Below are 143,831 nucleotides of genomic sequence, written 5' to 3' on the forward strand. Positions count from 1 at the left end.
AATGAAAGAGTTCAAGGAATGCCTCCACATGAATGAATTAGAGGACCTCAAGTTCACTGGTACTTACTTCACTTAGTCTAATGGCAGCTATGGATGTGCTAACATATCAAGGAAGCTTGATAGAGTTCTTGTTAATCATGCTTGGATGAATCAATTCTCTCAAAGTGAATGTTGTTTCTTACCTCATGACATCTCTGATCACTCACTAATGGTGGTTAGACTTGGTAGCATCTTCCCTAGGTAGAACATCTTATTTAGATTTTTCAATTTCTGGACTTTCAATGCCAAGTTTTTGGATATTGTGGCACAAGGATGGCAAATGGAAGTTACTGGCAGTAAGATGTATTGTGTTATTAAAAAACTGAGGGCATTTTGCAGCCACTAAAACAATTGAACAGGAATGATTTTGGTGCCATATCTACTAGGGTGGAGGCCTGTAGAGAGGAGCTTTACCACTGCCAAAAATGCCTTGACCTTAACCTCGTGGATGACCAATAAAGAATGAATGAAAAAGAGCTGGCAGCCAAATTCTTAGAGCTTTGTCTTGCAGAGGAGATGTTTTACAAACAAAAAGCACAAATTCATTGGCTCAAGGAAGGGGATCAGAATACAGCTTACTCTATGAAGTGTTTTTCTTTTAAGGCTAACATGAGGAAGGTATAGTCACTTAAGGATCCACTTGGGAATGTTTTACAAGGCAGGGAGCTTCAAAGTGCACTGATTAACTATTTTCAGACATTACTTGGCCAATGCAACTTGGAATATCCAGGTATGAGTTCCTTTTCTAACCTCATTTCCAAGATTGTGCCCACACATCTCTTAATTGCTCTGACTTCTATTCCCTTTGCCTTAGAAATCCAAAACTGTATTATATCATTTCACCCTTTCAAGAGTCCAGGGCTTGATGGGTTCAATATATGCTTCTTTAAGCATGCTTGGTCTATTATTGGACATGATATCACTGCTGCTGTCAAGGATTTTTTTTTTTGTAATTGGAAGGTTACTTATTGAAATCAGTTGTTCATATATAGCTCTTGTGCCCAAAAAGCCAAATCCTTCCACGGCAAATGATTTCAGGCCAATTTCATGCTGTAATATACTTTATAAATGTATCTCAAAGTTGCTAGCACACAAACTGAGCCAGGTGTTACCTTCACTCATTAGTCACTCTCAGAATGCCTTTGTTAAAGGGAGGAATATTTCAAATAATATCATATTGGCACATGAGTTATTGAATGGCTATCACAAAGCAAACCATATGTGATAATCCGAATTTTTAGGATTTTAATTTAAATTATTTCATGATTTTTAGTATTTAATTTTAATTGGAGACTTGTAGTTTATTTTATTTTATTATATATTTTTTTCTGTTACATATTATATATATATGTATTTGTTGCATGGTGGCAGAAAGGTACCGAAATGAAGAGAAAAATGGAAATGGATGTGATTTTTGGAGGGGACCACTAAAGATATATTTAATGGATTGAATTAATATTTTGTTACATATTATATATGTGTGCGTGTGTGTGTGTGTGTATGTGGGGAGGCTATGCATATGATGATGGTGGATGGATAAAATAAAGGAAGAAAAATTTGGTAGCTGATCCGTGGAAAGTGGTGGAGGTCATTCGTGTGTGTGTGTGTGTGTGTGTATATATATATATATTATGTGTGCTGTTGGGTAATTGGAAGATTGGGATAAGAAGGAAACAAAATGGGAGTGGGAAGAGAGAGAAATTGAGATTGTAATGGAGATGCAGTCGTGGGACCCATAAAGAGATTTTTTTCAACCTAAGAGTCTTTAGCTTTGAATTTTCTTCACGTGGGCTATTGTTTACTTGGGCTGAAATTGTGCACGTGGTGATGCTGAAGTGATGAGAAGATAAGGAAGAAAATAAAAAGAGTACAAAGGGATAAGGTAATAATGTGGTGGGACTATTAAGTGACATTTGGAGTGAGGTTTTTGGTTTTGTCTGATGGAGAGGTGATGGGTGAGCAGTGGTAAGTCGGTGGAGGCCATTATAAATTTAGTGTGTGTGTATGCGCATTGAGTGAGTTAACTAGAGAATATAGAAAAAGAGAAATAAAAATAGAGTGAGTCGAGAGAGAGAAATCAAAGAGAGTTTGCAGAGTGTGAACCGAGTTGGAGATACAGTGAGAGGCCGAGAGTTGCAGAGGAGGCCGGAGGTTTGAGGTTTTGACGATCCAGTGCAGAAATATATCTTTTACAGTGTAGGGTTCTCTATACCTTGAATGGCATGGGGTGGTTTTGATTAAATGTTTTTATTAAATATTTTGATTAAATGCATATTTATTTTGTTTATATACTCACATGAATATGTATGTTTTGTGAAGCTGTTTTGTTAAACCTACATGAAATTCTTGTTATGGTTTTTCCTACTAGGACTTTTGTCTCACCACCCTCCAGTTTCAGGTACCGAAGATGAACGGAGATTGCTAGAGATGAGCTTGGGATGAAGAGTTGGCGTTGCGAGTTTTATTTGTATTATTTGGAGAATTTTTTTTTTTTTATATTTGAGGAAATTGACTTTGTATAAAAGAGGGCATTTATTTGTGATCCTAGGTATATTTGATATATTTGGATTTGTATAAATCAAGGATTTAAGTTGAATTATCGGGTTGTGACAAAATGGTATCAGAGCTGTACCCAGCCGGAAATGTGAGTGTAATGATAATGTAGACGGGTATGAGTGAGCGAGTGTGTAGTACTGGTGAGTTACTACTCGTAGCCGAGTGTGTGTGGGTGGATGGCGTTCACTGGCAACCACTTATATGGTTGGTTAGTGTGGTTGGGCAGGTTGCCCAGATTTGTTATTGTTTGATTTTTTTTAGTGGACGGGTAACGCCATCGACTAGCTATCACAACGGTTACGGAATGTGTGGGCGGGTAACTAGCACTGCCAGCTATCACAACGTCCTATGTATCATGGCATCTCACATCGCTTGGGGTAAGGATTTGGATTTTGGTTTTATGGTGGTTGGTGTTTTCGGGGATACGAAGGCTGTTGGATCTGAATTTTGAGGACGAAATTCTTTTTAAGTGGTGGAGAATGTGATAACCCGGATTTTTAGGATTTTAATTTAAATTATTTCATGATTTTTAGTATTTAATTTTAATTGGAGACTTGTAGTTTATTTTATTTTATTATATATTTTTTTATGTTACATATTATATATATATATATATATATATATATATATATATATATATATGTATGTATGTATGTATTTGTTTCATAGTGGCAAAAAGGTGCCAAAATGAAGAGAAAAATGGAAATGGATGTGATTTTTAGAGGGGGCCACTAAAGAGATATTTAATGGATTGAATTAATATTTTGTTACATATTATATATGTGTGTGTGTGTGTGTGTGTGGTGATGATGGAGGCTATGCATATAATGATGGTGGATGGATAAAATAAAGGAAGAAAAATTGGGTAGCTGATCCGTGGAAAGTGGTGGAGGTCATTTGTGTGTGTGTGTGTGTGTGTGTGTGTATATATATTGTGTGTTGTAATACCCCTAGTTTCCAAAAGGATAGAATGAGAATTTAATTTTGATAATTTTGATTTTTATTGCATTTTAAATATGTGAGCTATATGTTTTGGTTTGTTTAATTGATTAAGTGTGTATTTATTTTTAAATTAATGGTTTACTTAAATTTGTTTTAATTAATTACTTGGATAATTTGATTGAGTTAATTGTTTTATTTAAATTATTTAGTTAATTTTTGTTATGTTTTTTTTTTTTGTTAATTGGTGTGTATTTGATTTAATTATTTACGTGTATTAGTTGACTGTTATTAATTACTGTAATTACGTAATTGTTTAATATAGTTAATTCACGGTTTATGGGAGTTGGTGTATCGTGACTTAGGGTCTTAGGTGTCAAGATGTAGCCGCCTTGTTAATTTGCCTATTAGGATGTTTTATTCTTGGAATACAACTAGAATTAGGGTTTAGGGTTTATAAGTTTATAAAGATACATATGTACATTCTACCTAGGGTTGCAAACAAATAAAATTCCCGGAGAAACAGAGGGAGGAGTTAGAGAGAAACGCAGAGTAACCTTGGTTGATTATTAAAGCAATTCAAAGAGGAAGGCACGGGGTGTTTCTGGGTTGAACCAAAGCACTGGAGGAGCAAACTTGCAGTTAGGACACAAACATATCTTACAGAAACTGTGGAATTAGAGTTTCAAATCTGAAACTCAAAGGCAAGTTTCTGATATTCTCTTTCCCAGGAATTTGTGTTCTGTGCATGCTTAGTTACACTCCAGGAATTAAAGTAAGACTTAATCACATCGTTTATACATGTTGAAACAGTTTCTAACATCTTTGAATTTAATCTGTTTAGCAGTAGTTTGCAAGTTTAGTTTGAAACTCTAATTGTCGTTGTTCTATAAACTGATGTTTATTTCCATTCTTGTTCATATAACTCTGTCTTGTGATTAATCTGGGATGAGGATAGGACTTTAAAATCTGTAATAAAACTATTTTTAAAGACTGAAACCGCCAGAGTCGAAGATGACAGATGCAGAACAAGCCATGGCTCTTAGGGGTGAGAGCAGGCTCCAAAAAAATAGAAGGAGCCTGCTCCCAAATCACTAGAGCCGGCTCTCTAGGGGTGAGAACCGGCTCCCACCCATCTAGAGCCGACTCCCAAAGAAGGGGAGCCGGCTCTCCTAGTTTGGAGAAGGCTCTATGAAACTTAGAGCCTTCTCTTTCTCTTAATACTGCGTAAAACTGAGTTTTAAGGATCTGTTTGGTTGAGGCTGGGGTTTTTAAAACTGTGTAAAAGCTTCTGGGGATTTAATACATTGTATAAGACTTATAAAATAATTGAGAAGTAAGCTTACATTCAAGAATAAAGGATAGAATTAACATAAGTTCAAACAAAGGTCGGTATATGGATGAGTGAGCAACTAACTTGTATTGCAGACTGATTTGTGATTTGATTTCTTTGCATGATCTTAAGTTTTGAATCATGTTCTGTAGTTAAATTATGAGCATTATGTTATCTAATTACATGTATGCTTGGTTGGAATTAACTGATAATTTAAATCTATTATGTATCTCATTTGTTACGTCACTGCTTGGAGGAGATTTGATGCTTTTGCATGTTCTTAGGTTTTGAAGCATGTTTGGTAGCTCTGTTATAAGCATGTTGTTATTCAATTATGTGTATGCATGTTTGGAATAGTCTGATGCTTAATTTAGTACATAAATGCACAATTATAGTACTGTTTGGAGAAGGAAGTTGCATAAACCTATTATATCAATTTAATGGATTGAAACTTGGGTTCTAAATCTTTCAGTGGAGGCATGACTTAGTTACACCCATGTTTAACTATACTTATATTGACCAAATTTATATACACCTTGCTACGGAACTGCATCGATTTATGGACAAGTTAAAGAATGTAAATGCTTAGATTATTTTGGCAGTTTACATTATTGGAATGTTATTGTTAGGCGTTATAATGAATGTCTAATATTGATATATGTGTATTAGATTATAATGATGCATATTTTGGAGAATGGTTGTTGAATACATAGCGTTATTTGTAAACTATGCTATTTAGAGGGTTGTATGCACCGGTATGGGACGGTGGCATACTAGGGACGGATTAGTTAAAATACTAACTCCTACCTAGTTTGGAATAAGTTGGATTAACTATAAAAGTTAAGTTCTACTTATATGGATGTATATGCACCGGTATGGGACGGTGGCATATTAGAGATGGCTTAGTTTAAAAACACTAAGACCTACCTATTCTGAAATAAGATGGATTAACTACAAAATTTAAGTCCTACTTATAACTTTGTGTCAGGTCAATAGACTTTTTGAATGACACACCTTGAATGGACTTTATATATTTATGTTATGGTGTCATGGTATGAGCTTGAGTCTCAAGATCATGGTTAGGGTGCGTATATCGCCTAGGATAGATAACTGGACAGTGGTTTTGTTCCCTGGTAGGTCTAGATACACATGACCACATTACGTGCGATTTGCATGGTATCTCTACTCAGGCTGAGATATACCTATTGGACTAGTGAGCGTCCTATAATGTGTAATACATACATATATGGACTACTCTACATATTGTTGAGCCTATCTAAGACGTATATGCATATCTGATTCCTGTTTGGATCGTTGTGATACCCCTCGGATCCGAGGCACGAGTTGATCAGGCCCAGGCCCAAACCCAAGGGAATATCTAACAATTAATATTTTATAATGAACACGGAATACAAAATGAATTAAGAAATGAAATTAAGCTGAAAGGAACTAAAAAATAGAATCCGCAAGATATTATAATTATTAAAATCCATCAAACCCAAACTCCAAAACTCCACCAGTTTACAACTCGGGAATCCATCTCTAGTGGACCCCTATTAATCATCCAAATGGAAAATAAAACAACTGTAATAAACATCCAGAAATAAAACTATGGAGAGAGCCCTACATCGTCGGAAGAGGGAATAGAGACCTCTGCTCAGCACAAACACGTCTAAGCCTGGAACTGTCGTGTACCTGAAAAATAGAAGTGGGTCAGGCCCACGCGCAAGTTCTATCCTACTACAATCCAAGCAGAGACTCGATGCGCATGTACATTCTAACCAACTCAACAATAGCTAATAGTCCGTATGTATATATATAATCACACTAAAGGACTCTCACTGGAATACAGGCCGGTCTCAACCTGAATAGAGGCAACATGCAAAACACACACAAAGTGAGCATGTGTACCTAAGCCTAACAGGGTACACCTCCAACCATCATAGCCAGCTATGCATCCCAATGCATATACGCTCCCTAACCAACGACTCTGAGACTCAGGCTCATATCGTGGCATCATAAAAATATACTTAAATTCCATTCCAAACCAAAGTGTCACTCAATTATTTATTGATCTGACACAGAAGACAGGTAGGACTTAACTTTTGTAGTTAATCCATCCCTTATTCCAGAGTAGGTAGGACTTAGCATTTTTAAGCTAATCCCCCTGGTATGTCACCGTCCCATACCGGTGCATACAAAAACATCCATCCAGAATTGATAATATATATATATGTAAGATATAACTATTCCAGAAAGTCCACAATTGATAATAATACATCAAGTATAAGCATCAATGATTCCATAATAAGCATGTTAAAATTCTATAGCTTAACAGGCTTATAACTACTACTTTCCAAGATCCAATAATTGATAATTTATCACATACATGCAAACATCAATTATCCCCACAAAACATGCTAGAGCAGAGTATATATATAGAAACATACTGATTTAAGTCTACTCTAACAACCTCTCATAATTGACAACACATCTAATGTATGCAACTGTCAATCTATCCACAGCAAGCAAAATTAAATATTTGTAACCTTGCATGCTTATATAGAATTCCTGAACCATAATATCTGTATTCAATTCTCAAGAATTGCCATATAAAGACTTAACAATTTAACATCATCCGAAAACTGTAATCTAGTTTAGTTAAACTTTACCCATTATTCAAGAATGAACCTCAACTTGTTTAATTTGTTTTAGTTTGTTCCCTGAAGTTTTTATAAGCTTTTAGAACATCACTAAACACTCCATTACAGCCTCCAACAGAATCTGAAATTACCAAAATCCAAGTCTCGTAGCCCAAAAATGGAAAAACTGGAAACCCACAAAGGAGCCGGCTCCACCCAAAGTGGAGCCGCCTCCACTACCAAGTAGAGCCGGCTCTACTACAAAGTAGAGCCTGCTCTACTTTTTAATTGAGCCTGCTCTACTTGAAATAGAGCAGGCTCCTTCCCCTGTGCGTCGTTTTTCCAATTCCGACGGTGTCCGGCTGTGTTGATCCTCCAACCCAAATTTCTGGCTGATTAAAATTAAGTCCTTGGGTGTTCAAAAGTTAATTAACTTCCTTGATTAATAATCACATTCAGTGGGAACAAGAATTAAACAAACTAGTTAAAAAACGATTAACCCGCACATAAAAGAAAACCTACTATTTTGCCTTCTTCTCCAACTCTGGCGGTTCTCCGATGGCCTGTCCTCCACTCCTAAGGTGTCTAGGTATTTAAACCAAGTTCCAGCATGTTCAAGAGGTAACCTAATTCGTTATACAACTACCCACATCAAACTAATCAAGTATTGTATACCAAGAACTGCAACCGATTACTTTAGCGTTCAAATTTACTTACTGCTTCAGACAATCCAAGCTTACAAACAAATTAATTTTAATGCTATTACAAGGTGTTTCAGATTAATCTAACCCCCTTATACATTGACATACAAGAACTACATCAAGACATGTGGAAGAAACAGTATACAACAAATAATTCAAAACATACAAACACGTTCAGTTTTTTTTTTTAAGCATCCAAACATATATTAAATTTTGATTTTAAACTTGATTAAATCCTGGAGTTGCATTAGGAATGTAAAGAACACAAGCCTAAGAGATAGAGATAGGATTAGAACTTGCCTTACACCGACGTCTTCTTAAAATCCTCCGGCGAACTCTCTGTTTGCTCTCACTTTGCCTCCACATAATAACTTACGTTTTGTTTTCTTTTGTTTTAAACCCTAACCCACCGTATTATGCATATTTATAGGCTTTGACATTAAACCCTAATCCATGCATAACTATAGGTCTAGCTACAATTATAGTCGGCCCAACCAATTAATTTAAGTAATTAAAATAACACAAATATACAATAAAATTAAAACTATTTAATTAACCCAATTATACTTAAACCATTAAGGCCAATTAAATAATTAAAACACTAACAAGTAATTCCATTTAAATAACTAAAAATAAATATCATTTAAATAAACTAAATCACCACAAAAGAAAACAATTAAGCACCTAATAAAAAATAATGACACATAATCAAATAAAATGCACTTAAATAATAAATTAAATACCAGGACAAATTAAAAAGTCAATTAAAACATAAATAAAACAATTAATGAATAGAAAACAATTAAACAAAATACCGAGACTATCCTTTTGAAAATTAGGGGTATTACAATCGTAGTAGATCAGGACTTGTATGTAGGCCTGACCCACTCTATTATTTTTCAGGTATTCGACAGTACCAGGCTTAGAGCTTGATCGTGTTGATGCAAATACAGACACTCACTCTTCCGGTTATATAGGATTTCCTTTTTACTTTAATTTTGGATTTTAATTCTGTAAATTTATTCAAGAATTTGGGATTAGGGGTCCACTAGGTGGATTCCCGAGTTGTACGGTTTTAAATTATATTAATTTATATTTTCAAGTTTGAGGATTCTTATTTTAGATTTCTTTCAGCGTATTATTAATTTATTCTTAATTTAGTTTTTATTTCTGCTTGTTTACATATTAATTGTTTGGTATCCCTCGGATCTGTGCTCGGACTTGATCACCCGTGACTCTAGAATCGAGGGGTATCACATATGTGCTGTTGGGTAATTGAAATATTGGGATAAGAAGGAAGCAAAATGGGAGTGGGAAGAGAGAGAAATTGAGATTGTAATGGAGATGCAGTCGTGGGACCCACAAAGAGATTTTTTTTAACCTAAGAGTTTTTAGCTTTGAATTTTCTTCACGTGGGCTATTGTTTACTTGGGCTGGAATTGTGCATGTGGTGATACTGAAGTGATGAGAAGATAAGGAAGAAAGTAAAAAGAGTGCAAATGGATAAGGTAATAATGTGGTGGGACTATTAAGTGACATTTGGAGTGAGGTTTTTGGTTTTGTCTGATAGAGAGGTGATGGGTGAGCAGTGGTAAGTCGGTGGAGGCCATTATCAATTTAGTGTGTGTGTATGTGCATTGAGTGAGTTAACTAGAGAATATAGAAAGAGAGAAATAAAAATAGAGTGAGTCGAGATAGACAAATCAGAGAGAGTTTGCAGAGTGTGAGCCGAAATGGAGATACAATGAGAGGCCGAGAGTTGCAAAGGAGGCCGGTGGTTTGAGGTTTTGACGATCCAGTGCGAAAATATATCTTTTACAGTGTAGGGTTCTCTATACCTTGAATGGCATGGGGTGGTTTTGATTAAATGTTTTCATTAAATGTTTTGATTAAATGCATATTTATTTTGTTTATATACTCATATGAATATGTATGTTTTGTGAAGCTGTTTTGTTAAACTTTCATGAAATTCTTGTTATGGTTTTTCCTATTGGGACTTTTGTCTCACCATCCTCCAGTTTTAGGTACCGAAGATGAACGGGGATTGCTAGAGACGGTCTTAAGATGAAGAGTTGGCGTTGTGAGTTTTATTTGTATTATTTGGAGATTTTTTTTTTTTTTTTTTTTTTTTTTTTTTTTTTGAGGAAATTGACTTTGTATAAAAGATGGCATTTATTTGTGATCCTGGGTGTATTTGGATTTGTATAAATCAACGATTTTAGTTGAATTATCGGGTCGTGACACCATACCCCTAATTGCACCATCAAAGTTGACCTCAAAAAGACTTTTGATTCTATTCACTGGCAGTTTATTCTTGATCTATTGGTGTTGTTTGGATTTTCAGATGTGTGATTCCCCTCGATTCTAGAGTCACGGGTGATCAAGTCCGAGCACAGATCCGAGGGATACCAAACAATTAAGTATATAAACAAGCATTTGAATACAAAAAGAATAATAAATAAATAATAAGCTGAAGGGAACTAAATAATAAATCCTTATTTTAAAATCCTCAAATAAATAATAATTAAAAATCCCATAATAGAATCCTTCAATCTTCTGATACCAGTAGTTAATTAAACTACAACTCGGGAATCCATATTGTGGACCCCTAATAATATCCTAACTGAAATAACTGAACTGAAATAAAACTAATAATTAAACCATGAAGAAGAGTCCTACGTAAAGTCGAAAGAGTGAATGACTGTCTCTGCTCGGCACGAACAATCTCTAAGACTGGAACTGACGAACACCTAAAAAATAATGGTGGGTCAGTCCCACATACAAGTTCTAATCTATTACATCCCAAACAGAGACCCGATACACGTACATATCCTAATTAATTCAACAATAACTAAATAGTCCATACATAGATATACACACACTAAAGGAACCTCACTAGACTATAGAGTTGTCTCAACCTGAATAGTAGGCAACATGCAAAATGCACATATAGTGGGTATGAGTACCTAGACCTACCAGGGTACACAACTACACTATATCTAACTACACATCCCTGGCAATATATGTACCTTAACCACTGATCCTGAGACTCAAGCTCATATCATGGCGTATAATTATATATGTAAAATCTGTTCTATCCAACCATCAAAATAAACTATCCAATTATTATTTTAATAATATGTCATCCAACTGTTCCATTGACCTGACACGAATAAGTAGGATTTAACACTATGGTTAATCCGTTCCCTTATTAACAATAAGTAGGATTTAACTCTTAAGTTAATCCGTCCTTAATATGCCCCCATCCCATAATAGTGCATTAATACATATCATAACCAAATAAAAGTTTCTAATCCAAGGATAATGTAAATAATATTTACATATAATAATGCAAATAAACATGATATAAATCATATACCCATCATTTGCATTTACTTAAGCAAAAATATCAATTTTAAGTAGCATGCATTTAATTTACATCACAAGAAATTAAAACGCATCTCAACTAAATTGTATATCTCCATGTTCTGATTAAATTAATTTAAACCTGAGCAATTGACTAAAATAATTTAATCCAACAATATCTAATTAATTTATCCTTTTAAAATTAATTAAATTCCATACTTAGCATGTAAACTTAAATCACACATACCAATTCTTAATGAATCTATTTAAATTAAATAAATATTTAATTCAAATCCATCAATCAAAACTAACAAATATTAATTTAATATTCTAACATTAAATAGATTAATATTAAAAAATATTTAATGCAAAAATCTTCTAATCAAAACAAAATAATAAAAAAAACACATGAAGAATAATTTTAAAAAATGCTTACTTAAATACTCCATTCAATCCAAATAAAAATAAAAATAAAAATAAAACATTTATTTTAGTTTTTTCTCTTTCCTCGTTCAGTGTGCCCCCACATATAATGGAACAAAACTCTAATTCCCTACATAGCACAAACTTATTCTAGGAACCTTTGTTTTATATATATATATATTCTATAAAGTAAACAATTGACCACCTCGTTCGGCATGCCAACTTAAAAAAAAAAAAATCCAAATCTCTAATTTTTTCTCACAGCACAAATTTGCTTTAGGAACTTTATATATATATATATATATATATATATATATATATATATATTCCGTAAAGTGAATCAATCACACATTCTGAATTCACAAATATACACAAAACAGTTTGTGCTATAAGTGGTGCACCTCGTTCGGCGCGCACACTTTTATGAACAAATTTTGATTTCATCTGCCTATGCACAAACTGATTCATACTAACATAATTCATGTAAAATAAAATAAAAATAATAAAAACTTAGGCAACCAACAATGCCTAGTTTGGCAGTAGAGAATACTAAAACCCATTATTAAAACATGAACTGAAAATTTCAAATTAAAGCATGTAATTTGATCCAATTTAATTTATTCAAAGAACCTATAATTAATTGAGCATGCATAGGGTATGAATCAAAGGAGAAAAGAAGAATTAAAACTTGCCTTTAGGGATTTGATATAAAATCCTAACCTCCTTCTTTCTTTTTCTCTTACTTCGTCTTCCTTCTTTCTCTCTCTAAAATATATTTTTGATTATTTTCTAACCCTTTTTTACTAACCTATAACTATATATTTATAAGTAAATAAAATAACTCTAATCCTTTTTCCAATCCAAATCAAACTAATAATAAAAATAAAATAAAATTTAAATACTAAAAAGGTAACTAAAATATATTTTACGTACAATCTATGTGTAATCCTTTTCATATATAACATATAAATATACATACCAGATTATTACTAAAGAACTTTCTTTATATATATATATATATATATATATATATATATATATATATATATATACATATATAATTATCCATGGGTAATTATCCGTACCCATTAAACCCCTTATTCAAGTAGTCTATGGAGCCCAATTGGTTGGTCCATTACTACTATCCATATCCAATTCCTTAAAAATATAAAAATAAAAATAAATAAAAATAAAACAATTAAATTCCTAAACAAATACACATCATCACACACAATTTAATTTAAACCAATAAATCTAAAACTTGTTTCAGCACACAATTTAATTTAAACAAATAATTCAATTAATACATAAATAATTAAATCAATTAAACAACTAAACAATTAGCCAATAAATCAAATAAATAATTAAAATGCAATTAAAATAATTTTTTTTAAAAAAAATCGAGACTATCCTTTTAAAATTAGGGGGGTATCACAAGATGTGTTTATTCAATGGATCTCATAATGTATAACAACTCCATCTTACTCAATTTCATTGAATGGTGAAATGTTTGGTTTTTTCAAAGGGAAAAGGGATCTTAGATAGGGTGATCCCTTATCACCACTGCTGTTTGTACTTGCTATGGATGCCCTTTCATTATCCATTAACAATGCCATTCAACAAAACCCCAGTTTTATCTACCATTGGAGATACAGCAAGCTGTCCCTTACTCATTTAATGTTTACAAATGATATCTTATTATTCTGTTATGAAGCAAGATTTAGGTTCAGTTCAGACCATTTTTACAGCCTTGGATACATTCTTCCTTCTCTCAGGATTGTCAATCAACTGCACTAAAAGCCAAATCTTCTTCACAGGGGTTAGCAACCAAGTAAAGGCCTCAATTCTTTCCTCACTGCAATGTGAAGCTGGCTCATTGCCAGTTACTTATCTTGGACTCCCTCTTTCTCTCTCATCTATTAATGCTAGAGATTGCCAGACACTAGTTCAAAGAATTACCGCAAGAATATCCATGTGGACATCTAGATTCCTATCCTATGCTGGAAGAGTTGTGCTTATAAAATCAGTGTTGAGCTCAATGCATTCTTTTTGGTCCCAAGCCTTTGTATTACCAAAAAGGGTTATTGAGTAGATCAGTCAAATTATCAATTCATTTTACTGGTTTAGTATTGAGTTAAAGAAAAGGGGTGCAAAAGTGGCTTGGAGTGTTGTTTACAGGTCAAGAAATCAAGGGGGTTTGGGATTTCCAGATATTGGGATGGTTAACTTAATTTCTAATCTCAAACACATTAGGAAATTATGCTCAGGAAAGGATTCTCTTTGGGTTGCCTGGACTAGGAGATATCTAATCAAGACCAAGTCAATTTGGAATGTTAAACCTACTGCTTTAAGTTCAGGGTTTTGGAAAAGATTACTGAAGCTGAGGGGGATGGCAAGGGGGCTCATTAAACACAGAATTGGGAATGGCACTGGCACTAGTTTTTGGTTGGATTACTGGCTTCCAAATGGTCCATTTTATGATCAGTTTTACCTAACTGATATGGAAATTTTTCAACTTAATTCAAGTATTAAAGTTGATAGCCTAATTTTCACTAATCAGTGGGTGGTTCCACTTGCTTTATAGTATCTACAATTCTTTCAATCCAATGAGTTCACCTTACTTTCTTCAGAGAATGATGAGATTGTTTGGTTACCATGTCCTACTAAGCAGTTTTCCCTCTCACATACAATCAAGTATCTATCTCCACCATCAATTTTATTCGATTGGCCACACTTGCTTTGGTATAAGATTAACATACCAAAGCATAGTTGTGTTACATGGCTTACATGTAGGGGCAGATTATTCACTATGGATACAAAGCCAATGAGGAAGAAGCACTACACCAATGCTTGTTATCTTTGCCTCTCTGATGCAGAGTCATTGGACCGTCTCTTCTTCAATTGCAGTTTCAGTGCTCATATTTGGAGGTTTATTCAGCATGTTGCAGGATTCTATGTGGAACCAAGAAGTTAAGGAGAATTAATTTCTAGGTGCTCTAGTGCATGGAGACCAAGACAGTTCAATATCCACAAGTTGTTTTTCAATGTGACAGTTTACTTCATTTGGCTTGAAAGAAATGCCAAGGCGTTTAGGAATAGATCTGCATCACCACAACATATCATTTGCATTATCAAGAGTTGTATCCGAGCAAAGCTTTCATCATTGAAGCTGAAACAAGGTGTTAAGCTCAGATTATTGGGTGAGCAAGAGGATTTGCTGCAGCTTTTCATGCAGGGATGTGTCTTTATAGGAAATCATACTTGGTGTGCAAACTCATTTGCTTAAGTACTGGAGTTAAAAGATAGGATTGAGGATACTTATTGTTTTGTGTTTATGGAGCTTGGCCTTGGCCTTGACTAAATTGTATGTTTGTTCTGCCTTGTGAGCTGCTTGTATGTTTGCTCCAAGTGCTCTTACTCGTAGATTCTATTTTTCTTCTTTATAAAGCTTACCTTTTACCCAAAAAAAAAAAATTATAAATGTTCAATGTGCAAAAAATAAAAAATAATAATAAAAAAAATAAAAAATGAAATCAATTTGTCAAAACACTATCAATTTTTTCTATTACTCCGCGATCCTATTGAACAATTAATTCATCAATTTTTGTTTGTTACACTGAAACAATTCATAAAAGGAAATGATTCTAGTAACGAATAGTTGTAGTAAATTGCTATGCATACTCTTTTAATTGACCAATTATGCAATAAATGAGGAAGTGGAGCCCTCCACCTAATTGTATTTGGTATAAATAGCTAATTAAAAGTTATTCGGTTAGACAATTCACTATAAATGTTCGGTGTGTACAATATTGAAAACCTAGCAATCCTACTCACCCTAATACGTGTCCATCTTCACATTGTTTATTTTCGGGCACGAGTTGACTTTCAATTTTGAAACACTTTCTCTACCTCATTGTCCATGATAGACATTATACAAAATTTAAGCAAATAGTTGAATCACACCGTCTCAATTTTAGTATGCTAATAACTTGAAGGGATATAGAAAAAAGAGGATTTATAAATTTTAAGAAAAAGAAAAAAACTCAGCAACCAACAATGAATTGAAATTGCTCAAATCAATGGCATAGCAGCAGTCAGTGAAAGTTTGAAAAGAACAACAGAAACACAGAGCAAAAGGAAATTAAAAATAAAAAATCAAAATTGAACATCATAGTTCAATCTTTAGACTTGGGCGTATTATTCGGAGGCACAAACAAATGGACTCAGAACCCACTCCCAGTATGACCGTCCAGCTGGCACAATCATCACCGTCTATTGTCCCACAAGAAATGATGCAACAACAGCAACTCCTATAGTCGCCACCAGTACTCCATGCATGGTGATAAGGCGAACTGTACCAGAGGCATTAACAGTGGAGCTTGGAGGACTTTTCGTGGCGGGTGTCTTCTTCTCCGCCGGCAGTGCCGGGGCCAGTGCCAGTGCCGGTGCTTTAGCTTTTGCCGGTGCCGGTGCCACTTTTGGTACCGGAGTACCAAAAATGCTCCAAGGAAGAAGCACACTATCCACCTGATACACAGCAAGACGGTTGGCCGTATAGATTGAGCCAGATATTGGAGTGTTCATAACGCCGGTGGACACTTTCACTATGTTACCGGAGCTCGTCACGTTAAGCGGGAACTCACCGGGATCGCTGCCTCCAGCTTGTGTCCGCAATGGGTTGGTGGCAGTTTGAAACTGTGCTGGGGTGATAAAGGTAGGCAATATATGAAACTGCAATAGCTGGATCTGCTGTTCATCAGTGAGAGAGTTGAGAGTGCCCTGTTTTAGGCTCGAAAACGCAGCATCGGTGGGTGCAAATACAGTTAGGCCATTGTTTGAGTCTTTGAGCTGGGCATTGATCTGGGAACCCACACTGGTACTTTTCAGAAGCCGGAGAAACAGCGTAAAGCGGCCATCCTTTTCGAGGATTTTCATGATGTTGGGGCGACCAGCAGGTACGGGGGGCCCTGGCGTGAGGGGAGCAGTACTCGGTACTGGGGTTGCTGCTACCACCGGGGATGCTGGAGGCGCTGCTACCACTGGGGACGCTGGAGGCGTTGCTACTACCGGGGACGCTGGAGTCGGCACTGGGAGCACTGTCGGGGATGCTGCAGGGGACTGAGCTAGGGTTGTGCTGAAATGGGAGTGGAATAGTAGTGTAAGTGAGAGAAAGAAGAGAATTGGGTTCATCATTTTCTTGGTTCTTGGTGTGGCCTAGCTGGAAGGGTTGCTTATAAGAAATCGATATATAGAGGTAGATTAAATAATATATTGAATGGAGGAGTGGGCTTGAATGGTGTATTGAGTTGGAGATGGAAAACAGAAGGAGAGATTAAGAGGCTTTAAAGAGAGATTGGAAGGATAATGTTAGGTGAAGTGCATCCATTTTAGCAGAAAACCAGTTTGCATCCAAATGCGGTACGGTGGATATCATACAAGGTTGCTTGGTTTTTTCATTTGATATATTAAAGTATCAGTGCTAACAACTTCTTATTTTTAGGATGAAATTTTTTGTGGCAATCAAAATTAATCTACCTATTCAAACAGTTTTTTAATTTGTATATGCCATTAATTTATTTATTTAGCAGCAATCACGAGTGGTGGCAACTGGCAAGATGACAATTAAAAAGGAAAAACGAAATTTTTGGTTATGATTAAATTTTATTTTTTTATTCTTTTGGTGGTGATATGCATCTTTATGATCTATCACAGGTTAAATGTGACGTTTGGATAGCTCAATGTGAACTCTGTTATATTGTGTCTCAAATTTTTATTGTAATAAGGCTTTTATTTTAAAGTTTTACTGTGTACCACTTCACGAGACTCCTTCGTTATTAGTGTTCACAAAACTGTATCACCCTCAAGCTAGGTATCTATTTATAGAACTCAAACACATCATCTAACAAGTAATTACCTAATATAATATAACTCTAAAATAGAAACTTAATTACAATAGAAATTTGAGACATATTCCTAACAATCTTCACCTTGTCTCAATTTCTATGAAGCCAATCCATCTTCACCTTGCCTCAAATTTTATGAAGCCAGCCATGGCTTTCCATGTCATTAATATGAAAAATTCTTTAATCCCTACTGCTTCAATCTTGTCAATCCTCCTACAAAACTCGGATTGTCCCCTGCTATGCGTTACTCGGTCATTTAAATCCTAAGACTTCACCTTGATTACTTGAACTCCATGGCATGTAACCCATCACAATTTTTTGACCATCATGATTAAACAAATTGATTGATTGACTCCACCTGCAACTGAAATTCTTTACGACCTCTTGAGACTTTTGTGTTTTCCAGATCTTCAAATAATTAAAGGCGAACTTCCCAATACTAATTTTGGCTCTAATACCACTAGTTGGAAAAATTGACACAACAAATAATACGCAACAATAACCTTGTATACAAGTTTTTTCTTTAGACACAACTAAAGGTTTACAATTATGAAGAATAAATTATCCTTGGATCACCACAATAATATACTCACCAAAGTAGATGGATTTCAATATTAATAAATTCAATAAGAAAGGTTTAAATCTTACCATGTGGGCAAAAGACAATTAAGAAAGTGGATAAACATAGAAGGCTAAATGAAATATATGAACCGGTAGGTGTACGTGTAGAGATCGTCCCCATGAATCACCATCTAAAATTTAAGCCAAATTGATACAAAAATCACCGTCCAATCTTCCGGTCCAAAACTCAACAATTAGTATCAAAGCTTCTGGCGCATCCAACAAAATTTATTTTAATGAATTTGATTTTAGATTTTGAATCAGAACTATAAAATAGGGATATATTCATTGAAAATTTTCACTATACGCGTCTAGATTAGACTATGAATGGGCATAAAATAGATCAGATTTAACTTTAAATCTTATCCAAATCAAACATATATATTAATTTTACTTTATTAAAATATTTGTGTTGCCTTGGTATATGACATGGATTCAAACCACATCAGGATAGAATCCTAGTTCTAAAATATGGAGTTGGAGTTGGCACTCAACCCCTTATGTGTTACACATATGTAAAATGTACGCGCGAAAAAAAAAAAAAAAAACCTGGGTCGATTACATGCAACAAGTTCTATTTTGTTATAACAACTCTTCTGATATTTTTTATATAGTCTCTTAATTTACTGATTATGGTTCGCAGTTACTGTATCGATTACGGTAACGATTGCGGTCACGGTTCAATGGATTCGGGCAAATATCGGTATAAACCGGCTGTGTTTAACATTAATTGTGATACCTCTCAATTCCAGAACACGGGTCAATCAAGTCCGCGCATGACACCGAGGGATACTAAAACAATTAGGTAATAAATGAACATGGAATACAAAAAATAAATAAGAATAAATAATAAACCTGAAAAGAAACTAAATAAATAATTCTTCATAAAATAATCTTCCAATAATAATCTAAATCCTCTGATACCAATAACCATCTAGATTATAACTCAGGAATCCATAACGTGGACCCCTAAAAATCCCAACTAGAAATTATAACTGAAATAAAATCAAATCTAAAGATAATCATATAAAGAAGAATCCTAAGTAGAATCGGAAGAGTGAAGTAGATTGTCTCTGCTCAGCATGAACAATTTTTAAGTCTGGAACTGACGAACACTTGAAAAATAATAGTGCGTCAGGCCAAGACCAAATTCTACTATACTATATCCCAAACAGAGACCCGATATACGTATACATCCTAGTCAACTCAACAATAACTACATAGTCGATATATATATATATATATATATATATATATATATATATATATATATATATATATACACACACACACACACACACACACACACACACTAAAGGACTCTCACAGGACTACAAGGCGGTCTCAACCTGAATAGTATGTAACATGCCGAACACGCATATAGTGGGTATGAGTACCATGATATACCAGGGCACACAACTATCCACTATATCCAGTTATGCGTCTCAGATAATATACGCTCCCTAACCACTGATCCTGATACTTAAACTCATATCATGGCACATTTCCATATATATATATAAATCCATCCTATCCAGAACATAAAAGTAAACTATCCGCCATAATCTTTCAATGGTATGTCATCCAACTGGTTCCGTAGCGTGACACGAATAGATGGAACTTAACTTAATAGTTAATCCATCCATTATATACCCCCACATCTTGACAATGGTGCATTTAATCCATAATCCAACAATTGATGCAACACATATATTTATACATCAAATAATCCAGAAATAGCATGGTATTAATCATATAGATATTTATTGCAAATATTTAAGCAATGATGATAATTTAAATAACATGCAGTTAACTTACACCACAAGTAATTAACCTATATCTCAATTAAATTATATAAATCCTCCTAGTCATGATTAAAATCATTTAAGCACTTATTTCAATTGTTAAAACAATTTAAGTACATCAAAACATCCATTAAACAACATACAAGTTATTTAAAATCTCATATTGTCCAATTCCTTAGCATATAAATGTATATTATGCATTCTGAGAATTTCCCAAGTCCAATTAACCCTTAAAATTTAAGTGAAATAGGTTAAAACACTTTCTAGGTAAATAAAACGTCGCACCTAGGTCGCAGCCCAACTTAGTCAGCTCCTTCACAGGAGTCGACTCGATTCCTAACTGAGTCAGCTCATTCTCAAAGGAATCGAATCGGTTCATAAATTCAGTCGACTCAGTACCAATTGAGTCGGCTCGATTAGCAACTAAGTCGGCTCAGTTGAAACTGAGTCTTCTTGTTCCTGTTACAAGTCGTCTTCTTCGTTTCTCCAACCTTTGCAACTCCTCAAAACACCATTGTTAATGGTCCTAAACTTTGGTCTAAGTCCTATACGTCCTTAATTATTTATTTTAGATGTTTAAACTTGTAAAGATCAAGTTTAAATACCATATCATGCATCAAATCACAAGAACATACAAATCAAGAACATAAACATATATTCACAAAAAGCCTCTATTCTAATCGGATTAAGCATGCATATACATTCAATTTTAATCTTTATTTATCCTGGAACTATCGTAGGCATGTAGAGAACAGGTAATCCAAGGAGAAGAGATAGAAGAAGAACTTGCCTTAAGGTTTTGGATTGAAAACCTTAACCTCCTTCTTTCTTGCTTTTTCGGTGACCTTGGTTGCCGTCAAGACTCTCTGCTTCTCCTGATCTAGTCTACGAGCAAGCCCCACTCTCATTCCTTGCTGCGGCCTCCTCCTTGGCCAACTCCCTTTCTTCTTCACTCTTACATTTTCGTTCTAAAACTCTTTATTTCTCACCTCCCCTCTTGTCTGCGTAATAGGTTTTGTAACCCTTATGCGGACTAATATACATATATGTATATACACTAAATCATAATCCCTTCCCAATTCTAAATGCCTTAAAGAATAAGAAAAGAATAAAAGAATAGAAAAAAAATAAAAAATAAATAAAAAAAACTTTATACATATATACAAATCTCTGCCTAACGCGATCGATATACATATATATATATATATATATATATATATATATATATATATATATATATATATATATAGTTAAATAATACATCTATCTATATATATACACATTGACTATCCAGTATTATTAATACTATTACTATTAATAATAATAATAATAATAATAATAATAAAACTATCCTTATATACATATATACATATATACCTATATATATATATATATATATATATATATATATATATATATATATATATATATACACACACACACACACACAGACACATACACAACTATTCATGGGTAATTATCCATACCAATTAAGCCTCCTATTCAAGTAGTCCATGTGACTCCAATGGTTGGTCTACTATTTACTACTATCCAAATCCAACTCCTTAAAACATAAAATAAATAAAATAATTAAATCATTTAATCATAACAATTAATTACAAATAAATACACATCATTTAAGCAAGCAATTAATCATACCAACAAATTAATTAAAACACACCATTTAAGCACACAATTAAATTAAATAATTAATTCAATTAAATAAATAAATAATTAGCCACATAATCAAATAATCAATTAAAAATGTAATAAAATAATTAAATAAATCACAAGACAATCATTTTAAAATTAGAGGTATTACAATATTGGTCCTTTGAAAAAGGGTTACAAACCGAGTGATATGTCGCGTATCGGGTGATACGGCGAACCATGCTACTGATATAAGTTATATAAGTGGACATATATATATATACACACACACGCATATATATATATACATATCATTGATGTATTATATCCATATGTTACATTCGATGCATGGAAATGGAATAGAATTGTCATTCTCGTTATACAGTTTGGTTGCAAATATAAAATGATATAAGATTGAATGACATACCATCCACATTCTAATATTTAGTTCGACCAAATTTAAAACCTACAATATAATGAATTTCAAATTGAATTCTTTAAAATATCCCTTTCGGTAACAAATAAATTAAACTAATAAAATAACATTCTTCGATAATATTTTAAAAATAAATGGTGGTGTTGGAAGGCGGCAGTTAGTGGTTGTGGCCGGTAGTGAAGGCATTGGTGGTAGTGGAAGGCAATAGTGGTGTAAGTACTGGTGTCAAAAGGCAGTGGTAGTGGAAGGCAATAGTGGTGTAAGTACTGGTGTCAAAAGGCAGTGGTGGTGGAAGGCGGCAATGGTATAGGTGGAAAACGACAACGGTGGCGATGGTGGCATACATGGTGACGGTGGTGGAAGACAGTGGAAGTGGCGGTAGCACTCACTACAAGGATGAAACATTTTTACAAGGCATCAAACACGTCATGAAAACTTATTCTTGCCGCATAATATGCCTTCATCCATAAGATCACATAAAAATTCTTCATTTTTTATGGGTAATAATAAAGCTCGAAAGATAATAAAATATTCTCTTGAAAAAATATTTTGTCTACGTAATAAATTGAGTTACAAATTGCATAGTCTTCGTTAATAATTCATTTGCATCAAACTTGACCCCTCATTAATATGCCTAAATATTCACAACACATCTTGGCAAGCTGTGAATCATTTAATATGTGCTTTTATTTATGGAGTTTATCGCCTCATAACCCCTAGGACTAGTTTGGTGTGGTTGAATGAAATAAAGTGGAATGGACTGAATTAGAGAATGGAATGACCATTCTCACCATTCCCATTCTCATGTTTGGTTGCAAGAAAAACTCTTTCTTGCCTTCTTTTTCTCTCCAAACATCATATTTTTGTAAAACCTATATATATATATGTGTATGTATGTATTTATATATATATATATATATATATATGTATGTATGTATGTATGTATGTGTAGCCGACGTTTATCAAATATTTTTTTATTCATTTATTTATTTATTTATTTTTTAAGTGGGAATGGAATGGTCATTCCTTTAGTTGAAAAGTGGAATGAATTAGTGGGAATCACCATTCTCGGAGAATGGAGAGAATTATCATTCCAACTTTAAAATTAATTACCAAACTAGAGAATAGAAACAAAATCATTCCATTCTCACTTCATTTGATTACATTCACTCGTACACCAAACATGGCATAAAGTAACATAGAATTTTTTTAAAAATAAAATAAAATCACCCTCAAATAATACTTAATTCTTTTTTTATGTATAAATAAGTTGATTTCAATTCAAACGATAAGCATCCAATACATCATGATAAATTAGGGCATACCCCAACTGGCACGATACATCAACAAACATTATTCAAAAAAAAAAAAAAAAATTATTGAAAAGTACCCTTACCTAATCAATGACCGGCATTGCCAACAATTGCAACTAAACATTTTAAGCAATTATTTACTTCCTCTTCGATTTCCCAAGATCATTATTTCTAGGACTTAATTCATCCGACTATTTTGGAAGATATGATTTCTCATTTGCTTAGGCAAGGTACTAAGGAGGAACTAAAACAAGCTCTCGATAACATAGGTCCTTTCAAGGCCCTAGGACCTGATGAGTTTACTTCTTTGTTTTTCTAATCTAACTTGACAGTTCTAAAGCATGATTTGGTCAGTGCTTTCAATCAGTTCCTTCAAAGTGGTAACATTTTAAAGAGCTGGAATCACACTACCATTTCTCTCATTCCCAAAATTAATCAACCATCACTGATTTCTCAATTTCAGCCAATTTCCCTCTGCAATGTGACATAATTTTTTTTTTTTTAAGGTCTTAGCAAACCGCTTAAAACCTTTCTTGAATTCGATTATAAGCCTTAACCAATTAAATTTTGTCCTGGGGCGCTCCATTCATGATAACATCTTTATAGCTCATGAGCTCCTTCACATGCTTAAATCAAAGAAGAAAAGCAATTCCAGATTTTTGGCCCTCAAAATTGACATGGCCAAGCCTATGATCGGGTTGCATTGGGAGATGATGATGTGAAAACTTGGTTTTTCACAGCAGTGGATTAATCTTATGATGTCCTATATTCGAACGGTTTCCTACTCGTTGAAAATTAATGGAGAATAGGGCGGATTGTTTTCTCCTTCTCGGGGGCTGCAACAAGGTGACCCTTTATCTCCTCTTTTTTTTCTCCTTTGTACTGAATGTTTATCCACTCTTCTTCAGAATGCCTCTCAGCAGTCCTCCATCTCTGGTCTGATGATTAATCGTGATTTGCCTCATATTACTCACCTATTATTTGTTGATGATGCAATCCTTTTCTACAAATCTGACTACTCCGAAGTGGCTAGTCACAAATTGATCGATATTGCAGGACTACAAAGTCCTCACAGAAAAAATGGTTAATTTTGCTAAATCTGGTGCTTTCTTTAGCCCTAATACACCTTCACTTGACAGGGACATCATACGCCAACGTCTGGGTATCAATGAAAATGGTTGGGGTAACAAGTACTTAGGTTTGCCAACCATATTGGGCCGATCTAAGATCAATGTTTTCAACTTTTTGGTAGAGAAAGTCAGTTCGAAAGTCAAACACATTAAAGGGGAAATGATATCAAAAGCCGGTAGCTAGGGAGGTTCTACTCAAATCCGTTTTTGCATCCATCCCCGCATATGTTATGGCCTGCTTTAAAGTTCCACTTACCCTTTGTGAAAAATTAAGGAAACAGTTTATGAAGTTTTGGTGGAGTGGAAAGGAGGAAAGTTCCAAAATTAAATGGATTACTCAGGATACTTTATGCGAACCAAAATGTAAAGGGGGTTTGAATTTCAAAAATTTGGAGTGGTTTAACTTGGCACTGCTTGCAAAGGTAGCTTGGAGATTGCATCAAGAAGACAGTTATCTTCTTTCCCTAGTTTTCAAAGCTTGCTATTTTCATTTATGTTCCTTTTTATCATCTCCGTGCAAACCTGCCTCCTCTTGGGCGTGGAAGGGTACGTATTTGCTCAGTTAAGGACATTATTGCTAATGGATGATGTTGGAGAGTGGTGGATGGTTCTAAAATCAATGTCTGGGGAGATCCGTGGTTGCTGACCCTTGAATCCCTTTATTACTTCTCAACGTCCTTCCTATTGTCATATTTGTAAAGTCTTTGATCTCCTCTACCCGGACACAAAGCAATGAATCGAATTGCTCGTTGATCAGGATTGTTTTCAATGATAGAGATGCCGATCTAATTGTTCAAATTTCTTTTTGCATCTATCCAGACGTCAGATTTCAAAGTTTAGAAAGGCTCAGCTAATGTATCTTTCAATGTGAAGAGTGCTTACAAGCTTATTACTCAAATGAACCAACCTAAGCTCCCTATTGTTGATAAGGTTGAGAGCAGTCATATTCATGAATTTAAACCATCCTGGAAAGATATTTGGTCAATTCACGCATGGTGAAAGATTAAGTTTTTTCTTTAGCAATATGCTCATGATAGACTTCCTACTATGTTGAACTTGAGAAAGAGAAGAGTTGTTGATTCTCCTATTTGGAGGTTGTGCGGTGAGGATGAAGAAACTGTTTTGCACCTTACCTCTCTTTGCCCATCTTCCCAACTTGTGTGGAAATTGAGTCATTTTCATTTGGTTTTTCCTTTATTGAGGAGTAAGTCTTGGAATCATTTATAGTCTCAGTTATCTCAAAATTAGAAATCCATTCCAAATACCAGGGATAATTTAAGTCTTGCGGCCTTCATCATTTGGGAAATTTGGAAGAACAAAAATACTTGGCATTTCTCCTCTTTCAAATGGGATCCCTACTACATTTTAGAGCGAGCTACACAAAATTTTATGGAATTCTCTTCATCTTTCAACCAGGATTTATTACTCCACCCGACAGCGTTTCCTCACTCCTAAACCTGAGCATTAGCATGCCCCTCATAGAGGGATGTTTATGTGAGATATATATATTTTGAGAAGATTGTAAAAATATATATGTTCTGTAATTGGCAACTTTCGATGTCAAAACAAGTTCTAGTCGAGTTGTAATTTCAAGTTACTATATCGGGATCAACAGCGATTGCAGATTTGGAAGATTGTTCAAAGATGTTATAATTGTGATCATCACAGAAAAAGAAGAACACTATGTTAGGAAGAAATCCAAAAAGGTTAGGACACATTCCATATTTGGTAATTTCAAGTATGGTAGATTTGAACCTATTTATGATTCTTGGAACAGGTTCAAGCCATTAGAATTTCGTCTAGAAATCATTCTGCCATTCTGGAACCTGTTCCCATTTCTTTGAATAGTTTCAAGTTTTCAACATTGGCCTCAAAATACATTCTGCCATTCTGGAACCTGTTCCCAATTCTTTGAACGGGTTCAAGAGTCCTGATAGCCTATGGAAAGTTTAGTTTCCTGTTTCAGATTTCTCTCCTAGTTGGTTTAGAATTGTACCAAATCCTATGCACGAATTTTATCTTATTTTCTGAGGGATTAGGACTTTCTAAACTCTATCTAACCTTGTCATATACATTGGTTTATTCAAGGCTTTAGGGAAAATCAATTCTATATTTTAAGAAAGCCTTTTTAGAGAGAGAAAATTCAGAAAATCAAATCTGATTATTCTGAATTTGTTTATGAGAGCATACACATATATTCATGAGTGATTTAGTGGTGTTGTTCTCTATCTCATCAGAATTGGAGCTATATTGAAGATTCAGATATTCCGAATGAAGATCAGGATTTAATTCTTCTACAATCGAATTCAGATCTTGAAGAAGAGAAGTAAACGCAATCACACTTTGAAAGGGTTAGAGCATTCATAGAGTGTTGTCTGATCTACCTGCTACTCTTCTACAAATATTAAGTGTAAGCCTGAGATCAAGTTGTTGTTGGACGGGGAGTCGCAAAGCTAGAGGATCGTCAGCAGTTGGTGTGGTGTAGAACGATAGGGTGTGAGCCAGAGTCAAAGTTTGGTATACTTTGTTTTTTAAGCATAGTGGATTGGTTTACTTTGGACTGCATAGTCCACGAGGTTTTTCCCATAACAGTTAATGTATTTTATCAACTGGGGTTTCCTCGCTAAAAATCCTGGTGCAATCTCTCTAACTCTAACTTACTTTATTTTTCATATATTTGTGATTGTGAATGTTTAAATTGGTCATATAATTTAATCAATCATAAATTGAGCAAGTTGACCTAATAATCAGATCTAGGTCATAAAGGAGTTAATCACAATTGAAATTAACTAACAGTTTCCGCACCCCGCGTAACTCTTGTTTTCACAATTTGGCATCAGAGCGGGTAACTTGATATACTGAGTTGATCATATTTGTTGATTAATTGTTGATTTTTGCATCATGTTGAAAATTCATCTGTTGTTGATGTGTTGCCTTTATCTCCTGTTTTTTATTCTGTCACAAGCATGCAAAGTGAATGGTCAAAATTTAAAAAGGATTTTGAAAATTTGTTAGAGAAATTGAATCTTGCTGAACTTGATAGAGATATTTATAAGTTAGAAGTTTCTGTCTCTAATAAGAATTTGGAAGAAATTGGTCTTAAGAATTTGAATCTTCTTCATAAGATTGATTTTCCAGAAAAGGAACTTAAGAAGGTAAATTTGTTTAATAAATCACTGGAACTTAAAATTGATAATTTGAGTAGTGAATTTGTTAAATCAAAACAGTCGTTTCAGAAAATTGATATTGACACTTGCAAAATAGATAAGTTGAAAGGTGTGGTTGAGAATATTAGTCATAACAAAGAATTTGCTTCAACTTCAAAGGATTTGTATTTTCAAAAATCGAAAGATGTTTTTGTGGAAGTTGAAACCAAACCTTGTGTTATTTCTAATTCTCCTAAACTTATTTTAACATGTCATTTTTGTGGTGAAAAAGGGCGTATCAAGTATAAGTGTCAGAAAAGAAAAATTGAACTAGGAAAGAAATTGAAAAATCTAGAGAGTTCAAATTTGAGGAAGAAGAGGATTAGGGCTATTGAGCCTTGTGATACTTTGCCTAGAACAATAGAAAAATCATTGCATAATGAATCTAAACATGTTTGGGTAAAAAACGAGAATTTTAAGTGTCTTGCCATGCACACTGCACTTAGAGCACTTGGTCCATGTGGTTGGTATTTTGATAGTGGTTGCTCTAGGCATATGACAGGGGATAGAACATTATTTACCACTTTTAAGGAATGTTCAGTGGGTGCTGTTACATTTGGTGATGGTAAAGCTTCTACTGTAAGTGGTAAAGGTAAGATCAAATTTTCAGGAATTGGGGAGTTAAAAAATGTTCTATATGTTAAAGATTTAGCTGCTAATCTGTTGAGTATTAGTCAAATCTATGATAAGGAGTTTCAAGTCAATTTTACTCAGCAAGGGTGTTTTGTAACTAATAAAAAAGGTGAATGCATCTTGAAAGGAACTAGAACGTCTGATAATTGCTATGTTGTGTTTTCAGATTCTTCACTTATGTGTTTTTCTGTAGTTACTGATGAGGCTGTTTTATGGCATAAAAGACTTGGGCATGTGAATTATAATGATTTAGTAAATTTGTCTAACAATAATCTTGTTCGAGGTTTGCCTAAATTGAAGATGCTTAAGAATGAAATATGTGGTCCATGTCAATTAGGAAAACAAACTAGAGTGTCACATAAGAAACTTATTCATAAAGTCACTACTCGACCTTTAGAGTTAATTCATATGGATTTGATGGGTCGCATAACACCTGATATCATTGGAGGAAAAAAAATATTTGCTTGTTATAGTTGATGATTTTTCTAGATTTACTTTTGTTGCATATTTAAAAGAAAAATCTGATACTTTTGTGAATTTCAAGTCTATTTGCCAACTTATCCAAAATGAGAAGGGATATCGAATTAATCGAATTAGGAGCGACAATGGAGGTGAATTCGAACCTAAGGAATTTATTGACTATTGTGATAAGAATGGCATTAAGCATGAATTTTCAGCACCTAAAACACCAAAGCAGAATGGTGTAGTGGAAAGGAAAAATAGGACAATCGCAGGAATGGCTCGTACTATGCTTCAGGAGAATAAGATTGTAAGTCACTTTTGGGCTAAATCAGTACGTACTGCTTGTCATATCCTAAATAGAGTTTATCTTAGGCCTGGAACTAACAAGACTTCATATGAATTGTGGTATAATAGAAAGCCCACTACTAAATACTTTAAAGTCTTTGGAAGTAAATGTTATATCCTTAGAGATAGGAAAAACTTAGGAAAATTTGATTCTAGAAGTGATGAAGGTGTGTTTTTGGGTTATTCACAAATCAGTCGGGCTTATAAGGTTTTTAATCTTAGAACCAAAGTGGTCATGGAGTCTATAAATGTGGTTTTTGATGATACAAAACCTAAGATAACCTCGTCTCAACTTGATGAAGAAGAAACTAATTTTGAAATTGCAGGAGAAAGGAAAGAACCTACAATTCATGAGGAAGAAAGAGTTGAGGATTTAGGTGGAGAAGGTGAAGAGGTTGAAGAAGATGAGGATGAGGAATTAGAGGTCACCACTGATGAACCTATAGAAATTCCTGCACCATCTTTAGATATTCCCACATTTAGCAGTTCTAGAGTTAGATTAAGTCATCCAATTGACAATGTGATAGGTCCATGGGATAAGCATGGTACTAGGAGTATAGTCCGTCATGATGTAGGACACTCATGCATTGTAGATGATATTATTCACTTATGTCACATGGCTCAATTTGAACCTAAGAATGTTGATGAAGCTCTTCACAGTTCTGATTGGCTTATGACTATGCAAGAAGAATTGCTTCAATTTGTGAAGAATGATGTTTGGGAACTAGTGCCTCGACCTAGTGATGTTAACATCATAAGGACCAAATGGATCTTTAAAAATAAACTTGATGAACATGGTCTTATGATGAGGAATAAAGCTAGGTTAGTTGCACAAGGATACACTCAAGTTGAAGGAATTAATTTTGATGAGACTTTTGCACTTGTTACTAGACTTGAGTCTATTCGACTTCTTTTTGCTTTTGCATGTCACTTTAAATTCAAATTGTTTCAAATGGATGTTAAAAGTGCTTTTTTAAATGGAATTTTGCAAGAAGAAGTTTATGTGGCATAACCAAAAGGTTTTATTGATCCACATAATCCTGATTTTGTTTTTCATCTTAAAAAGACTCTTTATGGTTTAAAGCAAGCACTTAGAGCATGGTATGAGAAGTTAACTTCTTATCTATTGCACAAGGGCTTCAGAAGAGGAGGAGCGGATAAAACATTGTTTATTTTAAGGAAAGGAAAAGATTTTCTTGTTGCTCAAATATATGTGGATGATATTGTTTTTGGTGCTAAATGTGATAACCTTGTTCATACTTTTTCTAAAGATATGAGTAAAACTTTTGAAATGAGCATGGTTGATGAACTAACTTTCTTTCTAGGTCTCCAAGTGAAACAACTTGATGATGGGATTTTCATATCTCAATCAAAATATGCAAAGGAGGTAGTTAAGAAGTTTGGTATGAAAGATTCAAAGCATATTCAAATTCCTATGAGTACTTCATCCAAATTGGATAGAGACTCTGACCCTAATAAGGTTGATCATTTCTTGTATAGGAGTATGATTGGTAGCTTGTTGTATTTGGCAGCAACTAGGCCAGATATTTCATTTAGTGTAAGTGTTTGTGTTAGGTATCAAGCTGATCCTAGGGAACAACACATTCTTGCAGTCAAGCGCATTATTCATTATGTCAATAGTACATTGAATTATGGATTGCATTATTTTTCTGAGTCTAACTCTGAGATTGCAGGCTATACTGATGTTGATTGGGCAGGAAACAAGGATGATAGAAAGAGTACATCAGGTGGTTGTTTCTATGTTGGTACTAATCTTATTTCATGGTACAGCAAGAAGCAAAATTGCATATCTTTATCATCTTGTAAAGCTGAATACATTGCTGCTGGAAATTGTTGCACACAATTGCTTTGGATGAAACAGATACTTCTGGATTATGGAGTTGATCAAAGTACTATTTCTATCTTTTGTGATAATACTAGTACAATTAATATTTCAAAGAATTCAGTTTTGCATTCTAGGACTAAACACATTGACATTCAACATCACTTTCTTAGGGAACTTGTTGAACAAAATGTCGTGTCTTTGGAAAAAGTGCATACTGATCAAAATTTGGCTGATATTCTTACTAAACCATTAGATGCGCCTAAGTTCTCTCATTTTTGGAAATCTATTGGTGTTTGTTGTCTTGATTAGATACATTGCAAAGACACAGTCTAGAAAGGACTTTCATGCATATCTTGAGTGTCTAGATTATGTTTTTGGGAAGATAAGCAAACCATATTGATTGAGTATGTTGAACACAAGGAGTTTAATGACACGTGGATTATCTGTGGAAAGCATACAATGGTTATGATTTAATGAAATTGGTTTTGCTTACTTATTTCATAAAGTAGATGAATCATTGATAGTACATTTACTTGAGATTTCATTGTTTTGGTCAAAGATAATGTTAATATGCTTGATCATTGTCTTAGGATTTAAACTTGATTTATGCGTTTTAGACCAAACGAGTGAAAAGAAAAAGAAAATTGAAAAACAGCTTGAAATGAAAAAGTTTTTAAAAAAGAAAGAAAAAAATTTGTTGTTTTGGAAAAAAATTGAGATGGAAAAAGCTACCTTTAGGAATTGTCCGAAAGCTACCTTGACTCGAAACAAATGGGAATAAGGGAAAGAGCTGGCTGCCCATAACGTGAAAGCCGCCAATGTGCAAAAAGAAAAATGGAGCACAAAGAGAGATAAGATAAAAAAAAAAAAAAAAAAAAAAAAAAAAAATTGTCTTTTGCACATGTTGATTGTTTGATTTCTGAGGATATGTGATATCATTGATTTATTATCTGAAATCTGAACAATTGACAGATCATATGTTTTTGGAACTTGGTGGTGATTTTACTGCACTTACCAAGTTTGTGGAACTTCATTGAATTGATCTTGGTTATTTCTGTTGATACATATAATCTTGTGGAGTCAATATTCTCATTGATTTTAATTTATAAGATTTATATAGTTGATTGCTTTCTTCTTCTAGGATAATTCTTCATTGACCCTTGTTAATTTGTGACAAAAAAGGGGAGAGAGTTTAGAGTCATATCATTCAGGGGGAGAGATACTTTTACATTAAGGGGGAGAACCATTGTTATCATTGCATGTGTTTACATATTGCGTTGATATTCAGGCATTAAAATTTGTTATTTTATGCTTGTGTTTATTTTCTTGATTAAGCTTCACGGGTAGTTGTGTTTGAGTTAATGTGCAGTTTACAGGTTGTTACATGTGTTGAAGTTTTATGAGGTTCAAGAAAATTTCCGCAGTTTATTTCCTTTAACAATCGTTGTAATTTACTTTCCTGCTTGGGTAGATTGCTGAATTGTTTTTAGGGTTTTGTTACGAAATTGCCAAAGGGGGAGATTGTGAGATATATATATTTTGAAAAGATTGTAAAAATATATATGTTCTGTAATTGGCCACTTTCGATGTCAAAACAAGTTCTAGTCGAGTTGTAATTTCAAGTTACTATATCGGGATCAACAGTGACTGCAGATTTTGAAGGTTGTTCAAAGATGCTATAATTGTGATCATCACAGAAAAGGAAGAACACCATGTTAAGAAGAAATCCAAAAAGGTTAGGACACATTCCATATTTGGTAATTTCAAGTCTAGTAGATTTGAACCTGTTCATGATTCTTGGAACAGGTTCAAACCATTAGAATTTCGTCTAGAAATCATTCTGCCATTCTGGAACCTGTTCCCATTTCTTTGAACAGGTTCAACTTTCAACATTGGCCTCGAAATACATTCTGCCATTCTGGAACCTGTTCCCAATTCTTTGAACAGGTTCAAGAGTCCTGATAGCCTATGGAAAGTTTAGTTTCCTGTTTCAGATTTCTCTCCTAGTTGGTCTAGAATTGTACCAAATCCTATGCACGAATTTTATCTTATTTTCTGAGGGATTAGGACTTTCTAAACTCTATATAAACCTTGTCATATACATTAGTTTATTCATGGCTTTAGGGAAAATCAATTCTATATTTTAAGAAAGCCTTTTTAGGGAGAGAAAATTCAGAAAATCAAATCTGATTATTCTGAATTTATTTATGAGAGCATACACATATATTCATGAGTGATTTAGTGGTATTGTTCTCTATTTCATCAGAATTGGAGCTATATTGAAGATTCAGATATTCCGAATGAAGAGCAGGATTTAATTCTTCTACAATCGAGTTCAGATCTTGAAGAAGATAAGTAAACGCAATCACACTTTGAAAGGGTTGGAGCATTCGTGGAGTGCTGTCTGATCTACCTATTACTCTTCTACAAATATCAAGTGTAAGCCTGAGATCAAGTTGCTGTTGGACGGGGATTCGCAAAGCTAAAGGATCGTCAGCGGTTGGTGTGGTGTAGAACGATAGGGTGTGAGCCAGAATCAAAGTTCGGTATACTTTGTTTCAAGCATAGTGGATTGGTTTACTTTGGACTGCATAGTCCACAAGGTTTTTCCCATAACAATTAATGTATTTTATCAACTGGGGTTTCCTCGCTAAAAATCCTGGTACAATCTCTCTAACTCTAACTTGCTTTATTTTTCACAATTGAAATCAACTAACAGTTTTCGCACCCCGCGTAACTCTTGTTTTCACAGTTTAAGCTCAACTTTGATGTTGCTTTGTGCAAAGGTTAATTTGCGGTTGGTAGGGAAATCATTGTTCGGGTTGATCGAGGCTTTCCTATCAAAGTTGCAACAGTTTATTTCACAGGAATTTCAAAGCCTGAAGTAGCTGAGACTTCGGTGCTCAAGGAGAGTATCATCTTTCTGTCTCGATGGGGATATTTTTCGACAGTGGTGGAGGGAGATTGCTTGAATGTCATCAACAATTCTCCTTCTTCCCCTATTTCTGCTATGGTGTTAAAGGAGATTAGTCTCCATTGCTCCTCTATCCCGGACCTTTCTCTTGCATGGACCCCTCGTTCTTGTAATGGGGTTGCTCATCTTCTGAGTAAATGGGCTTTGTCCCATAAATGTGGTGACCTTCACTAGTCTATTTGGCCTCATTGGCTTCATCAGGCCATTGAGGCTGATTTAACTTTTGTTTATCCGGGCTCTGCTTGCCCTGCTCTGTAGCTTTGTTCCTTTGTTTCTGAAAAAAAAAATTCTCACATTTTCATACATGTTCAATGTACCAATAACAAAAAGTATAAACTAAAATAAACCCCTGAAAATATCAAAAACTAAAGACATCTTCACAATTCATAAATGTTCAGTGTGCCCAAAAAAATCCATTTGTCAAAACACTATCAATTTTTCCTAGTACTCCTGTTGAACAACTCTATCATTCTCTTTTTTGGTTACACTGAAACATTTCATTACTATTCAATTTTGAAAACCTAGCATTCCTACTCACTCCAATTCGCGTCCATCTTCACATTGTTCATTTTTGGGCACAAGTTGACTTTCAATTTTTAAGTACTTTCTACCCCTCATTATTCATGATAAACATTAAACACTACAAAAACCCATTATTGTTCATGATAAACATTAAACACTACAAAATCCAAACAAATAGTTGCATCACAACGTACAGTCTCAATTTCAGTATGCTAATAACTGAAAGGGAAAGAAAAAGGAGGATTTATAAATCTTAAGTAAAAGAAAAACTCAGCAACCAACAATGAAGTTGCTCAAGTCAATGGCATAACAGCGGAGTCAGTGAGAGTTTGAAAGGAACAACAGAAGTACAGATCAAAAGGAAATTAAAAAAAAAAAAAAACCAAAATTGAACATCATCATAGTTCAATCTTTGGACTTGGGCGAATTATTCGGAGGCACAAACAAATGGACTCAGAACCCACTCCCAGTATGACTGTCCAGCTGGCACATTCATCGATCACCATCTATTGTTGTAAAAGAAATGATGCAACAATAGCAATCCCTACAGTCGCCACCATTCCATGCATGGTGAGACTAACTGTACCAGAGGTATTAACAGTGGAGCTTGGAGTGCTTTTCGCGGGGGGTGTCTTCTTCTCTGCAGGCATCAGTGGTGCCAGTGTCAGTGCTGGTGCTTTAGCTTTTGCTGGTGCCGGTGCCGCTTTTGGTACCGGAGTACCAAAAATGCTCCAAGGAAGAAGCACACTATCCACCTGATACACAGCAAGACGGTTGGCCGTATAGATTGAGCCAGATATTGGAGTGTTCATAACGCCGGTGGACACTTTCACTATGCTACCGGAGGTCGTCACGTTAAGCGGGAACTCACCGGGATCGCTGCCTCCAGCTTGTGTCCGCAATGGGTTGGTGGCAGTTTGAAACTGTGCTGGGGTGATAAAGGTAGGCAATATATGAAACTGCAATAGCTGGATCTGCTGTTCATCAGTGAGAGAGTTGAGAGTGCCCTGTTTTAGGCTCGAAAACGCAGCATCGGTGGGTGCAAATATAGTTAGGCCATTGTTTGAGTCTTTGAGCTGGGCATTGATCTGGGAACCCACACTGGTACTTTTCAGAAGCCGGAGAAACAGCGTAAAGCGGCCATCCTTTTCGAGGATTTTCATGATGTTGGGGCGGCCAGCAGGTACGGGGGGCCCTGGCGTGAGGGGAGCAATACTCGGTACTGGGGGTGCTGCCACCACCGGGGTCGCTGGAGGTGCTGCTACCACTGGGGACGCTAGAGGCGCTGCTACTACCGGGGACGCTGGAGTCGGCACTGGGAGCACTGTCGGGGATGCTGCAGGGGACTGAGCTAGGGTTGTGCTGAAATGGGTGTGGAATAGTAGTGTAAGTGAGAGAAAGAAGAGAATTGGGTTCATCATTTTCTTGGTTCTTGGTGTGGCCTAGCTTGAAGGGTTGCTTGTAAGAAATAGATATGTAGAGATTAACTAATTGAATGGGAGAGTAGGCTTGAATGGTGTATTGAGTTGGAGATGGAAAACAGAAGGAGAGATTAAGAGGCTTTAAAGAGACAATGGAAGGATAATGTTAGGTGAAGTGCATCCATTTTAGCAGAAAACCAGTTTGCATCCAAATGCGGTACGGTGGATATCATACAAGGTTGCTTGGTTTTTTCATTTGATTTATTAAAGTATCAGTGCTAACAACAACTTATTTTTAGGACCACTCGGGAAAAAAAAAAAAAAAAAAACAACTTATCTTTAGGATGAAACTTTTTGTGGCAATCGAAATCTACCCGTTTGCATCATAAAGTTTGATTACAAATATAAAAAGATATATAAATTAAATGATCATCATCACTATTCTGTGTTTGGTTAGACCAATTTAAAATCTAGTAATGAATTTCAAAAACACATTTATGACTTTAAAAGCTAAAAAAACACTAACTAATCTTCTTTTTTCCCCCAGTTTTAAAAACTATCAATTTAAAACCTAAAATTAAGAGAGGACATACCGCCAATGGGACTATATATCAATAAACATTATTGAAAAGGACCACTCCCAACATAGAATGAAGCAAATAAAGAATAAAATGAAGCCTAATACTAATTACGCGGATCATTAAAAGTAGCAATGGCACCCACATCCATGACCTCAAAAGCAATAATTCTAGCAACATCACAAATGCTACCTAATCATCAACACGTGACCTATATTGCCAACAATTACAACTAAACACCATACAATGCTAACAAATCTCACTTATAATGCCAATAACTAAAACAATAAATTGAAATGCACCATTGAAAATATCGACATGATAGCAATTCATCAATGTACGATGTGCCTAAAAAAAAAAAGAAAAAGGAAATCCATTTGAAAACACTGTCAATTTTTCCCAACACTCTTGATGAACAATTCATCAAGGTTCAATTCTCATTCACTACAAAAACCTAGCACTCCTACTCACTCCAATATGTCCATCATCACAATGTTCATGTCCCAGCACAAGTTGACTTTCAATTTTCCAAACATGTTCTCCGCTACATTGTCCATGGTAGCACATTAAGCACTACAAAATTCAAGCAAGTAGCTTCATCACACAAGTCAATTTCAGTACGCTAATAATGTTAAGAACTTGAAGGGGGAAAAAAGAAAGAAAAAGAGGATTTATAAATTTTAAGCAAAGAAAAAACTCGGCAATCAACAATGAAGTTGCTCAAGTCAATGGCATAACAGCACACAATCAGTGAACCACTCTAGAAACCTGCAATGACTTTAGACATCAAAGTAATGGTGTAATTCGATAATATGTCACGAATTCACCATATTATGTCTTACGTAAAGAACCAATATGCAGTAGCAGCAGTACACATATCTAATAACAAATTGCAACCAAAAACCTAAAATCTGACAATTAAAGGTTGTTAAGTTATATGATGCCATGACAATTTCTCCTTACATAAATAAACAGGCACGGACTTAAAAGAGGAGGGATGCCCCCTGAATATTTTTTTTAGCATTAAATACTAGTAATTTTATTATTTTTAATTTTATACCTGTGAAATTTTAACGCTATCCTCCTGAAATTATAAAAAAAATTCAATTTTGCACCCCCTTACACAATTTTCTGGGTCCGTCCCGGTAGATAAAGAACAAGGATTTATGGTGATCCAATATTTTGTCTGCGGGGCATTTCATCCTTTAATTGAACAGGGGAAGTTCTGAGAGTGTTCTCTTCTTGTGGGCTTCATGTAGTTGCAACAATTAGACACATCATACAAGTAGGGCAAAAGAACTAAAAACTATTGCTACACTAAAACTACACCAGACCAACAAAGGTACAGCAACCCAAAATCAGACAAGAACTCATACCTACTATAAATAAAAAAAAAAAAAAAAGGCAACTCATCTGAGTGTACTAGTGCATCAAACAGAGCGGATAGCCAATACTAGGTCAAACCAGCAAATGCAAAACAGGTTAGGCAGAAAGGATATGATGTTCTTGACCTTAAATATGGGGCGACAAAGATGTTCTTTACTTTAAATTTAAGAGATATCTAGCAGAGATTAGGGGGTTCTGCATACTAAAGTTATAGGTCTAAGCTTAGTAGATCAGTGCATTAGGATTCATTATAATTTTCCATCTTAAACATCAACTAATTTAAACAGAGTAGTCTCATACATTATTTATGAGAGGTAGAGAATCAAAGATCAATTTTGAATTGTCAGATGCATATATCCAACAAAAGCAAATCAGCACTCTCTCCCTAGCCATTACATGTACTCATTCTCAAACTGGGGTTGCCACTTATCAACAGAAGATCGGTTCTAGTGAAGCCTTTATACAAATATCATAAGCTGACTTCATCAAATATAATAAGCAATCTCTAAAATGAACAAATTAATTGAACACGCGATTGAACTGAATATATATATATATATATATATATATACATTTCCTGTGAATTTGAGAATTTGGTAAGAATTCCAATTATATTCTACAATGAGATCGGCAATGGTAACACCAGAAGGGCCGGTATGATTGAAACAGAGCCCAAAACAACACGTTGAACATTTTAAATGCTTCTCTACACCATTTTATTTAAATGCATCCATCCACAACAATAAATGAATACCACAATACTACAATAATCAAAGCAAAAGTTGTTTCAGCAAAATTGTACACCATTTATTTCCATCTTACTGTCAACAAAAGAAAGTATTAACAAGTTCATGTATATTCCACATGCAGTTAGTTAACGAATCAATGAACCTTGAAACCTGGATAAATCTAAAGACTAAATCAGCAATAAAATGCTTCAAAGACAAAGATTTGGCAGGGACATAGACAGGTTCTACTCATTAACCATAAAAAATTATAAGAAGAATGATTTAAAACTAATTCTTCAACAGAACAACTAAAGTTATACGCTAGAATCGGGTTAAAGTTAGAACCTCGTTGCATCCACTTACCCAAAGCGAGTTGGCTAGTTTGAGTTAAATTGTGCCACCTCTAAGGTTGACAAATATAACAATGTGCTCATCTTTGATCATAAAAATTTAGATGCCATCGTCGCACATATCACTTGGCAGCAGGTTACACTCTTGGGAAGAAAAATGATCAGAAAATTAACAACGAAATTCAAAGACAGAGTTCATGTTTGATCAAAAAAATTATATGCTATACAAAGTCAAATACCAAGTGTTCATCTTTGATCAAAGAATTTTATATGCTATCTTCGCACATATCATTTTATAGGTAGTTTTGGAAGATAGCATATATATAAGATATGGCCAAAACTGAGATTAATTTCTAATATAATATATCATAATTTTGGAAGATATAACAAATGGCCAAAAGTGAGAATAATTACTACTATAACATATCATGTTCAAGAAAGACTGAGTGCAAGAAATGCCTCATAACGGAAGGGCATTAGCAAGCAAGTTGGTAATTAATGAATTCTCTTACATTCCTAATGTACAACTTTAATTTGGATCATAGTTAGTATTTTCTTCATGCAATTTTCAGTGTTTGATCGATTTTCTGGTTGCAGAGTAGATAAGTGAAAATTATTGATTTTATTTTTCAGAAGCTATAGCCTGTGGTAGAAATTTAAGAGTTGGAATCTGTATGCCTAATAGCCACCATGACCATGGGTTACCATATACAAAACATGTACCATTTGTAATGCCGAGATCTAACATAGCAGAAATTAATCCATGTTCTTATTTTCATATCCAAAGGTTCAATAACACTATTACCTTCATGGGAAGGATTCAAAGTATCAAATATCAATGATGGAATTTATGGTTGCGGTCGTGTTAGCCTCTCGATAGTGATAAGGAAGGTGAAAGACAAAAACTTACATTAACACCACCAAGACCTCCAGCGGTAAGCATATATAAGTCCAAAGCTATCATAAATAAGGGTCTTACAGTTAATGAGATTGACTTTCCAGTTTTCCCATAAACAGACGTGGACAAAATTAATTTTGAAAAAGAAAAAAAAAAAAAAAATTATTGAAAAGTACCCCCTAGCAACATCACACATGCTACCTCTTAAGTTGCTGAACAAAAAGGAGTATGCTCTCTCAGAGAGGGTTACAGCTTGTAGGGATGAGCTCTTCCTTTGCCAGGGGAGGCTCAACTCCAACCAGCTGACGATTCACTTAGACTCAGTGAAAAAGAGCTATCACAGAAGTTTTTTGAGCTCCTTTTGGTAGAAGAAATGTTCTTTAAGCAGAAATCACAGGTTCATTGGTTCAGAGAGGGTGACCAAAACACCTCTTTCTTCATGAAGAACTTCAACTCAAAGGCTAACAAGAGGAAGGTTCAATCAATTACTGATCCAAATGGGAACCAGATACAAGGGCAAGACCTATAGAGAGAATTACTCAACCACTTCCATTCCATTCCATTCTTGGTCAATGCAGTAGCAACTACTCAAGTATGAATTCTTTCTCCTATGTTATTTCTGTTATGAAAAAAGAATCGAATAGGAGTTTTGATAACAAGAGAAAAATAATGACAAGAAAAAAAAAATAGGCACACACACAATCGAGATAAGGATTTATACGTGATTCAGCTATGCCTACATCCACGGGGAGAAGATAGAACAATATTTCACTATGGAAATAAAGAGATACAAGGTAAAGTGGCTCACACCCAAAACCCAATTACACCCAAACTCTCTCACCCACCCACTAACTGATCTTACAAACTCACTCAATTGATTTGGGATGCTTCAACACCACGGAGGGCAAGGCTATTTATAGCCAAAATGGGACACCAAAATGAGGCTACTTGGTGACCACTCAAAAGACTTGCTAGGCACATATTCTTCGAGGCCAAGAATAAAGCTTGATGAACACATATACTTGGAGGCCAAGAAGATGATGTCATGGGTGATGCAAGCCTCAAATTGAGCCACATGTTCAACAAATCTCCACCTTGACGAAAATTCAAATGAGCCACTATATCTCTGCAAAACAAATTGTCTTCTCCACAAAATAAATTAATTAAGAATTTTAGTTAAGTTTGAGTCATCCTCAAACTTAACCATCGGGCTCTCATTCTTTAACCCATGCATGTCTTGCGCAGCCACAAGCATACCTCTAGTATTTGTGTCAAACTCTAAATGCTTTCCAAAAGCAATCTCAGAAATTCCAAGTTTGACATCTCCTTCAGCAACCTTCTCCAACCGCCCACAAACCACCGGCTGGTAATGAAAAGTCATCTTCTCACCCTTGTGGAGAACAGGATGTCCTTGACTTTTCCTCGCATCTCTGTTGTGACCAACTACTTGCCTCCCACGCATCTTAATGGCACTCAAATGGACTATCTCATTGCCACCAAAATTATTGCAAGTCAATATCACACCTGTCCTCATGGGTCTGCCTCCCTGTAAGGACTGCTGCAATTTCGGTTGCCATTTGAAAACGAATTTCATTCTCCCACCACGTTGTGTAGTCCCCTCACAACCCTTTGAGAACTAGGATCGTAACTCCTCTTTCGAACACTTCTTTTGCCAAAACCAGAACACAGATTTCTACTAACTGTAGAAGACCTTGTAGAAGCTCCACCTGTTACTGTATTCCCTTGGAGAAGATATAAATTTTTCACCTTGGTGCCCTGTAGCACCACAAGAGAATCCATCACGACCATCATTGCTCCACTTTCTGTTACAACCTTGTAACCTTTGGAGTCTAGCACACCTACTGAAATAAGATTCATCTTCAGATCCGGTACATGTCGCACATCTGACAATGTTCTTACCAACCCATTGTGCGTCTTGATCTTGATTATTCCAATTCCCAAAATTTTGAAAGCTTTCCTGTCCGACGTCAAAATTGAACCACCTTTCACCTCTTTATAAGAAGAGAAAGAATCCCTACTGGGACATATATGAACGGAACAACCAGAATCAAGAATCCAATTGTCATTAAATGACATATCTGAACACAAGGTTGTCATAAGAACATAATCGTCACCGTCCGAATCACTCGTTGTAGCAGTTGCCACAGAAGCTGCTTCCTGAACCTTCTCTTTGCCATTCCCATTCTTTACCTTTAGTTTGGGACAGTGCTTGATGATGTGCCCTATCTCGTGACAGTAGTAACATTCCACATTTTTATGAGATCTAGATTTGCTCCTACTAGCAGAACCCTTTGTCCCACCTTTGCCTCTTACAAATAAACCTTCAGCCTGCTCATCTCCAATATTCTCAGACACTTTTTTCCTCAACTCATGAGAGTTCAATGAGGATTTAACATCCTCTATACTAATAGTGTCTTTTCCATAGAGCAGTGTGGTAACAAAATGCTCATATGAAGGAGGCAAAGAACACAACAAAATAAGGGCTTGATCCTCGTCATCAATTTTAATATCAGTATTTTTCAAATCCATAATTATAGAATTGAAATTATCAATATGGTCCTTAAGAGGCATACCTTCCTTCATACGAAGGGTGTAGAGTCTCTGTTTTAGGTAAAGTCTTTTGGTGAGAGATTTCGTCATATACAGACTCTCCAATTTCAGCCACAACTTTGCCGCCATGCCTTCATCAATAACTTCACGCAGCATCTCATCAGCTAGATTGAGAATAATCGCACTACGCGCCTTTTCATCGACCTCATCCTTGTCTTCATCGGACATAGTTGTTGGCAACTTATCCTTCCCGAACAACACCTTCTTTAGACCTTGTTGAGTCAGCAGGGCCTGTATCTTAATGCGCCAAAGACTGAAGCTAATTTTGCCATCAAATTTCTCAATCTCGTATCTAGTCGACATCTCAAAAAAAATCCCCAAAAGATTACTCGGTGAATAGTACCATATTTGTGAACAGTACCCGAATAGTATCTATAAACAGTACCGTATGTGTGAACAGTATCTGTACAATACACGAACCCGAGCTCTGATACCAGTTTGTTATGAAAAAATTATGGAATGGGAGTTTTGAGAACAAGAGAAAAATAATGACAAGAAAAAAAAAATAGGCACACACACAATCGAGATAAGGATTTATACGTGGTTCGGCTATACCTACATCCACGGGGAGAAGACAAAATAATATTTCACTATGGAAATAAAGAGATACAAGGTAAAGTGGCTCACACCCAAAACCCAATTACACCCAAACTCTCTCACCCACTAACTGATATTACAAACTCACTCAATTGATTTGGGATGCTTCAACACCATGGAGTGCAAGGCTATTTATAGCCAAAATGGGACACCAAAATGAGGCTACTTGGTGACCACTCAAAAGACTTGTTAGGCACACATTCTTGGAGGTCAAGAATAAAGCTTGATGAACACATATACTTGGAGGCCAAGAAGATGATGTCATGGGTGATGCAAGCCTCAAATTGAGCCACATGTTCAATAATTTCTAAGTTTGTTCCACCCCACCTTCTTCCTACACTCACAACCATTCCCACAGATTTAGAAATTCAGTCATCCATTCTCTCATTCCACCCCTATAAGAGTCCTGGACTTGATGGATTCAACTCATGCTTCTTCAAGCACTCTAGGCCAATTGTTGGACAAGATGTAATTGTAGTTGTTAGGGACTTCTTCATCTCAGGGAAAATGCTGACTGAAATTAATTGTTTATACAATATTGTTTTGGTGCCCAAAACCCCAAACCCTTCCTTAGTTAATGACTTTAGGCCTATATATATCCTGTTGTAACCTGATATATAAGACTATATCTAAACTTATTTCCATCAAAGTAGGACCTATTCTTCCCATTCTTATAAGCCCTACCCAAAATGCTTTTATAAAAGGTAAACATATTTCATAACATCATCCTAGCTCATAAACTATTGAATGGTTATCATAGAGCTAATCATCCCCCAAACTGTGCTCTCAAGATTGATTTAAGGAAGGCATTTGATTCAATTCACTGGAAATTCATTTTGGATACTCTCTATCTGTTTGGTTTCCCTGCTGTATTTATCGGATAACACAGTGTATAACTACCCCATCATTTTCCATCTCACTCAATGGGGAGCTGTTTGGTTTTTTCAAGGGAAAGAAAGACATTAGGCAAGGTGATCCCTTATCCCCTATGTTATTTGTTGTTGCAATGGAGGTACTAACATTATATGTTAATAGCCAAATTAAGAATAATCCTATGTTCAAGTACCACTAGAGATACAAGAAGCTGTCAATCATACACCTCACATTTGCAGATGACATTTTGATATTCTCCTATGCCAACTTGTCCTCAGTCCAGGTGTTGATGGATGCTCTGAACCAGTTCTACAATATTTTTGGTATGCAGCTCAATAAAGCAAAGTCCAAATTAAGTGTTCTTCTTAGGGGTGGACAATGCTTTGAAAGTTACCATTTTAACCCTACTCCAATTTGAAGCTGGCTCACTACCTATTATGTACTTAGGCCTACCTCTATCTTCTTCTTCAATCAAGGCAAAGGACTGTCAAACCCTTGTGGAAATGATTACTGCCAGAGTGGGATGTTAGACATCAAGATTCCTATCTTATGCTAGAAGAGATGTTCTTGTTAAATTTGTCCTTTGTTCCATTCAAGCATATTGGTCACAAGCATTTGTGCTCCCAAAGAAGGTTATTGAGCATATTAATCGGATACTAAGATGTTTTTTCTGGACTGGGGTGGACTTAAAGAACAAAGGAGCTAAGGTTGCTTGGCAAGCTATCTGCAGACCAAGAGCCAATGGAGGACTTAGTTTTCCTGATTTGGAGTTGGCTAACAGGATTGCTAATTTGAAACACATTTAGAAAATTTGCTTGAAGAATGATAGTCTTTGGGTGGCTTGGTCCCTTAACTATCTCATAAAGTCAAAGAGCTTTTGGACAGTAAAACCCTCTGAACTGAACTCTGGGTTTTGGAGAAAATTGATTGGGTTGAGGTCAACGGCAAGAGGGCTCTTAAGACATAGGGTGGGGGCAAGGAAAGATACTAGTCTGCGGTTGGATTACTTACTGCCTAATGGTCCAATTGTACAATAGTTGGGACTCACTAGTATGGAAATTCTTCAACTATATAACATCTTAGTTGATAGCCTAATTTCCAATAACTAATGGGTACAGCCAAACTCAATATAACTGCACCAGTTCTTTCAATCAAGAAGTTTCATTTCACAAATCCAAGAGCTGCCCCAACTATCATCTGATCCAGATTGTATTGAATGGTTGCCTAGCCCTACCAAAGTGTTCACAATGGCACACACCCTAAGCTACTTCAACCCTCCCTCCCAATTTTTCTTTGGCACAAAGTAGTGTGGTTCAAACATCATATACCTAAGCATAGTCTTATCTTACGGCTAGTTGTGAGGGGTAGATTATACACTCTGGATGCCAAACCAATTCTCCACAAACACTATACAAACAACTATTATCTTTGTAATACAGATTGGGAATCCATTGACCATCTCTTCTTCAAATGTGAGTACACTTCACACATATGAAGGTTTATCCAAGAAGTGGCTGGGTTTTACATTATGCCGAGCTGGTGGTCAGAGTTGCTTCAGTGGTGCTCATCACATTAGAGTTCATCAGAATTTTTAGTCCACAAACTATTATGGGTTGCAGTAGTGTTCATAATTTGGATGGAAAAGAATGCAAGAGCTTTCAAGAATCAATCAACCTTTCTCACAGCATTATAGCTCAAGTCAAAAGCTATGTTACAGTCAGACTTGCAACAATCAGGCTTAAAAGTAGTTCAGAATTGAAGTAGATCACCTCTCTCGCGCAGCTGCAACTTCTCTTCTAGCAGGGTTGTTCCACAGCTTGTGGACAATCCTGGCTATTATTCTAAACCAATGGAGGGGATGATAATCTTATTATATATTGCTGAAGGATGCAGTTACTGGAGTAGCTCTCAAGTGCTGCTAAGGCTGATGGATATAACTGTTGATGCGTAGAAATGGTTGAAGTTTTGATGTAGTTGGAGTTGTAATGTTGGTTTTAGAGGTCTACTGCTTCTTGTTTTCTTTCTTCCCTATTTGGGACACAATGTACAATGTTTCATCCTTATAAACAAGCTTATCATTTAACTAAGAAAAAAAAAACACACATGCTACCTAATCAATGACCGGCATTGCCAACAATTGCAACTAAACATCTACAATATTGTTAACAAATCTCACATTTTCATAAATGTTCAATGTGCCAATAACAAAAAGTATAAACTAAAATAAACCCTTGAAAATATCAAAAACTAAAGACATCTTCACAATTCATAAATGTTCAGTGTGCCCAAAAAAATCCATTTGTCAAAACACTATCAAGTTTTTCCTAGTACTCCTATTGAACAACTCTATCATTTTTTTTTTTTTTTTTTGGTTACACTGAAACATTTCATTACTATTCAATTTTGAAAACCTAGCATTCCTACTCACTCCAATACGAGTCCATCTTCACACGGTTCATTTTTGGGCACAAGTTGACTTTCAATTTTTTAAATACTTTCTACCCCTCATTGTTCATGATAAACATTAAACACTACAAAACCCATTATTGTTCATGATAAACATGGATTAAACACTACAAAATCCAAGCAAATAGTTGCATCACAACCTACAGTCTCAATTTCAGTATGCTAATAACGGAAAGGGAAAGAAAAAAGAGGATTTATAAATTTTAAGCAAAAGAAAAACTCAGCAACCAACAATGAAGTTGCTCAAGTCAATGGCATAACAGCAGAGTCAGTGAGAGTTTGAAAGGAACAACAGAAATACAGATCAAAAGGAAATTAAAATAATAATAATTAAGCATCATCATAGTTCAATCTTTAGACTTGGGCGTATTATTCGGAGGCACAATCAAATGGACTCAGAACCCACTCCCAGTATGACTGTCCAGCTGGCACATTCATCGATCACCATCTATTGTTGTAAAAGAAATGATGCAACAATAGCAATTCCTACCGTCGCCACCATTCCATGCATGGTGAGACTAACTGTACCAGAGGTATTAACAGTGGAGCTTGGAGTGCTTTTCGCGGGGGGTGTCTTCTTCTCTGCAGGCATCAGTGGTGCCAGTGCCAGTGCCGGTGCTTTAGCTTTTGCTGGTGCCGGTGCCGCTTTTGGTACCGGAGTACCAAAAATGCTCCAAGGAAGAAGCACACTATCCACCTGATACACAGCAAGACGGTTGGCCGTATAGATTGAGCCAGATATTGGAGTGTTCATAACGCCGGTGGACACTTTCACTATGTTACCGGAGCTCGTCACGTTAAGCGGGAACTCACCGGGATCGCTGCCTCCAGCTTGTGTCCGCAATGGGTTGGTGGCAGTTTGAAACTGTGCTGGGGTGATAAAGGTAGGCAATATATGAAACTGCAATAGCTGGATCTGCTGTTCATCAGTGAGAGAGTTGAGAGTGCCCTGTTTTAGGCTCGAAAACGCAGCATCGGTGGGTGCAAATACAGTTAGGCCATTGTTTGAGTCTTTGAGCTGGGCATTGATCTGGGAACCCACACTGGTACTTTTCAGAAGCCGGAGAAACAGCGTAAAGCGGCCATCCTTTTCGAGGATTTTCATGATGTTGGGGCGGCCAGCAGGTACGGGGGGCCCTGGCGTGAGGGGAGCAGCACTCGGTACTGGGGTTGCTGCTACCACCGGGGATGCTGGAGGCGCTGCTACCACCGGAGACGCTGGAGGCGTTGCTACTACTGGGGATGCTGGAGTCGGCACTGGGAGCACTGTCGGGGATGCTGCGGGGGACTGAGCTTGGGTTGTGCTGAAATGGGAGTGGAATAGTAGTGTAAGTGAGAGAAAGAAGAGAATTGGGTTCATCATTTTCTTGGTTGTCGGTGTGGCCTTGAAGGATTGCTTATAATAAATAGATATGTAGAGATTAACTAATTGAATGGAGGAGTGGGCTTGAATGGTGTATTGAGTTGGAGATGGGAAAGAGAAGGAGAAATCGAGATGCTTTATAGAGAGAGAATGGAAGGATAATGTTAGGTGAAGTGCATACATTTTAGCAGAAAACCAGTTGGTATCCAAATGCGGTCCGGTGGATATCATACAAGGTTGCATGGTTTTTTCATTCGATATATTAAAGTATCAGTGCTAACAACTTCTTATTTTTAGGATGAAAATTTTTGTGGCAATCGAAATCTACATGTTTGAATAAGTCGAATAATATGTTTAATCTATTCAAACATTTTTTAAAAAAATTTTGCGAATGGCATTTTATTTATTTATTTAACAATAATCATGAGTGGTGGCAAGATGAAAATTAAAAATAAAATAAAAATAGCACTTTTTATTTATTCTGCAGCAATAAAAATTTTGTTTTATTATTATTATTATTTATTGGTGATATGCATTTTTATGGCATGTGACGGTTAGCTAGGGCATGAAATAGAACAGGGGCCATGAAGTAAAGGCGTGACCATAAATCTAATCCAATGCAAAATTTATTTTCGTTGGTCATGGAAGATAGAGGCAGTGGTTGTGGTGGAGGAAGGCAACAGTGGTGTGGGTGGTGTCAAAAGTCAATGGCGGCGGTGATGGAAGGTAACAATGGTGCAAGGAGTAATAGTGGAAGAGGGCAATAATGACAGTAATAGTGCAAGAAGTGACAGTGATCACTACAAAGAAGAAACACTTTTACAAGGGGTAAGCATCTCGTGAAAATTTATTCACGACACATATTCTCTCACATGGTAAGGTCATATAAAACTCTTCATTTTTTACGAGCAAGCTAAAATATATATATATATATATTCACCATATAAAAAGAATACGCGATACCTTAGCAAACCATTAATCATTTAATGTGCGTTCATTAATCATTTAATGTAATTTTATTTATTGAGTTTCTTGGCCTCATAAGTAAGATATAATTTTTTATTATTATATTTTCAAATAAAAACACCCTCAAATGCTACCCTTTTGTTTTTTTCTTTTTTGTTTTTAATGAGTTGATTTGGCACCATACATCGACAAATTTTATTGAAAATGACCACTTCCATTATAGAAGGAAGCAAATAAAGAATCAAAAAACAATAAGTTACAAAGATCATTAAAAGTAGCAATGGCACCCACATCCATAACCTCAAAAGCAATAGAGCTATCAACATCACATATGCTACTACCTAATCATCAACACATTACCTATATTACCAACAATTACAACTAAACACCATACAAAACAAGATAGCGGGATGAATTTAGCCCTAACATGCCAGTTAAGCTAGGAAATTATCATGGGGCGGGGCTAGCAAAATGGCGGGCGCCACATAAAAATTGTTCGGGTATGTTAGTTGCGACTATACAGTCTAAATAAAATGGTTTTATCAGCCAAATCCAGCCAAAAAATATGTACCCTTATTTTTTCTGGACTTGGATGAGTTGGTAAGATATTAGCTTGCATCCCTCGCTGTTGGAACTTTCCCATCCCTTTTATTATTCATAACTTCAAATATTACCAAAGGATAAAATCAGAGTGGGTAGTCGAAGGTTTACTGGCTACAAATTCAAAGAGTGTAAAGGTTTACACACCATAAAAAATAATAATAATAATAATAAATAAAATAATGGCACCCCCCTTATTATCTTTCCGCCGTTTGGCCAAATGTTCGGTTGTACCTTCAGAGACATGTCTCATCCATCTACGAAGACATGTAGGGAGAAATTACAGAGAGAGTTTGTTGTCTGAGTCGCTGTGGGAAATCGCACAGGTTAGTTCTTATCTGAACTCTCATCTCTCCCTTCTTCTTTGCGTTCTCTTATTTCTCTAATACTGTTCGTTTCCCCCTCTTTCTTTCCTCTTATTCTTCTTTTATTTATTTTTTTCCTCCTCCTTTTATTGTTAGCTATGTTTTCTCTATACGGGTTTAAGCTTTTCTGAAGGGAACGAGGGTTCCATATACGATTTCAAGGGCCTAAGCTTTTCTGATAATTGATTGAGTTGTAAGTTTGGTTAAGATCAATACTACCTTTACACACAGTGCATTATCACAAGCATTGAATAATTGATAACCCAACCAAACCCTATCTCTAGCAATAAATTGTTTTTTTGTATTGAGGGAAAATGATTGGTACATGGTACTCTAGGAGACCATGTAATAACAAAAAAATAATTCTTTATCATTGGCCAATGGTGCTGCATTATATACTCAAATTTGATTTAGGGCATTTACATACTAAATTCAACTTGCGATATAATAAAAGCTTTTGTAATGTTTAGATACTTAACCACCACCTGTTGATTTGTAATATGGGATATGGCTGGCCGCCGAGTGTAAGGCTAGGATGTACAGGTGTGTTGCTGATTGGAAGTATTTAGAAGTTTAAGATAAGTTGGATTCAAACAAAATACGGATTTATTTTTGCATGTTTGAACATATTTGTTTTTATGTTTATGTTTGACACAAATTGGTGATATGTGATGATACAAATACATCTCTTTATACTTCTTTCTTCTGACCTTTGCTCTTTTTCCTGAAGAGAAACTGGTGATATCTTGAAATCAATTCATTTGAAATTGGTGATATCTTGAAAACAAGTTCATCACACGAACTGATGTATTGGCTCCCTATTTGAGATCTCTAATGTGCCTAAGAGGTCTTGCCGTCTTGGTGACTATTCTATTAAGCACATTTGAAAAAAAATAATAATAATAAGAGAGAAGGAAAAGAAAAAGAAAAAGACAGGAAATGTAATGATATTAAAACAACTTTGTCGAAAGCCGACTAATAAAAACAAATGGATGTTCAGCTTTGAAAAAAGTTGAAATGTAATGAGAATTGTTAACAAATGGATGCATTTCACCTAATGTTTTTCTCGCACTCTTTCCATAAAGCCTCTCAATCTCTCGTTCTCTTTCCCATCTTTAACACAATAAACTATTCAAGGCCACTCCTCCATTTAGTTAATCTCTATATATCTATTTCTTAGCAACCCTTCAAGGCCGCACCAAAAACCCATGATGAATCAACTTCTCTTCTTTCTCTCATTGCACTACTATTCCACTTCCATTTCAGCACAACCTAGCTCAGTCCCCGGCAGCGTCCCGGTATCGAGTACTCCCCTCACTGCAGTGTCCCGGTATCGACTGGTCCCCCAACATCATCAAAATCCTCCAAAAGGGTGGCCCCTTTAGGTTCTTTCTCTCGCTTCTGAAATGTACCAATGCGGGTGACACGATCAATTCCCACAACACAGTTTCATGTTTCTTACCTTTTTCTCCACAACATAGTTGCAAATTGTTAGCAATCCAACGCGGACACAAGCCAGAGAAACCGGTCCCGGTCAGTTCCCGCTTAACATCACGACCATCAACAGCCAGGAGAACTTGTCTACAGGTATTATGAACACTTACATGGACAACAGGTTGCTGTGTATCATCAGGTGGACATTCACTTCTTCCTTGGAACATTTTTTGGTTCTCCGGCGAAGAACAAGACACTGGCCGCGAACAGTCGAAGCTCGAGTGACTGTGATGCCTCTGGTGCAGTTGGTCTCACCATGCACGAAAAGGTGGTGACTATTGGAGTTGCTGTGGTTGCATCAGTTCTTTTGTTACAATAGACGGTTATGATTGTGCCTCTGGCGTGTTAAAGACTCTGTTAATGGTTGCATATGTTAAAGGCATATTTTTCAAACTTTAATGGGGAGAAAGTATTCCCGTTAATAAGTGCTAAAAATTACAATTTAAGGGGTTCCCATGCCCCCTGTGAATAAAAAATAAAATTTCCTGCTCCCAAATTTCCCAGTCCCATGCTACACTCCACAAAAGCCAGGAACCTACTCTCTCTCTCTCTCTCTCTCTCTCTCTCTCTCTCGTGCCTATTTACTCCACCAAAAGCCCTAGTCAAATTGCCCTAATGGTTGACAAAACCCACTCTGCCTCTTATGCCCATTTACTGATTTATTCTCTCTCCAAGAAAGCCCATCAAAACAACCCAATCGGCATCAATTTTCTCTCTCTTGGTGCTCTTCGATCTTGAACGGCGATCCTTTGGTTACACAATGATTGGACGTCTAGGAGTTCCTAATCACAGTACATAAGGATTGGATAGGTTCAGTTGATCATCATGTTCGAAGCACAAGTGGGGCGGTTTAATTCCTATATTTTGAATTCATTTTATTATGTATTGTTCAATTTGAATTGGTTAGGTTTATGAAGAAAATTAATTTCAGTTAAAATTGCACCATTTTTGTATATATTGTTCAATCTTGATTACTTAAATTGTTTGAGTAGTTATATTGTGTTTCTTTCAGATTTGCAAATTCGTTGTTGAGTTATAGTACTATATATGTAGTTATTCTGTATATATATGCATGCACATCTTCAATTTCTATTGAAGTTTTCTATTTGTTTGATATGACTGAGTAATTTTCAGTTAATGGTCGAGTCTCCACTCTCCCAATCTACAAGAGCACTCCTCATGCTCTCTTCTCCATTGCTCACATGGAGGTTTGTTTTTGTTTCTTTCCTTTTCCACAATCCATATTTCTGAGCTCCTAGGGTCTCTGTTTTAGCAATTCTCATCCTTTGCATCTACAGTAATATACATATATGTCGGTCCATATTTTGTTTCTCACTTTTAGTAATCTCCACTATTACATCAATCAATAATAAATTGAAAACCCAATGCTGTTTTAGCAATTTGAGTATGTTGAATTTTACCTTCTATCTATAGAGTTCAAGTGAAATGTTTTACTAGCAGAACTTCAGCTAAATCCCTTTTCGAGTGACTAATCAGTGGCTCTTCTCAAACTAGAATAGAATCACAGGGAAATCAAAAGGCATGTCATTAATCAGTGTGATTTATTTATTATTATTTTTGTATAGATTCGTTCATATGTAATACTTGAAACATTGTAATGTTAGGTAGGGGAGGGAGAGTTGAATTATTAACATATATCATTGCCCTAGTCCCTAATCCTGTCCCGTCGATCTTTGTGTTCTCTCTCACTTACGCCAAGCAAAGGTCGGTTTCTTTTTTCCTACTCTTTTTATTTTTCTTGAAGAGTGCATTGTTAAATTTTAGAATATTTTAGTAAAACGGTGGTTATGTAAAAATTAAGTAATGCAAGCATGTGGACACTGTTCATTTGTAAGTTACTGGCCAGAATAGCTGCCCCCCTAGTAGACCCCAGGTGACTCCGTCAGTAATCATGTTAATGTAAATTCTTAACGTGAAAGCTTGCCTACACCATAACTCTAAGAAAAACAAATTCCGATCGTATATAAAATTAAGAAAATAATTGATCAATTTGAATGAATTGTTTCATGAGTTTTTCAAACTGGAATCATATAATGGCAACCTTTTAAATTTAAAATATATTTTGAAGTGATTCTTTCTTACTCTTCCTTAATAACTAAAGAGCATACATAAAATTAGTTGGATTAAAGCTGAACACAAATCAGTATCGAGGTTTAAAATAACGGATAATAAGAAAAAAACAATATTTTGGACTTCATCTCTCACCTGAAGGGCTATCTGATCCGATCTAGTACTCCGGCAAGACCGCTTCACGTCCGGCCATTCCTACTTCTGCAGTCCTTCGCCCCTACATCTCCATTACATACCTTTGCCACCTCCCCGGAATGTCAAGGACTATATGGCCTTGCAGGCCAGTCCCTTGGCTAAAAGCCATCAAGGGACTTGGCTCATAAAAGGAGTCGAAGGGAGCCTTAATTGAGACTTAAAATAATAATTCAAACCCGATAAATTAAATAGAAGTTGAATTGAAATGATTTAGTGTGCTCATGCATGTTGAATTGATATTACAAATTTTCACATGCATAAACAGTGGAGGTCACCACTCTCTTTAGTGTGCTCTTTGTGTCTCTTTTATAATCGTTTAGTGTTTTGCTTGTGTTTGAAATAGCAAAAGAGATTAATATATTGTTTGAAACAAAATGGCAGATGAGGGAACAACCACCTGCATAGACATCCTATTGGCTATTCTGTTGCCTCCCCCTGGTGATTTCCTCAAGTTTATGCAACTCTCTCTCTCTCTCACTCTGTCTACCCACATCTATAGATGTCTTTGTATGTATTTTTTTGCATAAGAGCACACGCACGCACACATATAGATCTGTTGTTTTAGTTAATTTCATGCTTTGTAATATGAAACTATAAAAGGGTTTCTTTTCTTCAACAAAATTAATTTTGTCGATATATGTTTACGGGAAAACTGGAAAGTCAATCTCATGAACTATAAGACCCTTATTTATGATAGCTTTGGACTTATATACACTCGCCACTGGAGGTCTTGGCGGTGTTAATGTTAGTTTCTGTCTTTCACCTTCCTTATCACTACTGAGACACTAACATGACCACAACCACATGTTCCATCATTGATATTTGATACTTTGAATCCTTTCCATGAAGGTAATAGTGTTATTGAACCTTTAGATATGAAAATAAGAACATGGATTAATTTCTGCTATGTTAGATCTCGGCATTACAAATGGTACATGTTTTGTATTATGGTAACCAATGGTCATGGTGGCTATTAGACATACTGATTCCAACTCTTAAATTTCTACCACCGGCTATAGCTTCTGAAAAAAAAAAATCCATAATTTTCACCAACCTACTCTGCAACCAGAAAATCGATCGAATACTGAAAATCGCATGTAGAAAATACTAACTATGATCCAAATTGAAGTTGTACATTAGGAATGTAAGAGAATTCATTAATTACCAACTTGCTTGCTAATGCCCTTCCGTTATGAGGCATTTCTTGCACTCAGTCTTTCTTGAACATGATATGTTATAGTAGTAATTATTCTCAATTTTGGCCATGTTTTATATCTTGCAAAACTATGATATGTTATAGTAGTAATTAATCTCAGTTTTGGCCATGTCTTATATTTATGCCATCTTCCAAAACTACGATAGCATATAAAATTCTATGATCAAAGATGAGCACTTTGTATTTTTGACTTTTTTATAGCGTATGAATTTTTTTATCAAAGATGAACTCTTTGTATTTGACTTCCGTTGTTAGTTTTCTGATCATTTTTCTTCCTAAGAGTGTAACCTGCTGCCAAGTGATATGTGCGATGATGGCACATAAAATTTTATGATCAAAGATGAACACTTTGTTATATTTGTCAACCTTAGAAGTTGCACAATTTAACCCAAACTAGCCAACTCACTTTGGGTAAATGGATGCAAGGATGTTCGAACTTTAACCCGATTCTAGCGTATCACTTTAGTTGTTTTTCTGTTGAAGTATTAGTTTTAAATTATTCTTCTTATAATTTATTATGGTTAATGAGTAGAACCTGTCTATGTCCCTCTGCCAAATCTTCGTCTTTGAAACATTTTATTGCTGATTTAGTCTTAAGATTTATCCAGATTTCAAGGTTCATTGATTCGTAAACTAACTGCATGTGGAATATGCATGAACTTGTTAATACTTTCTTTTGTTGACCGTAAGATGGAAAGAAATGGTGTACAATTTTGCTGAAACAACTTTTACTTTGATTATTGTAGTATTGGTATAATGGTATTCATTTATTGTTCTGGATGCATTTAAATAAAATGGTGTAGAGATGCATTCTAAAATGTTCAACGTGTTGTTTTGGGCTCTGTTTCAATCATACCAGCCCTTCTGGTGTTACCATTGCCGATCTAATTGTAGAGAATATAATTGGAATTCTTACCAAATTCTCAAATTCACAGGAAATATATATATTTTCTGTTTTATCGTGAGTTCAATTAATTTGTTCCTTTTATAGATTGCTCATTCTATTTCGATGAAGGCAGCATATGATATTTGTATAAAGACTTCACTAGAACTGATCTTTTGTTGATAAGTGGCAACCCCAGTTTGAGAATGAATGCATGTAATGGCTAGGGAGAGTCTAGAGAGTGCTGTTTAGCTTTTGTTGGATATATGCGTCTGACAATTCAAAATTGATCTTTGATTCTCTACCTCTCATATATTATATATCAGACTGCTCTGTTTAATAAAGTACTGGGCAGCACATCATCTACTAGTTTAAATCATTTGAAAATGTTGAAGACTAACTCTGAAAGCTAAAAAAAAAAAAATTACATTTGCAACCAACATGTTCACATGAGAATGTTTTGTGAGAGATTGTTAGGAATAGTGACTCCTATTCCTATTATTTATATTTTAGAGTTATTTTATTATGGTAATTTTTTTGTAGATACATGTCTTAAGTTCGAAGAAATTGTAATCCTTGTCTATCAAAGAATTGAGTATGAGACTCTATAAATAGGCGTCTAGGGTATTATTGAGAGATAGGAGTAGAGAGACATGTTGCCCGTGAGGGCAGCCTCGCAAGAGACTCCACTGTGAGTTGATGGGTAGGGAGTATTATGTTTGGCAAAGTGAACATTGAAGACGAGAAGCCGAGAATGTATCTTGTAGTGAGAGGGCGTCTCGCAATACGTGATGTAAGGTTCGGGTATTCCTCCTCTGCCTAGGCAACCAGGAAAAACTTTATATTAGAGTGAGTGTACATGTTATTCCGCATTGATAATGTTAGAAAGTATATGCTCTATATGACATTTAAGATATAATTAACCTTATACTAATATGTCATGAGATAATTAATAATATGTTAAAAATAATTAATTAAATATGCAACTCGATATTTAATTAAACATTCAAATTAAAGCAATAAAATAATTATAAATAAATAAAGAATCTAAACCGATGCTATTATTGGATATTATGTCCTTATGACAATTTACTCCCTGCATGGTACTAAAAGACTCTGGCGTGCTTGTCTTGCAGGATATAACGGTGTACATCTACCAATAACAACACTACAAACTTGTAGATACGGCGAACCTCCTTTGTGTAATACTCTCTCTAACTCAAAAATACATCTATATATACTATATAAATGCTGAATTGGGTGTAATCCGAATCAAATGATTCAGACCAATCTTAATATAGCTCAATGAAATTGGATTAGGATCTAAGTGGCTCGGACCACTTGACCTATAGTTTGAACCCACTTGAGTTGAGTTCAAGTCTAGAGAGGGAGAAAGAAGAAAATGAATTGAACGAATTGCAAATGACAGCCCAATGGGGTATTTATAGAAATAGAAGTGCCTTTTCAGATTTGGTGTGTCTCTTAATCATTGGACACAACTATTTATATGCGTCACTTCATCATTGGATACAACTATTTATATGTGTCTATTCATCACAAGACTCGATCATTTATATATATGTTCATCACTGGAGACAACCATTGCAATAGGCTGTAATGGTTCACATTGAATAGGTTATGTCTGTGGTTTTAAGTTGCATTTTTTTATCCCATTACCAATCAGTGATTACACATGTTCAGTCAAATATATCTATTGATGGCTAATGAAATAATTTTTCATTCAAAATTCTAACTAGATAATTCTCTACAATTTGTAATATCTCCTCATCGTTACGGTGGAATCTCCTTATCCACCTACGTAGCATGTGTTTTGGACAAACCGTGTAAACCTTGTGTAACAATGTTTTGTGGGTGCTTTATTGTTTTGGTACATTGGATATTCATGTGGTCTAACTACATTACCAAGTGGAACCATATGCACTTTAAGTGGAACTTGTTGCACTTGGACAGAAATGTTACACTATTCGCCAGTTTTTTACTGTTCTTGTTACTTCTTCCGCTGCACCCCAACAGTTTTTTATTTCATTTGTAAACAATGCAAGACCCATCAATGTATCAATGGGCAATTAGGAATTTGATGGAAGGTTTGAATCCAAATTATTGGATGGTGAAGTTGGGTGAATTTGAAAAGAACCCAAATTTGAGTTTGAAACCAAAACCCATCAATGGAATTGCAGAGTACTCACAATGCAAAGGCTTTTTTGGGTGTTCATGGTGTTGGAGATTCAACTTGTTGAGTGGTGGCAATCGGTGGCTTGATCTTGTTATTTACACATTAAGTTTTCAGCTTTCAGTGACTATATATATATATATATATATATATATATATATATATATATGATAGTGGGTGATGTATAAGGAAACGAGAGAGAAGGGGAGATGTCCCAGTACGAGAGAGGGATAGATGTAAAGAGAAAGGAATTTTTAGAGGAAAATCACGAGAAATATAGAAGAGGGTAGGATTTGAAATCGCGAGTGTAGAATAGAGATAGACAGAGCAAGAGAGATTTACCAAAGTGGGGGATACATGAGCATTTTTGTCTTTATACATAAAACTTACTTCACGTGTTAGTCATGCGACTACTTTTAACTATTTTCCTCTCACGATTCTCTAACATACGGTAATAAGATGCAATAATTAACCAAATGTATTGGAGTTATATAGCAAATTGGTAAAAAAAGATGTGTAATATGCACAATATCTATACATTTAATCCATTTTACTTTATTAGAATATTTGTGTTAATTATATTGAAGGAATATGCCTCCATATGTGCCATGGATTCTATCACATATGGATTGGAATTTTAAAGATAGATTGCTCTATTTTTTATTTGTATTTTTTCATCTGGTATGATGATGTCATTCACTTCGAGTATCTAAAAAAAATTTCATTAGAAACATGCAATCTCCATTTGTGTAACAAACAATAATTAATTGTAACACTATATTCTAAATGACACCAGTAAATGATATTAATTTTATGGGAGGGATTACTCGATGACAAGTTGAATAAATTAATTCTTTTTCGTCTAAATTCAAGGTGCTAATACTTTCAAATATAATTAGGGATAGTGTACCTTTCAACAAAAAAAAAGAAAAAGAAAAAGGAATGGACCAAAAAATTACACGAGAAGAGGCAATGGTAAAATTTTATAGGAGTCTACATAAAGGAAAAATCAAAAAGCATGTAATACTGTTTAAAAAAATATAAAAAATAGAAAGTGTGTAATACAGGTCTGTGCGTGAACAGGACGTCACAGTCTCATTCAAAACCTCCGATTATATATAAAAATCATTTGTCCTAAGTTCACTGATTGAAAGCATTCTTGGCAAAATAATGCACAATCTCAAATTACATGAAAGTTGGAAAAATAAAAAAAGTCGAACGAATTACAAATAGAACAGAAGAAATACAATTAACAGCAAAAACAAAGGAAAGAAAAATACAGAGCAAAAGGAAATTAAAAAAAACAAAAACAAAAATGGACCTCATAGTTCAATCTTCACATCATGACTGACATATTACAATTATTCGGAGGCACTCACAGCGTGGATTACCACCGTTCAATCTGACTCATCAAAATCATATCGGCACCAAACAAATGGACCCCAGACCCAATATGTCCAGCTGGCACAATCACCACCATTCATTGTCACAAAAGAAATGATGCAACCACAGCAACTCCAATAGTCACCACCATCCCATGCATGGTTAGACTAACTGCACCAGAGGCATCAACACTGACGGTTGGACTATCCGCGACCGGTATCTTCTTCTTCGTCGGCGTCAGCGGTGCCGGTGCCGGTGCCGCCGTCGGTACCGGAGTACCGAAAATACTCCAAGGAAGAAGCACACTGTCCACCTGATACACAGCAAGCTGGTTATCCGTATAGATTGTGCCAGATACTGAAGTGTTCATAACGCCGGTCGACACGTTCACTTGGTTGCCGGTGGTGGTCACGTTAAGCGGGAACTGACCGGCACCGGTGTCCCCGGCTTGTGTCCGCAAAGGATTGGTCGCAGTTTGGAACTGCGTTGTGGAGAGATAGGTAGGCAAGATATGAAACTGCACTAACTGGATCTGCTGTTGACCAGTGAGGGAGTTGAGAGTGCCCGATTTGAGGCTTGAAAACGCATTATCGGACGGTGCAAATACAGTCATGCCATTGTTTGAGTCGTTGAGCTGGCCATTGATCTGTGCGCCAACACTAGTACTTTTCAGAAGCCGGAGAAACAGCGTAAACTGGCCACCCTTTTCGAGAATTTTGGTGATGTTAGGGGGACCGGCCGGTACAGGAGGCGCTGCCGGGGTGGTCTGAGCTAGGGTTTTGGTGAAATGGAAGTGGACTAATGTGAGAGAGAGAAAGAAGAGAAGTTGTTTCATCATTTTCTTGGTTTTTTTTCTTTTCTTTTCTTGACTATGGTGTGGTGTGGCTTTGAAGCTAGGTTGCTAAGAAAATAGTAGATATATAGAGATTGATTAACTAAAAGGAGGAATGGGGTTGAATAGTGTATTGTGTTGGAGATGGGAAAGAGAGAGAGATTGAGAGGCTTTATGGAGAGAATGGGAGACTAATGTTAGGTGAAAGGCATCCATTTTAGTAGAAAACCAGTTAGCATCATCCTATCAATGAAGGTTGGTGAGAGGTTGCAATAATTTTGGTTAAAACTGATTACTATTTTTTTTTTTTTCCTTCTTTTGAATCAAATGGATGTGTGATTGTGTGTGCGTGTGTGAGAGAGAGAGAGAGAGAGAGTGGCAAAACTGTTCCAGCTGACCTTTCACAAAAAAGAAAACTGTTCCAGCTGACAGTTTGCTTGGAAAGGCAGAAAAAACAGAAGAGAGTGGGTAAATAATGGTTAATTTCAATGATTGCTTTACTGTTACTACTATACAAACATATTATGGATCTAAATTATGGGGAAAAATAATATATACATATTCTGACATATTATACAGTTTGTGTTATAGATCTATCCATATATTTTTGAGAAAATAATTACTATATATATATATACGTATATATTGTTTTCATGGTAAGATTTTTAGAGGTTAGTTATTAGAGATGAAAGAATAGTGCAAAACTCCAACATGGATTTTCAAGTACCAAAACAACCCAGCTACACGACAATAAGTACCGTATTTGATTGCCACAAACATAAGAAAGAAGTTTCTACAGAATATTGAAGCTAATTTCCCGAGTGGGTCCACGCATGCATTATATGGGACTCCTTTTGGTGGGTCCCTCATTAGTGAATGGGATGACATGCATAATTAGCTTTGACGTTGACATGCCTCTTCCTTATTCTGCACTTAACGTTTGATATATATATATATATATGATAAATCGTCCTTCCCACTGTTATATAAAAAGTGTTATATTTAAAAAACTATGAATTTTAAAATTGAAACAATATTTGATAAATTAGAATTCTGTTAAGTTTCATTTGATTTTATAAAGTGTGAAGCTCTCATTAATGGAATTTATTTCAAATATGTGGTTGAACACTTAAAAATCATGTAAAAATTAGTGACATCTTAGAACATCTCCGACCGTTGTGTAAATATTTTTGTGTAAATATAATATGTCATAGTATATTTACACAAAAAATTTGTACTACTTATTTTTAGGTCAAGGGGTTATTTTATACATTTTGTGTAAAAAAAAAAAATTTCCAATAATAATCAACCACGTGCCATACCCAAGAATCTACATAACTTTTACAAATCGACTTAATTCACTTTATTTTTTAGCGGTCGGTTAAATCTCACGTCCAACCTCAATTAGGAAAAATAATAATAATTTCCCCTTATATTTCACTTTTCCCCAATAACAAACCTTTCCGGCCGCCACCAGATTTCTAACTTAATAACAAATAATAAAATAAGATTCAAGTAAGTAAAAACTACATAATCAAAGGTTTTACATCAACAATTATATAAAAACGTGATTAAAATATATATCTAATCTTATTTATCTTGTTAGAATAGTATGTAAAAGTTTAAAAAAATCTTAAAAAATCCTATAATCTGATTGCAGAAGATAAGATTAAACGAAAGTAATAAATCAGACTATATTTATTAATAAATAAATAAAAAATGGTCGAGCCATTCTTACCTTGTTGCCTGTTGCAGATTCTTTTCTATAGCCCTCTAGAAAAGTGGGAAACAAAGAGGCGTAAAGGAATGAGAGAGAAGAAATAAAACCGCTAGTAGAAAAAAGGGAGGAGAGAGAAAATATGTTTACTTGGTTGTGATGTATCTTAACAGGCTGTTGGAGATGAAAAAAAATTACAAATTAGATGTGACAGTATGTATTTTACACAAAAGAATTTTTTAACATATTGCTGGAAATGCTCTTAATTCGATATTCCATAAACTTTCTTTAAATTCATGTGATCCATATGGATTTAAAGAAGCCATTAAAAAAACCGTGTGATGAGTATCTAAAAAAATGATAATAATCTCATGCATGATGAGTATCAATTTTCATGTTTCTAATCATAGGCTTTTTTGTTTTATTTTTGGGTAAATTTTTTAATCATAGTTGCCAGAAAGAAGTGAAGTTGAAGCAATGAATGTTACCGAAAATGCAAGCAAGGGAATAAACACTATTTTAAAATATCATTAGAGAAAATGGGAAATAAATACAAGTAAACGTAATCAATTAATCAAAATTCAACTCCAAGGTTTTGAAGTTTATAAGGTACCAAAGTTCTTTCCTGGTCAAATAATACTGCAATTTGACTCTATCTCAATCAAAAGCCAAGAATGGAAACTAAGAAACAAAGAGACTCGATAAGATCAACCTACCACATCTAAAAGAATAGTGAGGCAAATAAAAAAAGTAAACTTTTGTTATATAGCTTAAAGATTTTTATAAGAAGCAAAAAAAAACATGAAAATTACAGTTCACTGGTTTATCAATCAAAAGGTTGGCTCTATAATCCAACGGTATAACCTTCTTATTTTTAAAAATGAGGGAAGCCTAGAGTGTGTTCCAGCCTGAGCATGAAGCCTAGAGAGTGTTGAGCCTAAGCATGAACAAAAATGTCAAAAAAATAAAAAATAAAGAAACAAATCTCGCAACCATGCATGGTTTCAAGGAAGGAAATACTGCAGATGTCTCAATAGCCCAGTCGGTTTGTACCTCCGGTGGATTTTGAAGTACCAGACTTCGACTCTCTGCATCTACTAATCTAACTTCTAACACTTCTTGCTTTGTAAAAAAATAAAAAATAAAAAAAAAAGGAAAATACTTGCCCTTTGGGCCCATGAAAAGCCGAAGATGAGCCCCTTCAATGGGCCTGTTTGGTAGGATATTCTGATATTTTGCATGGGTCAGTGAAAGCCGAAGCTCAGTAGGGTCTGGTCCCGTTTGGTATTACACATGGTGGACCCTTTTAAAAGTTTTGACCAGCAACGTGTTGCCCCGTCTCTTTTGGGCCTACTTCGTGGGCCGAACCCCATCTTTTTACTTCTTCTTGATAGATAGTGTTACAAGCTGAGCGAGAAGATGGTGTCATTCAGCCCATGATCTAAGGCCCGAATTGGAAACAATAGAACTAACAATTTGCATTTAAAAAGAATAAGACACTAGAATGTACGTTAAACCAGTCTCATACTTCTAGAGAGAGGTTATAAAATATATTTATCAACTATTTTTCAAATTCCTTGCAACTTATTTGCACTCTAAAATAATGAAATACTATATTTTAATTCGATTAATTTAATTGATGTTATATTATCGCTTCATTTTCTATTACTTCCTATTTCCACTCCCCCACATGCTTCTTTTTTTTTCTTTTTTTCTTTTTTTTTAATTACTATTTTTTTATGCATCTCTCCACATGCTAGAGTCACATGCATTGCGAATGCACTATTTATATAAATTAAATATAAAAAGAGGTGGAACATGAAGACTTTGAGGAGTGTCACCTAATTTACTACTGTTAATTCAAGTATCTGCAATGATAATAAATTTAAAATAAAAGAATTTGAAGGAAATAGAGAATCGAACTTTGAATTCAATCAATTAGGAATGGGTAAAGCCAGTTGAGAGTATCCATTAAAAATGGACTGTCTACTCTTCATTTTCTTTAAACTAACGTTAAAGTTTTAACAAAATTTCATCCATCGACAATTGATACTAAATAGTTATTTTATTATTATTTCATAAAATATTAAGTATTAGAGGCCTAGGGGATAAAAGAGACTAGAAATGGGCCTTAGAGTTCTGGTTATTTATGTGAATAAAATTTACAAAACGAGTATTAGTTATTAGGGCTTTTGAATTTCATTTCACCACTTGCAAAATCCAGGCCCAACTCCAAACAGATGGTTCTGATTATCATCAACGAGCTGTCGTACACATTGCAGACGATGCACCTCAGTTGCACGGAATCGTTGGTTCCCAAGAGAGGGTGAAAATTGAACGCAATGGACACACACGCGTGACTGTGTATGTGTGTCCCCCCAACTCTCGACTCTCACGATCACCTGCAAGTCCAAAGTCTCAACTCCATAACCCCGATCGTTCCTTCATTCCTTCAAACACAACCAGCACTCACTATTCTAGAGAGAGAAAGCATAGAGAGAGAATCGAATTGCCATGAACGCATGCCTCGCGATCGATCATCATCATCATCGCCGTCGCAATGATCAACAACACCAACAACAGCAACATCCAAGGCTCGATGTCACCTTCGTCGACTAACAACGCTCAATCTCAAGGCCTTAAAACCCACTTCAAAACCCCCGAAGGCCGTTACAAACTGTATTGCGAGAAAACCCACCCCGCTGGCCTCCTTCCCTTCGCTCATGGCAAATCCGTCACTCAGGTCACCTCTCTTCTCCTAGGGCAATTACACATACATACACATATTTTATATACACACTTACTCACTACAGATGGATTATATATATAATGGGTATATTGTTGAAATTGATTTGGAATGATTGGAATTTCTTTGTGATTTAGATAACCCTAGCGCAGCTCAAGGACAAGCCGGCACAGGCGGCGCCTCCGCCAAGCTCAAGCTATGGTGCGAGCAGCGGAGTGAGGTTTGTGGCGGCAAAGTTTTTAGGTGGCAGCAATGGCGGACGAGCGCTTAGTTTTGTTGGAGGAAATGGTACCAGCAAGGCTAATGGTGGAGTTAGTAGGAGTGGTACACTGGGAGGGTTGAATGGTGGTAATTCTTTGGTTAATTCGAATTTTGATGGAAAAGGGACTTATCTGATATTCAATCTAGGGGATACCTTATATATCAGTGACTTCAATTCGCAGGATAAGGTAATTTGATGTTGTTGACTCTAGTTATGACAATTGGTTGCTTGTTTTGGTTTGAATTTTTTGGTGAGCTGATTAATTTTTCATGTGTAGGATCCGATAAAATCCATACATTTTAGTAATTCGAACCCCATTTGTCATGCTTTTGATTCTGAAGCTAAGGATGGGCATGACTTGCTAATTGGATTGAACTCTGGGGATGGTAATTTTTTTTTATCATTTTGGGTTCATTATAATGTAAATTGAAGGATGAATTAGCTGTATGACTTTATTTGCATTGATTTTCCTTCTTGTAGTCTACTCAGTATCTTTGAGACAGCAACTGCAAGAGGTTGGAAAGAAGCTCGTTGGTGCCCAACATTACAATAAAGATGGTTCTATAAACAACAGGCAAGGCATTAATTATTATGTGTGTATTTTGCTTCTGTGATTCCTTTGTTTTGATTATGAGAAGAGTAATGATAGACAAACCCAGCACTTCAACCAAAGTGTTGGGCCGAACGCTTGGTCCCACATGAAGGTATCCCATGGAGGGATGCCCAAAACTTCGGTTGAAGTGTTGGGCTTGTAAAGCGTTTTCCTTATGAGATACAGTTGCTACAAAATGGCTACCCTGCTCAACTATTTCTGTGTAAAATGGTAAAAAGAAAGTTGATGGATATGTTCTGTTGAACCTTCTCCAATATCGTAAATTGAACAAATTGAAATTCCTTCTTACTTTTAGTTGCTAGGACTGTTACTGGCTCAAGTATTGTTGGGGAGGGGTTCTTGTCATTACTGTTCAATTAAATTTGCCTGTAGATGTGGTAAAGAATTTTTTTGATGCCACACTGTTTCTGTAGAAATTCTAAAGGACCTTCCTTATTTATTAGTTCTATTGCAGTATACTTTCTATTTCACTGGATTTTATTCTTTTTTCCTAATTAAAAAAATGGTCATCACCTGCAATATAGCTGTTAAATACATTATGAAACAATTAAGGAAAAACTAATTTTCATCTCAAATAACTATAGGATAAGTGGATTGAAGCTGAGTGATGGACGTTTAGGCCCTCGATTTAGCATAAGTGGCCAGTTGAATTTGATTAGGTGTTTCACCAATAATTATTTAAGTTTAGAAATTATTCCAAGACGGTGATTTAGTTCTTTGAAGTGATCGAACCTCGTATTACTTTTGTTTCAAGTTAAAAGAATAAAAATGGAGGCAAAAGAGACAGCTACCCACTTCTTGAAAATCAGTTTCTACCATCGTGCTATTTTTTTTCCTCGGCTAAAATAAAAATAGAAGACCCTAAACTCTTGTTAGACAAACACTTATCCTGAAAGCTTAAAACTATTATGAGCTTGATATAAAATTTTCCCTTTCTTAACAATTTTAACTTTTGGAGCAATCGGTTGTTAAATTCCATTCTAATTATATAATACATCCATGTGTTGATCACTCATGACTTCAAGTCTGGCCATATGAAAGTATGTTATACTTAAGTTAGATCCCCCTGTGACAGTTTAAACATTTTGGGTGAGTGGTTGTTGAATGACTCTAAGCTCTTAAAAGCAGTTTAATTTATTCAAAACTTTATTTTTTTGAGAAAATCCTAACTTTTGTGCAACTGATTGTGCAGGTTGTATATGTATTTTCTTACTTTATAGTTTGTCTTTTTTATTTTGCCATTGCTGATGCTTTTCTTAAGATAAAATCCTCAACTTCACAGAAATGACATTAAGAATATCATAGCTCTTTTTTTCCCATCTTCTTTTATAAAAAACCCATCTCTAGCAAAAATTTTCTTCTCATGTATTGTTGGTGCTTCAAAAAGAGTATTTATCTTGAGTATGCTTTGAGTGACATGGCACTGATGCATCATGTTTTTTGGCAATTCGTGGTGAAGATTGATTAGAGAAATTATTTGGTGGCTACACCTCTAGAAATGGAGTATATCAAAAGAATAAGTATTTTCTTTATAAATTTGTGTAAACCATAAGCTTTTATCAGTGGCGTATTACTTCACAGGATCTGCTATTTCAAATTATGGTATAATTAGGTCATTTTATGTTTTGAACTGGATATGTTGATTTTATATTGCAAGTACACATGTTTTTTTTATATCTAGTTGCTAGTTTGAATGTGCAATCAACTAGCTATTTTCAACAGCCGTTGTACTAGTATCGCATGGATACCCGAACGCGAAGGTTTCTTTGTTGTTGCTCATGCTGATGGAAACTTGTTCATATATGAAAAGGCAAGCCTTGAATTTCTGTACATATATGGATATCTGTACCTTGTCTTCCTTAGTTTCATGTTCCACACTACTTCATGAATATAAATGTAATTTTATTCTTAATTATTTTAGAATAAGGACGGCAATGGTGATTCTTCCTTCCCAGTCATCAAGGATCAAACTCAATTTTCTGTTGCACATGCACGATCGAGTAAGGTAATTAGTTTTAATGTTCTGGCAGTGTTTTTTAGTTACTGTTATGGATAAATACCTAATCATGTAGTTTATTGCTATCTAATTTCCTTCTTTTCTTCAATTTTGTTTTTTTCCCCTGAATATCTTTTCTTCAATTTTGGTGTTTAGAATTTGTTGAAAAGAAGTTGAATTGTTGCACTAGGGCTCAAACAATAAAAATATTAAAGGACCTTAGTAAAACTTTTAAAGTAATTAGTATTATTTTCATATGACAAAAATTCAGTTATTATTATTGGTGGTAGTAATGAGCATTATTCTCTTTTTATTTTATTTTTTGGTAATATGTTTTACTGAATTTCCTCCCAAGATGTGACCTGAGAATGAGATCCTTTTTATTGCCCATATATATGCCTCCATATTTTCCTGATGGATAATGCCTCATCTATATGAGGAGAGGTTTGAATACTGATTCGGTTGTGATGTCAGGATTTTGTTTGTCCTTCTCGTTCCAATATCTTTGAAGATCAATTAAGGGCTTCATTTATACTCGATATGTGGGATCTCTCAATGGCATTGAAGGGGAACTTCTAAGTTTTTTGGCCTAACGCTAGTTGCTATTTTTTGACCTATCATAAATTGTTATAACTTTATTTTATGACTATATCAACTCATTGATAGTCAGTTTGAGTGTTATTTCCATTTTCTTTTGACTAAAAAAGTATAAATAGTATTCTATTATTATGAGCTTTTAAGTGATAGAATTCTTTATGTGATAACTTCCAACATAATGTTGCTCACTTCTCTTGTTTTGGAAATTGATCTGAGCAGTACTTGTGAACTGAACAAAAGATTAAACTTAATGATCATTTAGCAAATGGGAATTTATGATTGTTCGACTCATTTTATGTGTACTTTTTTTTAGTTGATCTTGGAAATTTAATAGAAGTATATGGGTAGTCTTGAGAAGCTTAGGTTGATTATGCAAAGTTAATTTTCACCTGGTTATTATACGCAACATGGACGGGTAAATTAATGGAAAAAGAAAACTTCTGCATAAATTTTGGCGTAAATTGTTGCTTGAAAAACTTGGAATAACTATGAGACACCTATTTCCTTAAAATTTAATATTGATAGTGTCACTTTTTAAATCTGAAATCTTGCAAATAACTTGTTTATTGCATGAAAAAAAAAAAAAAAAAAAAAGGAAGAAGAAGAAGAGAGAGAGAGAGAAGAATTTGTGAGGATTGTGAAAACTATCTGTCAATACAACTCACTCACAATACATGAAGATGTTTTCTTTTGAAATATTACCATTAGAATGTAAACAATTATTTGCAATGCTCAAAGCAGGTTTGGTATCGACAGGCATGTAACGGTAATTCAATAATAAAAACTATGTTGGTACATCATTGAAAACATTGAAGTCATACGTTACAACCCATAGTAATTGAAATTAAGTATGTGATATTATTTATATGGCTAAGAATGATTAGTTACTAGAGCCAATAATGTTTTTTGCGTAGTTAGTATTTTTTATTCGTTTAATTTTCTTTTTCCCTCGATTAATGGGGACTACACTGGCTAATGACTCTTATAGTCATGTTACTTATCCAAAAAAAAAAAAAAAAAAAAAATTGAGTCTTATTGTCATGTTATTGATAATGATAACCAACTGCTTAACAAATGCTTCAAATAACTGGGTAATAGTTCTTCGCTTATGTCTTAACTCTTGAGACCCTGATGAGTTGCTGGAATGAGGTTATTGAATTTCTAAGTATCTACTCTAACCATGTTACTTTAAATTGGTTTGGTGACTGCCCAGACATCTATGCGGTAATTTAGTTTACATTAATTTTCATATAAGGCCGCCCTTTTAAATTGTGCATTCCTAAGATTCATGTTCATATAGTACTGAGATTTATGTGTATCAAAATTTTATATTATTATATTCTTAAATTAGTTGAGAAAAAAAAAAAGGAAACGTGAATAGTTTACCTACCTCACCATCGTCATTCGTTCATGATTTATTTGCAGAGTAATCCAATTGGTAGATGGCATATTTGCCAAGGTTCGATTAACAGCATTGCTTTCTCAACTGACGGGAAATATCTGGCAACTGTTGGGAGAGATGGTATTGCATTGATCTGCTACCCTTATAAATTCACAGATATATACCAACAGTTCATGGGAGCTGATGACTTATTGTAGGTTACTTACGAGTTTTTGACTACTCAAACGAGCAATTGATTTGTGGTGGGAAAAGTTATTATGGAGCTCTTCTATGCTGTGCCTGGAGGTAATTAAAAAATAAATAATTGAACATTTCCTCACTTTAAAGATTGATTATTACTCAAAGTTTCTCTTGTTTCTGATCTCCATTACATTGTCCTCATATCATGCTAGCAGCCCTCTTATTTTTATTTTTAGAGCACCATTAAAATCTTTAAAGAAGATCATATTTTGACTTTTTGGATGCTTGCCTCAGCCCGGATGGAAAATACATTTTAACTGGTGGTGAAGACGATCTCGTTCAAGTTTGGAGTATGGAAGACAGAAAGGTAGTAGCATGGGGTGAGGGGCACAATTCATGGGTAAGGTTTTGGTTTGTCGATTCTTGATTAGAGATTTGTTTGTGTGGCCATCTTACATAATTTTGACTGGTTGGATTGCAGGTCAGTGGAGTGGCTTTTGATCCATATCGGTCACAAACATCCTCAGAAGAGTCGGGGGAAAATGTCATGTATCGATTTGGTTCTGTTGGCCAGGTATGTCATGTTTCCTTCTATATTTCAGCAGTCACCCTCTTATAAGCCTAGCTGATAGGAAAGTAAAACTCAGTAGATCACTGCCTAAGATGACATCATCACCATGATAACCACCTACACATGCCACCCCTTATAATCTTGTTAAGTTAACAAATGGTAAAATCATCATCATCCACTGTTACCATGCCTCTCATCCAGAAAGTAATAATAACGATAAATTTTTTAAAAAATAAAAAATGAAGGGACAGATTGGAGAAATCCTAGACTGGACCATCATTCTGTGTCTGTTTGTGTATTCTTTAAGATATTAACTAGAAGCATAAGTTTAAAAAAATAAGTAGAAGTGTAAGTGCATCTTCATAGTATAGTTTGAGCCTTTGAGCAATTGTACATTATTCAGCATTAACTTCTTTGGTTTCTCGTTTCCGTAAGAAAAAAAAATAAAGATGCTTTAACTTTGTTCTCTAATTATTTTAATCACCTTCATCCATTAGAATGAGAGGTCTCTGAGGAAGGAGACTGCAGTGAGTGGAACTGAGGTCAATGTGGGATCTATAAAATGCCCTAGGTTGAGTGCCTCTCTCTAAAACTCTCAAGCAACTGATTATGTAAATATTACTTTTATATGTTGTGGTGTTACTGACACTTGGTGGTCCCATTGGTCCAATCCTATATATATTATTACATTAGCATGTTCCCAACTTTTTCATTTTGAATTTGTAAATTTGAAGAAATCAATGCCGTCTTCCTTCCTTTTTCATCCTCCCTGAGAACCTCTATTTTTTGACAGAAAAATAATTGAAAAAACCTTCTAATCTCTCGCACCCACTGTTTGACATCTTTCTTTTCAGCGTTACCCTTCTCTAGCCTCCATCTCTCTCTAACCATCTCTTGAAGGCTAGTATTATTTTATGCTATATGATTTGGGCTATTAATATTTTCTTATTTTATTAGATCAGGGTATGTTTGTGTTATCATTTCATCACATAAATTCTATTAGAGTAGGTGTCTAACCTCTTCTGGGTCAAAGTTCATAGGACCCACCTACCAGTGCTATTGAAGCAATACGTCTGGCTATAATCGGACAATTCCAAAGAAATGATAAGATATGGGCAAGAGTTCATGTGAGAATTTGGTCCTAGCTAGTAGAACAAGTATGCCAATATCTCCATTCATATTTCCTGAACTTTAGAGTTCTAAAAATTTTACATAACATCTCTCTTCCTAGGCCTTCCCTTTTTGTCATAATAAATTAGGCCTTAAAATAAAAAAGTAAAATTGCCTCTTAAGTTTAGCTATACATCATCTCTCACCCTAAGTCACATAAAGCGGGAGTGGGAGTGAGAGCGAATTCAAGAGCAGGAGCACGAAAGCGGCAAAATTAAGTCACAAATAGCGAGAATGCTAGCGAGAGCGCGCTCGGAGCGTGAGAGCTGGAGCGCGCTCGGAGCGTGAGAGCGGCACCCGTTGAGAAGGATTGTGTGACTTAGACTTTCACCATCTTTTGAAGGTTACCAATACTTTATGCTCTTATAGATTAGGATCCTTGTTTATTACCTATTGCTGTAGGTAGGAAGTTAATCGTATTTTGTTTTTGTGTTATTATTGTTTCATCTCATAAATGCTATTAGATTTGAGTTTGTCCTTTTCCTCTTAATTTAAGGTTTCATATTTTAAGCTGCCACCACGTCTGTATATATTCAAATATTGGGCAATGATATTAGATTAGGGTTTATTTCACGCTATAAAAGCATCAGTTTCCAAGCACCTCCGTCGATGATGCCTCTTTTTGCCTCTATCCCCACAAGGACCATGCTACCTAAATAAGAGGTATATAACTATCGCCCCACCACATTCCTTTCACCACCGTTATTATCAAGGTTCCAAATATCAAATGATGTTGATGCATTTATGAGTTAGAAAATAAACCACAATCTAATATTAGTGCTCCCGGAAATGCAAATAAATAAAGCAGGCAGCATATAACAATGTATCCTAACCAAATAGCATACTTAAAAGACTCTAATCTTGTAGCATTTATTAGATGCAATAGTACGGTGCTCATAACCATATTCTAATAATAAAATAATAAGAACTTATCAAAAATAATAATAATAATAATAAAATAATAAAAACCAAAAACCATAACTAATACTAACCTTGAAAAATATGATCAAGAGACGGCAGGGGTACACACTGTCTCTTTCCTCTCATCTCACCTTCCAGCCTTCTCTCTCTTTTTTTCATCTATTAATCATTCATTATAAATAGTATCTACGCTATTTTACATTATTAACCAAACACAAACAATTATTTTGAACCATTAATCACACAAATGTATTTACTGGGAAAAAAAAAAATATACAGAAACATAATCCTATCAATTAAACAGCAATGTCCAATCATCCATACAACTCGCTGTTGCCAGTCGCCCCCCTCTCCACTCGGCAACTCCCAGTCTCAGCTCTCTCTTGTACTGCTCGATACTCGCTGCCCACTCCTTCTGATCAACCACTCCAGCCATGGCAGCTATGGTTCTGACCAGATCGTGTGTACTCTCCTCTCTCAAAAAAAAAATTATATATATAACATGTATATGTGTACATATCAATGGAGAACTTTGTGATCTCTATCTATCGCTCACAACTCTCATGGGTTTCTCTATTTTCACCTACAACTGAAACTTCTTTCTGCCTATGTTATCTCTCTATATTTATGTCATCTTTGCATGTTTCTTTTTTCACTTCTCTGGATGATCTCCTCCTCACTGTTTTGTGGTTTTTTCATTGTGGTGCTCTTCCTCTGCACCCATTCCTTCCCAAAATCTATATAGACAGACATATATAATCCGGTGCTCCTTAAACGAGGTGGGATGGAGCAGGGAGGGCTCATTGATTTTTTTCCCGGAACAGGGATGTTATTTTACTCCCAACCCATCCTGGGTTTGGGACAGAGATGGGATAAAATAATTTTAGACGAGGCGTGGTATAGGGTTTAGTCAAACCCGTCCTGAACCCACCCTATTGCCATCCCTACTTCCATTAGAAGCTGCTCCTGAATCAATGCATAATTGGTGTTTTGAGGCCTCATATTTCACTATGGTAACTTTTCAAAGTCAGGTTCAATTAGAGTGATTGTCTTGTACAGAGAAGGCATTTGTTTTTGTTGTGGTTTAGTTTTGTTTATATTCTCTAGTGATGTTTTCTCAAAAGTCTAATACAAGTAAATCATACGTGCGCGAGTGGTTCCTTTTTATTGGTTCATCAGTGTAATCACAAAGAAGACAGTTGATCCATATAATTTATGTCCTCCTTTCTTGCATCTTTTAATGCTGATTTGGTCCCTTCTAGCTATTCTGAAATTCTATCTTAATACGGATGCATTATTGATCAGGATACTCAGCTGCTTCTTTGGGACCTGGCGATGGATGAGATTGTTGTGCCACTACGGCGATGTCCACCTGGTGGGTCCCCTACATTTAGCCCCAGAAGCCAGTCTTCTCATTGGGACAGTATAATCCCAGTGGGCACTCTCCAACCTGCTCCAAGCATGAGAGACGTTCCAAAGCTGTCGCCACTAGTTGCGCACCGAGTTCATTCTGAACCCCTTTCTGGCTTAATTTTTACCCAGGAGGCTGTCCTCACTGCATGTCGGGAAGGGCATGTAAAGTTTTGGATGAGACCTGAGCACTCAGAAAGTCAGTCAAGCAACTCAGAAGCCCTTCTAAGTTCTAGTTTAAAGGAGAAAACATTATTGCCGAACAAAGTTAGCAGCTCTAGTTACAAGTAGTAGTTAAAAGTGGGGTTGCCGAAAAGCACATTCATAGAGTTGAGTCTATATAACCCTTTTTCACTTTTGAGTTTATGTTGCTTTAACTCAATCATGTCCATTGGGTCCAGTTCATAATTTATGTGCAGTGATATAAGTCAACTGGTTCTGTTTTATAAGAGTAACATTCTATTTATCTATTTGAACTTGAGAAAGAAGTATACAAGTGAGCATACGCAAATTATGCAAAGTTGCTTTTGCTGTGGGAATAACTTGATCTGGTCTGGACTTTATCGTCTATTTAAATTTTTCACTGGGATTAGTCCAGGGTAATTTTGTTACAGTGGAAATCATGACTTTCAGCTTATGTTCTTTGTGGATTTATCAAATTGGTTTTACTTGGAAGTAATCTGGTGAAAAAAGATAACCACTTGATGTTTTTCGGGCGGCATTTTTCTCTTGGAACTGTGTTTGTAATGCAGGGATGTGGAATTCGGAGTGTTTGGAATCAATGAAATTAAAAATGGAATTGGATTTCATGAGATATAAAATCTGTCCCCTGAAATTTCATGAAAATTGATGGAAATTGAAGAGATTTGTGAAGTAGTTTATGCTTTGTAACTTATCCAATTTGTATTTTCTTTTAGTGAAATATGATATTGTAATTTTAATTAATAAGGATAAAATGGTAAAAGAAATGTTTCATTTATAACTAGATTCTAACTTACACGAACACAAATGCGATTTTATTTTGAATCTAATCCCGTTTCTTTTCCTTTTTCGGATCTAACTTTGCTATGCGAGTTTACAATCCAACTTTGCTATTCGAGTTTACTAGTCAAATTATCATCGTAGAGGACTCAAACATGAGCTCAAATTATCACCGGAGAGGGTTTGCTAGCCAAATTATCATCTGAAAAATTACCATCGGAAAGGACTCAAACATGGACTCAAATTTACCCCCGCAGAGGATTTACTAGCCAAATTATCATTGGAGAAATTACCATCGGAGAGGACTCAAACATGGGCTCAAATTACCTTATGAGTGCACTCAAACACCGGCAAATCTACTTGATGAAATAGACAGTCAACCAACTAGCCCACTGAATAATGCCCAATCATCATCATCGGAGTTCAAGTTAAGAAATTTGTATACCAAACATTATCGTATTACCTATACCCAAGTGCAACCCTTTCAACATTTTGGTTTTGGGCCCTTAAGACGATTCCATTCAGAGTGATAATATATACAACTCAACCAATTCTTAATCCAATTTTGTTGGATTGGTGAAATGATTTTTGTTTTGCTATTCTTTTCGAATAAGAAACTATACTCCATCATCTTAAATTAAATGACCACTTTTTTATTTTTATTTTTTTATTTTTAACATTCTTATATTAAACTTATAAACATCCTTATAAACATCCTATGAACTCATTATGAACATATTTAATAATTCTTTCACTATTAATACAATAAAAAAATATTAAACTCATATTTTTTGATGACCACAAGTTAAATATATATATATTTACTTGAAATTTAACCATGCATTCGCGTGAGCGCGTTTAAACTATACAGGTATATAATTTCCACCCTTTCAGAGAAACCACGAGTTCCTTGCAATGAAGAGAAGCCAGACCCAAAGAATTTCAACCAAAAAAATAAAATAAAATTTGCGATCTCAAATTAACAAAACTACGCTTCTAAGTGACGGCCAAACAATAATTTGGCAACCATGAAAACCGTTATATTGAATTGGTTGATCAAATTTTTGGCTTCCCAAACTTAACAAAGCAAATAAAATGAACTCTAGAGCAGAAAAAAGGAGGATGAAAAGTAAGCATTTGCATCATAGACAACAATACATGGAGTTCATTCAATCTACCAACTGCACCGTCTCACCAGCCATCTCAACGCAGAAATCCACCAAAATCTGTTCTTAATCTGGCAATCGGTCAACGGTGACAAGCATATGGTATTGTAAGCATGAACGGCAGCATAAAGGAATAGTGAATGTGTTCAAATAGGGAGACGTAATAATACATGATAAACGGAACCATTCTCCAACCGGGAAAGAAGAGCTTCCGTGCTTTAACCATGAAGAGCTGCATCATACTCCTCAGTGCAGGCACAATGTCAAATTAGCCAACGAGACCCACATTTAAGTAGTTCAAGCAATACAAGGGGAGAATCATCTTCTCCAGGTCCCAGCCTAGTCACATCTCGGTTGAAGGCATTTCTGCCAAGGCATCCTCAGCTTTCACTTTCTCAGGAACAAAATCTATAAGCATAGAAAGTAGCACAAGCAAAAGTTTAAGTAATAGCGGTGCTATATCAGATATCAAATAGGAGTACAAAGTCAGTCGCCTTTTGAAATAAGACCACAACCAATACCTGAAAGGAAATCAAATCTCTTCCGCTTACGAACTACTGATGCTGAAACAACAAAAAGGAAACATCGTAATACAGCTGTGATTAATGTAATAATGGCATTTGAAAAAACTCTATAGTGATCCTAAAACATCCAATCATGAGGACTTCAAGTGAAAAGTTAATAATTATTCGGTGAACTTGCTTCAAATCCATTTTCTAAAATAAAATCAGAACATGGTACTATGATCAGCATTGTCCCGTATATTTCGAAAGATTCACCATCAATTTCCGTGTCCAAAACTTTCCTCTAAATTGACTATTAAACTACACCATCTCAGTCAATCGAATTACAGTGGTGCTGCTGGAGCATATGAAAAGATATAGTTGGCTAAAGCTCATCCAGATGTCAAAAATACTTCCAGAATAACAGAATCATTACTCCCTTGTAATCTTATACAGCATTGATAGAGAACTTACATAGGTGCTGGTAACCAACATGCTTCTTACGATCCAGAAAAGAACAGGCATATGCCTCCTTAGAAAATAGTTCAAGAAACTTCTCCTGCAACCATAAGAGAAAACAAAAAAGAATGAGGGGGATAACAAGAATGTAATGGAGGGGCAAACTATACAAAGGAGGGGGAAAACAAAACAAAACTGTACCCATCCAGTACCAAACACAAAAAAATAACTTCCATGAATACTCATGAGTTTTTCCATGTAAAACCAGGCAACATGTTATCATTTCCCAAATATTTTATCACATAAACCACAAATCCTGCGAGGCACAATATTGAAATTAAGGAGTCAGTTCAATTTCAAGGCAACTACTTCATGCAAATAAACTATTTTCCTCCCAAATATTTAATGAAGTTCCAAATTTTGGCATTAAGTAAAATTTCGCATTGTGTCCTATTTGTGTTTCTCATATCATTTCTTGTATCCAGTTTCCATCCAGGAGACTACAAGGATTGAGACCATGCCCTCATCAAATAAGAAACACAATTTCTCCTATGATTAATCAAGCATAAAAAATGGGCATCCTAGCAAATTTTAGTAAGAAAAAAAAAAACCTTGATAGGTTGATTATTTTGGCTTTTCTGCTTTTTTTTTTTTTTTTTTTTAGTTTTCTATTTCCAATAGCTGATACTACTTAGTTCAATGCTAAAAACTCAGATTGGCAGGCATAATTATACAATTTTCAATTCTAATAGCGATCACTTTGTGTGAGAAAATGCCTTAGGTGTGTCTCCTGTCTTCCAGGCACAACCTGTACTGGAGAGGCAGATTAGCTGTCCTTTACCTTTCCTAATTCAATTCGAAATTCTTCACCAACATTTGTTTTAGAATTTTGTAGCCGGTTAACTGCCTTGCAAGGAATTCCTTACTCAAAATTATGAGAATGTGGCATAGCCAGAGTGAATGCTCTTTACTTTCTTCCAAGGTTGTGGCAACTTTCTACTCCTCCGAGCTGTCTGATTGTATCTAAAATGTCTTCAAGCATCTGGCTTCACCACCCTTCCTATTCTCTCCTTCTTCGGCACTCCTAAGCCATAATAGACCTGACCTCTATTTCTTGCTTGTTTAGTATTGCTTTGGTTTCGGCCTATCTTTCAAGTGCGGAAGCTACCGAAACTAAAAGAAAATGAAGGATGGAAGAAGGCATTAGCATTAGAAAGACTAAAGACGCATTCCAAGCCAACTACAATACAAGTCATAAGCGATAGCGAAGCCAACCCTAATAGGCATTTTTATGTTGAAAACTCCAAAACTAGCTATCTTAAGGCAAACACATCACATAAGCTATTTGAAAGACACACAGATGCTTCAGACTATGTCATGTGCAGTGTGCTAGTACAATAATTTGCTTTATGTATAAGCCCTAGACAGTAATACATCCTAAGAGCGAAATGATTTAATACTGTAAGCAAAGTGTTGCTGTTTCCACTGATTTCAGGGTTCCAAGCACTTGAACATAAATTCCATAAAAACTCAAGAAATTTTCCAAGTAAAACCAGGCAACTTGTTATTGTTTCCCAAATATTTGTCACAAATACTAGAAGTTCTGTGAGACACAATATTGAAATTAAGAGGTCCGTACTTTGCACAATGATAAAAGTTTCACCTGTCAAGCATGAAAACATAGGTTCTAGTTGAAGGCAACTACTTCATGCAAATGAACTAGTTTCCTCCCAGATTTTTAATGAACTACAGATTTTCACATAAAGTAATTTTTTTGCACTTGTGTCCTCCTTTTGTTTCTCATCGTTTTTTGTATCCAGTTTCCATCCAGGAGACCACAAGGATTGAGAGCATGACCTCACCAAACAAGAAAGATAGTTTCTCCTAAGATTGATTGGTTGATTATTTAGCTTTTCTGTATTTTTGTTTTTTTCTCTATTTCCATTAGGGGCTACTACTTGATTCGATGCTAAAAACACAGGACTGGCAAACATAATGATTCAGATTCAATTCTAATAGCAGTCATTTTGTGTGAAAAAAATGCCTTAGGAGTGTCTCTAGTCTTCCCCTTCCAGCACTCCCACAGGCACAACCAGTACTAGACAGGCGGATAATGTCCTTTACCTTTCCTAATTTAATTGGAAATTCTTCACCAACATTTTTTATTGTGTTAGAATTTTGTAGCCTGTTAACTGCCTTGCAAGGAATTAGTTACTCAAAAATATGAGAATGTGGCATAGCAAGAGTGAATGCTCTTTACTTTTTTCCAAGGTTGTGACAACTTTCAACTCCTCCCGAGTTGTCTTGTTGCATCTAAAATATCTTGAGCAACCGGCTTCACCACTCTGCCTGTTCGGCATTTCCCAGGCCATAATAGACCCGATCTTCTAATTCTTGTTTGCTTAGTATTGCTTTAGCTTCGGCCTATCTTGCAAGCATGGAAGCTATTGCAACTAAAAGAAATGAATGAAGGAAGAACGCGTTAGCATTAGAAAGACTAAAGAGGCATTTTGGGCCGCTAACAATACAAGTCATATACGATAGCATCGTAGCGAAGCCAACCCATATAGCCTAGGGGTGGCAAAAATCCCCAACCCAGTGGGGAACCGCCCCGCCCCCGCCCCATTTAAATCGGGTTTGGAGAACCGTTTACTTAAATGGGGTGGGGATGAAGGTTAAAAAAAAAAAACCGGTCGGTTGCGGGGCGGGGGCGGGGGACTAAGATCCCCGCCCCAAACCCGCCACTGCAACCGCCCCGTTTAACATGTTAAATTACTAATTTATCTACCCATGTTAATATATTTACCAAATTAACCTTTACTCTATATATATATAATGGAAACCCTACACTTCACTTCCATTTTGCTATTGAGGCAGCCATGTAACTCTAAGCTCTCTCTCAAACCCATCATTGAATATATGTGAAAATGCATTTTCTTATCTTCTCTGCTTACCCAGAAAAGGGGAAAAAAGCTTGTTTATTTCATTGCCTTCATTTCTTTCTATTCATATATATTTGGAATTGGATTGTTGAATGCAAACAGATTGGTTGCATTCTCTGAACTTGCCCTTTAGTTCTCCTGCACTCCACCATCTGGGCAAGCTCTTGGAGGCACCATTTGCTCGAAGCATACGTTTTGGAGAAAATTGGGATTGAGATCTTTGACTCTGTAATTGCTTTGAGCAGCTCCGCGATCTCTTCTCCGACGCGATGGGTTTTGACCTTCTGATTCTTGTAGATTTTGTAGTTTGCAGTTGCAGAGAGAGAGAGAAAGAGGGCAAGTTCAGAGCTGAGAACGAGAATAGAGATGGAGGCGATTGGGGAGGCTGAAATATATGGGTTTTGACCTTATGATTCTTGTAGATTTTGTAGTTTCAGTTGCAGATAGAGAGAGAGAGAGAGCGAGAGAGAGGGCAAGTTCAGATCTGAATGATTTGCCCTAATCGGTTATGGGGCGGGGGCGGGGGCGGGGGCGGGGGCGGGGGCGGGGCAAGTGGGGATGGGGCGGGGGCAGTTATGGGGATTAGAGGGAAAAAATGAACCGGTTATGGGGCGGTTTTGGGGATACCAAAATTAAACGGGGGCGGGGATGGGGAATGCAAAACCCGCCCCAAACCGCCCCATTGCCATCCGTACATATAGGCTTTTTTATGTTGGAAGGCCCCAAAAACTAGCTATCTTATAGCAAACAGATCACACTAAGCTATTTGAAGTTCACACAAATGCTTCAGACTATGCCATAGGCGGTATGCTAGTACAATAATTTGCTTTACGTATAAACCCTTGTCAATAATGCATCTAAGAGTGAAAGATTAAATACTGTAAGCAAAGAGTTGCCTTTCCACTGATTTTAGGGTTCCTATTTCAAGTGCAGCTTCCCTGTCTTCACAAAACCTACTTTGTATTCTTAGGGTTTGGATATTTATTCCATCACTACTTCTGCTTTATTTTGCAAGACTTGAAGATGTTCACATTCAATACCATCCAATGCCAAAGCTGCTCAATCTCAAACGAACAGAAACTAGAAGAATAACGCGCATTGAAATGATTGAGGAATTGATACAAACACCTTTTCCACACAATCATCAAACAAACAGGCTATATATAAATGTGTGTGTGTTTATATATATATATATATATATATATATATATATATATATCACGCAATTACACATACATAGAACATAAGTATGTAAATCAAGAACGAAAAGCATTCAAATTGGGGAATTTAAGTGCATATATGGCATACCGAAGCTTGATTTATGAGAAAAATGGCCTCTTGGGTGATGCGAATATCAGAATTATCGCCCTTTATGATCCGACTGATGCGATGCATAGGAAAGCGATACAATGCATTCGCATTCTCATTCTTCTTACTCTCACTGTTCTTATCCTCCTCCTTCTTCTTCTTCGTGTCCTCTTCCTCTGCTTCATCCTCATCATCATCATCATCTTCTTCTTCTTCTTCTTTTGCTTTATCGCTGCGTCGATTCGCGGTGAAACTGTTCTTTGCCTCTTCTTCTTCATCGTCTCCATCTTCGTCTTTGTTGTGTGAGTCTGCGCTCGAAGACGGTACAATCAGAACCTCTGGTTCTTCCTCTTTTTTACTATTTCCATTCTTTATACTACTATTACTCTTCTTCTTCTTCTTGCTCTGGTTCTGGCTCGGATTCTGATTCTTCTCTTTCGCTTTGGAACCCTTTCTTTCTCTTTTTCTCTCAGCTATTTTGTTGCTTGTCGTCATCTCTCTCTCTCTCCTCACTCTCTCTCTCTCTCTCCCTCTCTCTACGTTTGTGTTTTACACACCAAGTACCAGGGCACAATTTCTTGAAATGTTTGGACTGGGCCTATCATTACAAATTGGGCCATATTTTTGGGTCAGGCTTGTGGTCTCTCTCTGCGTCTCTGGTTTACACCCCTACGGACCAGGCCACAGTTCTCGATGTGTTTAGGCTGGGCTGATCATTTAAAATTGGGCCCTAATTTTGGGTCAAGGTTGTTGTTTAGAAGAACATATGGCAGGCCTATACATTTAAACTATATTATTTGGGCTGGGCTGATCATTTGAAATAGGGCCCTAATTTTGGGTCAGGCTTGTTGTTTAGAAGCATATATGCCTGGCCTATATATTTACATATTCTAAGGCCTTTCTATTTTTTAATCACAGTACGTTGCGACTGTTGTACTTAGTCGGTAGGATCAGGGGCACATTTTCTTGATGTGATTGGGCTGCGGGCCAGGGCTGATCATTTCAAATTGGGCCGTATTTTTGGGTGAAGCGTGTAGAAGCATCTTAAAATATATCACCTTAATCCCAACATATTAGGTTGCTACGTTTGGGAGCACCGAATTCTTGACTTGAATTTGAAATTGAATTTCGTTAAAACTTTGAAATAAATTTTCTTCAATCTTAAATACATCAGTGATCTCAAACGCAACAAATTAAAAAAAAAAACAAAAAAACGAAAATTGCTCAAAATTTGTCACCCTAATACAAAATACACTCACTAGGAGCATTTCTCTGACACAAACTTTCTAGTTTTATTTATCTTCTTAATTAAAATATATTATTTGCATGCTCAATATATATATATACATACAAATATTGAAGCACGCTACTACTTTTATGTTTATGATTTTTCTTAGACTTATGATAGGGTCTACTTGGAGGGCCGACCATAAGCCCAGAAGCATTACGCAGGTGAGATTCATGTGGGTTCTAATTAAAAACATCGAGTAGTGTTGATCCATTTGGATACAAGTTCGGTCCTCCGCTTTAGAGGGCCAACCATTTCTTTTTTTGTTTACGTTTTCTTTTCTTTCTTTTTTTTTTCTTTTTTTTTTTTAGAATCCTACATTTGCATGGTACCCATTACTATTATTATTATTATTATTTTATTTTTGTCTTTTTTTGTCTTTTCTAACTTATTTATTTGTTTATTATTAAGTGCTAAATCCATGATTAGCCCAAGTAGTACAATCCCAAGACATCAGCAATTCCACAAAGAAGCTAAATTACAAAGAATTTCAATTGTTGGGATAGGTGTGTCATCCACTATTTCAAGTCAACTATGTAGAAAAATAGTCACATTTTGGTTATCATCAAATTAAAAGTAGTTGGATCTTAAAATCTTCTGGTTGGAATTGGATGCCTTTCGTGTGTATTTCATTTAGTGTGTGTAGGTAATTTGTGAAGAGCATTACATGATAAGGACCACTTTTGTCCTTTCGTCCTACCGCCCCTAGCCCTTTCCAGCAATACCAAACCTAAAGCACCACCATAGTCAATTATGTCTGCAATTCAAGTACTAGCTCGTGGTGTCGCCTGTAATGCATTCAAACTCCAAATCTAGTGCTGTCAAGTTAACCACCTTCAAAAGTTTATGCCACCAATTCACTCTCCCAAGTCATTAAATGTGGGATAGTAATCAGAGAGTCTCATGCACAAGGTCCTTTTAAATTGAGGCAGCTCAAATGATGAAAATTGGACCATGATAGTGCACGAAACTTTCGGTCACTGTAGAGATTAAAAATGTTATTTTTTATTTTAAACTCGTGATCACAATGAATTAACTTTATTGTTGCATCAAGATCTGTTCTCATGTAAATGATGAAACTATCTTTAAAATTTCAATTGCTTTAACTTGCAACGTTTTTTTTTTTAAAAAAAATTGAATTATATTTTGCAACAACAACGATGAATGAAGTGGAACTCACACCCTCCAACAACAACTACGCGTAATTGATATTATTGTGATTTGTGACAGGGGATAGTAGTGAGATAGTGACGAGAGAATATCCTGCACAAGCTCCTTTCAAATTGAGACAGCTCATCATTTAAATGATGAAAATTGGACTACGAGAGTGCACAAAATTTTCGTCATTGTAGAGTTTGAAAATGTTATTTTTTGTTTTAAACTCGTGATAACAATAAATTAACTTTATTATTGCATCAAATCTCTCTTCATGTGAATGATAAAACTGCCTCTAAAATTTCGGTTGCTTATTTTATTGTAAATTGAATTATATTTTCCAACAACCAGAATGATGAATGGAGTTGATTACCTTGTGATTCGTGACATGGGATAACAGCTTGCAAGAAAATTAAGAATGGGAAATGACAAGGACACTGTAGTAATTAATCAAGAAATTGAATGCCCCCACGACACATTGAAAGTGACATTCGTTGTGGAATTGATGACACCATAACCATACATAAAATAATAGTTATTTAGTTGATTAACATTATTAGTCAATTATGCTATAATTTATTATGAGTCTATGACTAAGTTGTTAGCAAATTAGTAATCCTATCCTCACATTAAAAAGACTAGTGAGACCTCTGTTTGACCTTAAAAATACAGTATATTATATACAGACTTTTTGTATGTATATGTATATATGTCTTGCATGGTTTAGAGAGTAGATACCCTAGGAATGATTGAGATTAGCACTAGTAAATGCTTCACGCGCATGCCACACCAAAACAAATTAAAGCGCGTGTCAAACCTGCTATTATAAAAGTCAGTCCCTTACATGTTCAATAAGTGCAACCATATGAAATAGATCAGAGTGATATGGGAGAAAATTACCACTTATGTCCTATATGTGCGTGTCCAGGCCCCTAAATTAAAGATTACTTTCTTAAACTATTAATTTGTTACAATTAAGGACAAATTCATTACAAAAGACTATTTTACCTTTTGTTATTAAATTTGTTATTTCTTATTAAATTAATTTTTATATATTTCTCTTATTTAAATATTAATTATACCATTTACCTTAATTTTATAATTAGTATCAATTGAATATAAAAATGAAAAAAAAAAAAATTGTAGCTATCATTTTATAAAATGATTAACTTATTATAATAAAACTTATTATACTCAGCTTAAAAAAAAAAAAAAAAAAAAAAAAAAAAAAAACTAACTAATATAAAGAAATATCTTCTTTTTCAAACAATATTCACGAAAAATTAATAAATTACATAAATAAAAAATATCTTCTTTTTAATGCAATATATTCATGAAATATAAGAAATTACTTAAATTGTTTCAAAATTTTCTATTTAAGATTTTTATTTAAATAATTAATTTAAAAAATGAAAGGCAAACTTGTGTAAATTTAATGGAGAATATTTTATCAAATTAATATGAATTTTTTTCATAATTTATTTTAACAAGTAAAATATATCAAGTGTAATTCAATAAAAAATGGTATTATAGTCATTTAATGAAAAATAGGTAAGACAATGGGGCATTTTACAACTAAATGTGATAGTTTATGGGGTTTTATGCATAAAACATAGTTCAGGGGGTTATTTGCAAATTTAGACATAGTTGGGGAGAACACTTTTATTACAAAAAAAAAAAAAAAAAAAAAAAAAAAAAAAAAAAAAAACCAACTAGCCCAATGTGTTCAAATTGGGCTAATAATTAAGTTGAACCAACTTTCAAATTACTAACTATTGAATATTAATATATTAACAGTAAAGTAACAAGAGTCTTACAAATATAATATGTATATTTTATATATAAAAAAAATTAAAAGATACATTTATAATCGGGGCAGGGTCGGGCCAGAGTTATTACTAAATCCGCTCCCACCCCAAACCCGCTTCAAGTTTTCAATTATTTTATCATACCCGTCCTAAATCCATTTAAGGGCCACTAAATTCACCTCATTAGGGGTGGGGGCGGGGCAGAAACCCGCGGGGTTGGAGGAAATTGCCAACCAAAAGTGTGATTGATCAGACAACGCGGGCTTTCGGTAGACTTCATTCAACTCTTACAATCTCACCTCATTAGACACCACCTAGACAACCCCCCCCCCCCCCCCCCCCCCTCGCGTGCGTGCGCCGACACAAATTTTTTTTCTTTTCTTGAAGGAATATGACACAAATTTTCTGCCTTTTTTTTTATTATTGAAGGAATCATGGGCTGCTGGAATTAGGTTTGTGATACTTTACACACACATATATGCATGGGACAAGTGAAAAAAAAAAAAAAAAACACCCCTAAAGTATACTCTGCATAGCGCTTCTACCCCTATTTGAAAAAGTATGCAAAAAATACCTCTAATCTTTTTATATTGTGCAAAAATACTCCATCTCACATAAATTTGTGTTGTAATACCCGTTTTGCCATTTTACTCTTCTAAAAACGCCTAAAAGAGTATATATGCTACTAATCTCATAGTATATGAGTGTTATGTGTACATTACCTTATTTTTTATATTTTGTATTTCTCTATATATATATATATATCTCCAAACATTTTTTTTTTTTAAACTTTGAGATTTTTGGAATAAGGATTTGATTTTTTTGAAATTCCAGTTTACTTTTTTCTACAATTTTTTTTTTATTTTTTTTGTACCAACACTATTAAACAACAAATGAAAAAAAAAAAAATTCCAATATTAGTGTGCATTGGTTTTCAGGGTTTGGAAAAATTTTGTTTTCTTTAATTTGCACTTTATTTTTGTTTTTTATTTTTTATTTTTATCTTTATTTTTCTTTTATACTTTTCTTTTTATTTTTTATTTTTTTTCTTTATTTGTCTATTGTTGGCATCATCCAATAGTGTTATTTTTTGTCATTTTATAAATTTATTTATTTTTATATATTTTATAAAATGGTTCATTAAGGGTAATTTAGTTAACTTAGGATTTAAATTTGTCATAGGGGTGTTTTTTGCACAAGAGGGGCATCCTCTAATAGTGCCATTTCCAGTCATTTTATAAAATTATTTATTTTTATATATTTTATAAAATGGTTTAGTAAACTTAGTATTTAAAACACTTGAGTCATATGCGCACATAATTGGCTATGTGATTATTGTGATAATTTTGATACCAACTGTTGGGAAAGAAAATCTTGAATTCATTGATTAGTTGGTAATTGTTTGGTGGTGTATGGACACCGTGGGGGTGGTGGTGTTTCAGCCCATTTGAGTGTTTGGGATTGAAAATCACTGGAAGGGTAGTTAAATAAGGTGTGATGGGTCTACCACAACCAACCTACCTCCTGTACCGAAACACTATGTTCATTATCCTCTTCATCAAATTTGTATGATATGCAAATCAAGATAACAAAAAGAGAACCACAACAATATCAAAAATAACAACAGTATCACTCTTGATAACGACAGTATAAAAAATAGAGGTCTCTCGACTCTCTCCTCTGCTTCATGGAATTTCGATGGGCACTTGCTTGTCCTGGTTGGCAATCTGGGTTTGTAAAAGAAATAAAAATGGTGTGGTTTTGAGTTTGTCCTTTTAGGCAAATTTGTCTTATAGGTTTTCGTTTATTATTTTTGTTATAGGTAGAGTGGAGGGCATTTTGGTATTTTGCCTTTATATTATTTAATGGACAGAAAGTCCTTATTTGTACACTTTATACAGGTGAAATTTGACTTTCCAAACTATGGGGGATTTTTTTTTTTCTTTTTTCTCACTTCGCCCCGTCCTATTTAGACTATTAAAACTAACTATTCATTTTAAAATTTATTTATATATATAAAAAAATAAAATTACGTTTTCTTTCAATGATTTCCAACATTCTTTGAACTTTTATCAAAATTATACTTTCTATTCTTAAATTTGATTAGGTGTGACGGTATTGCCTTAGTGATAAAAGGTCATATCTTAAATATCCTTACTTTATATTTTTAGGTTCGAATTCCCTTTTCCTACCGTTACTAAGGCAGCAAGACCTAACTTACTAACCATTGCCAGGTAAAAAAAAAAAAAAAAACTGAAACCTCTTATATTTGATTTGGAAAGATATAATAACCGAAAAGAAAAAGAAATGTTTCAAATATATATAGCGTCTTTGAGAAGGGCAATCACGGCAATTACAGGCCAACGAAGTCCAACCGACATCCCCTCTATTAGAGTCACGCGCAGCGAAAATACCGAACCTTTTAGAGACACGTGGTAAAATGTTACTCCACCGCATTGCACGTGCCACGATATAAGTGGATGGACCACTCACCTATCCGTGCACCAAATATACTCAATAACACCCACTGTTACACAAATGGGTTTTGTTCCTGTGCTTCGAGTCGATCAAAAAAAAAAATTGTTACTACTTCCTAATTTCTATCTCGATTTTTGATTGAAAGCGACGCCCGGCAAAGTAAGTGACTCTGAGCTGACTGAAGAAACAAGGAGGAGAAAAAGACAGAGAAAGAAGAAGAAGACGACGACGACGGCACGTGACAAGGGGATAAGGTCGCGTGTCGTCTCCGGCGTAGGATAGCTTTACCCTGTTTTCTACATTTTGATTCCCTTCCCTTCTCACACAGGCTTTCTGTTTTACAAGGCGGTTAAGCAACAGAAGTAGAATCATCCTAAGCAAAGCAAAGCAAAGCAAATGTTTCAAGAAAGTGTTTTTGTAAAAAGTTTTTAGTATAAGAATCAGAGAACACAAGAATAAAATCAAGAATTCATTCCGATTCTTGGTTAATTCTGAAGAAGAAAATGAGAGGGACAGAGTACCTGTTCATGCTTTTGTTTTGGCTGCTCGGCGTTGCTGCGACGACGACATTTGCCGCCAATGTCAGTTACGATCACAGAGCGTTGGTCATCGACGGCAAGCGCCGGCTCTTGATCTCCGGTTCCATTCATTACCCTCGCAGCACTCCCGACGTGCGATGAACACACACTTTCTCTCTAAAACTTTCTCTCTCTAGAACTCTCTAATTATTAATGTGCGTTATTATTGATGCAGATGTGGCCAGACCTTATCAAGAAATCTAAAGACGGAGGTTTAGATGTAATCGAGACTTACGTTTTCTGGAACTTGCATGAACCAGTTCGAAGCCAGGTATCGTTTTGCATTTTATATATAATGGACCTCCGTTTGGTTGCTGAGAAAATGGTAGAAAAATATTATTACTACATTTAGATTCCCTTCCAAATCTCCTCTTCTGTTCTTGAACTTTCTAATTTGAGGTTTAAAATATAAATATGGTTGTTTGAACTTTTTCAGCAAGGGGAGTCAATTTAATTTTTCGCTTGAGGTCTATTTTTAGTAATCTTGATGAATTCAATAGTCTTAATTCAACTCAAAGGACGAATGAATTAGGGCTTAATCTTATTACCTTTTATAATTACTGACAAGTCAAGCACAGTATGATTTTATTTATAATGGCCTGGCCTCCGTTTGGTTACTGCGAAAGAGGAAGAAAAATGTTACAAAATTTAGATTTCCTTGCAAATCTTGTGCTTCTGTTCTTGCAATTTATAATTTAAGGTTTAAAAGTTAAATATTTTTGTTTGAACCTTTTCAGCAACCAAACGGGCAGTCAATTTAATTGTTCTTGATGAATTCAATGCTGTTAATTCAACTCAAAGTGTGAATGAATCAGGACTTAATCTAATTACGTTATAAAATTACTGACAAGTCAAGACACTTTGCAGTATGATTTTGAAGGAAGAAAAGATTTGGTTAAGTTCGTAAAGTTGGTAGCGGAAGCTGGTTTATATGTTCATCTACGCATTGGTCCATATGTCTGTGCGGAGTGGAATTATGGGTAAAAAGTTCACATGCTATTTGTTCAAAATAATGTCTTGCATTGAATCAAATTAAAATTGATTAATGTTTGCATACTCTTTCTTCATAGATGTAACATGAATTTTATTTTCTGCTTTTGGACAGAGGATTTCCTCTTTGGTTGCATTTCTTGCCGGGCATTAAGTTCCGAACTGACAATGAGCCATTTAAGGTTTTCCCATGCCCCTTACTACTTTTACGCTGTTAAAATACCAATTTCTTGCCCTATAGATATTATCTTTTAAAAGCCTTCTGTTTTTAGGCAGAAATGAAACGATTCACAGCCAAAATTGTGGACATGATGAAGCAAGAAAATCTTTATGCATCTCAAGGTGGACCAATTATCTTGTCTCAGGTGGTGTTCTGTGTAGCTATGCATCATTCTATTTTGGGTGCTCTTCATTGTGATGTTAATAATTCATAGATGATCACAAATTAACTTTCTGGTTACTAAAATGTTGAAGGATAATATTTAACAATTTTGCAGATAGAAAATGAGTATGGAAACATTGATTCAGCTTATGGACCTGCTGCCAAAACTTATATTAATTGGGCAGCAACCATGGCTACATCTTTGGATACAGGGGTGCCCTGGGTGATGTGCCAGCAAGAAGATGCTCCTGATCCTATTGTGAGTTCATTCCTTCAATTTATTTAATAGTTTATTAATACTGCACTTTTACTTTGATAGTTATTTAGTTATAATAAATTAGCCTAGTTATAGTAGAACATGTCTATTCAATAATACCTGATTTAACTTGCATTTTCTCTATCAATTACTTGCAGATTAACACTTGCAATGGATTTTATTGTGATCAATTCACCCAAAATTCTAAAAAGACACCAAAAATGTGGACTGAGAATTGGACTGGATGGTAAGTTATCTGGCTTCTTGGCCTCTCATGATATTCTAGTTGCGTAATTGTACAAGGGTTTGTTACTGATGTCAGTATTTATCTTTCCTTATCTTTGAATGCTTCTACATTTTTCAACCATTCCAATTAATTGGAACATTAGGTTTCTTTCATTTGGCGGTGCTGTCCCCTACAGACCCGTCGAAGACATTGCTTTTGCTGTGGCACGTTTTTTTCAGCGAGGAGGAACCTTTCAAAATTATTATATGGTATCCTTTTTCTATTTCTTTGCTATATTTTTGGGGGAAGGCCGGTAGGAGGAAGATAATTTGCCTGATACGTACAAGTCTTACTCTAAATGAATCAAGTATGAATCAACAAAGAATGTGAATTTAAACATCAGATATGTTTTTGTTGCTCAAACAGTACCATGGTGGGACTAACTTTGGCCGCACTACTGGTGGACCCTTCATTGCTACAAGTTATGATTACGACGCTCCACTCGACGAGTATGGTAGGGTTTTCTCCCTTTATCATTAATGTTAAAATTTCATTGCTTGGCACTGTAAGCTTTGTAGTTATGTGTCTAAATGTAACTCCCAGTCATCAGTTGCATCTCATGTGCAATGGTGCTACCTAAATAATGTTTCCAGCAGGCAGCATGTATGATTCTGCTAACCAATGAAGTCATGGACGCGGCAACGGTGTTCTTATGTTATTTTTAAAATGCATTAGTCCAGGAATACTAGTTTTGTTATATTGGACTCTTGTCTTCCACTTCTTTAGAGTTTTTAAACCCATATGTTGCAGGACTTGTTAGACAACCCAAGTGGGGCCACCTAAAAGATCTGCATAGTGCCATAAAGCTTTGCGAAGAGCCAATGATGGCCACGGATCCAACAATTACCTCTCTTGGTTCAAATTTGGAGGTATACCTGCAATCCTCTATTCCTTAATCATGTCTTAAAAACTTCCCACTCTTCCCAATTCCCATATTTTTTTGACAGTCTAATGCTTGTGTTCATGTCCAGTGGTTGCCGGTTTGAGATTTATATTAAAATCATAAATGAAGGTTGTACCCGCTCTAAGTGTATAAATTCCTAAATGATGTTAAAACCCTGTATGAAAGCCTATTTTGATGAGGCTTCAAGCCATGTCAGTGTCCCACAGATATTACCTGGATCATAGAGGTTCTTCGTAACCCCAGTACTTCCCTGAGGAAGAGATTGGTGGTCATTTCTTGCCTAATATCGTAATCCGAACAGTCTCCTTCCTTTCTTACACCATTTAAAGAACTTCACCAGTTACTTTTGTTACCACTGAATTAGAGAGGAGCTGCTTATTCTTGTACATGTTTACTGTCTATTTTCATTGTATTTATACCATGGATTTGGCCACATTTCATGATCATGCTTTATATCTCATTATCTCGTGCATAACAATTTGAACCCTTTGAAAGTGCATGAAATTTAGTTCTAAAAAATTTTGCTTGAAAGTGTTTGTCATATCTCTGCTTGGCTTCTCTAAAAGATTAGTTAAATATGATTTTTTACTTCACAAGTGTACAAGTGTTCATATTTTAATTATGATTGGTGGAGTTTCATAAATGGCCTTAACCACAAAACTTAAGTTTGGACCTTTAATATGAAAGAACTTTCTCTGCTTGATACTTAAATGCAACAAAAATTGAGAAGATGTCTCGGATTTTGTGGTTCGTGTAATAATTTTGACACTTGGAGTCCTGTTCCCAGTTGCTTTCAAAACTTTTATGAATTATGTGTATGCTTGAAGTGCTACTCATATCCTAAGCACTGGAATTTATTTTTCATATAAATCCTGCTGTGTGCTTTACAGTGTAGAATATTGTTTTTGTTGACATGGACTTGTTCCCATCTCAGGCGAGTGTTTATAAAACAGGATCGGGGTTATGTGCTGCTTATCTCGCAAATGTGGGTACCCAATCTGATGCAACCGTGAATTTTAATGGCAATTCATATAACTTGCCTGCGTGGTCTGTGAGCATTTTACCTGACTGCAAGAATGTAGTACTTAACACTGCAAAGGTTTGTCTCATCAGCTCCTGATGTGCATATTGTACTTAAACCATATTTTCCATTTACAATTCTACTGTGCTAGAACTCTATTGAATTCTATCTTTTTCTTTAAATTACTTGTTGATAGTTACTCATGTCACGACTCTCTCTTTCTTATCATCATCTCCTGCTGTGGATGTTGTACTTAAAACATGTTTTCCAATTACGATGCTACTGCACTAGAATTCTGTGATGCTATCTTTTCCTTTAATTATTTGTTGATAAATTACTTGCATCAGGACTCTCTCTCTCTCTCTCTCTCTCTCTCTCTCTCTCTCTCTCTCTGAGTTTCAGCTGACTGACTTGCAATCCAGGATGAGTTTCCGAGCTTCGTTTACTGCACCTTACATCAATAGCTTGAAGTTTAATATGATTGAGTTTGTAGTAATAAAAATTTAGTTATATTTCATTTTATATAGTAACTGCTGACTTGTGTTCCTCTCCATTTTAAAAGATACTGGAACATTTTAAAAGTTATTTTCAGCACCGTCTCTTATCTTACATTTGAACTTTTGAAGTTTAGAACTTTCTTAAGTTAGTGGAGAAAAGTTGTGTATCTGGTGGCCCTCTGTGTGGTTGCACAAAGCACCCACATCTAATTATTTTAGTTGGAAATTGGATCTCAGGACCTATATCTTTGTTAGTGGTTTTAGATGTTATTATGTTTTATTTTGAAAATTATCTAACTCAATGCAGTAGGTTCACTCACTTCCTCTCCAAAACAAAACGTGTGTTTTATATTTTGCATCCATTTTTCTCCCATCATAAAACCATCATTGCCTTGTATCCAGTTAAGAGTTAGCTATTATGCTTTGTTTTCACATAACAAGAAAATGTTAAAACAAGGGTTTTCCAAACACTAATGTTAATAACTAAGAAATTATTAGCATTAATTACTAGAGGGTCAACAGTGCTTGAATTTTCCTAGAATCCACAAAAAAGTATTTAACTAAACCCCCAAAAAGATTTCGTTTAAGGCCCTAAACATGAGGTCTTTAGATTGTTGCCCTTCCTTATATTAGATAGTGTAAAATCCAACAACAATATTTTTTTTTGGAGTTCTACTTCAAATACAAGTTGAACAAGGAATAGGAAATACCTTTTTTACAGTCTTAAGTTGGTTCTTTGAAACAATAATAGAAATGAGAAAGGAAACAGAGAGATTTCTTTATGACGATTTTTTTTTTCCTCACTTGTTTTTCCATGTTTCTTTCCATAACAAAAATTCGGGTTTCTTCAAAGTTACAAACAATATCTCTTCTTTCCTCAGAGTTTATTTTCCTCAAAGTTTTCTAATATAACCAAAAAAAAAACTCCCTGTAGTTTCTTTTATATGGTGTCTGATTTCCAAATCGTGTGAAAAAGGAACCTAAAAATAGGAATTCATGATGAAATCCCAACAAGAAGAAATCCATTAATATAGATGAATGATTATGTTTGATTTAGGTGCATATTGTTATTGGCTTTATATTCTTAATCATTTGTCTATACGAACACCATTATAATCCTTAAAGTTAGATTGTTTATTTCTCCGATTGAGACTACACTTGCTTTTAAATATAACTAAATTGTTTCTGGATAAATTTATAGAACTTGTGTTTATGTGACCAACATCAATAGATACTCTGTTATAATGGCAAACCCATGTTCCCTACCTCAATCTAACTGGCAATAGATTAACCTTCACTTGCAGGCTTGCTAAATTCAATTTTTTAGTTGTGGAGTCCATCACTAAGTGGAAGGAATTTTCTAGTTTGGACTATAAGTTAATTCCAATCTTTAAATTCAAAGTTTTTTTATTTTTATATTTATGCCGAACAGAAATTAGTTTTATAAGAGTAATTAAGGAAAATGTGAAGCCATGAAGTATGGAGATGGATAGGGTAGAACCCGATACGAAATGTCGACAGGGCAAACCTGATATATTGCATCTATATATAAATTGAAAATAATAATTAATTTTCAATTTTTTTTTTGGTCATGGCAAGAATGTTAGGGGTTAGTGGTTAGAGGGGAGGGGGAGGATGCAAGGCTCAAACACGGGCTCCCAAACACGGGGAGCAACCCACCCACTCAGGCAACACGGCACTTGCAATAATTGTTTTTCATGTTATATACATATATGGCTAACATACCTTGTAAAGAAATTATGGAAAATATGTATTTATAAAATATTCTAAACCTTTAAGCTCATAATATTAAAAATCACGTGAATAAGATGAAAATTATGCTGCCTGGACTTTGGACTAAATTGGACTTGGTAGATTCTCATTATTTATCAATTCTTTTCTCTAAGAAAGACTTAAGTATTTGAAACTCTTGTTATGTTTCCTAATAATTATTCTATGAGATATTACTAATCAAAGCTTCATTTTAATGTCCAAGACATGTCAGGCAATGGGCATGTGTATCGATTAAGTGTTCAGAAAAGCTCTTCCCAAATAACAGATATGCTTATTGCTGTTTGATACAAATATGACTCCATTATAGAATTATCCATGCTCCATAGTTAGGAATATTTTACGAGGTAATTTAGGTTTGACCTGCTGATCTGACCGGCGATGCATCATCTGAACAATTTAACTAGGCAGACTCATTGTTTTTGCTATGGGTCTCATTCCACTCAGATGCACCCACTTGAAAAGCAGTCTATTTCCTATTTATTTGGAATCACATCAGAATTAGATTCATTGATTATTAAAGCAATGGTTTTGAATTTTTCTTCTCAAGACTGTAGAAAGTTTCATCTAATATTGGAGGACCACGTGCACATTATATGCCTCCTCTGGAGTATAGACTTCAACAAACTGACTCCAATATTTCTAATATAATATTGATTTCTAAAGCATTCCAGTTGATAATTTATATTTTATTTTTTCTCTATTTTCATCTAAGCTCACCTCAACTTTGGTTGTTATTGTTCGTAAAGGAACAGAAACTAATCTTGTAACTTCTTGCAACAGATTAATTCTCTGACTACCATTACAAGATTCATGCGTCAATCTTTGGAAGATGGTGTTTCTCCTTCTAAGGTCTTACAGTCAGGATGGAGTTGGTTTATTGAACCAGTGGGTATCTCAAATAAAAATGCGTTCATGAAACTAGGATTAGTGGAGCAGATAAATACCACAGCTGATGAAAGTGATTATTTGTGGTACTCACTAAGGTATAAGAAATCTATTATCTTCTCTGCTGCAATCTAAAGACATAGTTTTTACTTCCTGCCGAAAGTGTCTTTGATTGTTCCATATTTCATTTTTCTGGTTTCTTTCCGCAGAACTGAAATTCAAGGTGATGAGCCTTTCCTTCAAGATGGATCTCAAACAGTTCTTCATGTGGAATCACTTGGCCATGCTCTTCATGCTTTCATTAATGGGAAGTTTGCAGGTGATGGGAAATAAAGCATTTCACCACTTGCAAGGACATGATTTCCTTGGATGTATTTTTCTCTTTCTAGAATTTCTGCTTCCTTGCTGCTTTACCTCTTTTTTTCAAAAATCATTGTTCTGTTATTTGTGCTCCACATGTTGTCTTCTACACTATTAAATACATAAAACTACCACCTGATAATAATTTGAGTAGTAGGAAAAGATACCGACAGATGGGGAAATGTTCACTATTAAGTGGCATAATGGCTACAGAGATCGATTACTTTTTTTTAATATAAAATATGCAAAGGTGCCAAATGCATGAATGACTTCAATATGATCCTTTTAGGTTTTTAGTTTTTGCATAATGTGAATGCAAAATTTCGAGTTGGTTCTTTTGTAGGGAGTGGAAAAGGAAATAGTGGCAATGCTAAGGTTTCCATGGAGGTCCCTGCAACTCTAGTACCTGGGAAGAACACAATCGATCTCTTGAGTTTGACCGTTGGACTTCAGGTTCGACCTTCATGTTTAAGATTTTCAAAGCATTCAACAAAGATAGGAGTTTGCTGTCTCGATTATATTCTTGTGCAGTGTTTTCACATCAAGTGATTCAATTGAATTTGTTATCTACTGATGAACCCATTCTGACAGTCAGAAGATATAACTAGGAAGAAAGATTTGTCTAATGAAATCCTATGCTTATTTTTCTAGAACTATGGAGCATTCTTTGACTTGACAGGAGCTGGGATTACTGGACCGGTGAAGCTGAAAGGCTTAAAGAACGGGTCTAGCATTGATCTCTCTTCAGCACAGTGGACGTATCAGGTTAACTTGAGTTGATATTCACAGATTCCTGCTCTTTGTAATCATTAAATGATACTTATCAATTAGGCATTGAATGTTGATCCTTGAATGTAAAATGATAATTTTATCGTTGACAGACTTCTTCTTTTTTTTTCTTTTCTTTCTGTGATACCATAAAGTTTGCATTAGCCATGAAACGGTATTTTCCTGCTCTGTAAGGCTACATGTTTGGTGTGTGATTGAAGAACTAAATACAGTAATATTCACTCTTATCTCCCTCATTTGTCTCTGAGCACAGATTGGACTTAAAGGTGAAGAATTAGGTCTCTCGACTGGAAGTTCTTCAGTTTGGGTATCACAGTCTACATTGCCCAAGAAGCAATCCTTGATTTGGTACAAGGTAATATCAGATTCTTACTACTTGGACTAGTTTAAGAGATCCATTAGTAATTCAGTGGCCACAGTAATTAGTTGTAGTACTTCATCAGGTTGTACACTATCATATTAGTTAAAATTGTTCAGATTCTTTTTGTGCCAAATGATAGAAGAATCCTTGACCCTTTGATCACTCTCATTGCTTGAACCCTCAACCTGCATGTGAAGCACCCAAACCACTCACCCTATGGGTTATTGGTATAACATTCAGTAGGTATGCCAGGTTCAAATCCTATTATCTATATAGAATGAACATAAAAATTATATTTATAATCTATTTCTTAAATATTTGTCAAGTGATTTAGCAGGCAATGAATAAATGATTTAAGCAATTAGAAGTATGGTGGTTATTGGGGCAGAGAGATGTGGGGAAATAATGAAGTTCGAGAATTTCTCACTTAAGGTATAAAGGATGAAATTCGATTAGTTCAGACTTATGAGCTACTAAAGGACAGGTAATAATGAGTCAATAAGTTACTGACAAATGTATGAAGCTACTTATTTCTGCTCCAAACAAAATTTAGGGCCAACCAGCCAAGCCCCAATCCACCCCAAATCAAGGAACGGTAATGATTGGGAAAGTAGAAACCATCTTCAGGGCTATCCTGGCTACACTATGAGCCACACATTTCATTCTCTACTAACATAGAAAAAGGAACATCCAACAAGACATCATCAATTCTGATTGAATAACATCAATATTAGTGGTAGCATCAGTCTTCTATTGCAGAGCATTATCTCCTGAGCTTCAATTTGAGTCTTCTGCCATCCCCATAGAAATGCAACAGAGATAGCTTCTTTTACAGCCATTGCCTCAACTACTTTTACTGCATTACTAAGTACTTAAGGATAAGGCTCTTGTAGAGCGGAATGCAAAACTACCAAAGTATTTGATTGGTTGAAGTAACAATGCCTTTTGATTTTATGTATAATTTAAAATTGGTTGTAGAAACATTTTAAAATCAGTCTTAATTTGGTCTTGGATATAGGGAAATGAGGCACTTCATACTTGTAATTTATATGCACTTATGTAGTGAAACGGTATTTGTACTTTTAAAAAGTATCGATTTTATATGCTTTGCCGGTTTGTTCCTTCACTGGAGTTGAGTTATTCTTGTTAGTTAAATGATTTTGTGAAGAACACCATGAAAAATTGAGTCATATCTTCATGAGTAACACAGAAAAGCATCACTCTGTTGTTTCAGACGAATTTTGATACTCCTGCCGGTCATGACCCAATTGCACTAGACTTCACAGGGATGGGGAAGGGTGAAGCATGGGTGAATGGACAAAGCATTGGTCGTTATTGGCCAACTTATACCGCTCCAAATGGTGGTTGCACCAACTCTTGCAATTTTCGAGGACCTTATAATTCAAACAAATGCCTCGAGAACTGTGGGAAGCCATCTCAGGCACAGTGAGTGTTGGATTCTCTGTTGAAAATTATTATTGAGTAAAAATATTGGTTTTGATCATATTGATCTTGCAGTTACCATGTACCTCGATCGTGGTTACAACCTAGCGGAAACACTCTGGTGTTGTTTGAGGAAATGGGTGGGGATCCAACACAGATATCTTTTGCTACAAGAAAAATGGAAGGTTTGTGCTCACACGTGTCAGAGTCTCATCCAGTACCTGTAGACATGTGGAGTTCAGATCAAAAGACTGGAAGGAAAACAGGGCCTACACTATTACTCGAGTGCCCTTTGCCTAATCAAGTCATTTCTTCAATCAAGTTTGCAAGCTTTGGAACTCCTCGTGGGACTTGTGGAAGTTTCAGTCATGGCCGGTGCAGCAGCACCAGGGCTCTTTCTGTTGTACGGAAGGTGCAATCTTGCTCTCTTCCGATAAAGTTGTTTTCACCTAACCAGTTACTGTTTGATCTAGTCATTTATATTGGTTTGCACTTACAAGCGTGAAAATTTTTACAGGCTTGCATTGGATCAAAGAGTTGCAGCATTGGAGTCTCAATAAATACATTTGGTGAGCCGTGTGTTGGAGTGACAAAGAGTTTAGCAGTAGAAGCTTCCTGTACATGATATAGATGCTGCGGTGGAGAATCAACCATTTGGGGTGCAAGCAAAGCAGTGTCCCCAAGTAAGTGTAGAATTGAATAAACTTTGTGTTTGGTCTGGTCTGGTCATGGAAGTAAAAGTAAATTCTTGCCCAGAAAAGAAAAGGCACCTAATGCTACATTGTATCTTCTCCCTCAAAGAATGAAAAGGTTTATGTCTTTTAATTTTGCACTTTTGGAAGCTCTCTATTCCGCGTCTGTCCTAATTAGTACTGTAAAAGAGAATGATATGCATGTGCACAGTGCCCATGCTTCCCTTGCCCATTAAGTTAGCATGTCTCATTAAGGAACATGCTTCTGCGTTGATGGTTGATAGTCGATACTAATACTCAAGTGGAGGAGTGATGACCAACACATTACATTGAATTTTAGCAGATTATATTTGGCTAATGAACGCTGCTAGTCTCTTGTATATGTTATAAGATGTTTTCAGCTTCAGTGCACAGATAATATTTTGAAATTTATAATTATTACTCATTGTTGAATTCGGAAGACTACTTAATTGTCCCTAATTCTTATGAAGTTGTTAACCAAGGTCTGAAAGTGATTGACTGATCCAGATATCACAACCACGGTCATTAAGAAGCAGAAAATGTATATTTGCCATCACAGTTATCAAATGTGGAGTTGTAGTAACTTGTGTTCATCTGGTTTGATGATCACAAAATGAGCATCAAGGTGTGTAAAATAGTCACAAATGAGCATCTGGTTAGTTAAATCTATATGCTGGGTCTCATTTCTAATGTTTGTCAGGTTTTCTGTTAATATATGATTGGATTAAGAATCTGGGAGTTACAATTATTTAACACATGTTGACAAATGGTGGTTGGTCCCAAATTTTTGCTTCATGACCAATCAGTAAATGGATATTGAAAGTTTGAAACCTTGACACGTACGTGATCTGGAAATGAAGACCCAAAGCCACCGTGAACGTGGGTACGTCATGCGTTTTGGCGCTCTCTTTATACGGAATCGTTTGGCTGAAAAAAAAGATTTAAATTCAAGATGGATTTATGAGCAAATAACTAGTTTTTTCCAGCATTGTATTTTTGGTTGAAATGATAACTTATTTCTGGAACTTATGAAGCAGCATCAATAAAATTATAAAAGCATGGAGAGAATTTAAAAGTAAATTTAGTAATTTTAAAAAATAAACGATTATTACAAGTTGTATTTAGGTAATGTTTTTGGAAGATTCTGAAGTAGACTTCTTGTGTTTCAATTATTCACTCATATTCAATTCATTGATCATTTTTGCTTGTATACCATTTATTTGTGTAGTGACTAAGGACACAATAGCTAAATCCTGTAGTATTCTTCATATTTGGGCCTTTGATGCACTAAATTTCCACTACAATGCGACATCAAGCGATCCTTTGTCTAATGATTAATTAGAATGGAAGGTAGATGGATTACCCTTTCTTAGCATGCGTTGCCACCGGACCTTGACCTGACTTTGCCTGTTTGATAAGACCTTTTTCTAATACCCAAGTGGAGGAGTAATGAAGCAAATCACATTGAATTTTAGTGAGCAATAGCTATTTACTCGATAAAGCCACGACATCAGACCAGATTTAAGAGTTTTAGCATTTGGGATCATGTGGATCATGTTTGGTAAGTCTTAACCTCTAAAAAATTACTCTCCGTCCCAAAAAAAAAAAATGATCATGCTTTTCTTTTTGGTCTGTCTCAAAATAGTTGTCACTTTCCTTTTTCAAACACTATATTTTATCTCTTTTCGTATATATCCTTAGAGTTTAAAATTTCAAATTTGAATATTCAAAACTTAAAAAGGCAAATTAGTAACTTTCCACGGAAACAAGGTATGTCGCACGTGTTCCCTTAAAAAATTTTACTTCCCACAACTAACATCTAAATTGGGACAAAGGGGGTAATTCTTGTCCTGAAGGGATGGGGCTCAAATTTTTTTTATTTTTTTTTACATTAATTAATTTATTTATTATAGACAATTTTAACAGGGCCAAAAAAAAAAAAAAAAAAATTTGGTGAAACATGGGTAAATCCTAAATAGACAAAGCATTACTTGGACTAGTTTAAGAGACCGGCCCGTTAGGAATGAATGGTCATATTAATTAGTTCTAGTACTTCATCAGGTTGTACACTCTCATATTAGTTAAAATTGTTCAGATTCTTTTTGTCCCAAAGAAGAGAAGAATTCCTCACCCTCTGATCCCTCTCTCATTGCTGTGGCCTGCATGTGCAGTGGGCAAACCACTCTACCTACGCGTTATTGGTATGATATTAACTTAAGTGGGTATGCCAGGTTCAAACCCCATTATTTATAAAATGAACATATAAAAGTATATTCAGAATGGATTTCTTAAATCTTTGTCAAGTGATTTAGTAGGCAATAAATGAATGATTTAAGCGATTGGAACTATGGTTACTAGGGCAGAGAGGTTTAGGGAGACGAAGAATCTTGGGTTTTTTTTCACTATAGGTACAATGGGTTGACTTCTGAGCTACTAAAGGACCTGTGTGTCGCCGTCTCAGGAGCTGATAACCTGTAAGTGTTGGATTCTTCATTGAAAAATGGTTATTGTTAAATAAAAATCTTGGTCTTCATCATATTGATACAAACACATGTATCAGCCCATCATTACCAAACACTTTTCTGGTATTCAAAATTCTCAAAACAATTGAAAATTACCAAACATATTAATATTTTTTAAAAGCTAATAATTAAACTCAAAAAAAAAAAAAAAAATAGCAAACACACACATAAACATAAACATTACCAAACTACCCCTTAGTGTTTTTGATTCACACGAACAAGTACGAATCTTCTATTTCCTTGTATCAACCCTACAAATGACTCGGCATGTACCATACAGGAGGACATAGAGATGAATGGCTGCCAGTTGGAAAGAAGGATTTAATACTCCCGTCATCTAAGCTGAATACACCCAAATCCCTACAAGCTTTTGGACCTTCAAATATAATAACTATATTCCAAAAATTGTCATCTGTAAAATAAATGCAGTTTCCCCTAAATCCTGAGAAGAGGCTTGCAGAGAAGGAGATGCCACTGCTGGTGCCAACAAATAGCATCTGATCACCTAAGTTGTCTACTTCAACCCAACGAGGACCACTTGAATCGAACTTGAACACCTTAAATGCAGTAGTGAAGCAAGGGGGAAAGCTTCCATTCCCTGTAGGATACCTGCAGTGTCTCACAACCATCAAAAGCTCCCCACAAGATTCAACCAAATAAATGAACTCCGAATCAGGATGAGAATGGCGATCATGGCCATCAGGGGAGGGCATGGTCACTTTTGTGCCCCTTGGTTGGGGATCCAACTCAATAAGCACGAGATCATACTCATCAGTAACACCGTACAACTGATCATTGTACAGTATCATATCTTCAAAACTAACGCCGAGATGCTCGTTCCCAAAACCAGTCCAAGCCTGATCCCCTGGTCTACAAAAGCACAACTTCGCCAATTCATAAATAGCGACAACAATACAATCGTCACCCACAATATTTCCATCATTATCACTTGCAGGAGGCGATAATAACATGGCCTTCCGGATGAATGATGGACCCTTCCACCATTGCTCCATAACACCACCAAGAGTGTGAATATATTGAGCAACAGGAAGTGTAGTCTGGGATGGAAGTTGGATCTTACGCCTCGAAAATGGATTGAAAAGGATGTTGTCTCCACTCCTATTTGCCAATATCAACCACCCCCAGGAAGAACCACAACACCTACAATGACAAACCTCAGGCAGATTCAGCTTGAAAATTTTTCCATGATCCAGACTGAAAAACCTCTGTTCATCATCCTGCAAACTGTTGTTCGTGGATAGCATTAGACTGAAAAACCTTTGTTGATCATCCCGCAAACTATTGTTGGTGGATAGCATTAGCCATGGAAGCTGTCGAAAAGAGAAGTGTTGATGGTGCTTTGCAGTAACCGCAATGGACCTCCAACTCTTGCAAACTGCACTAAAGCAATGAAAACCCACAATGTTGAGCTTCTGAAGTATAACTTCCATGACTTCTGGAGGAAGTGCACTTATGAAGTCATCGGAGTTATTAACCACCTTCAATTTCTCCCTTTTAATATCAGTGTTTAAGTCACTGGAATTAGTGGTTAAGTTGACCATTCGAGATAGAAGATTCTTTATTCTTTGCATACTTGAATTAGTGGCTACAAGGAACCTAAAAATAATTGGAAAAGAACAAGTAGTAAGTTAAAAGAAAAAACATATATGCCCGGCTCATGTAAAATAGCAGCTTCATTCTAAAGCTCTTTCAATATTTTCAGTATACAAGCAAAGTCGAAGATGCATAAGCTATCTCAATGTGGTCTGTAAGCATGTACTGGATGACAAGTATATCATTCTTCTGAGTTCTGTGTCAAATTAATAATAATGAACTTTCAAATGTGAGGCCCTTAAGTTTCACACGCGCAAAAATAATTATAAGAGTGCGGATTTTTCACATGATGTTTTCAAATTCTATAGCTAATATAATTGTGCGCCTGTGCATTGTGCATAAGACAACTAACTAATAACTATAAATTTATCACCACCAACAAATAATTGTGCGCCTGTACAATGTGCATAAGACAACTAACTAATAACTATAAATCTATCACCACCAATAAATAATTGTGCGCATGTGCAGTGTGTTTTAGAAAACTAACTAATAACTATAAATTTTTATCACCACCAATAAATAATTGTGCACCTGTGCAGATTGCATAAAACAACTAACTAATTACTATAAATTTATCACCACCAATAAATAATTGTGTGCCTGTGCAGTATGCATAAGACAGGTAACTAATAACAGTAAATTTATGGCACAAAAAATTTATAAGAATGCGGAATTTTCAGTAATATGAGATGATAAGAACATAAAATATATTAATGTTGAAAACAAACAAAAGAATATCCGGCCTTGGTGCTTTAAAAAGAGCACGATCCAGTTTACATCAAAAAAAATTAAAAGGAAATATTCAACACAACTTAGTCACAAAAATCAAAATTCATCTCCATATCAAAGTAGATGTTCTAAGGCAAATAACCTCGCGAAATCCTAAGAAGAGTGTCCTCAATATGCAGTGATTTGATTCATGTTCAAGGCAAATAACCTCACGAGATCCTAAGAAGAGTGTCCTGCTAGCATGTGAAAGAAGATCACAATTAACAGAAAATTGATGGAGAGTCAAACGGAAACAATAATAACTAAGCATTGCCATTCATACAATAAATATAATATAAAAAAATCTAAAATCAAGCAGTTTGGTCGAATGATCTCCTGGCTGGAGTTTTCACTGGAGCTTTGTGTGTGTTTTTGTGTGTGTTTTTTGGGAGTCAATTACCCCTTTCTTGATTTCAGGATGAGGAATCAACTTTAGTAGCAGTGATTGATTGATCATTGCAACAGAAGACCTGTGCAAATTAATAGAAAAACCATTAACTTTTGTTTTGTAAAAGCCTGCTCTTGATTTCCATGTGTTTGTACATTCTGATGGCAAGTGCTTTGAGCCTTTGACAGTATTATTAACCGAAATTCTAGCTGAGCCAACTTCAAATAACATCAATAATGGTGGTATGTATCTTCATATAAAAATTAAAAAAAAAATAAGATAAAAAAACCCAATTTGGCACTTTTAAGTATGAGCATAATTTAGAGATCGAAAAGTTAATTATTACCTCAGGTCCTCAACCCACTGGAAGGGATTCTTAATTTTCGTAGGATTGAATGTGAAAATGCAAAAAATTATGAGGAAAAGGGGTATGGTTGCTGCTGTTGTGAGACTGGAGTGGACTTAGGGAGAGAGAGAGAGAGAGAGGATGAACATACCTTGTCACGGTGTCACCTGAGCCTGAGCCGAGAGCGGAGGCTGCGTCCTGCGGAGTGTCGAAGCAGATTGTGTCGTCTGAAAACTTGCCCTAACTTAAATTAATTTTTTTTTTTTTTTTCCCATCCCTTGTGGGCCTGTAAAATTTGAGGCCCAAGCCGACCAAGCCATGCCCTAACTTAATTTTTTTTTTCCATCCTCTATGGGCCTCAAAATTTGAGGCCCAAGGTGACCGCCTTGGGACAGGGCCGTCCCCCACAAAAAGGGTTATCGCCCATGGATTTAAAATCTTGTCACACAGCTTTGGGCTTCACTTATCTTCAGTTACCCAATATGGTTGGCCTTCCTTTTTTCTTTTTTTTTTTCGTTTTTTTTCTGCATAGAGTATTTAATTTTTGTTGGAAATATCTTTAATTTAAACCTCTTGCTCACTATTGGTAGATATATATATTTTTGACAGATAAGTTACTCATGAACACACGTGAAGACTTAAATTCTCTAACTTTTTATGAAAACACACATAAAACTTAATATCTCATTTATCTTTCAAAATAAGCTGTGAGAGTTTAATTTCCAAATAAACAAATATGCATGCATAACATGCGAGTTAAATTAAAATTTTTTAAAAAAACATGGATCATTTGTGGCTGGTGAGTGGACATTACAAAAGGGCTCCACTTGTCTGTTGCTTGCATTTGAGTCCATTCTGAAATTATAATGCAAAAAACCATTTAGTGTAGTGGACTCACACATTATAATTAAACAGATACCCCCACTCCAAACTGCTTTAATTGGAGGGATTCAGGACACATGCCCTTATATTATTTGTAGATTTTTTTTTGCCCTTTTTCTAATTATTATGGATGACTATTATGGTGTCAAAAATATCCACCGAACGATTATATTAATAGAAAGAAATTTAAAATGATGTTACTCATATGATTAAAATTATATTATTATTATTATTATTACTTTAATTCCATATAAATTAGGTGACTGCATGAATTCGCTGTCTCTAATATTTTTTTATTATACGTTAGTTTTTTTTTTTAATATGTTTAACTTTTTAAAATTATTTTTAATAAACTCATTTCATGTTATTTTATTGCTGTTCTCTCGGTTTATTACTTTCTAATAAATGGTGTTTTTGGCATAATTATTGACATTTTCCAAATTAAAAGATTTTTAATAGTGCGCAATTATCCGTTATTTTTATTCTTGAGAATAGCTTTAATGACCAAAGGAGTGATACTTTTGTAATTTAGGCATGCCATGCTATTAATATGTTCGGTCCATAAAAATACCATTCTATAAAATTGGTCCTACCTATTTTTTAAAACTAATCTCGTATTTGTATTGATTTTCATTAGTTAATGACTTAATATGCCCAGCTCACCCTATATCTATTCAAAATGAGAGATTTGGATAACAACCAACCTTGTCGATTGAACATGTAATTATCAAAGTTCCATCCATAATTATTCAAAGCACCGAGGAATCAAACTCTACCCAAGTCCACTACCTTCTCTAGTGAACATCCGAGTCATAGATATTGGAGTTTTGGTTTGGTTTGTTATCGCGGGTCTTAAAGAGCTGCCATAGAAACAGGAACTAATTGCAGCAAATCAACTTTTAGGTTTATGTGTCTGTATTTATCACTTTGCCTACCATTAGTGTCACATATTTTTTTAAACCCAAATAATTAATCTACTAATCTTCAAAACCAAATATTATAATTCACCTTTTAGTCGACTCCTTGAAGCTTCCTTCATGTCAAGAACAACTTTTGAAGATCTTAGTACTCCCAATCCCAACCAACCCCACTTTCATTTCCATCCTTTTTCCTTTTCCCTCCTTTTTGCTTTCTCTTCTTTATCTATTATTGACAGGTATTAATTGAACTACCCCTTCTCTTTCTCTCTCTCTCACACACACACACACTCTCTCTCTCTCTCTCTCTCTCTCATGGGACCATGCATGTAAGCCTTCATTTGTTATAATCCCATTGCCTTGGGAAAAAAGAAGAAAAAAGACAGGCTTCCTCTCAAAGATTTGACTGGCAACATAAAAGTTTTATGCTTTTCCTTTAATTTAAAATTCACTGGTTGGGTTACAACATTCACAATCACCACACTCATCATTATCTCTGTTTTGGCAGGCAAAATTATAATAAAGACAAATATCTGAATTATTAATTGTTAGTGCTGAATAAGCTAGGGAAAAAAATATTGTTTTTCAAAGAAAAGAAGTTTTAAATATTAATAAAAGGAATAGTAATTTCTTTAAACAATAGAAAGATAATATTATAATCAGGAACGGATCTAGAAATTCATATGAGAGGGGCAAATTTATATAATGAAATTTTTTCATAATTTCAGTAAGGACAATTTTAAATTTTTATAGACACAAATATAGAAAAGTATAATTTTAGAAGTATAAAATGTAAAAATAAAAAATTTCAATGAGTACGCGTGACCACAAAGCCCTTCATAACTCCATACCTGATTATAACCTGTGTTCATATTATATATATATAGACTGTATAGTAAAGCAGAAGAGTACATTCAACTTTTGATTGGGATAACAAGATTGAATTCATGATTCCATATTTAGCTTGTTATTCCCTTTTTTGTTTTTTTCACAGCACTCTTGACATTCCTTTAAACAAAGCTAAGTGCTTAGCATCTTCTTGAAAAGCAAAAGCAGAGGTTCTTACTAAACACCAATGTTGTCACCATTAGTAATTATTTGCCCATCAAAATAAATATTTTATAATCATGATTAATTTTTTTTAAAAAACACAAATATTGTTAGACTTGAACAGTCACCTTTTTATTTCAAAAGGTGAAGAATGGTCACTAAATATAAAATCTAAAAAAGTAAAAAAAAAAGTAGGATTTATATTATATTGCCTTGATGTGATTTTGAGGTGATATTAACCATTATCACAGATAAGTTTTCTGTCTGCCTTTTTTTTTTTTTTTTTTTTTTTGTGTGTGTGTGAAATGGCACATGACCTATTCCTCCAATGTTAGAAAACAATTGAAAGGTGAGGTAAAACCAGGAGTTTTAACATTGGACAAAACAGTCCCAATAAAAAATTTGACCTGCACAATATAAAATCTACCATATTAAAGAATATTAAACCCACATCCACCCTGTATCATTACTACCAGCACAGCTATTGCCAATTTTGTGTGTGTGTTGTGGGTAGGTAAAGGTAATTTATGCCATTAAAGAGAATTAAAAAATTTACATGTGACGAGCATGATTAGAAAATGTGGACAACAAAATAGCATGTGGATTAAAAAATTTACATGTGACCAGCATGATTAGAAAATGTGGAAGACAAAATAGCATGTAGAAACAATAAATAAGAAATTTAAAAAATAAATAAATGAAAAGACTATGACATCTAATTTCACATTGATGGTGCTTTGGGAAGCTCATGATAATCATCGATGGCGCGTGACGATGCGGTGATCGAGTTGTGAAGATCTACACATTGATTGCGTGAATGATCAGCATGAGCTTGAATATGAAGATTGACGTGAGGGATGGGGCGGTGGTGATGATATATTCCGAAGAGAATATCAGTAATCATTAATAGGTTCTAATAACATGTTAAAAATAAAAGAATAAAAAAATGTTATATTGTATTGCATTTTAAAGAATACATAAATGTAGAAGATTTAAGGATAAGTGATGACCAAGTCATTTATATATAGTATTTGGGTATGTATAGGTGCATAAATTCTAATTTGTAAGTAAAGAATCAAGGTTCTATACCAATTGACGTGATAAGTTTGACGGCTACTGAAAGAAATACTCACAAAGAGTCAATTATGATCCGACTAAGAAAAGTTCAACTTTATTTATTGGAATATAAAAAATTAATATTAAAATTTTGATAGGCCAACCTGTAAATCTTGTGGTGTAATTTATGTAAACCATTATTGAAATAACTGGTTGCAATAACTGGTAAGAAGATCTCACAGTGAACACTCAAAATCAAACGCCGCGTGAGCCTCGTGACACAATGCCGCTGTTGGACCACGTATTTATGCAATTAGGCAAGAGGAGTGCTTGTGTACAAGTAAGCAGTAGTAACTAATAAAAAGTGCAAATTAGCAGTCTAATAGATCATAATAAGCCCAGAAGACCTAAGCTTCGTTCCCAAAACACGTGTGTAATAATGAGATATTTGACGAATATCTCATTTAAATCTAAACATATATATAATTATTTATAAAAAAAAAAAAAATCGAGATACAAAATAATTTATTAGTGCTTCGCCGACTCAAAAGAATATTAGTCTAAATTGTAGTGTACATAATTTGAGACTATATTATCCTTATCGATCCAAAATGACCGTACAATTTAAAATATAAAAAAAAAACCGCACATTTGGTTGGACGTTGAAAACGTGATAGGAGGATTTTGATCCACGGGGTTGTACCTACGAGGCTACAATTGACCTTGTAATGAGAGTGGCCACGCTGACAAGGATGGATGAGAGTCGCAGGGAGTGCGAGTCTGTACGCCCAGCACTTTTGGGAGTGGCAGTGGAGGGTAGGCCATGGAGCCCCGCCACTTTGTTGCCATAAATGGGGTAAATCCGACCAACTAACCTCATCCCTTTTTCTTCTCTTCATTCACCCATCTCAAGAAATACCGCCATTACTTCACTTTAATCACTCTCTCTCTACTTTCTCTCTCTTCTTTGGTTTTCTTTCCTTCTATCTTTTCAATTTCAGTTCTTCAGGGGTTTAGGGGGTTTTTTTGGGGCCAACACTAGTTGTTATGAGATGATGAAAACTGAAGACGCAAAGTCGTTGAGTGAGAGTGAGGCACCTGATGATGGGATTGCTTGCGCAAGAGAAGAAGTTCGCATTCCGATTCAGCAGGTCATATCTAATTTCTGTCTGCTTTTTTTTTTTTTTTTTTTTTTTTTTTTTTTTTTTTTTTTTTTTTTGTCATTTGGCTGTTCTTTTCTTATAATTTTTATATTTAGGTTGGTTTGTTTGTATTATGGGTTTAATTCAATGTTTCGAATTAATTTAGTAAAAAGTACTTCATAAGTCTCTGGATGGTGAGTGGCATGATAGCTCTCAACTCTCACACGTCACATTTTCATATAATCAGGGGCCAGCCAGGATTTTATTTCAGAAGGGGCACAATGCACTGGTTAAATTTTTTTTTTTTTAATAAATATGATAATATAATTTTTTTTAAATCAAAAAGATAAATTAAAAAAAAATAGTTATAAAATAATATGCTAAATAAATACTGTAAAAAAAATATAGTTACAAATATAAGAATTAAAATATTAATTAATAATATTTTAATTAAATACAATCACAAATTTCATTGATAAAAAGAAATAAGTTTTAAAAAATATATAATTATACATAAGTGAAAAAAGAAATTTTTTGAAATAAGAAACAAAAATTAGAAAAGGAAAAATATATTGTATATTTGAAGAAGGGATATATGTAATTTATTATTATTTTTTTTTTAAAGAAAATTAAAAGAATTTGAAAATTTGAGAGGGACACTATTTAAAATTACCATATAAATATATATATATATACCAAAAATATGTACCTGGTGGTTGGAGCAAAGTGAGGGGGGCACGTCTGGGCCTTAATTGGCTCCGCCCCTGCATATAGTGACATGAATTCTCGCTATTGATTTGTTAATTCAATCATCCATACCGGTATACAGTTGTGTGGTGATGAAGCTTTTAATTCCAAAGTCTCTGGATAGTGGGTGGATATTGAACTTTTGATTTTCCAGTATTTAGTAAGACTTTTAAATTTCTAAGATGCAAAAAAGGTTAATCTGACATATCACAACTTGCCAATGCAAAAATGTTATTCATTAATTAGGATTTTCTTATAAGATGGGGATCGCAAGGTTCGTAATCTCCAACACCTCTCTATCTAGTTTGATTGGAAGATCCCATTAGATAGAATTCCGACTTCGAAACAAACTTGTAATCCTTGAGGAACTGTAAGTTTTATACACAATAATAAATACTGATTTTGTTTTGTTACAGATTCAATACTATTATGCTACATGATAAGTTGCAGCTAATTATTACAACTTCACCTTAGGACTTTCCAAATCCAATTTATAAGCAATCGGGGAGAAGTACCAATTGGGATTGTTACAAAAGCATTTGTTGTGGCTATCATGCAACTACAAAAATTATTGAGACTCTGCAGATGTAACTGTACACTTTGTGGGAATGGGACTTCCAGTGGCAATATGCTTTAGAACTTGGGTGTTTTGTTGTCTTTTAGCTGATAAGTCAGGGAAAAATTATCTGGAAGGACTCATATAGGAATTTCTGCTGAACTAATTTACTACGGATTCAGGTAATATTAATATCTGCACAGCTGAGTCAGGTTTGTAGAGATATATCATGCATGACAAGAATTATACTATTTGGACATGCTTTTGATAATTGAGCTAAGCTTTAGAGGCCCAAAGTTTGAAATTATTGGAATTAAATTGACCAAGGTAATAAATGAATCTACTGATATATATGTTACATTACAAAGCTTCCCATTCTTATCTTGTTAGTTGTATTCAGGTCTAAAAAATGACATTAAAGTATTTACGTAAGCAAATATACATAACTTTCTTCTCACGAGTTGTTGACTGCCTTCATTATTCCTTTTTCTCCTATTTCAGATGGTTCCATTATTTGGTGTTGGGGAAGGGGTGGTTATGAACTTCATGGTTAAGGATGGGTTTATTCGTCTAATTGCTACGGGAAACAAAATGGAGTTGGAAATTGACATAAAACATCCAAATGCCACTTAAAATAAATAATCTCTTTCCTGAGTTAAAAATCTTAAAACTTTTTATTTACTCTTTCATGCACTTCATTAATCAGTATTTACCTAAATGGGATATATATATAATTATATATATACATATATTTTAATTTTAAGTTTTCAGCAAGCATCTTTTACCCATAAATATGTCACATTTCGTAATGTCATGCTGAGATGGTTACTTGGATCCTTTTAAACAGGCTTATGTTCAGAAAATTTTAAGTATTCAATAAAATTTCAATACATTTTTTTTTTTCTTCTTCAATTCATGTGGGAGCTTTAATTGATCTGTATACTAAATAACATCTTGGCTCATTACCAAAGGTATTGTATAAAGTTACAATGCCTTAAGTAGGTTGCTACATTCTTGGGAGAAACAATTCGTCTCTCTCATCTCCCTCTCTCTCTAAAACACACACACGAGGCTCTAATATATTGTTGTTCGGGCTGTAAATATGTGCATGTAGCCCATCTCTGACTGACTAGGCAAACTACATCTCTTATTTCTAGGCAAGTTTGTGACCTTGAAGAACCAAAGAGTTGCAAAATAATTTTGTTGTGTGACATTTGCATTGTTTTTTGGTTTCTTGATTAATCGAATTTAGTCAGTTCCTTAGAATAGATATGGTTAGCCAGGTAAACTAGTGAGATTTGTAAAAAACCTCACAATGCTTATTGTATGCCTATTTTTGCATATGCATTAGCTCAGTGCTTCTTTATTTCTCATTTTTAGGCGGAAGACTCCTCGGGAATAACCGAAGAAGCCATGCATGTTAAGCACTGGAGGAAACAAAACCTTTACCTGGAGATACCCTCAAGAACGTTGGAAGCCTCCACGGAGTTTGTTCAAATAAAGATGCCCCCTACTCCAACTCCCACTCCCACTCCCACTCCCAAGAAAGTAAATTTTAACCTCACGCCTAGCCCTTCTGATGCAAGAGTGAGTGAATCTCCAGGCCCCAGATTATCCAGAGCTAAATCATCCATAAAAAATTTCATGCCAAAATTAAGCTTCAAGTACCGGAGTGCTACTTCAGATACAGAGAAGGCCACCAACCTAGCTCCAGGTACAATACCGCAAGAGAAGCCTTCAATCTCAAGGTCGTGGTCAATTTCGAAAATTTTCACTCCTCGTATGAAGAGAACATCATCTCTACCTGCTACCCCAATTTCCCTTTCAAATCCAGAATCTGTGCGTGGAGGAAGTGTTGGCAGTTCACTGAATATAGATGTAAGGTTCTCACATTACCTGCATTCAAATGTACTTCCTGCATGGGGAAAAAGCTCATCTAATAGGCCAAATCTTAGTATCAATGCACTAACAAGGCTTTTCCCCGACATGGGTCTAACCAATGAATAAGTGGTTTTGAGGTTGACCAAGTATTTGCTAAGGGCATCTCATCAATCCCACCTAATACAATCCTAGCAATGTACGCTGTATATTGCCAATTGTGTGTAGATGCATTAATTGCAAAACATCAAAATCAAGTTCTGCAATGCCTTATTCTTGGAATTGCAAATCTTGATCAACTTGCAGGGAGTTTTAGAGAGTGAGCATGAAAATTTTCCAAGTTGAGTGGCATAATTCCTTCTTGTTGTATTCACCTCAATTGAGTCAGGCCATGCTGGATATGGATTTGATTGCACTGATCCATCATTTGGTGGTTTGAACTTAGGGGTGACACTCGACCAGCTCAATTTGACACAGGTTGGCAGGTGTATTTATGGTGTGTGTGCATATAGGGGGTGGCAGTGCCACCTGCAACGAAAGCACCAACCCTTGGGCTCGTCTTGATTTTTTGTACTTTTTTGGCCTTTGTAAGGAATACAATAGAGAAAAGAATATTACTTAAAATTCTATTGAAGTTCTTGATACTTTTTTAAGAAGACCATTACCCAATTTTGAACCCTGTTAATCGAGGTGAATTGAATTGGATTGTTGAATCAATTTTCTGGGTAGAATTAAGTTACTTGTGTCCTTCAACCATTCTTAATGTGTACCATTCATGCTGGGCAAGCATTAGAACTTAAGTGATGATTGACGAGAACTTAAAGTTCAATTATTCTTCTTTAAGGAGATTTGGGCTCTTTTTTCCTTGGGCATTGTCTCATATTGTTAAATTGGGCGAGTCCTTTTAATTAACTTTGAAGTCTCAATATCTTTGTTCGCCAATAGTAAAAAGTCTTAAGGTTGGACTCGACGTAAAGAAGCAATTTAGTGTTAATGCACTGTTCTTTGTAGGAAAAAGGAGCCAAGCGGCACATGTCTCGTTCACTTTCAGTCCCTATCAACAACAAAGAAAGAAGCCTTAAGAGAATGGATTCATTTTTCCGTGTAATTCCCTCAACTCCTCGAGCGAAAGATGGGGATGGCATGATGTCAATTACAAGTCACATAGGGGATGATGGTAATTATATTGAGTTTATTATCTAATACAGTCATGTTTTAATTGTTGAATTTGTTTTATCTAGATATCCTATTTTTTATGTTGTTGAATATTGGGGTCAAAGAGAATTTTGATAGGCCTCATGTGTTTATTTCCCCAATCATTGACATACAGTTTAATGTCTACAAAATTTAGCGGAAACTACTCATCTGAGACTATGTTATATGTACTCTTTAAAAGTAGGTGAAGTACCCATGTCCGACACACAATACTCGGATATGGATGTGGGATATGTGTGCACACTTTTGGTTGAATGTGCAACTAAAAACCATATCCAATAATTCAATTTTATTATATTATTGCTTCAAAATGAATGAAATGCCTATGATGAACGCTATGCTACATAAAGACATGATTTGGCTTTAAAAAATAAAATAAAAATATTAAATAATATAATAATAAGCAGTGTCCACGTGCCATTATGTATAGCGATTTGACCCGTCCGATGTGTGGATGCATACTCATACCCGACACACATGCCCATGTCCATGTAACAAATCTCTAGGGTATGGTATACTTTGTTAGCCTCTGGTGTTCTTAACTGAGTTTCAAGTTCTTCTGATTGTTCTGTTTGAGTGCCTGGTTGGTGAGAAGATTGTTGGGGGAAAGGAAAACTTTTGTTGAATCTTTCTGCTACCATGCAAAAAGCTCCAACTAATCCAAGTTCTTTTACTACTATATTTTTTGGGAATCAAATGGAGAGCAAGTTCTAGGGTTTTCTAATGTTTTTATGTGGGATGTATGCATGTATATGTATATACACATGTTCATATCATAATAACCATTCATGTCTAATATTAGTCTTATGGTTCAGAAAACAATGAAGCTGATGGTGAAGATATACCTGAAGAAGAGGCTGTTTGCAGAATTTGTTTTGTTGAGTTGTGTGAAGGTGGCGAGACCCTCAAGATGGAATGCAGCTGCAAAGGTGAACTTGCTTTGGCCCATCAAGAATGCGCTGTAAAATGGTTTAGCATAAAAGGAAATAAGACTTGTGATGTATGCAAGCAAGAGGTTCGGAATTTACCTGTCACACTTCTGCGCATTCAGAGTGTTCGAAATCGAAATACTGGAGCAAATAGAATTGGGCAGATGGAAGTTAATGGATACAGGTAAGTGAATGATATGTAATATTTCATTCTTTTGATCACCTAATTGCAATGCAACTACTTTCCGAGGGCTTTCACCATGGTTTGAAACCATAACACCACCACACTTCCCTCCAGTTGTTAGGAACGTTATTTCCTCAACGTCTTGTTTTTAAGAATAAAATTATTACACTGAGTTTACTGATATTCTAGTACTCCGTATTTCACTTCTTCTCTGTTGGATTCCTGTCTGTCATATTTTGTTCTGAACAGAAGATTATTTGTATTACGTTAACATTTGAATTTCATGACATCTGGGTTAGTGTTTTCTAAAGTTCTGTATTACAAATCTTATCAGGGTTTGGCAGGAAGTTCCTGTTCTCCTCATCGTTAGCATGCTTTCCTACTTTTGTTTTCTTGAACAGCTTCTGGTAAGGTTTTTTTTTTTCTTCTGGAAGTTAAAGCAAACGCACACACCTACACGTTGCCCCTCTCGGGCTCGAACTCTCAACCTCCCCTTTAGGGAGGAGATCATACTTTCCGGGCCAATGGCCCGGTGGTAGCTTGTGGTAAAATTGGCAACTCTTATCTAGTTTAAGTTTTGCAATTGTTTTCTTGGAAATTTTTGCTTATGTACAGGTTGGAAAAATGGGTACTGGTGCAATTGCCATATCTCTTCCATTTTCTTGTGTATTGGGTCTCCTTGCATCCATGACCTCTTCAACCATGGGTAAGCTAAGGTCCTAAACAATATATATTGGATAATTGATTTTGATTCTCCATATAACAAGTAGTTCCTTTTTTAGGTCAGAATCCACCTGCAAACAGGACCTAAATGTGATGCTATCTAAGTCCAGATTCGGTCTAATTGAACAATCTTTAAACACATTGCGATATAATCTTTTGTTTGTTGAAAGAGAGGCAAAAATAAATAATTAAAATAAGTGTCAAATGTTTTGGAGGGCAGCAATTTGCCGTCAACTGTAGGATCTTTCATGAACTTCAAATTTTGATGAAAACATCTTACTGTAGTTATCCCTGATAAGGCGTCTCACTTTTTTTCTTTTTTTGGTGTACAGTGAATAGAAGATTTGTCTGGGTTTATGCATCAATTCAATTTGCACTTGTGGTTCTTTTTGCGCATGTTTTCTACTCCTTGGTAAGTGGTTCTCTACTTGTTGCACATTTATAAATTACTGCAAGGAATCTACTTAAAAACCTGCATGAGTACCAATCATTTGGAGTACAAAATCTGTCTTGAAAAATTGCTTCGTCAGGTGTCCATGTGGACTTTTTATTTGGACCTTTGAATTGATTAAAGTTGGACTCGTAAACTGAAATTTGAGTCATGTCCTCAGGAACGAATAAACTCAGTGGATTTTCAATTTGGTGGCTGTATTGTATATCAGTTATTTTATTGTTTATTTTTTTAACTACCTTCCGAACTGCTAAAGAGTAGTCAAAAACCATGCAATTATTCTAGTTCTTTTAGATATATCTGTGTTGTATGGATATTGGTTTGGATGTAAATAATCAAAATTTTCTATACATTAAACAGGCTTGATTCATAGTGCTAATATGAGTACAGATTTAGGTAGAAGGATACAAATCTTTATTTTAATTTTTGTGGCTCAGCCAGCACAAAACAATTTTGCTACACAGATCAGCAGAAGTATATGAATCTAAACCTGGATACTCATGGATTTATTCCACCGAATCCAATATAAATCATCCCGAGTATATATATTTAGAACTTGATTTTACATCTTCATCAATGTGGGTTCAAATTTTCAATTCCTGTAGATTTTTTTTCCTTTTCTCAATTAATGCTGCTTATCCCATGTTTTTGTACGTCTTTGTGCCATACTATAGTAATCAAACTTTTAAATTATATTGTTTCTACTGTAGTAGGACTTTCCAATTTGTGATGTTATGCATAAAACTACCACAAATGGGCACATGTGCATGCACAATCTTGCTATTCAATAATTAAATTTCTAAAGCATCTGTCTCCTATGTACCAAATAACAAAAAAAAGAAAAAAAATGCTAGCTTACCAATTCCTTCTTTGGTGGTTGGAGATGACTCTTGTGCCTCACAAGTTTTAATATGGTTCACTGCAATTTATTGGCAGAAACCTGAGGGATATGATGCAAAGCCCTCCAATTTATGGCTTGCATCGAGCCAAATTACGAGTTATAAATATTCATTCTGTTTTTGTAATCTTTTCTCTTGTTTATAGTTTCATTTGCAAGCAATCCTATCGGTACTTCTCTCAACATTTGCGGGGTTTGGTGTTGCAATGAGTGGGAGCTCGATTCTTGTTGAGTTCTGGAGATGGAGAAGGCGGCGTGCTTTGTCAGATCAGCATCATAGTTCTCAAGTCGCCATGCACTCGGGTGGTGGACGTCCTCAAACTGCAATGTCATCCCATGTAGGTCCTCAAGTCCAGCAAACTGAAAGAGAAAATGCAGAAATTTTCAGTGTTAGTTAAATTAGTAGTATTATGTAATGGCTGATAACTATTATAGCGAAAAAGGTGTTCTGGCTTCCACTTGTATCTATATATATGGTGAGTATTTGATGTTTTGAGTAATATTTCAAAATTAAATCTTACTCTTCATCAAGGAAAGATAATAGGAGAATCTTACATGGTGTTGTTTCAAAAGTTTTAAGGTATAGTGGATTTGATCATGACATAGAAGAACGGGAATTTGAGATGTATTTTCTTATCCTCAATCAAGCCTTGTCTCAACGTTTCATCTGTTTGCTTAATTTTTGGAAATATAATTTTTAATGGAACTGAGAGTATGACAAAATTAAATCACAAATAGTGAACATAGAAGTATTAAGAACTTGAATTTTTAATCCTCTCTACTAAGGTATTTATTTGAATAACTTTGCTCTATTTTATATGATGAAACAAATTATAACTTTTTAACTCTTATATAAGTTCAAATTTCAATATACCTCTCTAGAAACCCAATTATCTATGATATAAAAATATGCATAATTTGTTACTACTTCCGTCTCACAATAAATGTTCATATTTAAAAATTAGAGTTTTTAAGGGGACATGCAATTACCCTTTTAAAATTATTAAATTGTCCTTTTTAATTTAAATATATATAATTATAAAGTTTGAAATTTTTAAAAAAGATAAAGAACAATGATAAAAATATAAATAAAAAATGTTTTGACTTTTCAAAGAGGATAACTAATTTGGAATATATAAAAAGAAAAAAATAGACTATTATTATGAGACGAATGGAGTAAAAAAAAAAATAAAAGAAAAATTGCAGGAATGCAGTAAAGATGCAACCGGAGGTCTAATTTATATGGGACCATCGGGTTCATGGATCATTTATTAATTTGCTAATTACAGAATCAGTTTCTAAACGGGTAAACGGTAGGTTATTCGATTTGACCCGATAAGTAGCGTATCGTCGTCTCGTCTATCTACACTGTTCTTTGAAAACCCTTCTCTCTCTTCCCGATTAGGGAAAGAACGAGAGAGATGAAAGTAGAAGAGCTTGAATTGACAAGAAAGAAGCAGAGAATAGCTAGCTACTAACACTTACACATCAAAGGTCTAGGGCTTGAATAGGCAAGAGTTATGAATGTGTATTTGCCCCTCATCAACGCTCACTGCACTCGCTTGCACTATTCCCGAGGTGCTCCTTCAACATACTCGTCAGTTTCTCTCTCTAATTCTCTCTCTCTTTATATATATGTGTGTATAAACAGACAGTAAGCTATAACCTATTTTAGTGGTATATATATGTGAATTGGACGGATTGGCACTTATTTGATATGTGTATGTGAATCCATCTGTTCAGGTCTGTCTAGGTTCGGATTTGTGAATTTGTTGCATAGTAGTAGGAGATTTGGGGGTTTTCCAAAGAAAATGGCGAGTTTGGAGAGTTGCAATGGGGATATAGAAACTAAATTAGGGTTGGTTCGGCCCGCAACGGAAGCTCATGCTGCAGAGGCAATTGAAGCTGTCAAAGCTGGGAAGATCGTAGCTGTGCCCACAGATACACTATATGGATTTGCCTGTGATGCTTGGTATGCCAGTTGACTGATTTCTATTCTTTTTGTTTTGTATAAGCATTCCGGCGGATCAATGTCTTATTGGTTAATCGATAAATAAACCCTTAAAACCTCTCGGCAACATTGGGATACTACATATCTATGGACAGTGGATATACACAAACACACATGTAAAAAGAATGTGGATATAGTAATGACACGACCATAAATTCGTTTATATACATAGAAATGTCATGAAAATTCTTTCTTTCTTTTTTGGCTTTGCCCAACTAATTCAAAGGACCCTTGCAAAGTGCTGGATCGGGTAAAGCTCAAATATATTCACAAGAGATTAACTTTTTATGAATATATCAGGCATTAGTTTGTACTTTATAATGTTGAGATTCAATGAAAAAGTTGAACCTTGTGTTACATCGATATGGACTTCTTCACACTTGTTCTTATCCATTCTTTTCTTTAAAAAAAAAAAAAAAAATTGTAACTGGTTAATGTATAAAACAATCACAGACTTTGTAATTTTTGTGTTACCCGTCAATGGTATCAATCCGGTCCTGCAAGTATGATACAAATATATCTCCCTTAGTGGCTAAAAAGCCTTGATACTACCATTTGGATCTAGAACCTTCATGCTGAAGACTTAAATTAAGTGGGTAAAATTTGATTTAGTTGAACTAATGCTTGCTTAAGAGGAATTATAGACGTATATATGCATATTAAATACATAAATATATGATTTAGAAATAACTCTTAGTCCTTTGTGAACTTTTTATACAAGTAAAATCCAATTTCAAGACTCCACTTTTTGGTGCCTTATATTCACATGGGGCCTTGGTGCAGCTCTACGGAAGCAGTTAATAGGATTTATGAGATCAAAGGGCGTAAACATACAAGCCCTCTTGCAATTTGTGTTGGGGATGTTCAGGACATACAGCGTTTTGCCGTCACAGACCATTTGCCTTATGGCTTGCTTGATTGTCTCCTTCCAGGGCCTGTAACGGTGGTGCTAAGGCGAGGTTTGTATCCATAACTTTGTTTTTCTTGGAGAAATGCCCAAAGGGAGGATAAGAGAATTTGTATGCTCGAGGACCTAAGACACATGGCAAAAGAAAAATTGTTAAGATACTAAATTACATGCCAAGTTATACCAAAGGGTCAAGTGGCCTAGCGGTACCGACTCTTACTCCCCAAAGGGGAGGTCTAGAGTTCAAGCTTTAGTGGAGGTGCTGGGTGTGTTTGGTTACTACTTACCTATCAAAAAAAAAACATGCCAAGTTATATTTCCCTGGACATTCTCGTTTCTTCCATCATCTATATTGGTAATAGTGGTAGTTATGTAAAGGGAAAGATTATGCATGGGACCCGTTTACAGGCCATTGTTCATGCAATTTCTAAACTATGTTACACAGATTAGTAGTTGATCTGTTAACTGTAATCTCCAATTTCCCAGCTGAAAATAGAAATTGGGATGTTTTGCAGGGGACTCAAGCATACTAGAGAAGTCCTTAAACCCTGGTTTGGAGAGCATTGGAGTTCGAGTGCCCGATTGTAACTTTATCAGAGTAATTTCCAGTGGTTCTGGAAGTGCACTGGCCCTTACGAGTGCAAACCTCAGTGGGCAGCCTAGTAGTGTAGACATCAAAGATTTTGAGAACCTCTGGGAACACTGTGCATATGTCTATGATGCTGGTGCACTTCCGTCAGGACGTGCTGGATCAACAGTTGTGGACCTTACTAAACTAGGAAAGTACAGGATTTTGAGACCAGGAAGGTAAGCGTTGAATGTTTCAAACATGGAGTATTATGTTTATATAACATATTTGACCATACTCTCTCCATTCCCCTCCCCTCCCCTCACCTCCCCTCCCCTCCATAATTATACCATTCTCATTGAAACTAAAAGACTCTGTAGAATATGAGGATACTGTGGATGCACTAATTTTTATGTCATAAAATATAGAATATTAAAAGTTGCTTCATACACACAAATGACAACGCCATACTTAGATAGGTGGTTTGAGGTGTAATATTTTTTAAAATTGTTAATCATGACTGTGAGTAGATGTTTCCGTGGAAGTCTATTTTGGTTTTCCAAGGCTCCGTCTAAGGTGGGTTTTTTGGGTGGATGGCAGCTGTTTAAAGGATTGGATGATTGATGTTGAATAGGGAGAAATTTCTCCTTCATTAATGTTGAATGTGTGAAGAGGTGGCTGGAGTCGGTTGATCATCTGCTTATCAATTGTAGAACGACTAGGGAGCTTTGTTCTCTTTTTTTCTTTTTTTCCTTTTTTTTACCATATGGGGTAATGGGGGCATCTTTGGTCTCCCTTTGTCCTATGGCAGATTTAGTAAATAATTGGAGAGGGAGTAGAAGATATACAAATTAGGATAAAGAGAGGCTTTGAACGCAACTCCTTATGCACTTCATTTGGTGTATTTGTGGAGAAAAGTTATATGATGGCTTGCAAGAGTATGGATATTCTTCTACATAGAGTCGAATACATATTTTGGGAATTCTTTGTTTTTTTGGCTGATGCGAAGGGTAAATCAATCACTGGAAATGTTCTTTTTTGGTGGTGGTGGTGGTGGTGGTGGTGGTTGATGCGTCCTTTTAATGCTCCCCGGTGATACTTTTATTCCAAAATATATTCTAAAAAAACTTTGACCTGTAGTTGATGTCAATTAATTTTGGCATAAGCAGGAACAGGGGAGGGGAGTGTGGGAAGGAGAATTCCAGTTTATGGAATAATGACATATGCACGCCGTCTAATTGCATGCTGCTTAGTTGTCCTCCAGACAAGCTTTTTTCTGCTTTTATAGAGATGCTTACCCTGTTAGGATCCAATTTAAGTTAGATTTATCCTTTAAAAGAATGCACTTTTATTAATGATAGATGAAACCTTAATTTTATAAATGGTGAAATATTGCTGCATGAACCATTTTAGTTATTTTTCATGCGTATATGAATAATTGTTCAATGCATAACTGAAAAAGTACCCATTTATATATTGAGGGGAATTCTCATCCAGTTCTCCTGAAATCATGTGAAATTGTTGGTATTGACTGTGTATGTAGATCTATTTTGGGGTAACAAATTTAATGGGTTTTTATTGGTATTGTCAGTGCCAAAGAAGAGACTGTTGCGATCCTTGAGAGACATTCTCTACTAGAAGATGAAACCGCTGCTTAGTTCTAAGAAGAGGTCCAACTGAATCCGCAATTTAACTTTTAATGATTAATACATAGGGATGGACAGATTTTGCCTGAGCATGTAAGAAACTCACTATTTTGTTGTAAATTAGTCATGCTCTGGAATCATGTTTTGAGAGAGGCTTAGCTGGCTTTGATTCTTTGTTCTCAGTATTTGGGGTGTATAGATGTGCCATGAAAACAAATGAGCTTGTCATGGTATTTGAGAACTCTTACAATATGTATTGATTATTTAACCTTTCAATATCCTTATGAACTAATTTATCATTGTTGGTAACTCGGTCATTCCATTTCTTTTTCCCTCCCCTACAGTGAAGACATTCTTAAAAGATTACTTGTGCCTCCCTCAGTATGAGGGCGCAATTGCATTTCCATTGAAAGGATAACACATTCATTTACTGGATTTGCAGCAACGTGTATTCCTACTTCGTGTTTTTTGGTTAACAATGGTGGTGTTGGAACACCACCAGGTACATGCGGTCCCTTTGTTTCACGTGTACTATGCAATTACAGTGAAAATTTTCTGGGAGTGGCCAAGAGGATTCAAACTCCCAATCTCCCAAATATATTGGAGGTGCTGAGTCTTTGTCATTAGACTATTCCCTTAGGTTTCAGCAACATGTAATCCATCTTACACTGTAAATCTGCAGTCCTGTACTTAAGACACTGGAACTGTACATGCATGAAGAATGCTATTTCATGGGATCAATGTTTCCCGCCTTCAAAAAGTTTCTGAACTGTGCATATGAAATCGACAAAACTGTACACACATAAACAGAATGGATGTAATTCTTCAATTCAAGATAGGTATTCATGATTAGTTTTTTTTTTTTAAAAAAAAGAAAAGAGAAAAATGGTATTCATAATTGAACTCCGAAGAGGTCGAACTATGAATAACCTCGTGAGTTGGTATGGGCTGTTAGAGTGAAACTTTGAAGAGCTCCTACTAATAGAGCTTGTGAATATATCCATGTCTTCTAATAAACCTCGGGGGATGGAGTGCTAAAAAAAAGAAAGAAAGTTCAAAAGGGTAAACAATAATGAAGGTATTTGACGTATACAAACGGACTAGTGCCGTGAGTAACTCAAACCCATGACCTCCAAGTCATAATAAAGCTTGTAAATATATCCATGTCTTCTAATAAACCTCGGGGGATGGAGTGTTGAAAAAAAGTTAGAAAGTTAAAAAGGGTAAGGAATAATGAAGGTTTTTGACGTACACAACCGGACTAGCCCCGTGCGTAACTCGAACCCATGACCTCCAAGTCATAAAGGAGCAACTTTACTGTTGCACCAATCCTCGTATACACAAAGCTAATGAAACAAAAATGAGAGGAAACTGAATAGGCAGAACATCTATATATCTTTCTAGAGGATTTCAAAAAGCATCTGCGCTAAGTCTCTCCATAACATCAAAAGATGCACAAGCCATCACATTCCTTTGGTTTCAGTGGGTGATGAACAAGAGAACAAAAGGATAAAACAAGATGCATGTTGCCCAGATGCTTTAATGTACCAAAATAAGGCCATTCATTTCACAAATAGCTACAATAAGTTTTTGCTAGAAATTTGACGGAAAATGAAAGAGAGAGATTGTTGCACCATCAGATCAGAAACACAAATTTCTTATAATTGAACTACGGGTAGCCTTGTTCATTGAGAGTAACCTATGATCCAATTCCAGGACCACTAAGGGAGAAATCTCTATAAGTTACGTTTCTTAGCTTTCTTTCCTTGGCCCTTCTTAGGCGGTCCCTTTCCACGACGCTTCAACATTTCAAGTTTTGCTATGCGCCTGCCAAAATGCATACAATTCATAAGCATGTCAAATTTTAGAAGCATGCATCATACTAAGCACTGTATATGAAACTATATTTTGAGTTTGCGTATCACAGTTTAGCAGTATCTGTATCTTGTGCTTCTGTTTTTTAAAATCTATTGTTTCAAATCTGCATTTGAGCAGTGTCACTACTTTAGTAGAATAGACAGAATATAATTTGCTTAAATTTTAGCAATATCAACCATGAAACAAGCACCAGCATTCAAATCCTATCATCTATCAATTTGACACAACTGGAAAAAAAAAAAAAAAGAAGTCCAATTAGGCTAAGCAACAATTAGTTGGAAAAAGAAACTAGAGAATTCAGAGCACTAGAAAGAGAGAAAAATTAGGCTATCAAGTGTTTGTGTATGTGTGCTGGTGAGGTGTGTGTGAGATAGAGAGAGTAGGGGATACTCTTGTTCTTCTTGGGCCATGACAAGAGGATCATCTTTCTTGATGTCGTAAGGATACCACTGTGCAACTTTCTCACCAATAAGCTTCTTGCGTAAGATCTTATGGCTAGACTTCGCCCCTGTTGGGTTAAGAACATGCCCAAAAATCTTCGCCCTTACTTCAGTCAATCCTTGAATAGCTGCTTCGGCCAGGATGCTTTTCAGGCTGCCAACACCCATCTTTTTTCTCTAATTCACACAAACAAATTTCTCTTTCAGTTTATCATAATCATATGGTAATCTATACACATGCTGGTCAAAAGTTTTTTCCTGGATCTTGTGTTAGGAGCGTGCAGGAGTTTTCAGTCGAGTGTCCATGCTTTACACATTCATTTTTTAATTAAGGACACATCGAATGCGTGCACGTGTCAAACAGTGATTCAGACACACAGATGTGGTAATCTCAACTAAGAATACATTGGAAGAGTAGTAATTACTATAAAAATTGGTCAGGATAAAATTGCTAGATCACTATATATTAAAAATTACTTATAAAAATAAAAAAAATAAAAATAAAAATAAAAATTCGGGATCTATAATGTACATTTCCATAAATTCCTTTTTTTTTTTTTTTAAGAAAAAGAAATGATTTAAATGGGAATCTCCTTTGGAGGATGATTGTACTCTTTTTCACATCCATGTACTTTGCAAAACATATTCTAAATTGGAGCATCAAATAACTGTAGGCTAATAATGCAAGAAAAGGCCACAATTAGATCAGCAGCAAAAGTTTCTGATCTAAATCGAACAATTTTTTACTCTTGAAAGGTCTTTAGAAAAGGAAATCATAGCACTTTAAGCATAAGAGGGAACATTTCATAACTATCTACATGTGATAACACATGTTTACTTCTACGAAGTAACATATATTGCTTTCACCTCACTACACTACTAAATATGCATATCTACTAGCATCACTTCTTTGGTACTGCCTTGTGTACTATAAAATGCCTGCTTTCTCATTCTTCAGCTGTGTACATGTGTGCCTATGAGTAATTTATTACACCAAAACAACTAAGCATCAAAACTCCCAAATAAGGCTTGTAAGTACTTGCATACAAATGCGCTCGCGCATTGACTTGGTTCATTCTAATGTGTGCGTGCATTAATAATTGAAGTGCCACTTACAAGTATATGTTAACAAATTCTCGATGAAGGCAATTTAATCAAGACTCGGGAAAAACATTACCAACCCAAAAGATTATACAATGAAATTAAAAAGCAGAACTATAGTTGGCAATTTATCGAACAATTCGTATTCGTGCACTAATAATTGAAGGCCCATTTACAAGTATAAATTAACAAATTCGATGAGGCAATTTAATCTAGAACGCAGGAAAAAGATTACCAACCCAAAAGATTAAATTGGCAATTTATCAAACAATTGGTGTGCACATCAAACAGTTGCCATTTTTTTTTATCAATGCACAGCTTTCTTAGACCTCTGATTCGGTATTCGAAAATGAAAAAACCTTCATAATATTGAGCAAAAATCTCATTGTCTCGGCAATAACAGCCTCATACACTATCAACATGGAACCAAACTCACTGAATTAACTCGGTACTCGCAACCTTATAACACAATCCACGAACACCAAAAAAGGGGAAAAAGAGAGAAATGTTCAATAGATTCATTGGATTGAGTGTTTTTTCTTCGAAATTGAATCGGGTTATTCAGATACACTGAGAAAGCTAGTTACGCATACCTGTGAGATGGATCTCAATGGAATCAGTGCCTTCTTGTGGTAATGTTGTAATTAATTCAAAGAAAAACTTTCAACAATGACATCTTGCGGCGGTGAAGGTGGAGTTTAGGAGTTTCTTGCTGGGTTTTGAAGGCGGAGGCTGATAGACTGATAATAGCAAATAGGAAAGAGAAGACAAAAGAAAGAGGATCGAACGGCACTAATTGAATGTCAAAATGAAGACGAAAGAAATATTAAAAAAAATCACCATTTATTTTTTATGAAAAAAAAAAAAAAAAATCATATATAAAGAAAGATGAAAACAAAACGTTAGAAAAGTTTTTTTTTTATTAAACTACTAAAAATTAAAGATATCCGATAATTAGAGAGCAAGAATGAATGAATGAATTCTAAAACAAAACAAAACAAAAACAAAAATAAAAATAAAAAATAAAAAATAAAAATAAAGAAAAGTATTATAATTTATAATAGAAATACTGTATTCTTAATATTTTTGGATTTTCTTTTGGGTTATTTTTTTAAAAGTCAAAAGTAGTTTGAGCTTGAATTATGTAAAAATGATTAGTAGAACTAGAACTGTACTGCAGTAACATCGAAATCCAACTTAACTCAACCAAAAGTAATATTGTAGGTGTGTGTATTTGTTTCACTTTTTTTGAAAAAAAATAAAGGAAAAAGTTGAGGGACTTAAAATTTAAATATTCCAAATTCTTTAATGTTTTTAGACTAATGAAAATCTTAGTCCTCACAAACACATTCTCTATTTATGTGTTTGATTACCTGGTCAAAGGTTCCAACTCCAACATTGATAATTTAGCCAGGACCCAAGCACAATCATAGGAGGTGGACAAACTTCTTATGCACTCCAAAAAGATTCAGTTGTTGGAAGAAATTTTTTTTTTTTTTCCTATTTTTTGAGAACTAAAAATTTAAAAATTATAAAAAAAACTTTACTTAATTTAGTTTCTGAAATTTATTTTTTGAAAATTAATAAGTTATAAAAGATTTTTTTAAAGAAAAATCTCTTTTATTGTTATCTAAAAATATTTTTCTGTATTCTTAGTGACAAATCAAATAAACACTAACTATACTCTAATATGATCAAGTATGTGATAAATCAAACAAACATTAATAACTTGTACAACTTGTACTCTCTAATATGATTATCATAATATATATATATATATATATAACATCTAAATCACGGACGATTGAAGAAGAGTCGATCAACTTTGATACCAAAATAAATGAGAGGCAACACATAGATGTGCCAAAAGATATATCTCAACCACTGCAAAACTCCATTGCATGAGTGAATTTTCACATTTATTATGTAATCCTAATCCTATTAAGAGTATGGTGGAGCACAATTATTTATTATCTGAATTATGTAATTTAATTTTCTTTTCATTACATTAAAATCTTGATGCCTCCATGGATGTAGTCTAATTTTTGAATGAACCACATAAATATGATATCTATCTTATGTTTTTTTTTTTTTTCCGGGTTATTTTCTGCAACATTAATCAAGTCAATATTGCCATACAAAAAACAGTACATCGGGTATATCATTTTTAGTGTTTCAAAACTCTATTTTAGTGTCCCCAAAAGTTTTCCTTTGTTAAATTTTTTTTTTTTTTTATTACAAATGCATTTAATTACCAAAGAAACCGAGAATTTGATAGGTTAAATGTAATGACTAGTGAATGAGCAAAAAAGGTTGGAGGGCGAAGTTGACAAAAAGTGTGAGTGACTGTTTATATAATAAAAATAAACAAATAAAACAATATTTGACCATGTATTGTTGTGTTAAAGTTAAAGCCAATTATTTGCTAAATGGACTTGTCCATTGTTTGAGAAAACTGAAATTTGAAAATTTCAATGTTTAAGTGTTAAATATATATTAAAAACTTGTTAGTATTCTTCTCTTTTTTCTTTTTCTTTTTATTATCTAAATTTAAGTGTACAAAGCCTACTTATTTATTTATTTATTTATTTATTTTTATCACATTTCAAGTAGCATTTATATTTTAAATGGTAAACATATTATGTTATTACTGGTATTTAGCTGTATAAATAATTAGGGCTCGTTTAACATAGTTTTTGCTTCAACTTTTTTTAAGAAGAAAAAGATATGATAAAAGTTATCACTTCATTTGACTTCAACGTTAATGTTTGAGAACTATGTTTTAAAAAAAAATGGGCAAAACATTTGTTAAATGCTCTTCTATTGCTAACTATTTTACCCTTAGAGTAAAAAAAAAAAAGAGAAAAAAAAAAAAAAAAATTCTATTTTATCCTTAACAGAGCATTGTGTTGGGGCTATTTTGCAACTAGTTAAATAATTTTCTTATACATAATCAGATTATAAGACATATTATATTGTTTGATGTAACATGAATAATTCTACGTGCTTCCCAAGCACTTCGAAAGAGAATGATCCCTTCGCCCAATGGATTTAATAAAAATGTCCACCCTGAATTCTCATTGTTATAAACAAATCTCAAAATACCATAGAATAAGAATTAAATTTAAAACTATTCCACTACAGATCAACCCACGGAGAATCAACTCTCATATATATATATATATATATAACTCTTCATCTCCTCAATTAAATTTTAATTGTTGGATATAAAAGAATAAATTATATTTTAATTGTCCAATGAAATCTAACTATTAATACTTGAAGAGTATTTATATATATATGACCAAATAAAATTTAAAAAATTTGGCCACCACACCAAGGGTCTTAACATAACCTTAATATTACTCTCATTCCCAATTCTGAACCTACAATTCTACTGCAAAATGCCTCTAACATCCACAATACTCCTCTAAATGGACGATTGAGTAGTCTGCACAGATAGATGAAAACTAAAAAGAGTAACCAAAATGTACAAAACTTTTGCAAAAATAAATTAACCATTTACTTTTCTTCAAATTTACCATGAATAAGCAAATTTCTCAGTAAAACATATTGCAATGGGATGGGGCTAGTACAAATGGAATTATGCATTTGCAAACATCTACAAACACGAGCAATTTTTGCTCCATGGAAGGCATTTGTCAAGTTCTAGGACTCTACACCACATTATCTAATCAAACACTAATTTTATGTAAATATTTTAGGAAGACAGACAATTTTTTTCCTCTTATTTTCTGGTGTATGGTCACAATACTAAAAATATTTTTCGAATTCATGTCCAAACCTGAAAATTGCAAAATCAATGAAACAAACCGTCAACAAAATTTCATTGCGCCATTTTATCAAACACCTATAAGTCAAAATCAGACCCATATCAGTCACGACTCACGAGTCAACCTGGCACCAAACCCCCATAACACACCACAGACTCCATTACTAGACCCTGAAAATACACCATCAAACAGCAGGCATTCTTTAGATGATCAAGTAAGATGGTGCCTTCCCAGTATCACAGCGAACGTGAGTGTCATCCTCACCAACACAATTGTCAAAACTCCATGTTTATTTTAGGCCACTGTTGTTCTTCACCGCCACTGTGCATCATCTCTTGCCACCTCAGTCGTCCCTAGCATTATTGATGTTGACATAGATTCCTTCTCGCCGGAGGTGGAGAGGAAGTCTCTCAGCTAATTAGGGAATTAGGTTTTTTTTTTTTTTTTTTTTTTTTTTTTTTTTTTTGAACGGTAGAAGACAGGAAACTCTTGAAAAGTTGGTGCTATGCATGTATCACCACCTTATTAAATATTGTATTTTTATTTATGTGATATAATAATGATACATCTATATAATATAAAACAATGTAGATTTGAACCTTTTGAATTTATGCAGCAGTGAGAAAATCTTTCTCAAGAGGTCTGATCCTTTTGAAATTTATGAACTTGTCAAAAGGAGGACTACATAAGCTAAAAATAATAATAATAAAAGCTTAAAGCATCTGTCTCCTATGGCTCAATATTAATTACTAAATGTCCACATAATTGAAAATTTAAACTACTACTAATTAATAACAAAGCAAACACAGTGAAGCAACAATAATAAAAAGAGTCTACATTCAATTAATAAATGATTTACTAATATTTCCTACAAAATAAACCTCCAATCATTCAAGAAAAAAATATTTAAAAAAAAGGTAATTGATTATTCAAAATTAATACGACTAAAGAATCAAACCAATCACCATCCCAAATCCATAGTATAACAAATCTATACTATAATCGAATTGTAAAAACAGATCTAGATATATATATATAGACTATAGATATATATATACCTACAGTATCTCTCTCCTTGCGGCGTACCCGAACTGAGACCGTTGGATGTTCTGCTGCCGTTTCTTGTACACTACGATTCCGACTACGACGACGCCAGCGCCGACGATGACTCCCAGGGCAATTCCAGCCTTCTGTCCAACTTTCAGTCCACCGGAAGACTCCTTCGATTCCTCGGCATTCGCATTCGCATTCACATCACTCTTAATGACATCGCTTGCATTGGTCGGAGCAGGAGCCGGAGTAGACGTAGTGTTCGTCGGCGATGGCGTGGGGGACGAACCAGGAGCGCTATCGGAAGGCGGAGGCGACGGAGGAGAACTGAAATCCGGCGAAGGCGAGGGATTTGACGGAGATCCGGCGTCAGGAGGAGGGGAAACCGGTCCTTCGGGGAGTTTAGGAGCCGGACTCGGTGAGATCTCAGGTAGATCTGCAGATACAGTGAGTTGTACTAGCATAAGCGTTACGAGAGCCACGAATGCGAGTTTGTGAAGTCTCGCCATTTCAATAGCTTTCGATTTTAGAGATCTGAAATGAAACAATTGGTTAAAATTCAGATCTGAATCAAAATGCTGAAAATATAGAGTAGAGATGACGGTTTTTGAAAGAATAACAGTGGAAAGAGATACAGATAAGAGGAAGGCGGTTTGAAATATGTTTGCGTGAGTGGCGGATGCGAGTGTGTGTTTCAGTGTGTGTGTGAGAGAGAGTATACCTAGGGATTGGTGAGGAAGAACGTGGCTAGATTGACGGCGCAGTGATTGAGAGAATGCAGTCAGATCTGGACACGTCAATTCGAGGGTGCTGCTGATCTAAATAGTGGTTCGGTAGCGATACATCATTCAACCAGTGGCTAAATAAAAAGAGAGAAGATTACGGGGTCAATACTCTTGCGACAATCGCAAATTTATACGTAGTAATTTGTTAGGATTGATATTACATATTGAATGGTTGATCAAAATACAGTAAGAAGTTGTAAGTGGGAAATAAAAGGATGAAGAAATAAATTTTAGATTTATTTTGATTTAACAAAATTATACTAAAAGCCATACATTTCATCTTATATATATATATATATTTGGATAATTGCTGAGAGAAATTATATGATAAATAAATAAGTATTTTATTTGGTGGCAAAAAGAAATATAAACAACATTTTTTTTGTTAAGTAATACTATAAAATTATAAATGCAAAAAAATATAAAATTACAACATTTCCGTCATTCCCAGCATTATCTACCTTAATTTTAAAATTAGAGCATGAAATGAATTAGCGAACATGATTTTTATATAGTTTCAAAATTATGTAAATAAGGGCTTTTGACCTCTTAAAGTGACATGTGTAGGGTATGTGACTAAAAAATATCCTTTAATACTCAAACTACCGTTTTACATTGCCTAAAGTACTCCTTACTCATTTATATCTCATTTTCTATATATATATATATAGTGTATATAATACCCTTATTTAATGATATATATATATATATATATATATATATATATATATTTTTCCATAAACTTTTTTAATTTTCTCCTTTCATTTCTCTCAAAATAATTTTCATTTTCTCCCTCATTTTTATATTTAATACCCTTTTTGAGTTAATATTCTTTCTATAAATACTTTACACACACACATGTATTTTCACCCCTTACTCATTTTCTCCCTCATTTCTATATATAATACTCTTATATAATTAATATTATTTCTATAAATACTCTATATATATACATATATTTTCACCCTTTACCCATTTTCTCCCTCATTTCTATATATAATATATATAATACCCTTATTTAATTAATATTTTTTTTCTATAAATACTCTATATATATACACATTTTTTGCCTTTTTTTTTTTTTTTAACACACTTTAGTGTAAAATATATACTGTAATTTTTTTTTATTTTTTTATTTTATCTCTAACAATCTATTAAGATAGATTGCCACATCATTAATGTGTAAAATTGTTATATATTTTAAACAACTTTTTACACAGCTATATCAACATATTTCATTTCTCCTCCTTCTTTCTCATTCAATTAAGAATCAACCCTAAGTTTGTAAAATTTATGTGATATCCAGATATGACATTGGTTAAAGAAATAAAACAACCACTAAAGCTACAAAAAAAATAATCTAAATTATTTGTTTAAATCTGTTATGACACATAAAATTTACAGAAAAAATATATATACAACAATTTGAGGTGTTCTAAGATTTTATTTAGTTAGACATGAAATTATAGAAAGTGAATAAAATTGAATAATTACAACGTTTTATATGTTTAAGTAATAAGAAAACGAAAATTGTTGATAAAGTAATATTCACTATTCATAGCCATAACTTTTCCTAAAAATATTATTGCAAAAAAAAAAAAAAAAAGGCATTTTTTTATTAACCTTTATTTTTTAAAAACATAAAATAATAATTTCCTACACTTCTTTTTGTGACATTTTTATTATAATCAAATACACCGTTTAAGAAAACAGTTTTTAATAAATCACAAACATTTTTTATTAAATAAAATTTATTTTTAAAATAATAATACTTAGGTGACCGCTGATGTGAACCAATAACAAATAAACACGTTACATTTTAATAACATGTCATATTTTAATAACCAAATCAGAAATAATAATTAACTCATCATTTAATTGGGTAAGTAAATATGTACCTACTATATTTAATTTGGTAATTAAAGAAGACATATTTATATGTTATTATTCCACATCAGCCATCGTATATCCTTGCCGGTTACAAATTAAGTACTTGCATACTCACAGGTAGATAGGTCATTTCTACTGATCACACAAATGGATTTTGTAATTACAAAATTTGAAAAGTTATAAATATTAAAAAAAAAAAAAAGTACATCTTTATCTATTAATTTCTTAAACACATCATCAATATCATCAATGACCTATGAGGTGAGTGGCAAATCTTGTCCTTTTAAAATCCGTCTATCAAACAAATATTTTTACTATATTTTAATTTTTAATTAGGTGAATTTTACTTTTTATTTCTTTTAAGGGTTTAGGGTTTACCGAAGCTGGACCAACGAAGGCTTCCAGCAAAGTCCACAGTCGCAGAGAGATCAACGGAATTGGCGAAGACAGTATGATCAGCATTATTGCTCAAGTGAGCCACAATTTCTAACCTAAGCTAAGCCACAAATATGCGTGTTTGTGTGAAGAGTATTTTTTATACATTGATGTTGGGAATTTCTCAGGAGCGTCTACTTGTGGCTGCATTGGGAAGCGCTTTGACTGGGTTCGTTGTATTCGATCAACGCAAAAGCATCTACAGATCGATTTCAGAGAACCAATCCCAATTTGTTACTCAATCTCAGGCACAATTCAATTTTCTCTTTTTCTAAATTCATTTTTGGTTTGTGAAACCCTACTACTGATGACTTCTCTATATATATATATATTTAACGAATAATCGTTATAATTTGTGTTAGAACATCGTCTATTTAGAGATTCGAATGGCTATATAGTGTTATTCAGTTTTTAAGTGTCGGCATGGTATCTTAGAAGGAGAGGTGGGGGTTAAAGACTTGATTGAAAATTTATTCTTAAAAATGAACAGTTGAAGAAATTGCTAAGAAATGTCAAATGCCCTGTTTTGATTTTTTTTTTTTTAATTTTTTTTACAAAGGGAATATAGATAGGTATTGCCCATTCAAATTATATTTCAATTGTTAATGCCAACCTATGAGGAAAATTTGGCTTCAGCAGCCTTCATCTTATGCTGATTTTTGTTTGTATTTCAGATCTTTCTTAATATTTAGTGTTGCTATCTTATGAGTAATAGAGAATGAGTGGGGATTGTGGAATGCGATTTCTGTTTCTATTTGATCAAGTGTAAGAGAGGTGTTGATAAACCATAGAGAAGTATGAAACGCGACAGGATTATGTGACGGATTGATGAGGATTAAGTTTGTTCCATTTTTAATTACTCCACTTCTGATTGTGAGATTGTTGATCATGTAAATTTGTATTAAGCACGGAAAGGTCGGTAATCCATAGAAGATAGTTTTCATTTACAGTGATGATGCACTGTGGCAAACTAATGATGGTGAATCACATAACAATAAACTAATTACGGTGAATCAGATAGTAATACACAACAAATGTAATTCTACTGACTGGGTTTGATATGAAAGAACCATGGGAACTTGAGGTTTTGCTTTCTAATCTTGCACTTCTTCTAGTTGCTCTCTGTTATTGCCGAAGACTTGACAAAATCCTTCCCTGTATGATATCACAATTTATGTTTTAGTTGTTATTGACTGAATTGTGGTTTGTAATGGCATATGCTACCATCTCACGTGGAGCAACATTTGATGGACATATGTAAACATCCTTTTATTTATTTTTATAAATGACAGACGTAAACATCTGCTTCGTCTTCCTAAATGTCATATAAGCATTAACCAGTCAAGTTAGATGTACATTTTCCCTTCATATCGATCTATTATTTTCCATGCTTTTCAACTCTAGTTCTAGCCTTCCGGCTTCCTATGATTCTTCAGTTCCATTCAAATTACGTTTTTCACTTTTGGTGGCACGCTTTAATACTTCTTCAAACACTGGACTCCATCATGCCAATTTTACTGTGATAATATGATATGGGCATTGGTAAGGCTTTATTTTTTGTGAGATTAGGGTGTTCAGGAATACGAAAGATGGTGATGGAAGAAAAAGTGGAGGAAGTGACTTCTCCCCCAGAACCCCCACGGGGTATTTGAATTGACATAAGGTCTCTGGGCATGACCCAGAGATTTCGAGTTAGACTCCTGGGGTGTCAAGCATACCCTGGACTTATCCGATACTCATGGCTTGGGTTAATTGCAGTTATCTGAAGAGAATTGTCCTGCCTCCAGGGTGGGTGGGGACACCCTCTGTTACGGTGTATATATATATGTGTGTGTGTGTGTGTGTGTATAACAAAAAATTGTCTCCCTGATCTTGAAATGGAGTAGGCGAGTCTCTCTATTCCAAGGGGAAGAGAGAGAGAGAGGAGAAGGTTAATGCGAACAAAGGACAGCAGAAAATTACTTTTTCGGGGAACAGGATGATCCTAGGAAGAGCTTTGACTGGCATTTCTTTAAAAATGAGAGAGAGCAATACCAATCATAGATTCTTTTTGTAGTCCTCCCACTCTTGAATTGATTCTTAAGATTTGAGTGTAAGCCCTTGGTGGTTTGTCAAGCTTGGAGAAGACAGTCTAAACCAGTTGGCACAGGGAATTTGCTTTGCAAGAAATGAAATTATTATTATTTATTTCTTACAACTAAATGAGGAATGACAACCATATTGAGCAGGGTGAAACTTTTAGCTGAATTCATATGAAATAAATTGAAAAGTAATACTTTCAACAAAACTATCATGGAATATCCCTACGATTAAATTCTGACGAATGAGGAGGGGGGACAAAATCAACAAAGACAACCAAGGCTTGCAGTTTTCTAACATAAATTTAAAGTTAAATGGATTTTATTTTTCCTATTATATGTCACAGTAGTTTCATAGTAATTTTTTCTTCCTTGCTCTGGCAGTCCATGTTTCCATTCAACATCCTTTTTATTCCATTGATAGGTCAGTTCCATGTTGTCAAATAAGACCCTAAAAGTTTCTATTTTGAAAATTTCCCAGATGAGAGAGCCTATTTTCAGAAAGAAATCTTCTTTGGAATTTGCGCACCTATGGAACAAAGCTGTAGATCAGACACTGGGACCAATAATTGTGTCTCTTAGCTCACGTGGGTGGTAAAATTATGAAGTAATCTTGCTACTGGTGCATGTATGTATTCCTTTTCATTGTGTGACAGTTGTATGTGGCTATGTGCAATTGTTTGACCCATTTCTATCATTCTGCTTCTCAATTATGATGGGGAAAAGCACTGTAGGAGAACTTTGTTATAAATTTGCTTCTCATTGTTTTGTCTGCCTTTTTTGGTATATAATATAAGATATTGATATAACTGCTGTCTTTATACTGCAATAAGAAACACCAGAACAGTTTTTTATTTTTTTATTTATAAATCCTTGCAGTTCCATCTGTTTCTTAGGTGAGTGTAATTTGACTACACTACACTTATCCATTATCTCATTAATTATTTACCTGCACTTTTCTTTTCCTCCATGGTCCATGGACCGTAAGCATTTTCACACGTACGATTCTTGAAATTTAGCCATACAACGCCTGTATTGTGTTTTCACTGTAAATGTATATCATATTCCTAAAGAGACATACCACTATAATTTGTGGTTCAAGTCTGGCAGAGCACTGTGCTCTGGAGCTTTGCTGATTCTCAGCCTAAAATCCAGCGTCATAATCTTGACCAGGATTATCTCAGCTCAGCAGAAGAAAGTTTTCGAGGTCAAGTGAGCAGCTAACTCACCCAATTTGTTGTCGTTCGAGCTTATTATTTATTTGTGACTTGACATTCAATATAGACATGGGGAGACTCCACTTTGGGATGGCTTTGGCTTGAATTCATTGGATTAAGTTCCGAGGCAGATACAATATTGCAATATTCAAACTGCCAACTCTCTCCACCATTTGGAAATATAAATCCATCACTTGATCCTAGGTGTAAATTAAAAAAATTCACACACATAAATAAATAGTTTGTGGGGAAAGTAAATAATTCCATCACTTTAGGGCTACTACTACAAAATAAACCATAATGAAGGTTTATTTATGCTTTGATTAGTAAACTATTATTAGTGTACCATTCCATACTTCCATCAGCATCTTTTAATGCCTCAACAACTCTGATAAATGTTTTATTGAAACTTCCCGGAGTTACTCTGTTGTTGTTTTTTGTTCTTTCTGTACTTCTGAATTGCCTTTGATGCCTATGAGTATGATTGCTTTTTAACACTTTTTCCTCTAGTTCATCCATCTCCTATTGGAACTGAAAAAGGGATGAATCAATCTGGGTCTAAAAATTGCGCATATTAACTCATACCAGTATAACTATTAGTCTACTATATGCATATACTTGTACCTAATATATGCAAATATGAGTTTGAACACATGATATGCTCAAAGATACCAGTGTCAAGTGCGAACTTGTTATGAGGCCGCCACCAAATTAGCAGTAGATTTTAAACGAACATAAGTTTGTGACCAGCTATTTTATTTTGGTTCTTTTACTGTATCTGCGTGGATTACCATGTATTGTGAATAGCTTTACAAATATATTCATACAAATACACTCACACATATATTCATACAGCAGTTGATCCCAGTCTTCTTCTGCTCCTCTTGTTCGCTCAATGAAGTTTAGTGACTCGAGCCCAAGACCTACCTCGATTATGACTCATTCATTTGCTACCTAAGCTGATGCTTACAGGCATGGTTGATACTTGTTTGTAGTATTGTTTATGAAGTACTATAACAAAATATAACTGTACGCCATAGGATTAGAGAACAATTTAATTTGTTGGTTTAAATAGTGTTTTGACTAGTGATTGATAGGGAAAACATTGCGGACCATATTGTCACTGCTTACACCAATATTGCCCTAGGTTTTAAACTCTTTACTAATCCAATACTTAGTTCATCCAAAATTCGAATGCCGTGCCCTAAAAATTGTTGTTTTGTAGATCACATCAATTCCAAACCCCTCTCTTTCTCTCTCTCTCTCTTGTTGGTAGATAAATCCAAGAGCAAAAGCCAATCTTCTTCCATAATTTAAGGGGAAAAGAGCATCATCAAAAAGCCAACTCAGTTTAGAAAGAAAAGGGTAGGATAAAGTAAGAACTAAGAAGAAGATAAGGTGGGTTAGCTCAGCCATCATAAAAAATGAAGATGACAGCTTTTGACACCTAACACATATCTTATTCCTTTTTTTGCCTTATTTTTTGCCACCCTCTAATTACTTTAATGATAAAGAATCAAATACATCATCTCACCTCCAAGAACAATCACCACAAAAGCCAACTCACCATAATCTCTTTTGGCTTGCTACTACTATTTATTTATTTATAATCATATGCTCTTGGATGACTACTCATTGATAATGATTGATTGAGTTGAGGATGAGAATATGCTTTCAATGAAACCATAGGTTCAGAACACACATAAAATTCTAACTTTATATTATTGAAATGATAATGACACCCACTGTGAGATAGGAGCAGAGGGAGAATACACTTGGTTAAAGCTTTATTCCATGAATTGGGACAGAGAATTCCAGAAAACTGTGATTAATTCTGATGTCCTTACCTTCTTCTATTCATTGTATTTTCTTTCTAAAACCCCAATTGATCACTACAGCCATTTAAAACAGCTAAACAAAACAGAACTTCATTTTTTTAGTTTCTGTAGTGGAGAAGAATATTTGTACAAGCGTGAGAAAATTGAACTTTTTTATGAATGTAAAGACAGAATAAGAGAGCAGGCAACTAAAGATTTGGTCTAACTAGCTGGAGCTTTTCTGGACATGGTGTAAAAATAGTTGCATCTACAATCAATGTCAAGTGAAGTTCCGTTACGCTATGTTTACGAGTATCGAATTGGTGGTGCTTTGGAATTGAAATTGGTGAAAATTTGAATTGGTGGTGCTTTGGAATTGAAATTGGTGAAAATTTAATTTAGAGTAGGTTATCAGGTAACGTATGTGTATTGTACGTTTAGAATGGTATAATTCATCCAATACGTTTAAATATATAATACGAAAATATAAAATGGTCACCATCTTGTTATGATTCCAAAAATTACTATTGACCTAAGGTTTTGCAATACAGTAAAGAAAAGAGCGGTTGAGATGTCTGTTTCATCATGTCATGGCAAAGTTTACTGTGACAATGATCATTTGGGATTGTTGAAATGCTTATTTATTAGTTTCATTTTGAATATTTTATTTAGTGGTAGTAGGGTAATCAATATTAATTTGAGACCAAGGAACACAACCAACATGCTTGATTTATGATGGAAATTAACATCATGAATTAATAATACACATAAGATTTAAAGTAGAAACAACAGAGATAAATTGGATACATTAAACGAGACTCTTTCTTCCCCAAATGGAATTTTTATCCACAACTTAATTCAATATTGGCCTTCCATTTCTGTTCCAAAACACACCCTTGCCCAAAAGGGGCTTTCTTGACAGCATAAAGATCATCATCTTCATCGATATCACTGGAAACATCGACCGGTAATTAGGCATTGCTCCTGAAGGATCCAAGAGCCTTGATGGCTGCTGCTCTTAGAATAAATTGGTGGTAGAATGCAGCAATGGCTGCTCCAATGAATGGTCCAACCCAGAAGATCCACTGAAAAATAATTGTCAATATTAAGAAAAATATTAATTAATTAAAACCATTGATATATAAAGAATAATGTTATAGTAGAGAGAGTGTGTGTATAATGAATGTATATATACTTGGTCATCCCAGGCCTTGGCTTTGTTGTACATCACAGCAGCTCCAAAACTTCTTGCAGGGTTGATACCAGTACCAGTGATTGGGATGGTGGCTAGGTGAACCATGAACACCGCGAATCCGATGGGGAGAGGAGCCAAAACCTTAAGCAAGATTTAATCAAATGAAGATGTTGGTTATTAATTTTGTTGCACAAAACACGCCTAACCATAATAATACATTAATTCAGTTTAGATTGAGGTTATGATAAGGTGCTTACAGGGATATGTGAATCTCTTGCACTCCTCTTGGGATCGGTGGCTGAGAAGACTGTGTAGACCAAAACGAAGGTACCGATGATCTCAGCACCCAATCCAACGCCTTTGCTGTACCCAGCAGCCAGCTCGTTGGCCCCACCACCATAATTCACATAGTATGTCTTTTGGAACGCCTTCACCAACCCAACGCCACAGATTGCACCCAAGCACTGTGCTATCATATACATCACCGCTCTTACCAGCGACACCTTGCGCGCCAAAAACAGCCCGAACGTCACCGCAGGGTTAATATGTCCTCCTGCGCACATTTAAAATAATCAGCAACTTACACTAACTTGCGCCGTTTTAACCGAATAACATGCAACACTAATTTCCCAAAAAAAAAAAAAAAAAAACGCTGATATGGTGCCTCCATAATTCATCATTTGACATATACGTACAAGTACAAATATAATTAGTAAAAAATATAATTAGAGTTGCCCTCGTGTTGAAAATTTTATAACTCAGGAATGACAATGTGTTGACAATAAACTGTAAAATGACTTTGGAGTGAAAATTCGGTGTACTAACCAGAGATACCGGCGGTGCAGTAAACAAGGACGAAGATCATGCCACCGAAAGCCCAGGCGATGCCGAGGATGCCGACGCCACCACACTGGTCGGCATTCTTGGCGGGGTCGGTCTGGCTCTTGTAGCCGATGACGGTCAAGACAGTGATGTAGAGGAAGAGAAGGGTGGCGATGAACTCAGCGATGAGAGCTCTGTAAAAGGACCATTTTGTGAGCTCGTCGGCATCAATCAAGGGTGCTGGAGGTGGGTCGTGGTAGTCCTTGGTCGAGAACTCACTTTGTTCGGCCACTTCAACGTCCTTCGTCATAACTATATTAAATTGCAACTAGGTGAATATGTGTGTGCAGAGAGAGAGAGAGAGGGGTGTGCACTTGGCTATGTGTAGTGTATATTGTGTGGATGAAAAAATGTGTAGAAAAGGTTGGTATTTATAGGAAGAGAGTGTGTCTGTGTTTTAATACTAATAATTAGAGTGCTTATAAAGTGTGATTATATGTTAACGTAAATCTAAGCCGCCCACACGGACCAAACATGTGTTTTCTTAGCTAGCATGGTCCTACCAGCAACGGTTCTTTTTGGTTCTCTAGCTATCCATCCCCCTCTCCTCTCTTTAAATTTTTTTCCTCCTTTTCTTTTTTCTGACATTCAACGGTAATGTTGACTCTAAAAGCTAAACTCAATGGCTAATAGGCCAACACAAAAAATAAGAAGGGTAGAAATTGTCATTAATTTACAACTACCACCACCAAGTAAAAAAAAAAAAGTTAGAAAAGAATTCTCTGGTGCAGTCACCAAGGGTCTCATGCGAGTTAGACTATCGCATTCTAATTTGTGTTGGGTAAGAAGAAATAAAGAGGAATCGAAAAAACATAAGTAGGAAAGAACGAACTTTTTTATTCATTTGAGATAATAAGAAAAGAAAGGAAAATAGAAAAGATGATCCATCTTACTTCCTTTACAAATTTTTAAATATTATTAAATATAATGGTAAAAATAATTAAACTTTATCATTCTTTATCTTTTAATGAAGAATAGTGATAGGAAAACCGAATGATTATCCCCGAATTGTCACCGGATCTCATGTGGTTAAACCACGTTAAGTTCATTAAATATTCCTAAAGAGTGAAAATTTAAAATCGTCTCTCACCTCACGTGTCTTGAGTGGGTCCAAAACTAATCATAGTTGTCCTCAACCTCATGACATGGGTTCTGTTTACAGGTTTCTCATTTTTTTTTTCCTACAATCTAAATCCAAACTCCTTTCCATCAATGATTTCGAAACGAACAGAAAAAATGAAGTGCAAAAACTAAAAGAAAAATTGGAGAAAATCCTAATATAATGAAGAAGGTAATATAATGAAGGTGAATAATCTTCTAAAATTGTTTCCCTAATCAGAAAACAAAAGTATAAAATTAGCAAATAGAATATACAACAGAAGCATATATGTATATACACATAGATATAGACATAGATATATTATCCTACTTTTAATATATATATATATATATATATTAAAACTCATCATCTGATGAACACACACTTTGGAACTGGACAGTAGGCACACCCCTTTTCTTTCTTTTTTTCCCATCGGTTTTTATGTTTATTTTTTTATTTTTCTTTTTGTTTGCATTTTTCGATTTCATTCACATGAGTTCCCAAACTGTAAATCGTTGCCATTGTGTACTACGATTAAAACTTAGAGTTTGATCCAGTTTGTGCAGTTGAAGATGAAACCCACCCAAGTCACGTGAGGTGAGAGAAGATGTTGAATCCTACCTGTCTTAAAAGACATATACTGAATCCTATTTATCTTTGGCCACATCAGATTCGGTGAAATTTCAGGGATTACCATTCGGGTTTTCTATCATTATTCTTTAATGATTATAGTAAATTATGAATTTATTCTCTTATCTTCTATCCAACTGAACAAACAAAAAAAAAAAAAAAACACAACTCATCCATACATTCTTTTCTCCATTCTATCCAATTTTTCTTTTTTCTTATTGAACAAGGCATAAAAGATGGGTGTGACTTATAGATATTATAGGTAATTGCATGTCTTCCATTCGTCTCAAATTAAAAGTTCATTTTCGAGAATCTAACTTTTTAAGAGGATATGTTTTAATAATGATGAATCCTGCGGTGTATTGGTGATGAGTATATAACGCAGCCTAAGTAGTAAAATATTGGGCTATGACGAGGGTAAAGAGTACATGTGTTATTGTATTGGTAGAGTAGTAAATGAATTATCAAATAAGTCCTACTGAGTCCTCACATCATGATGTTTTACTTTTTATAAGTTCGAGACATTTTTTTTGAGACAGTCAAAAATAAAAAGGCAAAATTAAATTTGGAATGAAGGGAGTATTATTACTTTGTAACAAAAGGTGATTGAATTTGAATTTTTTTTTTTTCAAAGTAATAATAATAGTATATGATATTAATTATATGAACAGTGAAGAATAATACAGGAATCGCTCTTAATTATTTAATAAAAAAAATTAGTTTCACAAAATTAACGTTATCATTCCATTTCAAATACTCATCTAGAATATAAATAACTATATATATTATATATAATATATACCGGGGCAACGATAGATATATCTCACAATGATTAAGTAATTTTTATACTGGCAA

General features: G+C 34.9%; 13 protein-coding genes and 1 long non-coding RNA gene across 19 annotated transcripts; 5 read left to right on the plus strand and 9 right to left on the minus strand.

Moving 5' to 3' along the window:
- Positions 1 to 16,271: 16,271 nt before the first annotated feature.
- On the minus strand, positions 16,272 to 17,192 carry LOC132269764 (fasciclin-like arabinogalactan protein 11). The gene is made up of 2 exons (XM_059771013.1): positions 17,105 to 17,192; positions 16,272 to 16,963 (listed from the first exon to the last, which is right to left on the minus strand). The coding sequence occupies exons 1-2, from the start codon at positions 17,190 to 17,192 to the stop codon at positions 16,272 to 16,274; spliced, it is 780 nt and encodes a 259-aa protein (XP_059626996.1).
- Positions 17,193 to 34,960: 17,768 nt separating this feature from the next.
- On the minus strand, positions 34,961 to 36,356 carry LOC132268434 (fasciclin-like arabinogalactan protein 12). Its single transcript, XM_059769283.1, has one exon. It carries the CDS (start codon positions 36,264 to 36,266, stop codon positions 35,352 to 35,354), a length of 915 nt encoding a protein of 304 aa, XP_059625266.1. The 5' UTR covers positions 36,267 to 36,356; the 3' UTR covers positions 34,961 to 35,351.
- Positions 36,357 to 47,221: 10,865 nt separating this feature from the next.
- LOC132269765 (fasciclin-like arabinogalactan protein 11) lies at positions 47,222 to 48,136 on the minus strand. Its single transcript, XM_059771014.1, has 2 exons — positions 48,049 to 48,136; positions 47,222 to 47,907 (listed from the first exon to the last, which is right to left on the minus strand). The coding sequence occupies exons 1-2, from the start codon at positions 48,134 to 48,136 to the stop codon at positions 47,222 to 47,224; spliced, it is 774 nt and encodes a 257-aa protein (XP_059626997.1).
- Positions 48,137 to 49,781: 1,645 nt separating this feature from the next.
- LOC132269547 (uncharacterized) lies at positions 49,782 to 54,483 on the plus strand. The gene is made up of 2 exons (XR_009469526.1): positions 49,782 to 50,028; positions 54,229 to 54,483. It is a non-coding gene; the product is annotated as an uncharacterized LOC132269547 (long non-coding RNA).
- Positions 54,484 to 59,232: 4,749 nt separating this feature from the next.
- Positions 59,233 to 60,672, minus strand: LOC132269545 (fasciclin-like arabinogalactan protein 12). Its single transcript, XM_059770777.1, has one exon. The coding sequence runs from the start codon at positions 60,356 to 60,358 to the stop codon at positions 59,624 to 59,626; it is 735 nt and encodes a 244-aa protein (XP_059626760.1). The 5' UTR covers positions 60,359 to 60,672; the 3' UTR covers positions 59,233 to 59,623.
- Positions 60,673 to 64,414: 3,742 nt separating this feature from the next.
- On the plus strand, positions 64,415 to 74,557 carry LOC132269548 (uncharacterized). Its single transcript, XM_059770778.1, has 11 exons — positions 64,415 to 64,812; positions 64,953 to 65,264; positions 65,355 to 65,463; positions 65,558 to 65,651; positions 67,413 to 67,500; positions 67,612 to 67,695; positions 69,709 to 69,805; positions 69,883 to 69,970; positions 70,160 to 70,265; positions 70,347 to 70,439; positions 73,833 to 74,557. Exons 1-11 carry the CDS (start codon positions 64,630 to 64,632, stop codon positions 74,226 to 74,228), a joined length of 1,650 nt encoding a protein of 549 aa, XP_059626761.1. The 5' UTR covers positions 64,415 to 64,629; the 3' UTR covers positions 74,229 to 74,557.
- Positions 74,558 to 75,873: 1,316 nt separating this feature from the next.
- LOC132269550 (DNA polymerase II subunit B3-1) lies at positions 75,874 to 81,846 on the minus strand. Its single transcript, XM_059770781.1, has 4 exons — positions 81,297 to 81,846; positions 77,062 to 77,146; positions 76,606 to 76,647; positions 75,874 to 76,492 (listed from the first exon to the last, which is right to left on the minus strand). Exons 1-4 carry the CDS (start codon positions 81,789 to 81,791, stop codon positions 76,428 to 76,430), a joined length of 687 nt encoding a protein of 228 aa, XP_059626764.1. The 5' UTR covers positions 81,792 to 81,846; the 3' UTR covers positions 75,874 to 76,427.
- A 6,344-nt stretch (positions 81,847 to 88,190) lies between these two features.
- LOC132269549 (beta-galactosidase 8) lies at positions 88,191 to 99,404 on the plus strand. The gene is made up of 19 exons (XM_059770779.1): positions 88,191 to 88,696; positions 88,779 to 88,874; positions 89,471 to 89,583; positions 89,709 to 89,775; positions 89,866 to 89,958; positions 90,091 to 90,234; positions 90,390 to 90,478; positions 90,621 to 90,726; positions 90,884 to 90,971; positions 91,268 to 91,386; positions 92,356 to 92,520; positions 95,514 to 95,716; positions 95,828 to 95,937; positions 96,322 to 96,431; positions 96,630 to 96,743; positions 97,021 to 97,122; positions 98,363 to 98,574; positions 98,647 to 98,983; positions 99,089 to 99,404. Exons 1-19 carry the CDS (start codon positions 88,529 to 88,531, stop codon positions 99,194 to 99,196), a joined length of 2,544 nt encoding a protein of 847 aa, XP_059626762.1. The 5' UTR covers positions 88,191 to 88,528; the 3' UTR covers positions 99,197 to 99,404.
- Positions 99,405 to 101,851: 2,447 nt separating this feature from the next.
- LOC132269551 (probable F-box protein At1g44080) lies at positions 101,852 to 105,502 on the minus strand. 5 transcript variants are annotated; one of them, XM_059770784.1, is made up of 3 exons: positions 105,077 to 105,502; positions 104,592 to 104,661; positions 101,852 to 104,385 (listed from the first exon to the last, which is right to left on the minus strand). In XM_059770784.1, exon 3 carries the CDS (start codon positions 103,396 to 103,398, stop codon positions 102,058 to 102,060), a length of 1,341 nt encoding a protein of 446 aa, XP_059626767.1. In that variant the 5' UTR covers positions 103,399 to 104,385; positions 104,592 to 104,661; positions 105,077 to 105,502; the 3' UTR covers positions 101,852 to 102,057. The 5 variants fall into 5 exon arrangements, with proteins under 5 accessions (XP_059626767.1, XP_059626769.1, XP_059626766.1 ...); XM_059770786.1 differs by lacking the exon at positions 105,077 to 105,502 and having other exon boundaries at positions 101,852 to 103,423; positions 104,295 to 104,385; positions 104,592 to 105,070; XM_059770783.1 differs by lacking the exon at positions 104,592 to 104,661.
- A 4,011-nt stretch (positions 105,503 to 109,513) lies between these two features.
- Positions 109,514 to 118,181, plus strand: LOC132269552 (uncharacterized). The gene is made up of 8 exons (XM_059770787.1): positions 109,514 to 109,981; positions 112,656 to 113,153; positions 114,165 to 114,330; positions 115,184 to 115,481; positions 115,816 to 115,888; positions 116,097 to 116,187; positions 116,537 to 116,616; positions 117,700 to 118,181. The coding sequence occupies exons 1-8, from the start codon at positions 109,883 to 109,885 to the stop codon at positions 117,949 to 117,951; spliced, it is 1,557 nt and encodes a 518-aa protein (XP_059626770.1). The 5' UTR covers positions 109,514 to 109,882; the 3' UTR covers positions 117,952 to 118,181.
- Positions 118,182 to 118,902: 721 nt separating this feature from the next.
- Positions 118,903 to 122,994, plus strand: LOC132269553 (uncharacterized). 2 transcript variants are annotated; one of them, XM_059770788.1, is made up of 5 exons: positions 118,903 to 119,150; positions 119,297 to 119,525; positions 120,348 to 120,523; positions 120,987 to 121,278; positions 122,631 to 122,994. In XM_059770788.1, exons 1-5 carry the CDS (start codon positions 119,078 to 119,080, stop codon positions 122,695 to 122,697), a joined length of 837 nt encoding a protein of 278 aa, XP_059626771.1. In that variant the 5' UTR covers positions 118,903 to 119,077; the 3' UTR covers positions 122,698 to 122,994. The 2 variants fall into 2 exon arrangements, with proteins under 2 accessions (XP_059626771.1, XP_059626772.1); XM_059770789.1 differs by having other exon boundaries at positions 118,903 to 119,131.
- A 1,201-nt stretch (positions 122,995 to 124,195) lies between these two features.
- Positions 124,196 to 126,896, minus strand: LOC132269555 (small ribosomal subunit protein mS33-like). The gene is made up of 3 exons (XM_059770790.1): positions 126,698 to 126,896; positions 124,954 to 125,180; positions 124,196 to 124,512 (listed from the first exon to the last, which is right to left on the minus strand). Exons 2-3 carry the CDS (start codon positions 125,169 to 125,171, stop codon positions 124,422 to 124,424), a joined length of 309 nt encoding a protein of 102 aa, XP_059626773.1. The 5' UTR covers positions 125,172 to 125,180; positions 126,698 to 126,896; the 3' UTR covers positions 124,196 to 124,421.
- Positions 126,897 to 130,803: 3,907 nt separating this feature from the next.
- Positions 130,804 to 131,885, minus strand: LOC132269556 (vegetative cell wall protein gp1-like). Its single transcript, XM_059770791.1, has 2 exons — positions 131,670 to 131,885; positions 130,804 to 131,482 (listed from the first exon to the last, which is right to left on the minus strand). Exon 2 carries the CDS (start codon positions 131,455 to 131,457, stop codon positions 130,957 to 130,959), a length of 501 nt encoding a protein of 166 aa, XP_059626774.1. The 5' UTR covers positions 131,458 to 131,482; positions 131,670 to 131,885; the 3' UTR covers positions 130,804 to 130,956.
- A 7,994-nt stretch (positions 131,886 to 139,879) lies between these two features.
- Positions 139,880 to 141,605, minus strand: LOC132269557 (probable aquaporin PIP2-5). Its single transcript, XM_059770792.1, has 4 exons — positions 141,191 to 141,605; positions 140,623 to 140,918; positions 140,366 to 140,506; positions 139,880 to 140,255 (listed from the first exon to the last, which is right to left on the minus strand). Exons 1-4 carry the CDS (start codon positions 141,495 to 141,497, stop codon positions 140,142 to 140,144), a joined length of 858 nt encoding a protein of 285 aa, XP_059626775.1. The 5' UTR covers positions 141,498 to 141,605; the 3' UTR covers positions 139,880 to 140,141.
- Between the last annotated feature and the right edge of the window lie 2,226 nt (positions 141,606 to 143,831).

Source organism: Cornus florida, unplaced genomic scaffold, assembly GCF_030987335.1.
Source record: "Cornus florida cultivar Cherokee Brave unplaced genomic scaffold, ASM3098733v1 CherokeeBrave_3.0.0_Hap2_Chr08, whole genome shotgun sequence".
NCBI classification, from domain to species: domain Eukaryota; kingdom Viridiplantae; phylum Streptophyta; class Magnoliopsida; order Cornales; family Cornaceae; genus Cornus; species Cornus florida.

Excerpts from the sequence above, each read along its gene's own strand:
- LOC132269764 (XM_059771013.1), bottom strand. The coding sequence starts at position 17,192 with ATGATGAACCCAATTCTCTTCTTTCTCTCACTTACACTACTATTCCAC. Across the intron at positions 16,964-17,104 it reads AGCTCAGTCCCCTGCAGCAT|CCCCCGTACCTGCTGGTCGC; the intron begins CCCCGACAGTGC and ends TCACGCCAGGGC.
- LOC132268434 (XM_059769283.1), bottom strand. The coding sequence starts at position 36,266 with ATGATGAACCCAATTCTCTTCTTTCTCTCACTTACACTACTATTCCAC.
- LOC132269765 (XM_059771014.1), bottom strand. The coding sequence starts at position 48,136 with ATGATGAACCCAATTCTCTTCTTTCTCTCACTTACACTACTATTCCAC. Across the intron at positions 47,908-48,048 it reads AGCTCAGTCCCCCGCAGCAT|CCCCCGTACCTGCTGGCCGC; the intron begins CCCCGACAGTGC and ends TCACGCCAGGGC.
- LOC132269545 (XM_059770777.1), bottom strand. The coding sequence starts at position 60,358 with ATGATGAAACAACTTCTCTTCTTTCTCTCTCTCACATTAGTCCACTTC.
- LOC132269548 (XM_059770778.1), top strand. The coding sequence starts at position 64,630 with ATGATCAACAACACCAACAACAGCAACATCCAAGGCTCGATGTCACCT. Across the intron at positions 65,265-65,354 it reads ACTTCAATTCGCAGGATAAG|GATCCGATAAAATCCATACA; the intron begins GTAATTTGATGT and ends TTTCATGTGTAG. Across the intron at positions 67,501-67,611 it reads ACTTGTTCATATATGAAAAG|AATAAGGACGGCAATGGTGA; the intron begins GCAAGCCTTGAA and ends TAATTATTTTAG.
- LOC132269550 (XM_059770781.1), bottom strand. The coding sequence starts at position 81,791 with ATGACGACAAGCAACAAAATAGCTGAGAGAAAAAGAGAAAGAAAGGGT. Across the intron at positions 77,147-81,296 it reads TTCTCATAAATCAAGCTTCG|GAGAAGTTTCTTGAACTATT; the intron begins GTATGCCATATA and ends TTATGGTTGCAG. Across the intron at positions 76,493-76,605 it reads GAGATTTGATTTCCTTTCAG|ATTTTGTTCCTGAGAAAGTG; the intron begins GTATTGGTTGTG and ends CTATGCTTATAG.
- LOC132269549 (XM_059770779.1), top strand. The coding sequence starts at position 88,529 with ATGAGAGGGACAGAGTACCTGTTCATGCTTTTGTTTTGGCTGCTCGGC. Across the intron at positions 90,727-90,883 it reads CCTTTCAAAATTATTATATG|TACCATGGTGGGACTAACTT; the intron begins GTATCCTTTTTC and ends TTGCTCAAACAG. Across the intron at positions 97,123-98,362 it reads AATCCTTGATTTGGTACAAG|ACGAATTTTGATACTCCTGC; the intron begins GTAATATCAGAT and ends CTGTTGTTTCAG.
- LOC132269551 (XM_059770783.1), bottom strand. The coding sequence starts at position 103,398 with ATGCAAAGAATAAAGAATCTTCTATCTCGAATGGTCAACTTAACCACT.
- LOC132269552 (XM_059770787.1), top strand. The coding sequence starts at position 109,883 with ATGATGAAAACTGAAGACGCAAAGTCGTTGAGTGAGAGTGAGGCACCT. Across the intron at positions 115,482-115,815 it reads ATGGAAGTTAATGGATACAG|GGTTTGGCAGGAAGTTCCTG; the intron begins GTAAGTGAATGA and ends AAATCTTATCAG. Across the intron at positions 116,617-117,699 it reads CGCATGTTTTCTACTCCTTG|TTTCATTTGCAAGCAATCCT; the intron begins GTAAGTGGTTCT and ends TCTTGTTTATAG.
- LOC132269553 (XM_059770788.1), top strand. The coding sequence starts at position 119,078 with ATGTGTATTTGCCCCTCATCAACGCTCACTGCACTCGCTTGCACTATT. Across the intron at positions 120,524-120,986 it reads AACGGTGGTGCTAAGGCGAG|GGGACTCAAGCATACTAGAG; the intron begins GTTTGTATCCAT and ends GATGTTTTGCAG. Across the intron at positions 121,279-122,630 it reads AGGATTTTGAGACCAGGAAG|TGCCAAAGAAGAGACTGTTG; the intron begins GTAAGCGTTGAA and ends TGGTATTGTCAG.
- LOC132269555 (XM_059770790.1), bottom strand. The coding sequence starts at position 125,171 with ATGGGTGTTGGCAGCCTGAAAAGCATCCTGGCCGAAGCAGCTATTCAA. Across the intron at positions 124,513-124,953 it reads ATGGCCCAAGAAGAACAAGA|GCGCATAGCAAAACTTGAAA; the intron begins GTATCCCCTACT and ends GCATTTTGGCAG.
- LOC132269556 (XM_059770791.1), bottom strand. The coding sequence starts at position 131,457 with ATGGCGAGACTTCACAAACTCGCATTCGTGGCTCTCGTAACGCTTATG.
- LOC132269557 (XM_059770792.1), bottom strand. The coding sequence starts at position 141,497 with ATGACGAAGGACGTTGAAGTGGCCGAACAAAGTGAGTTCTCGACCAAG. Across the intron at positions 140,507-140,622 it reads CAAGAGATTCACATATCCCT|GTTTTGGCTCCTCTCCCCAT; the intron begins GTAAGCACCTTA and ends ATCTTGCTTAAG. Across the intron at positions 140,256-140,365 it reads CCAAGGCCTGGGATGACCAA|TGGATCTTCTGGGTTGGACC; the intron begins GTATATATACAT and ends ATTATTTTTCAG.